Raw genomic sequence first — 144,179 nt, 5'->3', positions numbered from 1 at the left:
TAAATCTTTTTGTATTTTAAAAATCAAATAATTTATATTTATATTTTGTGATATAAATAAAATCTAAAATTAATCTTAATTACTATTTTTTTTTCCATGGCTAACACGTGCCTTACACGTGCTGCCTTGACTAGTATATATAAAAAGAGTAAATACGCTTATCTACAGTAATTTTGGTTTATTCAAGCGTTGTGCCAAAATGACATGTTTCGGTGAGAAACTTTAAACGGTGCGTTTTGCTGAGAGCAATTTTTTTCAACACACTGAGGCGATGAGGGAGAGAGAAAGGAGCAGAGAGTCAGTGAGAGAGAGAGAGACTAGGGAAATCACGTTGTGTTACAGACTTTCTCTGTTAAGGGAAAAAGTTGATTTCTTTCTCATATTCTTTTGCTTATTTGATTGAATTTTTGGATTTTTATGAGTTTTTCCTTGTTGGTTGCTTTGCTTGCAGTGTTGGATCATGAAGATTTTGGGTTTGTGGACACAAATGGAGGAAGAGAAGGACGCTCTTTGGGGCTTATAAGAGTCTGTCAGAGTGATTTCCAAGCTCAAGTCGGTCTTCTATAATCTTTTTCATTCTCAAAATCTAAATTTCTGACTTTATCTGTGTTTGAAATGGCTGTGTAAAAGTCAATTTCTTTTTGGGTTTGTCTCATATTTTACATACCCAGTTGAGTTTGGCCTTGTGGGTCTTCTTTATTTGGATAAATTTCCTGTTTGTTGATATGAATTCCCCAAAGTTTGTTAGGATGGCTTCTACCGGTCAAATTCGGCTTCTACATGACTTGTGCTTTCAGATTGAGAGATGAGGGATTAAGAAGATAAATTTAGGATTTAGAGCAACTACAAAGTAACTTTATTCGTGTTGTACGTCTCACAATCTTGATTTGAGTTTCTAGATTACAGCACAGGTGCAGCAAATTCAAGCACACAAAGAAGAAGGATATATAGCTTCATCATTAGCTTAAAGGAGCAAATGATTTTGTGAGTATATAATAATTTCATTTGCTATGAATAACAATAAAAGTGAATAACTTCATTTCAATAGATTCATTACTATATTGCAAAAGCGAATTTAACTTACGTTCATTTTGGAATTTTGGTGATGCAGAGCACATATTGATAAAGGGCATTATTGAAAATTGAGGGTCAAGTGATATACAAATAATTTGCATTTTATATTTTCATATATCTCTGCAATGATATATTGCTTTGTCATGTATTTTTATTTGTCTCATATAGCCTCTCATCATCGGAAGGTTGGGTTGTCATAACATGCTTAGCTCTTATGTTTTAGCGTAAAGCACCGTTAGGAGCATTCAACTTCTGTTTTGATTTACATTATAAGGATTCTATACACAACCCCGTAGGAGATGTGCATGTACTGACCAAAAATGAAGGGAAAAAAGGGAGGGAGTAATAAATGATTGATACAGACTCATATTTAAGGATATGAAGGCATCCTTATTGCCAAAAATGGGAAAGATGATTAGAGCAAAGAAGGAATATACATTAAGACAAGAAGCTTCGAGCAGAAATTAACTATGGACCAATACAGTAGTAGAAATTAACTATGTATGTCAGATAAATTTCCTCAGATGTGTTAGGATGGTTACAAGCTTCAAGAATACTATTGAAATTTGCTTCATTTCTCCTTAAATGACTCCTGGCCATGTGAGTTGTCAACTTGCATGCTACTTCAACATCATTTTGCTGCCACCTGATTCTTCAATGATTGTTGACATCTAGTTTGTCAATTGCTTCTTATTTAACACTTAGGTAACCACTTGTCAATTGCAAATTGTAAGGTTGAATTTAATCAACCATGTGTTGGCTTTATTTCATGACAAATTTGCTTATAATATAGCACTTAGAAACCTTGTATTTAGATGAGAATCATGTAAGGGTAGTGTGTGAGAGAGTGTAAAGAAATGCTCAACACAGTGCAGTGAAGCAGAGACTCGCGGTTAGGACTCACGGGTGGCTCGCGGCTTGCAAGCCGCCAAAAGTTGCTCATGTGCAGAGCATGCAGGGGAGCTGAACAGTCACGCCACTTGGAGCACTACATGACAAAAATCCAGACTGGCCATTAAGTTAGCTACTTGAACTCGTGACTCAATCAAGTCGCGAGGTCAAGTCGCCAGCCAGCCCTGTTTTTGGAAAAACTGACTCTTCGTATTCCATTCTCACACCAGTATAAATACCTCCCATTCCCACAAGATATGGGTGGCCATTCAGAAAGAAAAACCCTAAGAGAGGTTTCCTCAAAACACCCACCCAATTAGAGAGAGCTACCCATTCTTAGAGAGAAACCTTTGTAGTCTCTTCTCATTCCCTCTCTTATTGTCATACCTATTAAGAGGAGATTTCTATCCAAACACTACCCACACCAATTTAGAGTGTTGAGTGTTTTTGGAGTTTTGGGAAGTATTGGAAGATGCCAAGGATGGCGAATGCTACGGTTTAGTAGCGGAATCCGGTAAGTTAGAAAAGAAAAAGGTTCGGCGCAACCTCGTTGGAGCAAGAAGCTTGGAGGGCTTAGGTACATCGGGTAAATTAGGCTTGGAGGGTCTATTGCTGTTCATGTATCCCAACTACATTTTCTAGTGGATTATTGACCGCTTGGAGGGCGGCGGAGAGGTTTTAGGTACATCGGGTAGATTAGGCTTGGATGGTCTATTGCTGTTTATGTATCCCAACTACATTTTCTAGTGGATTATTGACCGCTTGGAGGGCGGCGGAGAGGTTTTACGCCGAGGGCTTCGGTTTCCTCTTCGATAACACATCGTGTGTTGTCCTTGTGTTTGCATCTCTCTTCCCTTTATCTTTGCCTTTTATTTTCTGCTATGGATGTGATTTTAATTTGGCTTAGATTTTTTACCAATTCCATATTTAGCTTATGTTAAGTTTCCGCACACTAGTTGTTTGACATAATGCTTGAATTGGTTAAGTTGTAATTTGGGGGTCTAAATGTTCAAGGGTGTTTATACACGTTTTTGAACTTTCACAAATTACATTTTAACAAAGATGGGCGCCATAAAATGTAGTACCAGAATCAAAGCAAGTTAAACTCAATGAGGATATTTACCTGACAATAATTTTGTCATTAGAAACTCAAGTTTTATAAACTTGAGATTGCTTTGAGGAACTCGAGCCTCTAAGACTTGAGTTCTATGAGGATTAAAATTCCATGTCAACATTGCAAGTTGCAACACATGGAACTTGAGTTTCTACGGTAAACTAGAGGCTATGAGACTCTAAATGCTAGTTTCCTTAATAGTTTCAAAAGCCTTTTAAGTAACGAAAATGTTCGTAAATTAGTGTTAAATGGCAAAACAAATCTGTGAAAATCATTGGGTCAAATATCAATGTGCTTAATTTATAAGTACAAACTAAAGGGTAAAATATCAAATAGCATGAAAAAGTTTTTGAAACATGGAAGTTTCTGTTATTATTAAGGTAGGAGTCCCCTTACATTAATTTCAACAAGTGTATAAGAAGCAAGTGCATATTTGAAAACCAAACAAGCAAATGAAGAAAAATTACATTATTAGCATAACTGTGAATCTCTTAATCAACTGATCAAGGAGAGTAAGGTATTGCAACAAGCTCGAGAGGAATTTTCTTAAACACAGTGAGTGCATTAACTTCAGTCATGTCCAAGTCTTTCCCTTGTGCATTAGCACTAGGCAACTTCCAATCAAACCAGCATAAAAGGTTGGCAATAACATATTCTGCTATAACAACACTAAATGACATTCCTGGGCACCCCCTTCTCCCACTTCCAAATGGGATTAATTCAAAGTCTAGGCCTTTGAAATCAATTTGATTGTCTTGGAATCTATCTGAGACGAACTCTTCTAGCCTATCCCATATTTTAGGGTCTCTTTGGATTGTGAATACATTGATCAACACTCTTATTTTGGGCGGAATATCATAACCTCTGAATTTCACACATGTTGATGTTTCTCGAGGTAACAGAGGAAGTGGTGGATACAGTCTCATATTTTCTTCAAGGGTACATTTCAAGTAATTCGTCTGATTAATATCTTCAACTTCTATATGTGACTTTGTACCCACTACTCTTCTTATCTCTTCTTGTGTTCTCATCATTATACTAGGACTTCTTATGAGCTCTGCCATTACCCATTCCAAAGCTATTGAAGTAGAATCAATTCCACCAACAAACATGTCCTGAAATATTTTTGACAAAAATAAGACTTCAAATGTGTGTGTTTGAGCATTTGATTGTGTTTCTCTTTGTTTGTGCTTTAGATTGTGTGTGAACATGTGTGTCTCATATATATATATATATAGAGAGAGAGAGAGAGAGAGAGACCAGTAGGAGTGCTTTGAGATTTTTATGAGTGAGCTCAAAGTCAAGCTTGCCACTATTTCGAAGTTCGAGCAGACTATCCACAAAATCATTCTTATTAGGCAGACCATCGTCAACTTTGATTATCATATGTTGTTGAACCACTTGATCGAGAAAAGCATCTATTTCTCCAAAAGTGGATTTTAAACTTGGTATAAATCCTGTAAGAACATCAATCCATCTCAAATATGGGAAAAAATCTCCCAAACTGAATGCTGCAAGTAGCACCATTACCCTTCTTGGGAGCTCTCCAATCTTGCACTTACCATTGTCTTCAAATTTTTGTCCAAATACACATCTTGTGACTATATTTTTCAAGGTTGCAATTATTATCTCACTTAGGTTGATAGAAGCCCCTTTTAAGCATGAGTCACATATCTTTTTGATTGATTCTTCAACTACTTCTTCCCTTACATATTGGAAAGATTGCACTCTTTTGAGGCTCAAAAGTTTGAGGACACAAATTTTCTTAGCTTGTCTCCAATATTCACCATATTGTGAGAATGCTACATCTATGGATCCATAATATAAAAAATTGACCGCCATGGTTTCCGGCCAGTTTGAGAAAATAATATCATTTGTCTTAATGATTTCTTTGGCCATATCTGCAGATGACACCACAACTGTTGGAGCATAGCCCAAGTCTAAGAACATTATAGGGCCATACTTCTTAGATAGGGCATGAAGGGAACGGTGTGGGAGTTGTTAAGAGTGAAGTCACAAAAGTCACAAACCAGAGTAATGTTCAAAATTCCAGAGCTTCAACGGCTAGCACAGCCTTCTTATATCTGAAGCAGAACAGTGTTGTTCTATTTAAAACAGTGATGTAATTGTATTTAGTGAAATGCTGTCGTCTTTGCTCTTCTTTGATTAATTGTTTCTTAGCTTCATTAGAACAGGTCATTAGATAGTTATGACAGTTAATCCTTTCCTGATTTTCCTCCACTCTTTACGGATCAATCCCGAGATTTATGGGATCTCAGTTGAGCAGTTATTGATCTCTTTGTAATATATATATTGTACATTAAGTGTAATGAATAGGGACGGTGAACATTCTTCCAGAATTCTCTGTTCTTTCCTCATTTCTCTCTCTGAATTCTCTCTAATTTTCTTGCTTCTCACTGTGTGTTTTCTGTGTGAACACCATTGTTATAGTCTTTTCAAGCTTAGTTTGATTCTTTTCAGGAGTGTGCCTAGTTGGTGAAGTTTACCAATAATTGGCAGCTTTGGTGGGGATGGTGGAAATTTTGGTTTGCCACTTATAAAATGCTTGAAAATGGAAACAAAAGAGAGGAGTAAGACAAGAAATAAGAGGACATGAAAGGGAGTTTTGTGTAACTCCAGCCATGATTGTTGCAGCAATGGTAGAAGAGCTATTTCCTTTCAACAATGGTAGAAGACAACTGTTTTTCACAATGCGAATAACAGCCCAGCTCTCTAGTTATATAGAAAAATTTTCGAGTTTCACCTTCTCTAGTTAATTGTGTAAATTAATATGCAAAATAATAACGAGTGCATTAAGAAATTATTTTGTTTTATTCGCTTATTTGCTTAAAGTGAATTTTACCTCATTTTTAAACAAATAAGCTTTCCATTCTCAACTTCTATTTCTATTTAAGACTAAACTTGAATTGGATTATTTGGCCGGTGACTTGCAATTCTCTACTTAGTAAATGATTCCTAAAAATATTTTTCTATTTTTGAGACAATTCTGAAAACTATAGCAGTACTATAACGTTTTTTTTTTTTTTTTCTTTTCAAAGTACTACGTTTTCCTATACTTTCCAAATGTTGCTTATCTTTTTTCTTTTTTGATGAAGCTTATCTATTAGACTGCACGCTACTGCTATGCTATATATGTAGTCAGCAAAGTTCTTTATTTTTTATAACAAACGTACATCATGGAACTTAAACCTAGATTTTTTTGAAGCCAAACTTAAACCTAGATTGAGAAGTGATTCAAATCCTCCGTTATTTTGTTTCCTTATATAATTTGTACTTATAAGTGGTTATACTTAACATGTAAGAAAAAAGAAAAGTTACTTATAAATATTCTTGACAATATGCTGAGCATGTCACATTCAATATAAAACTGGTTTGAGTTATAATGGGAAGCTTAAAAGTGCTAAGCACAGTTAAGGATTGTACTGATCCTGTGATCCAAAACATCAAGTCAGTCTAAATTCAGATACAAGAGATAGAGAACAAGTTATATCAGGCAACCACAACAAATAGCAATCCAAAGTTCTTTTTCCTTAAGTTAATTTGTTTCTGATAGTCAGTCTGTATCTTAGGTGAAAGAGTTGTTTACATATCAATAACTTTGAAATTTCAATTCCATGATACGTGTAAGCATGATATTATAAAATACAATGAGCCTCTACTACAATTGGTAAGGAAGAAAATTATCTCATATCTGTTCTCTTACAAGCACAAATGGTTACTTAAATTAATCCCTCCGTCACAATCTTGAACGTAATGGCAACAACATCAGACACCAATACGAAAGGATGTGGATTGTGGTTGCGGAGAGTGGAGACTAAGGAAAGTCTACAAAAATGATGAAAATGAAAAGAATATACGGGGAAATCAAAATCGTATAAAGAAGAAAATATGGAAACAAGAGCTTTTCCTTTCAGACAAAATAAAAAATAAAAAAATAAAACAAGAGTTTTCTATTAATATATAAAAATATAAAAAAAAAATTAACCAACAAATAAACACAATACAAATATATAATGAATATATACGTCATCTTTATATATATATATATATATATATATATATATATATGCGTGTGTGTGGATTTTCTAACATCAAAATATTGCTTAGCATTCACATCAATGACATTTTATGAAAAGTGCTATATTTACAGTTTTTTTACAAAAAATCCTAGATAATAAAATTATTTATCCACCAATAATAACTAGTAACAACTTATCACGTATGATTTATTGTAAGAAAGTTGTAAAAATGTTATAAATATATCATTTTTCTTATATATAAAATTTGACACCTTAAAGTCAAATCTTAACTCTAACCCGACTATATTCCCATTAAATGAAGGCCAATCTCAACTCAACCCTATATTCAGTTGGGTTTAGGTTGAACTCTATAATGTTGGTTTTGCTAAGCTTGATTGGCTGACCATTATGCCAAATTCTGGCGCATATATGAATCCCTCAGGCCTCGTTTGGGAGAAGGGAATGAAATGGAATAGAAATAAATGAAAAGAATAATTTTAGAATATTATTCCCTTCCCTTGTTTGGGAGTTCTAACGGAAGGAAAGGAAAACTCATTCCCTTATTTGGGAGTTTAAGTAGGAGGGAATGGAAAGAGTAGGAGAGAACACTCATTCCTCTCTATTCCTTTAAAACCTCAAATTTTCATTCCCCCGAAATTGGGAGGAATGGGAGGGAATGAGATTAGATTTAATATTTTTTTTACTAAAACTCCCAAAATACCCCTATATATTCAACCATTTATTTTAAAATAGGGGTCTAATAGTAATATTATTATAAAATGATTCCATTTCATTCCCTCCATGTTGCTCCCAAACAAGATTACTTACATTCCATTCATTTTCATTCATTTCCATTTCTTTATTTTAAAATATCCAATCAAGGTTACTTAATTCCATTCATTTTCATTCATTTCCCTTATTTAAATACATTCCATTCATTTCCATTTCCTTATGATCATTCCATTCTATTCCCTTATGAACTCCCAAACGGAGCCTAAGAACATTCACATTGAAGATGTGAAAAATGCTAAAATCTCATTTTAGCTTTCATCTCCTCAAAAAGTCACACACATCAAGGTTCTTATACTCAAAAAATTTTAACATCCTATAGTAGACTGTCATCTTTGACAGTTTACTGTAGCTTAGATCTTATATATATATATATATATATATATAGATACCATAAAGGGGGAAGGGGACGCACTGCTGAAGAGAAGGAGACGGAAGCATAGTAATATTGTAGTGAAGATAATGTAAGTAACTTGAAAGTAAATAGCTTGAATGTAAATAACTTGAATATAAGAACAATAATAAGGCGGTAGAACCAGCCAAGTAGTATATATCAAAATAATTCAAAGTAAATAAAAACAATAATTCAAAATAAATGAAAGCAATTTAGAACCGTCCGGTATGGCGGTAATCCGTCCAAGGTGGCGGTAGCAACAAGTAAAGTAATGAACATAGAACTGAAAATACTTCTTATTGAAAGTAGGATAAACACTTACAGTAGTAGTAGTGAATACAAGATCTCAACAGTTACAGGTTAACAGTTACAAAACTTGAACTAGTCCTAGTTACAAGGTTTGTAGGATTACAAGGCTTGTAGTGAACAAATGTGAACAAGGTAGTAGTAGTAGTAGTAGAAGCAAGGTGGGTTCTCTCTCTAAGAATGCTAGTTCTAAGGGAAGAGAAATCATAACTCAAACTTGACTTCAAAAGCCCCCAAACATAAGGGACAACCCCCTCTTAAATAGGCAAAATTCGAAGTGAACAGTGTCATGAACAGTAACGGATGAACAGTGACAAGTGAATAGTAACTGAATAGTAAAATAGAATTTTTCTTCTCTTTTTCACCTAGGATTGTGGGGAATCTTCAAGATTGCATGAATCCACCGTAGAGCTCAGCAATAGACTTATAAGTTTAGGGACAAGTCCTCATTATTGGTGTCCTTTAGTGACAAAAGAAACCAATAGGAAAGAAACCAATAAAAAGGACTAGCATGCCTTTCAAATGTCTTCATGTGAACACTGGTCTTTGGGAACCTTTGAAAGCATCATATTGGTGGGAAACAAGCTTCCAACAGTAGCAAATATTGAAGCATTGGCCATTGTGCAGGCCAGACAAATACAGGAATCAAAATCTTCCGCAAAATCCGGAGTATCTTGAAACAGTTCCAGATTTTCATATCCGTCATGGACAATGAAATATTTTGGCTTTTGTGCAAGCCAAACAAATAAAGTAGTATCAGTCTTGTAACAGTAGTGACCTCATCAATCAGTAGAGGGAGCATCGGATGGATAACCATCAAAAGGATCAAAAGGACCTTGTGGAGAATCACAAACATGCTCATGGTAAATAGCATACTTATTGCAGAATCCGCAATATAAAATTGGCTCAAACTTTGGAGTTTTCCCTGGAATGAGAAGACTTTCTAGATTAGGATGATCTTCTGTTTATAGGTGAACAAAGGCATCAGCATAGGGTTTGGGACCAAAAATAGCAATTCTATCTGTGCTTCCTATGAAATGATAGTTTTTCCATAGATTATGAGCAACTTCACGAATTTGATTATTAAAATAATTTCTCCAACAATTTGCAAGACCAAAAGGATCTTTAAAGGATAATTGGGAATTTCCCTTAAACCATGGCCCTTGGTGAGTATAAACATTAATGAGAATGAGATGCTTTGAGGAGTTAACATTCATCCAGTTATTTCTTTCCCATTTTGGTAGAGTGCTCCAGCATCTAATAGTAACAAAAGGTCTAGTGGAAGAGTTTTCAAACCCTTTAATAGCATTCTGAATGATCTGTGGAAGTTGACTGGCCTATTTATGGCTTGTTAACTTTACAAACCTAACAAAGCCATATTCAAACATTTGGGAAAGCCAGCTAGGATTAGGATCATCATCATCACTATCATCTGAATCTTCATCAGTGAAATATGAACCATCATCAAAATCAATAAGGAGACCAGGAAATGGATGTTTCTTTTCATATACTCTGAGACTGCTCCCAAAGTGATCTTCCCATTCAAGCTGAATAACGACATTATCACCTTCGTCTAATTCATTAGGGTTAGGAATAGTGGCAGTAACAAGTTTTCTGAAATACTTGGACCATAGGTCAAAAGACCTAAACATAGCCTTGCTATCCAAAATACGAGATTGTAAATCTGAAGGCAAGTTGGCAATAGCACTTCTTAATATGGATTGGGTCTTAAGACTCAATCTAGCATAATTAGTGCCCATTATAGTCTCTTTATCCATTGAATGGATTCCCTCTTTGCCAAAGAGTTGACTAGTGTAGGCTTTAAGACGGCTCACAAGAGCCTCATTTTTTGAAACAAGGTTATTTTCTGGAACAAAGTCAATATTCGAAGCAAGGTCATTTTCTGGAATAAGGTTACCATAATGGCTCATATAAACCTCATTTTGAGCAGTAAGGTTAACGAGGTGGATTTCAAGGGCTCTGAGGGTTTTTTGGAAAATATTACGGTGATTTCTGGTAAAAGCAAACTAAAGGTTGTGAGAGTGCTTTTTTTTCAAGATACTCAGGCCCAAGGATCCCGGGCCTAAATGAAAAAAAAGGAAGAGAGGATTTGGTGGACCGGGCCTTGGCTCACCGCAGCTAACGAGCTGTTTAAGAGTCAAGTAGGTGCAGAGAATACTCCTGACATCATACAAAAATGACAAACGAGGATATCGTAGAATGCCAAAATATTAACGACGTAAATTCAGAAGAAAGACAGGATTAGCAAAAAAAAAACGATAAAGAAAAAGGTGCAGTGGGATCCTGGGAATTAATAAGCAGTATTTTATTAACAAATTGTCTGTTTGATTACAGAAAGCTCACTAAGACGTGATACAAGGTCCAATCAAGCTCAAAAATTGCAGTCTTGAATGGCTATTTCAGCCTTCAAAACTTGCAAAGTTTGATTCCCGTTGAATCCGAGTATGTGCAATAGTGGCCTTTACAGGATATCGGGAGACAGTATTTTGTTCTTCCCTTAGTATTTTTCTTTCTGGATGGATCTTTCTGATGGTTCTTCCTAGAGAGTTTCTTCTCTTTTTTTTTTGTGCTTCTTTTCTTTTTTTCTCGCTGCTTTCTTCACGGCCCGTCCCCTCCTTTTATAATGGAGTTTTTCTGGGCGTCCCGGGTTCCCCTGTTTTGTTACTTTGCAAACAGAGCATGTTCGGTCTCTGTCACCTCGGTAAGTCTTTTTGCCGTTTTCTCTCACTCTTTCCTTCTCTTGGTTCTGATTCCTTCGAAAGCTCCTGGCTGGCCATCCTCTTTGGGACGTGCTGAGGTATGCCCTTCTCGGTATCCTCATTTCTGGCGTATTCCTTTCTTTCCTATTTGGGCGGAATCCTGTTCTGCCATTTTTGAAAGTCATTCGTTGCCATTCTTTCTTCCCTGTCCTGGTTTCCCGAGGCCCTTTTGCTGTCTGTGCCATGAAAGGTCGCTTGCGTTCCTTGTTCTTTTCTTTTCCTGTCTTCTTTCTACCGATCTGTCCTAGTCTTCTTTTCTTTTTATTTGTGCTTGAAGGGATTTGAGGATCTCGTTTCTTTATATTTTTTGCCGTGGTCTCTTTTTGGGATGATTCTTCCTTTTCTGGGCTTCAGGATCCTCTGGGCCTTCCTTTTGCCTCCCATGTGTCATCCGTGCCTATTACTTTTGGGCTTAGCCTGAGATTTTCCTTTTGGGCTTGACTTGTTCTTTTGTTTTTGGGCTTATTTCATTATGACTTATTTTAGACCTCAACATTTAGCCCCCCGAGCTCGTGGGTTGCCTGAAACCCACGCGTGAGTGATTTAGGTTTCCTAGGACTCTCATGGTATCCCCCTTTCCTTTGACTTCTACTGGATTTCCTTTCTTTTTAATTGGGATCCCGGCCCTTTTCTGCTGCTTTTAGTTGCCTCCTTTTTGCGTGTTGCATTCCCTTATCATTATTACCTCTCGCAGCTTCCTCTTTATACGGGACGTGGCAGTTGGGTATTTGAGGTAAAACTCCTCTACCCACTTTTCTCGTTTCCCGTTATTCCTCATTAATAACTGCTGATCACTTCAAATTAAATTTCTTGGCAACTGGCGCGTCTTTCCATAAACTGTTTTTCCTCAACTGCTATTTGCGCCTTTATTGTAGCCGTTTCACCTTATCACTTTGCTTCTCTGAGTTTTTCACTCTGTGTTTCTCTTTCTTTTTTCTCTTCTTCTCCGTTACTCTGGTCTTCCTCCCTTTCGCACTTTCAATCTTTTTTTCTTCTCAGAGCGCGTGTTGTTTCGATGGCTTCTTCTTCTTCTCGAAAGAGGAGAGAGCGTACTCCCAGTCCTTCTGAGGGTGAAGGTTCTTCTGGTTCTGCTTCGAGTGATTCTCACGAGGTTACTGAACGTCCGGCCTTCCCTTTACGAGATCCTTGGTATTCTCTCAGCGCATTTTTTCCTCATATATCTCATGGTGAGGCTCCTCCATCCCCTCACGTTTGGATGTTTTCTGGTCAAGCGGGTTTCGCTGGTTCCGCCCAAGTTCCTGACCCTAGAGAGATTTTTGATCTCCAGATCAGACAAGGAATCCGAGAGGCGGTTCCTATTTTCTTTGATTTTGTTCCAGGAAAGATTCAGGGCTGGCCTATATGGGTAGACAAGGAACTGTCTGATGCTGAATTTGTGGGTCGTTTGGAGCGCGCCGGTATCCTAAAGGCAGTGGCTATTTCCAGAAACCTTGAGGGCTTCAGAGACGCCAAAGGGCTCAGGCATCTGGTACGTCGTTGGTGCCCTTCCCTTCATACTTTTTTCTTTTCTACTGGTGAATTAACAATCACCTTAGAGGATGTGGTTAATAACTTCCTCCTCCCAGTGTTTGGTGAAGAGAATCCCTTTGATATTAACCTTTCTGGTGAGGATCTCGTGGTAGAAGAAAAATTATTTGGTCACTTCGGTGGTCGCGCCGCCTCTTCTGGTGGTAAGCCGGCTAGGATGGGGAGATGGGTGATGACCCTCTCTCGTGAAAAAGATAAGGAAGTGAGGTGGGCCGGTTTCCTGGCTTTTTGGCTTAGTAAGTTTTTGTTTAGTGAGTTCCCTGGGTACGGAGTTAAGTCTTCGTTTTTTCCGTTGGCAATCAAGTTGGCTCGAGGTACCCAGTATCCTTTGGCCCCTCTGTTTTTGGGTCACGTTTATTCTCAATTGGACCAGCTTCATGGAGATGAGGCTGAGGGTGATTCTTGTTATGTGATCACTTCATCTCTTCATTGCGCTATTCTTCAGATTTTCATGTGGGACCGTTCTGCAGCTACTTTGGCTAAGTGTAGGAATTTGAAATTTGTGAAGGACAAGTTCCAAGGATCCCCCGACATAGTGAAGGGTATTTGTGGCAATTCTACTGATGCCTTTCCCATTATTTTTCGTTGGATTAGCTTGAAAGGTGGTGGCCTCAATCTTGTGGAGTTGTTTGACCAAGCAGGGAGCTTATATTGGAGATCCCCTCGTGAGTTTGGTCCTGGCTTTGCGTGTGATTCTGTGTTGTCTTCTTTTTTATCTTCTACAGGTAATACCTTTGACTTGCGCCGTGGTGATGAGGGCAGTCTGGCTTATCTTGCCTGCATTAGCCCTTCCTGGCTTCCTGTGCCTTCTTCAAGTGGCCCAAAATATACTCATTATTCAGCACACCGGGTGCTCCGACAATTTGGTTTTGATCAGGACATTCCTCCAGTTTTTAAGGATGTGGTGCCATCCCTTCCTTCATTGGATCCTTTCTTGAGGCTGCAAGCCTTTTCTTATTGGTCGCGGAGGAGCCCCCAATTTGCAGTGCCTAACTCCCAAAGAGGAGTCTTTGCTTCTAGTGGCTATACGAGTTATTGGAGGAGAGTGCAAAAGTCCTTTGTTGATTATGTTGGCACTGGCACAGTTCGGGATGTCCCGAATCCTAGCATTATTTCTGCTCCGTCATCCAATAGGCGTTTATCCCTTCCTACTGCTGGGATTGTTTCTGCTGCTGCAAGCAGCAAGACTGGATTTGCAGAGTGGCATGCCTCCAGGGGAGGTTGGGTGGTTTATGGACAGGATTTTCCTGAGACCTGGCTAGGTGATAGCTTCATCATTGGTGCTTCCTCTGGGGTGCCCATCAAAAGGGGTGCAACAGAGACAATAAGTGCTGCCACTGCTCCGAGTAAAGGTAAGGATGTCAAGTCGAAGAAAATGAAAGCTGCTGATGTTGGTGAAAGTACAGGAGGTGTGGAGATAGGCTCTGAGGCGAAAAAAAGGAAATCGGGGAAATCTCAAGCACACTTGGCACCTCAGGAAGGCAAGGATGTCAGGGAACCTTTGGTTTCAAGGACCCGGAAGAAGACTAAGGTAGAGCCTTCTTTTCCCCAGGTTCCTGTGACTGCCTCAGTCCATGGTTCTTTAGGATCCTCTGGTTTGGTATCCCAGCCTCCTTTAGGACCCTCTGGGCGTACTCGCAGTAAGCAAAAGACTTCCAGAGAATCTGTAGAGAGAGAGAGAAGGGCAAGACTTCTTTCCTTCTTCTCTCTTTTTTTTTTGTTGCACTTGTTTCTATTTTGCTGACGAGTGGTGATTTCCCTTGCAGTCCAAGCACAAGTCTGATCCCAAGACGGGTAAGAGCCAATCTTCTGGAGACGACGTGGTATGTGTTCCCTTTTTTTTGTTCTTTCCCTTTTGTTCTGTCATTGTATTGTCTGCATTTCCTGCTGTCTTTCTTTTGACACTGCCTTCTCCTCTTCTTCTTCCTTTAGGTGGAGGTATCCCCTCCTATGACTGACAAGGCTCTGGGGGAGGAAGTTATTACAACTCTTTCCGTTGTTTTTCCTGTCATGGGGGAGGAGCCCCCTACTGATGACCCAGCTGAGGAAACCGGGCAACCAGTGCAAGGTTCCCAGGATTCTCAGGATCCCAAAGCTTCTGGGATTCTGTTATCTCAAAGTCCCCGTCCTGAGCGTACTCCTAGTCCTATTAGGACTGTGTTTCCTCAGTCCTTGTCAGATAAAGGTGCTTTGGGAGACACTCCTTTATCCAAACAAACAGGTAATCCTTGTTTCCTTGGAATGGCGTTATATTCTTCTTTCTTTTCCAGTTTTTTTTTCTTGAGTTCCTCCTTTTCCTTTTAGGTCAAACCAGTGAGAAATCTGGTCCCAGTGTTGCCTCTTCTTTAGAATCAGAAAGCTCAGAAGGTGAGTGCAAGCTACTCCCATCGTGTTTCCCTTTTCTTCCTTTCTTTTTTTTTATGGCGAAGCCCCCTGCATCTATCCCTTCTTTTAGCCACTTTGCCACTGGTCCTTCACCTTTTCTTCAACTTGCCTTATGTTCCTTCCCAGAATCTTCGGGGAAGTCAGGAGATCAGGAAGAAGAGGCTCTGCCCCAAGAAGCTGGAACCGGTTTGTTCTTCTTTTTCTCCCCCTTTTTTTTTTTAAGACTAAATCTGTTCTTCTTTTTCTTTTCTTTTCTTCTATTCTTTTTTGAATATTGATGCAGGCTTTGCAGGTTCTGAGCCTGTTATTCCGGAAGGAATTGTGAGACCTGTTCAAGTTGCTGACCTTCGTCCAGAGCAAAAGGCTGCAAGTCCCCCTGTTTCTGCAAGTGGTGACACAGTGATGGGGGATGCCTCGAAGATGACTGCCTCAGATCTTGATTCAAAGCTTTCTTCTTTTCTGGCTCGCTTTGATCTCTTGGAATTCAACAGTCTTCCTGCTAGCCACTTCCATGTCTTTGGGTCTTCTTATGGCAGCTTCCTGCGTTTCTCTGTTCCTGTGGAAGGCCTGCCGCTGCTAGAGAGTCTGCTTAAGAGTCACGGGGATTTCACCAGCGGCTTCAGGGGAGGCGTCTTTCTAGGCAATATTTTAATGGAGTTGCTGTGTGCTGTGCTGATTTCCCTAAGGAATTCCTCTGTAGATTCCTTGTCTGAAGAAAAGCTTCTAGAGTGGAGAGGGGTGGTGCAAGACCTTCTAGAGGCCAAGTTTAATTTGTCTTTTCTGCTGGATCACTTGCGTCTGTTGGCTCATATGCTATTTCAGAGGCAATCTTTCAAGAGTGTAGACACTGAGATAGCTGCTGCTGAGGAAGCTTTGGCTCGTGCTCACAAGGTTTTACAAGACCTGAAGGTCAAACGGCAGAGGATCCTTTCTACTTTGGCTGTGCCTGTCATTTCTCCGAATGCCTCCCTGTTGGCCGGCCTCATTCCTTAGCCCTTTTTTTTTTAGATTTACATAAACAATTTGGGATTGTATAAGTTCTTTATTTTGAATATTGTTCTGCTCTTTGCTTTCTCTTTTGTGTTTCAAGACTGCTTTTTTTTTTAGTATGTGAATCTGCCTTTTATACTGCCTTTTCTTTCCTATGGCTCCTTTTTTTTTTCCCTGAGTCCTGGACCATGGTCTTCACAGGTTTTACTGTAAATTCTGGTCCAGGTACCCGGTAATCTATTGTGCAAGCACTGAACTGGGTACACTGGTATCCTTCTTATATTTCTTTTGAGATACGGTCCCAGTTCATGAACTTTGACAGGTTCCCCTTTTGCCAAGTGCTAGGCTAGGTATCCTAGATATTTTGCTTTTTATTCTGTGATCCTAGACCTATGCACTTGGGACTGTTTGTGGGATATCTGAAATTATTTGTGGGGTGAATCCTGGGCCATATGTAAAAGGGTATTACACACTCTCCCCTTTTTTTGACTCAGGTATTCTTCCTTAAATTTGTCCAAACTTTATTTTTCTTTTTAGTATGAAAAAACTTAAATGTTGAAGAAACAGTAATTTCATTAAAACATAGTCATTTTCAAGGAACAAAGAAAAAGTCTTTTGGTGCAGTATTGACCACAAAGTGTCAATCTATCACATGTTCCTGAACAAAATTATCTTAAACTAGAATTCATGATAAAGGCTGAAAAAGACAAAGAAAAATAAAAGGAACTTAGCAGATAATGAAGCTGGTGAAAGGACCCTGAGGTACCGGGATCCCCTTGTCCTTATGCATAATATTGCTTCAGCCACTTCCCGTTTATGGGCTCTGTCAGGACTGTTCCATCTTCTTTGGCAAGGTAATAATACCCACTTTCATGAGCTGCATTGATGATGTAAGGTCCTTCCCATTTTGGGGTGAACTTGGAAGGCCCTGGCAGGTTCCTCCTCACATGCTCCGCCATCCTTAGCACTAATTGCCCTTTACTGAATACTCTTGGGCGTACTGCTTGTGCATATGCTCTGGTCATTCTTTGCTGGTATCTCTGGCTTCTTTTCTTAGCCAGTTCTCTTTCTTCTTCTACTCCTTCCAGATCTGCTAGCCTCTTTTCATTGCTGGCGTCCTCGCTTTCTACCTGGTTTTCCTCCAGAACTACCCTTGGTGTAGGAATGACTAACTCCACAGGGCTGATGGCTTCTGTTCCATAAACCAGGGAGAATGGGGAGAATCCTGTGGCTGTCTTTACAGAGCTTCTACATGCCCAAAGCGCATCTGCCAGATGGTCACTCCATTTTCCCCCATACTCATGCTTCATTTTCTTAAGGATCTTTAATATTACCCTATTAGTGGCTTCAGCTTGGCCGTTTCCTTGTGGGTAGTAGGGGGTAGATCTTCCATGCTTGATGTGGTATGCCTCAGTTAATCCTTTCATATCTTTGTTTATGAATGGGGTTCCATTGTCGCTGATCAATCTTCTGGGGATCCCGAACCTTGTAATGATGTGGTCTCGAATGAAATTTGCCACAGCTGCTCCAGTAGCTTTTTTCAAAGGGATGGCCTCTACCCATTTCGTAAAGTACTCCGTGGTTGCCAGGATCCATATATAACCATTGGATGGGGGGTTTATAGGCCCTATGAGATCGAGCCCCCAAGTATGAAAAGGCCATGGCGTCGTCATATCCTGTAGGACATTCGGGTGGGTGTGAATTGCATCTCCCAGGACTTGGCAAGCATGACATGTTCTGACCAGCTCCTCAGAGTCTCTTTTCATCGTTGGCCAGTAATATCCCAACAATAGCAACTGCTTGTACAGCCTTCTCTTCCCTGGGTGACTCCCACAATCTCCCGAGTGTACCACTCTGACTACTTCTCTAGCTTCCTTTGGTCCCAGGCATCTGAGGGGATCTCCATGGTATCCTCTTTTGAATAAAATGTCATTCTGTAGGAAATACCTGCACGCTAGCTTTTTGAGCTTGTGGGCCAGTTCCCTGTCGGTTGGCAGGATCCCCTAGGCCAGGTATACTATGAAAGGAACCCGCCAGTCTTCTGTAATAAACACCGCGTAGCTTTCTTCTTTGTCTACTGCCAAACGACATTCCTGGCATCTCCCCTGTATGATTGCTGCTTCCTTGTCCATATCCGGCCAGTAATACCCCATGCGTTGCATTCTTCTGTATAGACTGACTTTTTCTGCAACTCCACATGCTTGGGCGTGTAATTCTTCTAGTTTCGCTTTTCCTTCCTTCTTGGTAATGCATCTGGACAGTATTCCTCCTGGCAGTCTCTTATACAACTCTCCTTCTATTTGAGTGTAATCCATTAGTTCTTTGATGTTCCCTCTGGGGCTTGCTTCTTTCATCCTTTCTTTGATTTCGTCCCTCCAGTCCCACTGTTTGGATTCCCCGGGATACATCTCTTGGAGGATCCTTACAATAGAATGTTCCTGCCTTCCTATTTTTATCAGCGTATCCCTCCCATTAAATGGTATTTGGGATCCCAGGGTGGCGAGAGCATCTGCAAACTTGTTCTCACTTCTTTGAGTGTATTCTACGCTGAAGGTTTGAAATTCCATCTCCAGCCTTTGTGCCCAAGTCCTGTAGGCTGCCAGGCTTTGTTCTCGTAGTGCAAAGTCACCTTTCACTTGGGAGATTACAAGATTAGAATCTCCCAATACTCTCATATGTTTCACTCCTATGCTGAGTGCTATAGTCAACCCGGTTAAGTATGCCTCATATTCAGTTGCGTTATTGGAGCATGAGAAACCAAGTTTGAAGGACAGAGGCATGATATCCCCATTTTCGCAACTTAGTACAATTCCTACCCCATTTGAAGTTGCTGTAGCTGATCCGTCAAACCTCATGGTCCATTTCTTCCCTGGGATCTCCATCACTGCTACCTCGCCGGGGATTTCTTCACTCAGCGGGCCTTCTTCCTTTCCTGGAAATTGAACAAGCAAGTCTGCTATGGCCTGGCTCTTGACAGCCTTGGGAGTTTTTATGCCTATATCATATTGTGAGAGTAACACTAGCCATTGTGCTATCCTTCCCGTGAGAAGGGGCTGGTGTAGGAGTGCTTTTATGGGGTGGGATTTAGTTACCAAGAGGATTTGGTGAGCTGAGAAGTACCTCTTCAACCTTTGGGATGCATAAATGATCACTAGGCAAGCTTTCTTTATTCTGGGGTATCTGGTCTCGGTATCCTTGAGTGTTCTGCTTACATAATATATGGGCTGCTCATTTCCTTGGTCATCTTCTTGTGCCAGCAAAGCTCCTATTGCCTGAGAGTTTGATGCTAAGTATAGCAACAGAGGTCGCCCACGTACTGGTGCCTGGAGGGTGGGCAGATGATTCATAATGCCTTGAATCCTTTGAAAAGCTTCTTGCTGCTCTGTTCCCCAGGTAAATTCATTTCCTTTTTTCAATAGTTTGGATAGGCCTGCTGTAGCTGAGGCTAAACCAGGAACAAATCTCCTGATATAGGAAACCCTTCCCAGGAAACTTTTGAGTTCTCTAATAGTAGTTGGTCTTCTCATCGTGGCAATGACTGTGGCCTTGGCTGGGTCCACGCTTATGCCTTTGTGATGCACCAGGAACCCAAGGAACTTTCCAGCAGACACTCCAAAGGCGCACTTCATGGGGTTCATACGTAACTTGTATTTCCTGCATCTTTCAAAGACTTGCTCAAGTACTTGGAAATGTCCTGTTCTGGTTTTTGACTTGACCACAATATCATCTACATAATCTTCCATCTCCTCATGCATCATGTCATGGAAAATGGCTGTCATGGTCCGTTGATACGTAGCCCCCGCATTTTTTAGGCCAAAGGGCATTACAGTATAGTAAAAGTTCCCGATCGGAGTTCTGAATGTCGTCTTCTCTGCATCCTTGGCTGCCATGCGGATCTGGTTGTATCCACTGTACCCATCCATAAATGAGAACATCGAGTTTCCAGCGGCTGAATCTACAAGGAGGTCTATATTGGGCAAGGGGAACTCATCTTTAGGACATGCCTTGTTCAGGTTGCGAAAGTCTACACAGCAACGGATTTGGCCATTTTTCTTCTTCACAGGTACAATGTTGGAAAGCCATTTTGGATGTTGGATGGGTTTGATAAAACCAGCTGTTAGTAATTTCTTGACCTCTTAGACTATTTGAGCTTCTACCTCAGTGTGGAAGACCCTAGCTGGTTGGACTACCGGCCTCATCCCTGGGTCCACGTTAAGAGAATGGACTACCAACTCTGGATCTAGACCTGGCATTTCATCATAGGTCCATGCAAACACATCTCTGTATTTTTGAAGCAAGGTTATCAATTGTTCTCTTTCCTGAGCCACTAATTGACTGCTAATGAAGACAGGTTTTCGGGATCCTGGTTCTGTTCCCAAGTCTACTTCCTTTAATTCTTCCTCAGGCTGGATCTGAGCCTCCTTAACTGGTTCTTCTGGGATTTCTTCTTGGGCCATCATGCAGCTTGGTGGTCCGGGACCTTCCTGCACAATGCATTCAGGTCCCGCGCACCTTCACAAACGATAAATCAGCCTTCCCCCAGGTTCCCGCACCACCACACATTCTCGGGATCCTGAAGAGCTGGGCTCCCTCTTCTGTCTCTTTCTTTCTAGAAGGTTTCTCAGGTCACGGGTGCCCCTTCCTCCTTCTTCTTCTTCTAGGACTGGTGCCCCCGGGGTCCCCGGGGCGGGGTTCTCATCATCTGGCTCCAATTCATCATAAAACATTGTTTCTGCGAAGTTCACTTCTCCCTGGCTGAAAGGATTATGATTGGCAGGGATCCTTATGGGCCTCCCATTCAGTCTCCCTTTAATGCATTGATGGAACGTGGATGGAATAAGGCGATGTTTATGAAGCCACGGGCGTCCCAACAACACGTGATAAGAAACTTCTGCATTAATTACATGAAACCTTGTCAGAGCTACTATCGGCCCCACCCTTAAGGCTAGCTGCACGTATCCTTCTGTTGACTCTACTGATCCTCCAAATCCTGTTATCTCCATGGGAGTCCCCAGGATCCTTCTGTCAACTAACCCAACAGCTTCCAGGGTACTTAAGGCTATGAGGTTGAGTGATGCCCCCGTATCCACCAGTGCCCTTCTGACTTGAACGCCATTTATGGTGGCCATTAGATAAAGGGGTCTACGGTGGTCTGGGTGCTCAATCTCCATGTCTTCATTAGTGAAGGTTATTGCATTGGTTGTTTCCAAGAAAGCTCGACTAGCATGTGACTCAGCTGTAAAACATTCCATCCCTGAATCTGCTGCTATGCTCATGAGAGACTCTGTGGCCACCCTCCTTGCTTCTGGTCCGAATCCTAATTGATTGAATAGTGACCTGAACTTGGGATTCTTCTGGAGGGTCCTGACTGTGCTCGGGTGGAAGGATCCTTCAGATTCTCCTGCTTCTGCCGGGTTCCCGTGTATTACTACTGCTACCACCCCTTTTCCTTTGTGGTTAGGCAAGGGGTTTCTCTGCACTTCCGGCTCCTTCTGGGTGAGCTCCAGGGTTCCTTCTCTCAACTTTTTGTGGAAGAGTCTGCGGAGGGTCCAGCAATCCTTGGTGGAGTGCTTGACATAATTATGGATTCTGCAAAATAAAGGGTTCTTTCTTTCTTCTTCTGTTGGTGGCCTAGACACAGTGAATGGCCTGACCACCCCGTCTCCAATCCACTTGTCTAGGACATGGCTTAACTCCTCAGCTGTACATGGGATCACTGGTGGTTCTTCAAACACCTTCCCATCTGGTCTCTTCCTTTTCTCTCCTGCTGATGCTGTCATAGCTTGGGATGCGGGCAGCCTTTTTGTTCTCATGGTCTGCGCCGTCCTTCTAGTTCTCTGTAGCAGGTCAGCAAATTGTGTGATACATAAATTTTCAAGGTTGAGTCTATAATCAAAAAGCATGTTGGCTATACAGGTCTCCACGAGCTCCTTTTCTTCATGGTCTCCATAGCAGTCTAGGGACACGTCTTCGAATCTTTTAATGAACTGAACAGGGTCCTCTCCGGGTCTCTGCCTCACCATTTGCAGGTTCTGGAAAGTGATTTTGTCTTCACCTGGGTAATATTTGGCGCAGAATTTTTCCATCATCTCATCCCAGGTCTTGATGGACCCGGGTCTCAGTGTGGTGTACCAAGTGTATGCCCTATCCACTAAGGATTTGGCGAATTCCCTTAGACATAATTCTTTGTCTCCTGCATAGGGGCCCATAGTGTGGACAAACCTACTCACATGTTCCACTGCACTTCCATTCCTTCCATCGAAAGGATGGAACTTTGGGGGTTCGTACCCCTTAGGGTATGGTTTGCCAAGAAGTTCTGGAGGGAACGGGGGATCCCGAGAGAATTGCTTGGGGATCCCTGAGAGTTTTTCCCTTTCTTGCTCCAGGAGGGCATTGACGTCTGCCAGCGTCAAGTACTGAGGGTTGGCCCTTCCTCCCACTGCTGACCCTCCTTCTGGATGTGCCCCATCTTGGTGACCAGTAGGGGGAATATTGTCTCTGACCTCCTGTGTCCTGCCTTCTTTGAGAAGACGAACTTCTTGCTCCAGATCCTTTAACATTGCTGTCATTCTGGCCATTAGGTCTGGTTCCTGCCTCGCGTGTCTTTGTTCTGACACCACCTCCTGTTCTACCAAGGGTATCCCACCTCCTTGCCTGGAGACTTCCTCGTTTTCTCCTACAGGCTCAGAGGCCGTAGGTGGCACATTAGTTCCCTTGCTGTTTCTTTGTCTTGGAGGCATTCTCTGTGAAGGGTTGCTTCTTCCTTCTTCTTTGCCCAGTCCCCAGCGGAGTCGCCAAAATGTGAGAGTGCTTTTTTTTCAAGATACTCAGGCCCAAGGATCCCGGGCCTAAATGAAAAAAAAAGGAAGAGAGGATTTGGTGGACCGGGCCTTGGCTCACCGCAGCTAACGAGCTGTTTAAGAGTCAAGTAGGTGCAGAGAATACTCCTGACATCATACAAAAATGACAAACGAGGATATCGTAGAATGCCAAAATATTAACGACGTAAATTCAGAAGAAAGACAGGATTAGCAAAAAAAAAACGATAAAGAAAAAGGTGCAGTGGGATCCTGGGAATTAATAAGCAGTATTTTATTAACAAATTGTCTGTTTGATTACAGAAAGCTCACTAAGACGTGATACAAGGTCCAATTAAGCTCAAAAATTGCAGTCTTGAATGGCTATTTCAGCCTTCAAAACTTGCAAAGTTTGATTCCCGTTGAATCCGAGTATGTGCAATAGTGGCCTTTACGGGATATCGGGAGACAGTATTTTGTTCTTCCCTTAGTATTTTTCTTTCTGGATGGATCTTTCTGATGGTTCTTCCTAGAGAGTTTCTTCTCTTTTTTTTTGTGCTTCTTTTCTTTTTTTCTCGCAGCTTTCTTCACGGCCCGTCCCCTCCTTTTATAATGGAGTTTTTCTGGGCGTCCCGGGTTCCCCTGTTTTGTTACTTTGCAAACAGAGCATGTTCGGTCTCTGTCACCTCGGTAAGTCTTTTTTCCGTTTTCTCTCACTCTTTCCTTCTCTTGGTTCTGATTCCTTCGAAAGCTCCTGGCTGGCCATCCTCTTTGGGACGTGCTGAGGTATGCCCTTCTCGGTATCCTCATTTCTGGTGTATTCCTTTCTTTCCTATTTGGGCGGAATCCTATTCTGCCATTTTTGAAAGTCATTCGTTGCCATTCTTTCTTCCCTGTCCTGGTTTCCCGAGGCCCTTTTGCTGTCTATGCCATGAAAGGTCGCTTGCGTTCCTTGTTCTTTTCTTCTCCTGTCTTCTTTCTACCGATCTGTCCTAGTCTTTTCTTTTTATTTGTGCTTGAAGGGATTTGAGGATCTCGTTTCTTTATTTTTTTGCCGTGGTCTCTTTTTGGGATGATTCTTCCTTTTCTGGGCTTTAGGATCCTCTGGGCCTTCCTTTTGCCTCCCATGTGTCATCCATGCCTATTATTTTTTGGGCTTAGCCTGAGATTTTCCTTTTGGGCTTGACTTGTTCTTTTGTTTTTGGGCTTATTTCATTATGACTTATTTTAGACCTCAACAAAGGTTATCAAGAATGAATTTAATAGAATCTGGTAATTCTGAATAGGTTCCATTGTGGAATTGTAAACTTTGTGACAAAACTTCCTGTAAAGCAATTAGTATATCACCATTAGAGTATGTCACCTCTGCTGGGACATCTCCTTGAAGGGATGTTGATCAACTGGGTTTTACCCCAGAAGATGCGCCTTCATGCATTTTAAAAGGTTGTCCAGCTGGGAACCCTTTGTTTTGAGAATAGTCCTGTGCAGGAGCTTTTCCCTTGTTTTTCTTTTCCATAATAATCCACTTACTAGTGGTATAAATATGAATACTATTATTATCCCACTTATTAGTGGTATTTATCCACGCATCATTGTCCGATTCCTGCAAAGAATCATTGATAATGTTAGGATAATGGATAGTATTTATCATTTTGGTATTATGAAAATTACCTTTAAAATCATCAGTGAAACATTGGTAAGAATTCATCACTAGTTCTTGAACAAGTTCATTCATGGGAGAATCTTTCTTATAAGACAGATTATCAATATCAATTTCAAACTTTGAAGCAAATTTGAATTTTACTTTCTGTCCAAACGGATCAGTAGTAATTCCATCATGTTCAACAAGAAAGGAATACAAAGCATTAATAAATGGCAAACCAAGGATCACTTTATCAGTCATATTTTTGACAAGAACAGAAGGAATCTTGAAACAAATATTATCATGTTACACATGAGCATTATTCAATTCATACTTAATTTTCATTTAAGAACCATTAGCAGAAACCAATCTTTCAGTAGATTTTTCGAAATACTTTGAAGGAATTAATCCTTCTTGGATACAGTTCATGTCTACACCAGAATCAATCATAGCAATAACAGTGAAATGATAATCAGGAGAAACAACAATTTTAACTTTTGTAAACCATTTTGGAGGAAGTAATTTATTAACAAAAGCAAGTTGGGGATCAGTGAAAGTATCAGGAGTACCTTTATCAGAAAGAAGAGCCTTTTGACTGGATTCATCTCCATCACTGTGCTCATTTTGTTCATTACCGGATTTATTAAGATCCTTATCAATTTTTAACATTGTCAATTCTTGTTTGAGATTATTGTTATCACTTTTCATGCTTTTAAATTCATGTTTTAATTCATTTATCTCTTGTTTAACAATATGAATTTCATTTTGGAGATCATTAACAGCTAGCTCTTTAGATTTCTTTTTATTAAATCTTTCCAAAGTTTCTTCAAAACTTATGGTTGATTTTGGTTTTTTACCAGTTTCATCTCTTATAAAATTTTTCTTAAATTTATCCAAATATTCTTTTTGCAATTCAGGATTTTGAATTTGATTTATTAGTTGAATTATTAATTTTTCATCTTCTTCAGTCTTGGTGAGAGCATTAACAGTATTAACAACATTACAACAAGAGTCTCTACAACCAATTTTAATATTAGGAGAATCAGAAGAATCATCAGCAAATTGATAGCAAGAATCAGATGAAAAAGAAAAATCATCTTCCATAGAATCAGACGAGTTGTTTGATTCAAGGATCCTGAATAATTTTTCTTGCTCTTTATCATCAATATTTAGCATGTTAAATTTGTTTTTTAACTTACCAGGTTTTTCTTTACAGTCTTTGCTAAAGTGTCCAGGTTTACCACAGTTAAAACATTTACCTTTACTTGAGCTCTGTTTAACATGTTTTTAGAAACATTTTTCTTATTATCATAGAAATCATTGGGTTTAACAAAGTTATTTCTGTATTTTTTATACTTTTTATGACTCTTATCATGTTTTTTACCTTTTTGCCTAGAAGGAGCAATAGGAGGCAAACCATATTGTTCATAGAAATTTCCCATTTCATATTTAGCTTTTCTTTTATTTTTTAATTGATGTTTTAGCAATTTTTCATCATTACACATATTGATACCAAGTTTTTTAATAGTACTGAAAATATCACCATAGGTTAAATTATCATAATCAATAGAATCATTTTTACCCATTAATTCTTGTTTTACCTTATGAGCAAAGATAGGAGGTAGACCGTCAATAAACTTTTCTTTCCAATAAGGCTTATGGCAATCTTTCCGGAGCATCACTCTGGAAGTAAAAACATCTTGATACCATCTGTAATCAGACATAGTTGGACAACTCAAATTATTCAAATAATCAGAAACACGAGATGAAATATTGGATGGAGTACCAACAAAATGTTTGAGAATAGTATAAATCAAGGTATTAACACCATCAGGAATACCACGACCGATACTTTCATCAAAGAAAGGCAAACCTTCATCATTCTTTTTAACAGCATGTTTAATAGACTCTTTGGATTCTTCAGTGATGTATGAATCCCACCATCCACGAAGAGTACCAGAAAAACCAGTAGCAAGTAAATTTACAATTTCAGGTTGGTCAAGATCATGGTTATTTTGATAAGCAATACCAACCATAGACATGTGATTCATTTTATTAATAATTTCTTGTTCAGACAAACCATCAATATTCCATTCATAAAGCTTATCAGCAGAAACAGAAAACTGTGTTTGAAAAGATCTCTCTTCAAACTGCATATCAGGAGGAGTTGGTTTTGAATACCAATTTTTAGTAAATGACATGGGTTTGGAGTTCCCAACAAATCTTTTAATTTCTGGGAAATCGTCATCAAAGATTCTTTTTGCAGAAACAGAAGAAACAGTATCAGAATCTGTACTTTATTCAGAAACAATTTCTTTTTTGGAAATAGTTCGAGCAGTTGGAGTACTTGTAGAAGTACCCTCAGTTTTAACCTTTAAGTTAGAAAGCATTTTGTCAACAATTTCAAGAGTCTTGGACTGAGAAGTTTTAAACATAATTTTTTCTCTTTGACTGGGTAAATCAATCAAAGGTTTCTCAGTTTTAACAAGAATAGATTTTTCAGAAATAGAAACAGATTTTTCAACAATTTTTTCTTCAATACAGTCAAGCTGTTGACCAATAATATGCAAAGATTGATTAGTAAAATTGTTTTGTTCAATAAGGCTAACAATAGGAGTTTGATCATCAGCAATTTTGAAAGGAGAGGCCTTCACTTCCTCTTTTGTTACTTCATCTTTTTTAGTAGTTATCAAAATTGAATCAAGAGGAGGATGACTAGACCTAATAATGGTTTTATCAACCTTAACAAAATTTGATTTCTTTATCACATTTAAATGTTGTTTTGAAACCTCATCATTTGAAACATAATGGTTTTCAAGAAAATCAAAAAACAAAATATGTTTTTTCAATTGATTCATCATTTCCAACCATTTTCTTTTAACACGGTCCTTTTCAGACTGAGCAAAATTATTTTGGAAATATTTTCTCTTGGTTCTGTTTGTTGCAAGCATAAACTCATTGTACAAAGAATCCCAATCAATTTCAAAATCATCATTTAAAACAGTCAAAACTCTTAATTGATTTTGCTAAACAGGAGGATTTTCAATAGGAGAATCAAAATCAGATGGAGTAACAGAAACAGTGTCTTCCTCATCTTCATTAGCAGTTTTACTAAATGGAGTGGAAGTTTCAGGTTTAGTAGAATAGTAAACAGAGCTAATTTGAGATTTATCACTTGAAATACCTTTTAGCTTTAAATCAGAGGATGTTTCCAAATTCTTTTTCAAAAATTCATTGATCTCTCGATCTCTTTTTGAAATACTTTCAAATCCAGCAAAGGAATGTCTTCCTTCGTTGATCCTCAAAGGTGGATTGTTTTGAAAACTTATTTTAACAGTACCATTAATATATTGTTGAATATGAGTAAGATCAAGTTCATCAAAAATGGGTTTAGCAGGAGGGGTTTCTTATTCTAACAACCAATCATTAGGAAGTTTAACATCTTGCCATTGAATCATTTTTGGAACTTGAATTTTAGCATCAGGAGTTGAACATTGAATTAACATGGTTTTACCCGAAGGTTCTCTAGGAATCATAGCACAAGGATTCATTTGAGTACCCATTAGTTTATAATAAATGCGATAGATCAAAGCAAAAGGCTTATATATATATATATATATATATATATATATATTTTTTTTTTATTACTCACTTCAATTAAAATATGAATTTCTCTCTCATACTTTTGTCTTTTCTTCTCTCTTTTCTTCTTTCTTTCACCAGCCTCTCTATCTCTCTGTGTGGCTTTTGATCTCTCTCTCAGTGACCTCTTAGGGTCCGTTTGGATATAGCTGAAAACTGAAAAACACTGTAGCAAAATAATTTTTAAATGTGTGAATAGTACCGTGAGACCCATTTTTAATGAAAAAGTTGCTGAAAAGTGAAATTTGTGAGTTCGTGAACAGTACACGATGTGCACTGATTGGCTGAAAAAAGTTAGAAAAGTCAAACTTTGCGACTACTGTTCATTGAACAGTGCATAAACAGTAGCCGCAAGTCTAAAAAACACGTGAAAAAAAAAAAAAAAATGCAGACGCGCTGGAAATCAGCCCAATCCAAACGTACTCTTAGTCTCGCCTCATAAGGATGGCTGAGCATGAAGAGCAATCCGACAGCCGAGGCGTGGCCAGGGAGGGCAACAATTTTGGTGGGTTGTTTTTGTTTTGTTTTTCTGGTTGTTGGTGGTGATGAGGTTGTGGGTTTAGGTTTGTGATTTGGTTGTGATTTTGGTGGATTATTTTTCATTTTCTTTTTCCTTTTCTGCTTGTTGGTAGTGATGAGGTTGTCGGTTTGGGTTGATTAACGGCATTAAAACTAATCAAATCGTTGCGTATTGAGTTGATTAATGGCTTGATCTAAAATCTTTGCATGTTGAGGTTCGTGGATTAGTGAAGCTTTGGTTTATGGTTGTTATTCTGAAATTTGGGTTTGAATTGGATTGGATCGGATTATGGAGCTTGGTGAAAATTTGTGATTTTGGTGGTTGGGGGGTTGTCATTATGGGAAGTGGTGGTAGTGGCAGTTGTTGTAGCTGTGGTGGCTGTCAGCTCTGGTGGTTTTTTTTTTTTTTTTTTGGTGGTGGTGGTTGGCAGTGGCTAGTCGTGGCTGTGGCTGTGGCAGTGGCAATGAGTTTGCTTGAATTGAGAAGAAAGTGGTGGGTTTCTTCAAAAAAGAGAGAGACACAGATAAGAAAAGAGAGAAAGAAGTGAGAGAATAAAAATAATAATATTTAAATGAAGTGGTAAAAGGTATATTGTAAAGCAAAGTGAATAGTTAAAATAAATAAAATAGTGTTTTGAGAAGTTAAATGCTAAAAATTTTTACTTCCTTCACGGAAATGCTCTTAACACGTTAAGAGTAAGTTGCCCGCTTATCTTGAATTGAGCATTAACATCTAGCTCTTCCAAATGTTATTTTAGTCTATTCCCACACGTTAAGAGTAAGAAGACAACAAGCTCACAACAAAACTGTGCCATTTTGGTGTAATAAGCGTCAATCAAAATTTTATTCCTACAAGATAGGTTGCTTTGGTAGTGATTTTTAACGGTAATTAAACAAAATGTTTAAATTGTCATGTTTTATAAAGTCTAGTTCTAATATGACAATATTTTTATTTAAATAAAAAAAAAAAATCGAATGTTCAATGGCTCTTGAGTCTTGGCTCCATGGCCGAGTCTAATATTCTATCGTTGTTTGATTGGTCTTCCGCTGGAACTAGAAATCCAAGAAGGTGCAATTTGTAATTTTACTTTTTAAAAATCATTGCTAAAAAAAACAGTGCTGACAATTAATTATGTTGTTGCACCATAATAGTGCACATAGATGTACTGTATTATGTATCACATAGGTGTGTGACTTGATAAAAAGAGTCCTTGTTTTAGTACCTAGAAAGGAGCAGTTCAAGCGATAACTCCAACAAGGCTTGTGTGATACACATGGTATTACCCATTACCACACTACAACAAATATGACTTTTTTTAAGGGTCAAAACCCTTAAAAAAAGTATTAAAAAACCTTGAAAAAAATTATTTTAAGAGTCCAATTGACCCTTGATAACCTTCGAAACATATACCGCCGAAAAGGAAATTTTAAAGGCCTTCGTGACCCTTAAAACAAGTGTTCTAATCTTATTTTGAGGGTCAAGAGACCCTTAAATAACCTTTTACCAAGGTTTAAAATATTTATATTCATAACTCTTAATAAATAAGGTTATTTAAGGGGTCTCTTGACCCTCAAAATAAGATTTTATTTTATTTTAAAAAAAATTAAATAAAAAACCACAATCATGCACAAAATATATATATATATACACACACACAAAAATTCACAATTGTTGAGATGATATGCTATGATATTGATGTATAGCAAAAATGATATATTGCTACAATTACACTTTCTTTAATCTCTAAACTCAAGCCTACAAATTAACAGATTAAGAGTCGCATACAAATTTTCGATATGTCAATTATTGTTTAAGAGAAAAGATATCAACAACCACACTTTGTATAAAGACCAAATCTGTCCAAGAGTTAAAAGTTTTGATACATTTTATTCTTCATCATCATCTCCAAAGCAAGAAGTTATCAACTAGTACAATTGAACATTTCAGCCATTATGGGTGCCCTCAAGTTTCTGAAAAAGAGAATGATACCAAAAGTTTGTTAATTTCCCAGTAAATATATCTACCACCTTTCCACAATATCAAATTCAAGATACCCACAATTTCGAAAAGAACAAAAAAGGCACAACAAAGTTCATATATCTAAATAAAACATGCCGATTAAAGAAACGTCATTCACCAAAAAGAAGAAAACTTGGAAGAGAAGAATACCAATACTCCATGGAAAAGGATATTCCAATCCCACACCCAATAGAAACCCCAAAAGAAAAGAATTTTAACATGAAAAGAGAAAATCCTATTCACATAAACTCTCATCTAAAAGTCAGATTAACCCGATCAATAGTAACCAAGCAAGCAAATTTAATATCCATACTCCAAAACCCAAAACAGGGGTCAGAATGATTAACAATCTTTGCTTAGATATATTAAACCAAAAAAAAAAAAAAAAAGTCCATCTTTCAACATACCCAAATCATAAAATCTATCACAGAATCCAAATAACAAGTATACTTGATCAACAAACAAAGAAAAAAAAAAAAAAAACAGAACACAAAGAGATAAGAGCACACCAAATTATTGTTAAAACATTGGGTTTGTCTTTATGTATAACTTGAGCTCTAAAAGCCTCTAATCCAACCCAAATTCAATTTGCATAAAGAGCACACCAACAAGAGGGTAATTGTGCAATTCAGAACTTGCAAGTGGGAAACATTATAGTTTCTCTATTGTATGGAGGTCAAAATGATAAAACAAACAAAAATGTTAAACTTTGTAACAAAAACAAGGCATACCCATAAAGAGATAAGATCATTAAACAGAGCAAAATCAGAGACACAAAAAGAGAGACAATCAGTGAGTGTGAGTGGCTTTTGGTGTGGCAATGGCATCTACAGCTTCGACTCCGTCATGGAGTTCTTCTTCGTGGCTCAAGAGCTTCAGTGGAAACTTAAGCGAAGCTTCTAAACTATCGGATAGAACAGCCTTGGTCATTTTGGCTCAGAAGAAAGCCAAGAAGACCCGAAAGGTAGATATACAGATTAACATAATCATCAAAAAACGAAGTTGGATTAAAATTTTTAAAAAGTCTTCAATGAGGGACACATCTTAAGTTGTCCTCAACCGGAAAAGAGTACTAAATCCAGAGGAAAAGCCTGCATAAAAGAATATTTCAATGTAGAGTTTGAGACATTATATAATCCAATAGATAAAATACACAAAATAGAATAAAGTACTTGATGATCTTAAGCTCTAAGGATATGATAAAAGAGGAACCAGAAACAATCTACCAGCCCACTGTTTCTATGACAAGAAACAGTTTTTTTTTTTTGGTGAAAAATTTATTTGGTCATTTAGAAAGTGTATTTACTATTTAGTGCATATACGCGTTAATGCAGCAAATCAGAAACTCATTGGCAAGTTGAGCATAAACTTTTCAAGAAGTGACTGCTAAGAACTATCAGAAACTAGACAACAAGAACAGCCTGAAAATAGTATAAGTAAATATCAAATAATGGGAGATCAAGGGGATTCTAACAACAAACATCCAAAGTGCATAAAACAAACTAGTAGCTGACTTATGTACATTTTTTAGATCAAGGGGATTCTCCTTGTTGCAGCATCATTGTCATCAATCAACTTTATGTTGCTACCATTTTTAAGTTTATTTAACTTATTTATTTATAGTTTCATGTTTGTTAGAACTTCACTTTCTCAAATAGGAGAGATCCTGATGCTTTAAGTGAATAAACAAACCCAAACCTTGACATATCTTAATACAAGTAAATAAGCAAATCCAAACCAACACTAACAACGAAAATTATTGCATTCATTTACTTATGTAGAAGCCCACAATCATGTCCTAAAACATGTATTTATGGATGTAGTGTAAGACACACACACACAGACAAAAACATTGTATATCACAAGAGTAGGGATAACTCACCTGCCCAAAATGAAAGAAATAATTCTCCCCAGCCAATTTTGTTGGTGTTGACTGATAGAAGTTGTAGCAGGTCCAAGCAAGCTGCAAAAGAAGAAATAATAGAATCTAGTCAATTGCGAAAAGAGTGATAGCTGTACAAGGCATGACATAGTGGAAAGAATGGGATCAATGATGCAAGGAAATACCAATCATCCCACCCCACACCCCCCCCCCCCCCCCAAAAAAAGGATAAGAAATTAAAAATACTATATTGTATCTCATCTTGATCTCTTGCCCCTTTATCAAAGCACATGAGCGCTCTAGATTCATGGAATCTCCAAACAAGTATTAGATTAAAAGCCATGCTGACGCTTCTTGACCAAAGGCTCAAAGCAGGGAAACAAATGACTGAATATATCCTCAACAAATAAATAAAGTACAAAACTAAAAGAATGAGTTGAAGTGGAAATATGCAAAAGTCTTAGAAGATTTCTTGATCACTGATCAAAAGAATGAAAACTATACAAGAAGCTTAATAAATTTCTCTGATTTACAAGCCATAAAATCAAAATTACACATTCTACAGTTAAAATAAAATGATGGTTCTTCTCAAAAAACGAAGGAAAATTTTCTAATTCAAGGGGATTGAATGAAACTTCACCTATTGGATATGAGTTACTTCAGAACATGTATTAAAAGAACATAGAAGAAGCACAATTCATCAGATAGTTTTTCTTACCCTAGCTTCTAGTAAAACAAGATGAGATGGAATTGCTTCAACATAAGGAGCAACATTTTGGTAATCAGGTCTTATGTTTCATAGCAGAAACATGGATTAGTGCAACCAGGTTTAGCAAATGAATGACATTCTAGAACAGAAATTGTGGAACCATGTTGAGGGTCAATTGCTTTAAAAGTAAAAAGGGGCCCGATTTCTTTCCAAAATTCCTATGAGAAAATTTCAAGAATGAATTCACATAATGACAATTTCAAACTAATAACATTGACTCTAGATACAATTTGACATCAGGAACTTCAGGATGTCTGAACCATGATCAGCATCTACCGTCCAGTTGGTAAACCATATGGTTTACCAACAGGATACCATTATTTAGTCCTTTGAATATGGTGATGACAACTTCCACTAGATTGTTACCTACTGCATGGTATTAGTTAATATTCAAGCAATCAAACATACAACATTTGATACTAGTAACAAAAGGCAGAGCTATAGACTAACTCTTGCCAAAATAATCTCATCAGGCAATGTTGTGGAAAAATAAATAAAACTAGGATAAAGTAAACTTGTGTAATGTATTTTTGCGTTTGGTAATGACGCACCAAATCAATCAAAGAATCCATCATGCCTCCAACAACATCAGTTATGCAGCAACTTAAGTTAAGCATTATTGCCACCAACCATGAGTATTGATCCAGTCAACATAAATTCTAAAAATCAGCCACATATAAACTAGTTGCTATAACTAGTGAAATTCGATAGAGTGAAAAACCTGACTTGGGCATTATATAAATCATAGCAATTCATGATTCAGATCACACCCTTTCTAAAGTGGCGCACTTCTTTCCATGTAAATTTAACCATATTGAACAAATAAGGTCCTCTCTATAACATCTATATAATTTCAGTTCTCTCTGTTCAAGAAATTGTGCAGTGAAGAAAACTCTAAAACCGGTAATAGATTCCATTTAAGTCCTCCCCACATTCTATGCCCCAAGTAAAAACTAATATAATAGATTTTTAATTGTCACCATTGCCAAATGAAAGCTATTTCATTCTCATTCAATTCCAATGCATCAATTTTACTAAAAAAAATTCAAACTTACAATCAAAAAAAGAATTTATAGACAAAATTGAATGAGGCTAAAGCTTCAGATTAGACCTAAAACAAAAATGAACCAAGAAATGCATAGCAAAATGAAAATAGAACAAAACGACGTATCCAATTCCAATTCCAAACCCTAGCCCCTAATTCCAAAGTATCCAAACCCTAGCCCCTAATTTATACTATTGCTTGCTCTCTAAGCCCCTAAAACACTAGGACTACGCAAAATTGGACTAATACTTTGTAGTCTCTCTACCAGTGAAGAGAATGACAGAGAGAAAACGAGAGAGATTAGGACAACTTCAATTTTTTTTCTCGAGAAACAAACAGAGAGTTAGATAGAGAGAGACCTGTAATCGAACGAAGAAGTGGAGGAGATGATATTTCTGACCACCATGCCCTTAGCTCATCATCAGAGAAGATATTGTTGCCCACCGTGCCTTAGTCGCCGGAGCTAAGTCGTCGACCACCGCACCTCTGAGTATTCTGAGAGAGAGTTGGAGAGCTATGAATCCACGAGTTTTAGATCTGACTAAATGAAATGGTTTTCTCCTTTTATTTTTCAAATTATGGGCTTTATTTTGTGGATTGAAAATTTTGGAATATCTTTATTTTGAGGGTCGCGTGAAAGTGGTGCTGAAAAATGTAATATTTTGGAGCCAAAACTCTCGCGGGAATGCTGCTAAAACTAGTTCGCATTTTTTTAAAATGGTTGTATTGGCTTATTTCAAGGGTTTTAATGAACCTTTAAATAAAGCTAGCCATACGTATTTACTCACGCCTATTTTCAGCGTCTGTTTGGACCTTTTTAGGAGACCCTTGGAAATAGAGGGTAAAAAAAAGTGAAGTTTTTTGTAGTGCCATCATATGACGTGAGGATGATAAGTCCACACCGGTAATCTCCTTTCTTATTTCCAAAAGAAGAAAAAGAAGAAGAAGAAGAAGGATGTACTACATCATGTTGATTCACTTAAACATTTCAAATTACAAATTTATGATGAAATCCAAGTAAAAGACACGAAAATGTTGTTGTAGACCCAACATTTGATAAAATACTCTTATATGCTTAAACTATTAGAAACTTGTAAATTTAACCATTTTTCAAAAACCTTAATTAATATGTTAAAAAATGAATAAAAGTAAATTTTATCCATTATTCTAATAAGATTGGTACACCAAAAACAATGTGGTTATTAGTGACATGCATGGAACGTCATATACAAACTATAAAATGTAATTCCATATCTACATCATACTCTAATAGATGTTATATACGAAGAAAATGAATACGAGTGATACATACATTATTTTAGAGATTAACCCATAAGTGTGCATATACTATGTCAAAGAGTTCAAGGTAAATTCAAAGTGTTCTCTACTTTATGAGTTATTCTAGAATCACAATATTTATCACCCTTATACTTTAGATGTGTGTGTCAAGCATATGCTCATGTTTCTCTTTGTCTATGCTTGTGTGTGTGTGCGCACATGCATGAGAGAGAGAGAGAGAGAGAGAGAGACCACACTACAACAAAATGTATTTTCAATGACGAATTTTAGTGAAGAAAATTTTTTTGTCACAAAAGGGTACCGTATAGTGACGAAATTTATATTTCGTCACTATTTATAAAAAAATTAGTAACTTTTAGTGACGAACGAAAATTAAATTTCGTCACTATATGTTGTGTTGAACTAAAGGCGCCAAACAAAAATATAGGCGCCAAACTAAATTCATCTACAGGGACGAATTATTTTGTCGCTAAAAGTTTAAGTTTTTTGTGACGAAAACTTTCGTCACTAAAGTTGTTGCTAAGAACACTATTAGTGACGAAATTAATTTCGTCACTGTATGTGACAAATAGTGACAAAAATAAGTCGTCACTAAAAATAGGAACATAAAATTAGATGAGAGTATCAGTGACGACATACAAGTCGTCACTAAAAAGTGTTACACTAAAAACACTCAGCCCCATTTTTCTTTTTCACTTTTCCCACCTTATTCTCTCTTTCCCTCACATATTCTCTCAGATGATTCTTAAAATGGAGGAAGCCCAGATCGCCGTCATGGCACTTTAGCTTGCCGTCACGGCGCTTGAGCTCGCCTTCGTGGTGCTTGAGCTCGCCGTCGCGGTGCTTGAGCTCGCCTTCGCGGCACTTTAGATCGTCATTCACGGCGCTTCAGCTCACCATCGCGACGCTTCATCTCGCCGGCGACGTTTCATCCTTCTGCAGTTGGCAACGCTTCATCGACAACACTTCATCGGCGACGCTTCATCCTCTGTCCGTTCGGCTACGCTTCATCGGCGACGCTTCATCCTCTGTCCGATCGGTGACGCTTCATCCTCTGCGGTTGGCGACGCTTCTGGTGACGCTTCAATTCGCGACCCTTTGGTATTTTTTTTTTTTTTTCCTTTTGAGTTAATTTTTTTTATTAATTTTTGTTTAATGATTCTAGTTCCTTTGGGTATTTTTGTTTAATGATTCCTTTGGGTACATTTTTGTTTAGTTTGGGTGAAAAGTGATCACCCATACCAAAATCTACATTTTGTACTTTCAGGAATTGGGTCAACATCCAGACTACATAATGGTGGTTTCTATTGAATGAATTTCTTGGATGGGTTCTCAATTTTAGAAAGTTTAGGGATTGAAAACTTTTATGGGAATTCAGGATAATTGTTAAATACATGGGGTGATAGATTAGTATTCACTATTGAGGTGTGCTTTAGTTTTTCTTCTATTTGTTATGGCAAATAGGTCAATAATAATAATAAGAAGTTGGGTTGGATTTAAAATATTTAATTTTTTGTTATATTAGTTTTCCATGATTAGGAGTTTATAAAAATTGTTTTAGGAATCTATATTTATTTTAGAACTCTTTTCAGAATGTCAAAAGGGGCAATGAATTCTAAAGACAAATCTGACAATGGGTAATGTGGTGTAGGAGAACCATCAAAGTTATGGATGTAAGTTTTGAATAGACCAATTGCACAATGGTCTATTCACTCAAAAGCATTGAGTTTAGTTCAATTTCAATCCATACTTTTTGGCTTTTGTATATATGTTTGGCTTTCCAATGAAAGTTGAAGTATCTGTAAATTTAACTCTAGAAACATAATAATGCATTCTCCTAATGATATAGCTCCCCTTGCACAAGCTTTTACAAGCTTTTCTTTAACTTTGTGGCGGTATGTCAAGCTTTTCTTTAACTTTTGTACTTATAAATTTAACTTTTCTTTTGCAGACTAAATACACATTGTTTGCAGTAACTTTGGATTTTTTCTGAAAGTTGTAAACTTAGCTTGAGCAAAGTAAGTAAATTCTAGTTAAAAACTTATAAAATTGTATACTTGTGATGTTGGAAATTGAATTTGTGGTGGTATGTTGTGTTGGAGCAAGCGGGTGGCTTGCATAATGTTATAAGGTGGTTTAAACTAATATTGGGAGTGTTTTTTATTTATTGCAAATGTGAATGAGTATTGTTGATTAGATGTGAAAAATAGTATTGGAGTTTGATTTAAATACTTGTAAAACTCTATACTTGTGATGTTGGAAATTGGATTTGTGATGGTATGTTGTGTTGGAGCAAGCGGGTGGCTTGCAAGATGTTATAAGGTGGGTTAAACTAATATTGAGAGTTTTTTTCATTTCTTGCAAATGTTAATGAGTATTGTTAATTAGATGTGATGAATAGTATTTTATTTGATTTAAATACTTGTAAAACTCTATACTTGTGATGTTGGAAATTGATTTTGTGGTGGGTTGTTGTGTTGGAGCAAGCAGGTGGCTTGCATGGTGTTATAAGGTGGGTTAAATTCATATTGGGAGTGTTTTTCATTTCTTGCAAATGTTAATGAAACTTGTTGATTAGTAGCAATTGTGTTCCTTTATTCGATTTCAATACTTGTAAGCATTGTACTTATGATGTTTGTGATTGATTTTGTGGTCGATTGTTGTGTTGAAGTAAGCGGGTGGCTTGCATAGTGTTATAAGGTGGTTTAAATTCATATTGGGAGTGTATATTTGTGTGTGCAATGTATATTTGTTTAAGGATTAATATAGACTTGTGCATTCATGTATGAGATAGAACTTTAACTAAGTAGCTTATAGACTTAGAATATATTTTGCATGAGTTGTCCTTATTTTATTAAAGTAGCATTCATCTTGTAATTGTAGTCAAACATGGATAAAAGTTGGATGACAATGGGTAAGACACCCGATGGCAGATTAAGCCATCCATATATTGAAGGGGTCAATGCATTTATTAATTTTGCAAGAGCAGTTGTGGACTCGAGTGATAATATTCCGTGCCCATGTATTTATTGTGTGAATTGCTATTGACAATCTCCTCATACTATGTGTATCCACTTGCTTCATCGTGGGATTATGCAATCTTACATTAATTGGTATAATCATAGAGAACCTCGTGTATTGAACGAGAACATTCATGATTATTTGGTTAGTACTTTATTTGCTTTCTACAACTTATACATTAGGAGTTGTGATTTTAATTTATTGGTGTGGTTACTCTAAATGCATTGTTAGAAATGTTTCTTATAACATAGTTAATGTTTTTACTTTACGATTTTAACGAAGTATTGTTTTTATATTTATGCAGATTTCTTATTGGTAGTTTTTAGGGGATTTACTTTTGGCATTACTTGAAGACATATGAGGACATCTTCCGTTAGTTCTAAAATAGGGTTTAGGTAGAGTTATTGTATGTATTGCAAACAATTATTGTTTGGAAGGAGTTTGAATTGGATACTTGTTTTATTTTTTACTTGTGGAATGTATGGATCTTTTTTTATAAATGTGTTGTTGAAATAAATGTGTTATTCAAATGTGAGGTTTTGATAATGTAATAACAGGTTACAGGTTAATATCAAAGCCATGAAAAAAATAAAAACAGAAAATAAGTTTTAGTGACGAATTTTTTCGTCACAAATATAGCAACAAAAAATTGTTTTAGTGACGAAAATTTCGTCACTAAATATATCAAAATTTTGTAAGAAATGGTTTTAGTGATGAAACTTTTCGTCACTATATGTGCCTGGATTTTCTTAAAAATAGTTTTAGTGACAAATTTTTTCGTCACTATATGTACCCGAACATAGTTTTAGTGACGAAATTATTGATTTAGTAAACTAAAGTGTTTTTAGTAACGAAATATTTTTGTCACTGAATAGTGTTTTTAGTGAGGAAAACATTTAGTGACGAAATGTTTTCGTCACTAAAAGTTAAAAAAAAAAAAAATCAAATCGGACTTTTAGTGACGAAATTTTTCGTCACTAGGACTTTTAGTGACGGGGCTACAGTGACGAAATGAGTTTCGTCACTGAAAATACATTTTGTTGTATTGCCAATAGGAGTGCTTTGAGATTTTTATGAGTGAGCTCAAGCCTCAAAGTCAAGCTTCCCACACTTTCAAAACTCAAGCAAATTATCCACAAAATCATTCTTTTTAGGCAGACCATCATCACCTTTCATTATCATATGTTCTTGAACCACTTGATCAAGAAAAACATCTATTTCTCCAAAAGTGGATTTTAAACATAGTATAAATCTTGTTAAAACATCAATCCACCTCAAAGAAGGGAAAGAATCTCCCAAATAGAATGCTGCAAGTAGCACCATCACCCTTCTTGGTAGCCCTCCAATCTTGCTTTGACCATCATCTTCAAATTTTTGTCCAAATACACATCTAGTGACTATGTTTCTGAAGGTTGCAATTATTATTTCACTTAGGTTGATAGAAGCCCCTTTTAGGCATGAGTCATGTAACTTTTTTATTGATGCTACAACTTCTTCTTCCCTTACGTAATGGAAAGATTGCACTCTTTTGAGGCTCAAAAGTTCAAGTACACAAATTTTTTTAGCTTGTCTCCAATACTCACCATATTGTGAGAATGATCTGTGGATCTATAAAATATATAAGAAATTGGCAGTCGTGGTTTCTGGCCAGTTCGAACAAATAATATCGTTTGTCTTCACGATTTCTTTGCCATATTTGCAGATGAACCACGACTGTTGGAGCACAGCCTAAGTCTAAGAACATTATAGGGCCATACTTCTTAGATAGGGCATGAAGAGAATGGTCTAGGAGTGTGCCTAGTTGGTGAAGGTTACCAATAATTGGAAGCTTTGGTGGGGATGCTGGAAAATTGGGTTTGCCACTTCTAAAAAGCTTGAAAATGTAAACAAAAGAGAGGAGTAAGACAATAAATAAGAGGACATAATTAATTAAATAGAATAAAAATTGTCGATAAGTCATTTATCACTTCACATCTTTTGCACTATTTGGCGGGCCACATTTCCAAAAATATTATTGCTATACTCCTCGGCGTAAAATATAGAGTGATTTGAAAAGGGAGTTCTCAAAAATTAATGTATTTATCATTTTAACTTCTTGTTTGTGTGTGTGTTTGGTTAGTTTATGTTTCGATAATTTTCCATTTGCAATTAAGGATGATGTAGAAAATAACTTCAAGAAAATAATTTGTTTGATTCTCTTATTTTCTTAAAGTTATTTTTTACCTTATTTTTAAGCAAATAAGCTTTCCAAAACATTAACCTACCTAAACATACACTTATATTTGAATCTTGGGTTTTTTCTTAACTAATGTGTCTTCTATGGGCTTTTCGTATGTCATCCATGAGAACCACGTGTTGACCTTACACGCTCATTTATAAAAACCTAGCTTGTATTTTCATGTCCAAGAGAACCTCATGTCAGACCGTGTGACCATGATCTACCACCATTGACATTATTCTTTAGTTGTGTCTTTTCCAAAATCATTTTTGTGTGGGTTTATGGGGTTGCTTTGTGCGATCCATACTTGTGAGGGTTCTAAGTACACACACCCCATGAGCTCTGACATCACTTGTTAGGGAGAAAACACCCTGCGAACAAATATTTTAATTTCAATTAAATTATAATGGCATTGTGTTAAAGATTATTAAGTCAGAACAAATTGTACAAGTGCATCAACAGACTTTGAAAATTAGTTAAACAAACTTTAATCTAAAATTCGCTTGAATTGGCTCGAGCAAGTTCTCACTAAAAAAGAAAAAAAAAATTCACATTTTCTCTACTATTCCTTTATCCGATCTAGCCTCTTTATCCGATCTAGCCTCTTTTGTGACACATACATTCTCCTTCTCCGAATTGGCATACCCTTTAAGAGGAGGCCCAAGCCAAACATTTGTAATTGCCTTGTGCGTCTTGGATTGGTGCTGGAAATCACAGAAGCTACCCCAATTCTTCAACTTCAAGTGACTTCAAAATATCCTGGAGATTGGATTTGTAATCGATGTCTCAGCTTGTAGAGAAGAGGCTGGTACAACTAGTTGTTAGCAAGGGCAGGAAGCTTAGTTACAAGAACATCTACGTACACAGAACTAGGGGGCTTTGTATTACAACTATCTTCAAATTGGATCGGTTTGCTGGGCTAGTGCTTAAGAATTTTTTGCCCGTTTTGGGTTTTTCTCTTTGTAAATATATACATCATGTGTTTGGGTGTGTCAGTTGTATTTGCTGTGATTATGATTTTTTTTTTTTTTTTTTCCCGAGAAAGGATTATGATTTATCTTTGCTATTTGGTTTTTGGCTAAGTAATTAATTGGACCTAATTTGATCAATTGGTTAAAATTGGTATGAATTAATTGGATTATGATTTATCTTTGCTATGAATTTTTAATATTATTTCATTAAAATTAATACCATTTTTAAACGCCCATCTAATTTGGAATTTTTTTTTTTTTTTATTCAAAGCATTACGTTTTACTATACTTTCCGAATCTTGGTTAACCCTTTTTTTTTCTTTTTTTCTTTTTTTTTTTCTTTTTTAATTATGAAGCTTATCTATTAGACTGCACGCTACTGCTATGCTATATATGTAGTCAGCAAAGTTCTTTGTTTTGTATAACAAACGTACATCATGGAACTTAAACCTAGATTGAGAAGTGATTCAAATCCTCCGTTATTTTGTTTCCTTATATATATACTTTGTACTTATAAGTGGCTATACTTACCAAGTAAGAAAAAGAAAAGTTACTTATAAATATTCTCGACAATATGCTAAGCATGTCACATTGAATATAAAACTGGTTTGAGTTAGAGCATTCACAGTGGAAATGGTATATGCCATATGTTGGTAGTATTTGGTATTTGAGTCCTAAAACTCTCCAACAGCCGGTCTTGCAAAATCAAACTATTACAAAAAAAATGTAGAATCGCACGGTAGCACATTTGTAAAACTAAATAATAGTTTTTTATTCACAATCTGACTTTTTCTCTATCTTTATTTTTAGTTTTTTTTCATCTCCTCTCTCCTTCTCCACAACAGCCTCTCTTTCTCTCTCATCACATCTCTTTGTCATAGTGGGCATATTCTGGCATGGGTATGGCGTGGGTTTGGCGGTGGCGTGGGTTGCTCAAGCTCGCTAATGATGAGCTGTGATTCTCGCCGATGATGGGTTGCTCAAGCTTAATGAAAATAGGCTAGGTTTTGTGTGTTGTGGTGCGATGGAGGACATTGATCTAACGGTGGCGGTGGCGGTGTTGATCTAGCATTGGTAGTACGATGTGTGTTGTGTTTTGTGTGTTTTGTTTGGCATTGATCTGGGTTTTGCTCAACAAGTGTTTTTTTTTTTAATATTTGGGTTTTGTGTGTTGTGTTTTAAACTGGGCGTGACTGGAGCTAGTGGGTCCAATAGTTAATCTGGGCGTAACCGGAACTGGTTGATCTGTGCGTGATTTTTTTTAAATGGGTTTGCTGGGATCGTGCTTTGATGGTTTTTTTTTTTTTTTTTTTGAATGTTGTTTTGGTTTTGGTTTGATGGTCTGGTGGGTGGTGCTGGGATATGGGGGGGTGACTGTGTGTTGGTGGTGGCTATGTAAGAGAAAAAGAGAAATAGTAAAAAAAGGAATAAAAAAGAATATTTAAATAAAATGGGGAAAAATAGAGTTTTGGGATGTTGGGTGTATTGTAAAATGGTATAGTATAATTGATAAAATAACTTTTTGGGATGGTAAAACAGGATAGGATGACATTTGCCATTGTGAATGCTCTTACAAAGGGAAGCTTAAAAGTGCTAAGCACTGTTAAGGATTCTACTGATCCTATGATCCAAATCATCAAGTCAGTCTAAATTCAGATACAAGAGATAGAGATCAAGTTATATCCGGCAGCCATAACAAATAACAATCCAAAGTCTGTTTTTATCCTTAAGTTAATTTGTTTCTGCTAGTCAGTCTGTGTCTTTGGTGATAGAGTTGTTTACATCTCAATAATTTTGAAATTTCAATGGTATGATACGTGTAAGCATGATATTATAAATACAATGAGCCTCTGCTACAATTGTTACGGAAGATCATTATCTCATATCTGTTCTCTTTATAACATGCACAAATGGTGACTTTATAAATTAATCCCTCCATCAAAATCTTCAACTTAATGGCAACAACATCAGACACCAATACGAAAGGATGTGGAGTTGTTGATTGTGGCTGCCGAAAGTGAAGTCTAAGGGCCTGTTTAGACAAGAGGTGGAGGGAGGGAGAATGGAGGGGTGTAGAGTAGAGTTGGTAAGAAATTAAGGTAATTTTTGGTCAACTCTATTTTACTTTCCACCACTCCCCAATCCCCTCCCTTCCCTCAATTTGAAATCAAAATCGTATAAAGAAGATCAGATGAAAACAAGAGTTTTCCTTTCAGACAAAAAATAAATAAAAGGAAAACAAGAGTTTTCTATTAATATATAAAAATATTTTTTTAAAAAATAAACCAACAAATAAACACAATACAAATATATAATGAATATATATATATATATTATCTTTTTTATGGATTTTCCAACATTAAAATATTGCTTAACATTTTATGAAACCACCACTGGAGGACAGAAGTTAAGGTTCAAGTCTTCAGGAGTTAGTTTTACATATATATATATATATATATATATATACTTAGATTAGGATAGAGTATAATTTTTATCTTGTATAAAAAATAAATAAATAACATTTTATGAGAAGTACTACATCCACAATATTTTCATAACAAATCTTAAGTAATAAATTATTATTGATTCTAATTTAAATCTACAAGTGAAGTTACTATTTTGCCCATCAATTATAATTAGTAACAACCTACCACGTAGGAATTGTGATAAGACAGTTATGAGAATGTTTTAAACATATCATTTCTCTTTATTTATCTATTTATATATATATATATATATATATGCCCTTAAAAGTCAAATCTTGACTCTATCACTTTTCCACTATATTCCCATCAAATGAAGGCCCATTAAACTCAACCCACAGTATTCAGTTGGGTTTGGGTTGAACTTTATAGTGCTGGTTTTGCTAAGCTTGATGGGCTGACCCTACTCATGCCGTTATGCCAAATTCTGGCGCGTATATGAATCCCTAAACACGTGAAGAGTAATTTGACCCCTTATCTGGAATGGAATCCCAGCTCTTCAAAATATTATTTTAGTCGATATATATATATATATATATATATATGTATGTATGTATGTATATTAGTCAAATTGAAGAACTACAGTCAAGAATCAAAATTCCCACAACAAAACTGTGCCATTTTGGTGTAATAACTAATAAGCGTCAATCAAAATTTTATTACTACTAGTTAGGTTGCTTTGGTAGTGGTTTTACTTTTTAACGGTAATGAAACAAAGTGTTTAAATTGTTATGTCTTATAAAGTCTAGTTCTAATATGACCAAAAAAAAAAAAAAAAAAATTTAAAAAATAAATCAAATGTTCAATGGCTCTTGGCTCCATGCCTGAGTCTATTATTCTATCGTTGTTTGAGTGGTCTTTTGCTGGAACTACAATACAAGAAGGTGCAATTTGTAATTTTACTTTTTAAAAATCATTGCAAAAAAAAAAACAGTGCTGACAATTAATTTTGTTGTGCCATGATAGTGCACATAGATTTACTACATCATGCTGATTCATTTAAATGATACTAATTAACAAATTGTAGAATTTTTGGAAAACTTATACATTTCAAATAACAAATTTATGTTGAAATCCAAGTAAAAGACACGAAAATGTTGTTGTTGACCCAACATTTGATAAATTACTTTTATATGCTTGAACTTTTAAAAAATTGGGAATTTAACAATGTGGGGCCCAACAATTCGTGGACCAGGCCCATTTGCCCTTAGAGAGTCCGAGGGCCCAATCCGAGGAGAACTGTGGCCCAAGCTCCATGACGCAGAGCACAGACCAATTTTGGGAGGCAGCCGAGGACAGTCTAGTCCTCGGCAGGCCCATAATCCGCCCAGAATAAAGGGATAAATTCGTAAGGAAATCCAAAATACCTTGGGGCGATTACCCTAAATACCCTTCTGGATAAGGCCCAATGCCTGACAGAACCGTACTCTGCAGCTTTATCAAGTCATCCCCAACAATTCCGGGATTAGACTGATGGGACCAATGTCAGTATTTGTAAAGACTGACCCTACACGTGGACGAAGGACATCGAATGCACGCTAGTATAAAAGGAGAAGTAAGTGAATCTAGTTAGGGGGAAAAAAAAGAAAGACTTCATGAATAAGATCGCCGGAACGATCCATGCACAGAACGGAGAAGGTCCTCCGTTGGACAGCCGGAAAGGATCACAAGGGTCCTCGGATCAAGTCCGAGGAGCCCATTCTCAGAAGTGGCAGCATGGCGGGGCTTTAAACGTTTAGGCCCAGTCCATTTTCCACAGGGACCTTTCTGAAATCCAGACCGGACCATCGCCCCGTGACCAAGCCCAAGCTTTTCAAGCCCACTCTCTACAAATCATATTGTGAGGGATCTCTCCCGCGTGAACCCAAAAATGTCACTGGGCCGCGCAGGAATCGTGTCCTTACAATTGGCGCCGTCTGTGGGAAAGCATGCGCGCTTGGCGCAGGTGGCGGTGGAGTCAACTCTCTACTAAGCAAAAATTCACGGAGCTTCCTCCGTCTCCTTTAACGTGCAGCTGTTGTTCCGACATAAACTTCTGCTAAGGGCTACGCCTTGCAGCGCCCATGGCGTAGGCAGCCCTAGGGGCTCTCGGCCTCAAGCCGGCTCTCCCCGCCCTGATCTAGGGGCTTACATCCGAAAAACAAACAAATACAAAAAACAAATCTCATAAGCTTTGGACAGAACCAAGGTTTTGCATGGTCCTCGGACTCAAACCTATGGGGAAACCAAGCACAAGAGATGAAAATCAAAAGCTTTGGACAGAACCAAGGTCTTGCATGGTCCACGGACTCAAGCCTGTGGGGAAACCAAGCACAAAAAACAAATCTCATAAGCTTCGGACAGAACCAAGGTCTTGCATGGTCCTCGGACTCAAACCTATGGGGAAACCAAGTACAAGAGATGAAAATCTAAAGTTTTGGACAGAACCAAGGCCTTGCATGGTCCACGGACTCAAGCCTGTGGGGAAACCAAGCACAAAAAACAAATCTCATAAGCTTTGGACAGAACCAAGGTCTTGCATGGTCCTCGGACTCAAACCTATGGGGAAACCAAGTACAAAAGAGATGAAAATCAAAAGCTTTGGACAGAACAAGGTCATTGCATGGTCCACGCGACTTCAAGGGCCTGTGGGGAAACCAAGCACAAAAAAATAAATCTCGTAAGTTTTGGACAGAACCAAGGTCTTGCATGGTCCTCGGACTCAAACCTATGGGGAAACCAAGTACAAGAGATGAAAATCAAAAGCTTTGGACAGAATCAAGGTCTTGCATGGTCCACAGACTCAAGCCTGTGGGGAAACCAAGCACAAAAAACAAATCTCATAAGCTTTGGACAGAACCAAGGTCTTGCATGGTCCACGGACTCAAGCCTGTGGGGAAACCAAGCACACAAAATAAATCTCGTAAGCTTTGGACAGAACCAAGGTCTTGCATGGTCCTCGGACTCAAACCTATGGGGAAACCAAGTACAAGAGATGAAAATCAAAGCTTGAAGAACCAAGTCTTGCATGGCCATGACTCAAGCCTGTGGGGAAAACAGCACAAAAAACCAAATCTCATAAACTGGGACGAACCAAGTCTTGGCATGGGCTCGGACTCAACCTATGGGGAAACAAGTTACCAAGATGAAAATCAAAGCTTTGGACAGAACCAAGGTCTTGCATGGTCCACGGATCAAAACCAGGGGAAACCAAGTACAAGAGATGAAATTCAAAAGTGGGACAGAGACCAAGGTCTTGGCATGGTCCACGGACCAAGCCTGTGGGGAAACAAGCACAAAAAACAAATCTCATAGCTTTGGACAGAACCAGGTCTTCATGGTCCTCGGACTCAAACCTATGGGGAAACCAAGCACAAGAGATCAAAAGCTTTGGACAGAACCAAGGTCTTGCATGGTCCACGGACTCAAGCCTATGGGGAAACCAAGCACAAAAAACAAATCTCACAAGCTTTGGACAGAACCAAGGTCTTGCATGGTCCTCGGACTCAAACCTATGGGGAAACCAAGCACAAGAGATCAAAAGCTTTGGACAGAACCAAGGTCTTGCATGGTCCACGGACTCAAGCCTGTGGGAAACCAAGCACAAAAAACAAAATCTCATAAAGCTTGGACAGAACCAAGGTCTTGCATGGTCCTCGGACTCAAACCTATGGGGAAACCAAGCACAAGAGATCAAAATCAAAAGCTTTGGACAACCAAGGCCTTGCATGGTCCACGGACTCAAGCCTGTGGAGAAACCAAACACAAAAAAAAATAAATCTCGTAAGTTTTGGACAGAACCAAGGTCTTGCATGGTCCTCGGACTCAAACCTATGGGGAAACCAAGTACAAGAGATGAAAACCAAAAGTTTTGGACAGAACCAAGGCCTTGCATGGTCCACGGACTCAAGCCTGTGGGGAAACCAAACACAAAAAAATAAATCTCGTAAGTTTTGGACAGAACCAAGGTCTTGCATGGTCCTCGGACTCAAACCTATGGGGAAACCAAGTACAAGAGATGAAAATCAAAAGCTTTGGACAGAACCAAGGTCTTGCATGGTCCACGGACTCAAGCCTGTGGGGAAACCAAGCACAAAAAAAACAAATCTCACAAGCTTTGGACAGAACCAAGGTCTTGCATGGTCCTCGGACTCAAACCTATGGGGAAACCAAGTATAAGAGATGAAAATCAAAAGCTTTGGACAGAACCAAGGTCTTGCATGGTCCACGGACTCAAACCTATGGGGAAACCAAGTACAAGAGATAAACATCACAAGTTTGGACAGAACCAAGGTCTTGCATGGGCCTCGGACTCAAACCTATGGGGAAACCAAGTACAAGAGATGAAAATCAAAAGCTTTGGACAGAACCAAGGTCTTGCATGGTCCACGGACTCAAGCCTGTGGGGAAACCAAGCACAAAAACAAATCTCACAAACTTTGGACAGAACCAAGGTCTTGCATGGTCCTCGGACTCAAACCTATGGGGAAACCAAGTATAAGAGATGAAAATCAAAAGCTTTGGACAGAACCAAGGTCTTGCATGGTCCACGGACTCAAGCCTGTGGGGAAACCAAGCACAAAAAAAAAACAAATCTCACAAGCTTTGGACAGAACCAAGGTCTTGCACGGTCTTCGGACTCAAACCTATGGGGAAACCAAGTATAAGAGATGAAAATCAAAAACTTTGGACAGAACCAAGGTCTTGCATGGTCCACGGACTCAAACCTATGGGGAAACCAAGTACAAGAGATAAACATCACAAGTTTCGGACGGAACCAAGGTCTTGTATGGTCCTCGGACTCAAACCTATGGGAAAACCAACTACTCGTAAGGAAAAACTACATTACGTAGAATTTGGATTCATCTGAGGAAAGCTCTCCACTCGCCATTGGGTCAGTTCCCAAACTGCGGGGATTCGCAAGTCTGCTCTTAGATCTGCAGCACCAAGGGAATCGATGCGACGTAGGGCAATACGTCACCTGAGAAACAATTTGAGTTCTTTACCCTCCGTCAACTCCTCGGACGGTACTCTCATACTTATCACAGAATATTCAATTGTTATTTTTGCTAGTTTCCTGAGTTAAACCTGCTATGAGTTATCGCCGTAATGTTTGGTAGTGTTGGTACATTAGAATTGATTGGATTATGTTTCAAAACTTCCTGCTCTAAGTATCATTGAAGAAACAGACACAGGGAGCACACCCTTCCACAAAATAATGTCGCAAAAAGAGTAGTATTCAAAATAAGTAGGCAAAATTTCCTTTCTTATTAAAACAAAGAAACAGTACAGCATACAACAAAAAGCTGAAATCAACTTGTGATAAAACTTGCTACATGATAGAAAGGAAAGTTACAAGGAAGCAAGAGAAGGCCGAGGAGGTAGCACAGACGAGAGGTGGGCTACTGCTTCGAGGCCTTGTCCCTTCCCCCATGCTTTCGCATGCCCATAGCTCCGGCAGCAAAGGAGCCCAACTTGAGCCTCACGCCGCAGTGGGGAGGATGCAGGTAGCACAGAGGAGAGGTTGGCTACTACCTCAAGACCTCGTTTCATCCTCAACACTTTCACGTGCCTGAAACTCAGGCAGCAAAAGAACCTGACCTCAGGCTAACACCATCTACAAAGAAGATGCAGGGAGCCGAAAGTTGGGAAGCCCCCGCAGAAATTGGCCGGCTGCAAGGTAGACAGTGCTGATGGTGGAAATTCCTTCTTCGGACATACCAAAAATCTGGCATGACCAGAACCTGCTTCGGATTTTGACTAAAAGCGTGGGAAACACCCTCTCCCCTCTGTCATAAGGGAATATTTCTTTGAATCTATGCCTTCGTTGCCCGTATATCACTCTTCTGAGCCTGAGGAGAACGTGGCGCCTTTGCGGCGGAGAGAGTTTTTCTTCCCCGACCCTCGTCTCAAACATGACTTGCTGCGGGAGGAAGCTGAAGGAGGAGACTAAGGAGCTGGTGCCTAGGCAAAGAAACTTGCTCTCTTATTTATTTGAGGAGATAGGGTGGTGGCATTTAATTAGCGCAGCTTCCCGAGGAACGCTACAGACAAAACGTCTCCAGCTCGACTTCCAACAAACCTCTGCAACGACAAGACTAAAGGAGCCTCGTCGAGGTGCACCTCGAACATCGGGACACCCAAAAGTACCGCGTGGCCAAAGATTATGGAAATATCTCATGATCCGTGGGCCTAGTAAATTCGCGGCCCATGCCCTTGCTACATGATGGCCCACGGACTACGGCCCACGCCGGGTAATAACTAATGCCGAGGACAACCTCCTGCCCGGCCGCGTACGGGATACCTAAGGAGAGGGAATAAAACAGAACCAAGGCCTTGCATGGTCCTCGGACTCAAGCCTATGGGGAAACCAAGTATAAAAATTATTATTATTACAAGTTATGGACTGAACCAAGGCCTTGCATGGTCCTCGGACTCAAGCCTATGGGGAAAAGGCCTTGCAAGTATGGGGAAACCACTATTATTACTACAAGTTATGGACTGAACCAAGGCCTTTGCATGGTCCTCGGACTCAAGCCTATGGGGAAACCAAGTATAAAAATTATTATTATTACAAGTTATGGACTGAACCAAGGCCTTGCATGGTCCTCGGACTCAAGCCTATGGGGAAACCAAGTATAAAAATTATTATTATTACGAGTTTTGGATTGAACCAAGGCCTTGTATGGTCCTCTGACCCAAACACGGCATCAAGCCTCCAGTTCTCTCCTCGGCCAGCATGGGTAATCATTACTTTTCACTGGTCGGCCTTATTGGGCCAAACACTTATATTAGAGTTATGGCAACATCTTTTTATTATCAAGTATTTTGGTCTTAGTTGTCATCGGTTTAGATACTTTCTCATTGAGCCGAGCAGCATTTACCAATATACAAAAACATAAACGGAATATGCAAAATGAAATAATAAACACTTTTATTAATATAAGAGATTATTACAATGTACGAAAAAGGGCTCAAACAAGCCTATACAAAAGGAGAACTGCTGAAGCAACGATAACACTCGCAGTACAGAGAAGTAAACAGTCAAGCTTCTTCTAAAACTCATCTTCAAGGTCTCTTCAGTCTCTGCCTCAACATTGCTCATATCATGACAAGAACCTTCTTCGGAAAAGGATGAAGAACAAGGAAGAAGAATTGAAGGAGAAGGAAGAAGAATTGAAGGAGAAGGAAATAGTAAGGAAGAAATCAATGAAGAAGATGGAGGAGATGAAGGAGGAAGATGAAGGACATGAGTAAAGAAGGAGGAGAAGAAGAGAGAATGGATGAAAAGAAAGAAAAGGAGCAAAAGAGGGAAAAGGGAAGGCACCAGGACGGAACTGGTGCTGGGAAGACTATAAGAGGAAAGCGGAGGAGGGCACCAAGGAGCAAAAGAGGGAGAAGCAGAAGCACTTAGCCCCTGCCTCAGCCCTGACTCCTAACACGTTGGTGCCATATTAGGTATGCTCATGAGGAGCCGGGTGGTGCTGGTCTTGGTTGTTCTCGACTCAGTCACGCCGAGAGTTCGACACGACGAGTCCCTGCTTCGAATTTTGGCTGAAAGAGAGGCGAGACAGATCTTAAGTCTGCGCCACCCTTGCCCTGATCGAGCCATTTCAAGCTTTATCAGAATATGGTGTCTAGAGGAGGGGCATGATTTCTTCATCATTTGTTGCGATCTCAGAAGAATAGAAGGGAGTTAGTACGAAAGTGATGGCCTCCTGCTTGCCTTCTTATAGGAAGAGCAGAACGGATGGCATTAAATGCATTCAACCTTCCCAAAGAATCTGAAGAAAAAAGAGGCGTCCGTTCCACTTCTCCACCTTATCAAATGAGCCGCCGGATATAAATGAGCCTCGTTAAGGGGAATTCATTAAGGGCGCGTCTGGGACATCCAAGCGGCAGGAGCAGATTCCGAGCGGATTAAAAGGAATCCCTCAAAAACCGCCTAACTTCTTGGGAAACCGCTCACATAAATGCGGGATCAAGCTAAATGGGCCATATTAAGGGCCCGGGTTTGCCAAAACCCTCCTTTCCAATCCGGAATTCGGATAGAAGGGTTTTGAGGGGCTATTGTGGGGCCCAGCAATTCGTGGACCAGGCCCATTTGCCCTTAGAAAGTCCGAGGGCCCAATCCGAGGAGAACTGTGGCCCAAGCTCCATGACGCCGAGCACGGACCAATTTTTGGGAGGCAGCCGAGGACAGTCTAGTCCTCGGCAGGCCCATAATCCGCCCAGAATAAAGGGGTAAATTCGTAAGGAAATCCAAAATACCCTGGGACGATTACCCTAAATACCCTTCTGGATAAGGCCCAATGCCTGATAGAACCGTACTCTACAGCTTTATCAAGTCATCCCCAACAATTCCGGGATTAGACTGATGGGACCAATGTCAGTATTTGTAAAGACTGACCCTACACGTGGACGAAGGACATCGAACGCACATTAGTATAAAAGGAGAAGTAAGTGAATCTAGCAAAAGGAGGGGGGGGAAAAAAAGGAGACTTCATGAGGAAGATCGCCGGAACGATCCATGCACAGAACAGAGAAAGTCCTCCGTTGGACAGCCGGAAAGGACCACAAGGGTCCTCGGATCAAGTCCGAGGAGCCCATTCTCAGAGGTGGCAGTATGGCGGGGCTTTAAACGTTTAGGCCCAGTCCATTTTCCACAGGGATCTTTCTGAAATCCAGACCGGACCATCCCCCCGTGACCAAGCCCAAGCTTTTCAAGCCCACTCTCTACAAATCGTATTGTGAGGGATCTCTCCCGCGTGAACCCAAAAATGTCACTGGGCCGCGCAGGAATCGTGTCCTTACATTTACTTTAAAAAATTAATTTGAATAATTAGCTATATTTTATGATAACAATTGTGTTTAATTTTAAGGGTCTGTTTGGATTGAGTTTATTTTTGCTAAAACTGAAACTGAAAACACTGTAGCGAAATAATTTTTAAATGTGTGAATAGTACTGTGGGACCCATTTTTAATAAAAAAGTTGCTGAAAAATGGAATTTGTGGGTCCGTGGAAAAGTCAACCTTTTTACTCCCTGAAACGCGTGAAAACAAAAACAAAAAAATGAAAAGAAAAGAAAAACGCAGCAAACAAAACGCAAACACCAGATTAAGTGTTATCCAAACGGGTACTAAATGTATCTATATATATGCATGAATGCATGTGTTACATATTTTTTTTAAAAAAATAATTTGACTAATTATTTATATTTTATAATAAAAATTTTATTTAATTTTAAATGCATCCATGCGTTTGCATGAAGTTACATGCTAGTTTATAGTAACAGTAAAGACACAACCCCACACTATTGCAATTCTTTAATTTGTTTACAATTCTTTAATTTATAAGTTTACAATACAAACACCAGCCCCACAAGCCCACATACCCACATGGCCAGAGCATAAACTCAGAGACTAAAAAACTCAACAACATAAAATCAAAACTCTATAACCTGTATAACCCCACAACCCCCCCCCCCCCCCCCAAACAACCACACACATAGTGATTCAGTGAAAGAATATATTAAAACACAATAAATAGGGAAAGAAAGAGAGAAAGAGAGAGCAAAAAAACCAAATCAAGTAGCAGCAGATCAAGCGGCGGTGGAGCAGATCAAGGACAGTCTAAGTGGCGGCATCGTGGCAAATTCTTGGGGCTACAAAGTGGAAAATTTTTTTGTGTGTGAAGCAGCCTTTTTCCTTTGGGTTTGGATAGTGAAGAAGAATCATGGGAGATTTTGGGGGTAGCGTCTACGCAAGTAACACAGCAGCAAATCTTAGGTTTTATTGGGCCCTTTTTTTATGATTTTTCACATTTTGATTTATGGGCTTTTTATTTCTAAGATTAAAGACCAAAAATTTGCTGTTGGATTTTTTTTTTTTTTTTTCTCGAAGTTTAAGCTAGGCTTAAAAATAAAAAGGCCAAGTTCAAGTGAGGGTATGCAAATTTGTATTGCAGGGATTCAAAACAATTTTTTTTAATATAATATTTCGGGTTAGGGGTTGATTTGAACACCTTGACTACAACGTAGCGCTACCCCTGATAACATATGTGTAGACATCTCATTTTGTACTTGTTAATAAATTTTGGTCCTCAGCCCCAATGATGAGTTTGACATATGTCAACCAAGGGTACAATAGTTTAAAAGTAATCACAACTCAAAATTGCTCAAATCACTTTGAAAATGATACTGAAAAATGACCCTTACTCACTATTTTGACCATAATTTTGATCCATAAATAATTTTTCATTGACATTTGTTGCATTGGAAAGTAGACATTTTGAGATTCAATTTGAACACAAAGTTTTTCTAATTTGGATTTATATTGAGTGAGTTATGACCGTTTGGAATTGGACCATCAGAACTGTTAGGAAATAGGATTCATGCGTACACATGAATCAAGTGTGTGTGCGCACACTCGAAAGATCCGTACGTACACTCAATTTTAGGCAGTGGAAATTCTTTTTTGAAGGCCCAAAACATCATTATTTGATATGAGTCGGCTCTTGGACCCTTGAGATCATCCAAAGACCTCTAAAAAGCCCTGAAAACTCTAATTTTAACTTATAAATAGTCACCTTATGCCTCTAATCAAAACCCTGACAAGAGAGAGTGATTTTTTAACCTTCATCTTCTCTAAAACTCTAGTTCATCTTCTCTAATCACCCATACAACACCTAAGCACGTTTTTTACAGATTCAAAACCTCTATTTAGTTAGTTCTAAAGCAGAAACTAATTTTCTAATTTGATTTCTTAAACCCTTTTCAAAACTAGTTTTATTCTTGAGTTGTGATTACTAAAAACTTTTTTGTTCTTTGATTATTCTTGTACACTCAATCAAATCTTTCTGTTGTAGGCATTGAGGGGTCAGTTAAACAATCTCTAAACTCATAATCTTAAGCAATATGAGTATTCTTTCCATGAATTCTTTCTGTTTAATATGATTCACATGAGTTTCTTAACATAGTTTTTACAATTGTTTTTATTTTATTTTTTTGATGTCCATGATAAATGTATTAATCTAGTTTTGGGCTGATTATAACCTGTATTGGTTGTTCTTGTTTTATTATTTTGGTTTTATGTAAAGTTTAACATGTTTATTTATTTTATGTTAGATTAGTATAATTATTTTATTTGTTTCTTGTTTATTTGTTTACTTTAGTAGTTAATTTGTTTTGTTTCCTTTATGTTAGTTTAGTCTTTAGGGCTTCTAACATGCTTCTTTATTTTCTTTGTTAGCATATTTGTTTGATTAAATCTATAAAAAAATGTGATTTCAAATCTGTACTAAAGGATGCGTACACATCATTAAGTATGCATGCGAATGGTTTCAACCATTCGTATGCATAGTTAAGTCTACGTAAGCACCCCAAACCCAGATTTGACAAAAAACTTTTTTTATTATTTTAATCATTTTTCACATATTATTTGATTCTGTTTGATTCTTTTTAGATTATTTATTTATGTTTTATTATTTTCCATGTTTGTTTCAGTCTTTTTGCCATGTTTGGTTTATTTTATAATCTTTCCTTATGTGTGTGATTTAATTGTCGACTTTCCATGTTTAAATTATTTTGTTTGATTGTTTTTAATTTGTTTCCTTTTATATTGTTATGTGATCTTTAACATGTTGTTTGTGTAATTTATTTAAGTGCATGATGTATGTTTAGGTTAAGGATTAGGACTCTTTTAATATATATATACATACATACATATATATATATATATATATATATATATATTTTAAATTTAAATATGACCTAGCAATACATAATGGAGGTCGGCCTATAAGCCGAGTAGTCTTGAGTGCCTAACATCTTCCCAAGCTATACCTAAACACAAGACCCATAATTTGGTATGCAGACTTATGTATGTAACTGAGTGGCCCAAAAGGCATAATATGGTTCCTAGACCTAATCTAGGTGGCAATTACATTTTTCACCCTCCACCTGGTCCACTCCAAGGCCGAGGCGTACTCCCTTGTGCCCATAATATGGCGTCTATTTTGTGATTGTTTCTATGTTGCCCTATGGCTATCCACACCTTAAATGTACTTATTTGAGTATGTTAATGAATGTATTAGGGCGTCTATTTTGTGATTGTTTGTATGTTGCCCTATGGCTGTCCACACCTTAAATGTACTTATTTGAGTATGTTAATGAATGTATTAGGGCTATGCCATTTGGTGATTGATAAAAACCTAGTTTTCATAATGATTTGTCAAGCTTGCTTTGTTAGACATGGTCATTGCAAAAAGTTGATTTTTTTTAAGGATCAAAACCCTTGATAAGAGTATGAAAAAAACTCTCGAAAAAATATTATTGCAAAGGTCTAGAAACAAACACTATCTAAAAGGAAATTTCGACAGCTTTTGTGACCCTTAAAACAAGTGTTTTATCTTTACCAAGGATTGCCGACCCTTGAAAATTTTGAAAATAATCCTTGACAAATATCTCAAAATGAATAACCTTTTTTTAGGGTCTCTCAACCCTTAAAATAAATAAATAAATAAATAAAAGGTTAAGAACCATGTACTATAAAATCTAGATTATGCCAAAAACAAAATAATTATGATATATTGTTATATATATATATATATATATATATATATATAAAGAATAATGAGACTTTTTCAAATTTTCCATCTTGATAGTACAATTTTAATCAGAATAGTTTAGTTTTAAAACTTTTGAAATTTTTGACAATAGAGTTTCACTCACAAAACTATGCTAATTATTTTGATTTAATTTTTGGAAATAAAGTTTCATTTACAATAACTATATTAACTGTAGGGTCACAATTTTGGAACCCAAGCCCAAATTGTATGGAGTCTTGGTTTAATGAGCCCAATACAATGAATTTGTAGAGAAATGGATTGGAAACTTGGACCTTAGCGAATCAAATGATTAACCAACAGGTCTAGATGATAAAGAAAGAAAGATGACGTAGATTTACTAGGAAGCAAACGTCCTCGGATAGACTTCCCCCCCCCCTCCTTTTACCAGTCCTTCCCCCTATTTATACTGTCTTCTTCTCTTTTCCACCGTCCACGTGTAGATTTAGGTTCATAGTGATGATATTTGTCTCATCAACCCCTTCCCAAAGTCGTGGGAAGTGGTTGTAAAGGCTGAAAAGTAGGGTTCAGTTAGTTGCAGAGCACTTAATGTAATAGTAGCAGGTTTCCCTTAGATATTTCTAGGCCTCCCTTTGTCCTTTTCTTTCTTAATACCTATCATCTTCCATGGAACGGTCCGGAGTCTCATTCTCAATGGCCGACCGTCCCCTTTGTCTTCGGCCTTGCCTGGCCGAGGAGGAGTTCTTCTTTAGGATAGGCCCTTGGCCCAACATATACATTGGTGTGGGTTCTCAGCGTACTCATTCTTCCTCCCCCACATTAGCCCCTCGGGATTCTTCTTTTCTTCTCCCTGGGAGGAAAGGAGGATCTCGATATGATAAAGGACCCTTCACACCCATTTCACGCCATTTTTTACTGCAAGATATTTTTTAGTTTACCCAAGTCACATTCCTGATGTTTCAATACACGAGGTGCGCTTTCATTAAAGTCTTTACGAAGTGACGCTGATCCAATGGTTATAGACTTCTTTGGAAATTGAGCGGGATTAATTTCACTCGTAACTCTCTTTTTGAAACTTGGGTGAATTAATTTCCACCAGATTTCGCCTTCTATGTAAGACACCTTTGGAGGAATTATTCTTCCTTATTCACAGATCCTTGAGTTCTGCAGGAACCTCATGTTCTTATTCCTTTAGGCATTCCTGGGGACCCCACCATGATGGTGATCAAAGTCTAGGGAATGAGGTGGCTAAGGATAAAGTTGGGGCAAGGAAAACAAGCCCTCGACTCCTTGGGAATCAAGGATGCCGCCAAGATCCAGGATAACGCAATTAAGGCAAGGGAAGCAGAGGCCAAAGGCGTTCCTTCCTCTCACCGAGCAAGAAGGAAATCCCTCTTCCTTTAGTCAAGACCCGAAGCAAGTGTAGATTGCATCAGATTTTTGGTGTGACAAGGCTTGAGTCCCACCCGTTTCTCAGCCTTGATAACAGAACATCCTGTAGCTAAGAGAAGAGGGGTCCATCAAGCGTTCCCATTTCTTCTTCTTTCTCATCGCCGGTACCATCCATACTGGCTCGATTGCTGTTAGAACAAGATTGTGGATCTAGCGTCTCTGCTACTTCTTCTTTCTTATCGCCAGTACCGTCTATACTGGCTCGATTACTGCTAGAACAAGATTGTCGATCTACCATTTCTATGAGCTTTCCTCTCTTTTTTTTTTTTTTTCTTTTTTTTTATTTATAGTTAGCTTTTTGAAACAGGCTTGCCTAAGCCATTTTGTATATGATGTACTTTCCCTTTATTTAATAAAAGAGAACTGCATTTTTACTTTATGAGTCTTTCCTTTTTTGCAATAATCGTTTCATGAATAGGTGTATTAGTATTTTTCTTTCAAATAGGGCTTAGAATTGATGTTGTTGATGAAAAATTGTCACCCTGACTTTATCAAAACTAACAGTGGCACCCGACTGCTAACTTTAAGTAAGTTAACTATATAGGACTAATCAGGAAAATAACCGTGTGCTCTATACTGTGAATAGTGCAACCCTTAAAGAATGTAAAATTTGAAGTAAGTGATCCGAGGGGACCATCGTTTACTAGGGTTCTATTTAACATTTATGATGATGTTATAGTGTTAATCCCCTAAGCCTGTGGTCTGAGAAGCCATCTAGGAATTAGGTTCTGTTTAAATACATGAAAAAGGATGACAGAGAAGTTAGTTTCCCCTAAACCTATTGTCCGAGGAGCCATCCAGGATTTAGGTTCTGTTTAAGCACTTCATAGAGATTTCATAGTGTTAATTGCCCCTAAGCATCTGGTCTGAGGACTCAGGCATGCGTTAGGTTCTGTTTAAGCACTTCATTGAGAATTCATAATGTTAATTTCTCCCAAGCATCTGGTCCGAGGACTCAGGCATGCGTTAAGTTCTGTTCAAGCACTTCATAGAGATTTCATAGTGTTAATTTCCCCCAAGTATCTGGTCCAAGGACTCAGGCATGCGTTAGGTTCTCTTTAAGCACTTCATAGAGATTTCATTATATTAATTTCCCGTAAGCATCTAGTCCAGGGACTCAGGCATGCGTTAGGTTCTGTTTAAGCATTTTATAAAGATTTCATAATGTTAATTTCCCCCAAGCATCTGGTCCGGAGACTCAGGCATGTGTTAGGTTCTGTTTAAGCACTTCATAGAGATTTCATAGTGTTAATTTTCCCCAAGCATCTGGTTTGAGGACTTAGGCATGCGTTAGGTTCTGTTTAAGCACTTCATAGAGATTTCATATTGATAATTTCCTCCAAGCATCTGGTCCGAGGACTCAGGCATGCGTTAGGTTCTATTTAAGCACTTCATAGAGATTTCATAGTATTAATTTCCTCCAAGCATCTGGTCCGAGGACTCAGGCATGCGTTAGGTTCTGTTTAAGCACTTCATAGAGATTTCCTTGCTAGCCCCACTTCGAATCATCTTTTGATTTGTAGTTCTATCAACATGCGACGTTCTAGGCAAAGGATTCCATGCAGTGAGACAGTACCAATTGACTTTCCATCTATGTGTTGTGCCTTTGTCATTTCGATTGGCAAAGGTTCGGCGATATCGGCCATATGGTCCATGAGAACCTGTCTCATGAGCCCCCAATATAGTTTCGTATGGAGAAATCTTCTACATGGCATAAGTCGTGACCAAAATGGTCTCCTCCACCAATGGTCGATATATTGTTGTACTGCATCAGTAGGTTGAACATTCAACTTGCTTAGACCTAGGTCCCCATAAACGGCGCCAATTGTAGGGTCACAATTTTGGAACCCAAACCCAAATTGTATGGAGTCTTGGTTTAATGAGCCCAATACGATGAATTTGTAGAGAAATGGGTTGGAAACTTGGACCTTAGTGAATCAAACGATCAACCAACAGGTCTGGATGATAAAGAAAGAAAGATGACATAGATTTACTAGGAAGCAAACGTCCTTGGATTATATCTGAGGAGACTTCCCCCCTTTCTTTTACCAATCCTTCCCCTATTTATACTGTCTTCTTCTCTTTTCCACCGTCCACGTGTAGATTTAGGTTCATAGTGATGATATTTGTCCCATCAGCCCCTTCCCAAAGTCGTGGGGAATGGTTGTAAAGGCTGAAAAGTAGGGTTCAGTTAGTTGCAGAGCACTTAATGTAATAGTAGCAGCTTTCCCTTGGATATTTCCAGGCCTCCCTTTGTCCTTTTCTTTCTTAATACTTATCCTCTTCCATGGAATGATCCGGAGTCTCATTCTCAATGGCTGATCGCCCCCTTTGTCCTCGGTCTTGCCTAGCCAAGAAGGAGTTCTTCTTTAGGCTGGGCCCCTGGCCCAACATATACATTGGTGTGGGCTCTCAGCGTACTCATTCTTCCTCCCCCACATTAACAATTTTAATGAACTTAATTATAGTACATCATATGACATCAAGAGAGAAAAAAAGAAGAAGAGATATAGTACTTGATAAGTCCAAAAAATAATGGCTTCGTCATTTAATCTCTAAGATACTTTACACATTTATAGCGAGCATTTATGACAAGGAGTAATGGATGGAGCAACGAGAAAGAAGACGTTACACAGGTCAAAGCACTAGTCTGTAACGCCTCAACCATTACAAATGAGAATGAATGCAAAGATTCGTTGCTCATTAAAGACAAGGATGGATATAAAGTCAAAAAGAAATAGCACCAAAAGGTACCCACAATTCTCACTCCAAAAACTACTCCTAAGTTGAATTCGCTTGCAATACACTTCAACTGAATGCCATTCTAACTTAATCATTGGAGGGTGTTTAGTAAACACCACACTGGTGTATTACTTTTTCTCTATTTTAGATTTGTTGCAAGTTCGTCCTTGGATGAAGCCATTACCATCGTTTATCCGCAAAGACGAAGATCTCAACTGTTGATTTTCTGCATCATCAGTACTTATTCTATAAATTTACTATGAATTTTTTAATGAAAAAAACTAAAAAATTTATTATGATATAGTGTCACATTTCTCATATGGTATACCAAGTAAGATTTTATAGTTTCACATGAAATGATTTTGTGTTTGGTTAGATTTTAGAATTCATGTGAATTTCTATTACATGTAATTCAGATAAGTCATTTTGAGTATGAAATTATGAATTGAAATGACTTAAAAATTCATGGTTTTAATTAAATCCTTTTTAATGTTGGATATCTGCTTTGGGTATCATTAAATAAAAAATTAAATAAACATTTTTACATTAAAAAAAACTTGGGAAAAATGTAGTTTCTCCCCCTTTATACTTGGGATAGTTCACAATTCCCCCTAAATCTTAAAATAGAACAATTTTAATTTCCCTTTAGATTTTAAAAATGAGCAAATACATAGTACTATTATTTTTTAAGTTAAAACTCTAACAAAATCTTATGATTTTAAGAATATTCCACTGTGTTATATCTAAAATACTTGCACAAAATTTTAATATCCCAAAACTTTTTTTCACATATTTTGAATTTTATGTGGTAGTCATGCTTGAAAAGTTGAAATATTAAAATATAGGGTATTTTATTTATTACCTAGAGAACTCTGATTTACTAAGTTTTAATCTTCTAGACCTATAATTTTATCTAATGAGAACTTCAATTTCACATATGCCTTTTCTTATCTTGTTCTTTTTATTTGTTTTCTTGATTAAAATGATGTTTATAAAATGCTAAGTAAGATAAAGAAGATAATAAAAAATGATATTTGATGTGTCTAGCTATGATGTTTAACTTATTTGGTTTTTAATGAACATCATATTAAACAAGAAAAGGAGGAAAAAAAAAAGCATCAATTGTAGAATATGATATAATTCATTGTGAAAATATAAATATTAGGGCAATGTATTAACAAAGCTCAGTTGCTTACTGTTGGAAGATGACGTTATTCATAATCATTCTTAGAAGTTTTTAGTAAGTGGATATTAATTTGGAAAATAGATTCTAAGAAACTATCATGAAATAGATATTTATATGTTATATAGCTACTCTAAGTTTGTGTATAATCAAAATCCTTATATGAATGAAATTAGAATTGTATGACGTACATATTTTTGTACATAGTTTCATTCTTTTTTAGATGGAAACTCCATGTTAATTTTCACAATGAAGAGGAAGCACATGCTTGCACGTGCCACCAAAACTACATGCGTTTATATAAATAAACCAAATATTAGTTGTAAGGACACGATTCGTATCGAACCGTAACAGTGTTGGGTTCGCACGTAAAAAGGCTCAAACAATATCATTTGTAGAGCGTGGGTTTGAAAGGCTAGGCCTTAGTCACCAGGCGGTGAGTCTTTTAGTGATGTTCATACATAGCTAAGTTATTTTCGCCCTAGGAGTCTTTCTCCAGGAGGCGGGCTGGGAGGCTCTGGTTTTTGGTCATTTTTCCCAGCCTCTTGTTTGGCGCACCTACCTTTTCATTATATAGTCCTTCTTGGTTGATCCTAACCCTCCACTTGTTGATCAGGCAGGCGCTTACTTCTGTATCCATCCCATTGACCATCCCCTCTTACTTTCTACTAGTTGCGAAGATCGAAGTTACACCGTCCAAACGTCTTTTCTCATTAACCAGATCTGGACGTTGGCAGGTGCATTTAATGCGGAGGGGACGCATTTTCCTTGATCCAATTTTGTACCCTGCTTCCATGTGGGCCCCATTCTACTCACATCCCTTTTAGGGGGCTGTTTGGGAATAGCCTTTACCAAGACGTTGATCTTCCCATTGAAGTCCTGGAGTGCCGAGGACAGGATAGTCCTCAGCCGTTCCCCTTGACACCCCGGCCATCGATCATTTGTCCTCGGCACAAGACCTCCTCGGCACGGGCCCTGGGCCCAGATAGAGTTTGGGCCGGATTGTAAACTTCCCGGACCCACAATAGCCCCTCAAAATCCTGTTATCCGTCTCCTCGGACGGATATGAGGGTTTTAATGACATCAGATATCTGCTAATGCCTGTCAATCCTTGTCACCTATCGGTTCCCGAGGCTTTTCATCTGCCCGAGGCACGTTCCTAGAGCCCTTGGAAGGCGAAACGTGGCCTCATTAAATACAGGCGGCTTTGTGCTTCCCACGTTCTACGGTATGATGGAAATCGAACGATGGTGATCTCCTGGTCTTTATGGGCGGGAAAAGGTGTGCAGTTACCCTAGAAAGTATAAAGGATTTTTTGGGGATGGATCCGTCTCTTCAGTTCTGCACTTAAGAGTTTTAGTCGTGTATTCTGGGTTCATCTGAACTTCCGCCCAAATTCAAGTCTATCTCAAGCACATAAAGCCTGTCCGAAGCGTAATTCTTCTCTTATGTAAGTTCCCTACCTCCATTTACTCGTGCTTTTTCTTTTCTGGGTTTATTTCTCTTTGGCTCCCTTTCCTTTCTCGTCGCGGGTCGGGTTTGTTTTAGTAAATCAAAAAGATGACTAAACTGAGACTGAGGAAATTAGTCGATACTGAAGAGGCGATGAATAAGTTCATCATTGATTATAGGATTCCCCCCAACGTAAGTCTGAAGCACTGTAAGATGGGGGAATGGCACTATAAGAGGGAAACGGGCGCGGTAGTAATTCCCGTCCTCGTCTTTGTAGAGGGAGGTATGAGAATCCCTATGGGGCCAGTGACGAGGGGTTACCTCAGACACTTCCGTTTAGCCCCCACCCAGTGCGCCGGTAACGTTTTTAGGATTCTGGGTTGCGTGGACGCTTTAAATGAGAAGATGGGGTTAAGACTGACCCACCATGACGTGAACTGGTGCTATAACCTCCAAAAATTGAAGGGGAAAACCTACTACATGAAGTCGAGGGACGAAAGGGTTCGATTAATCCAGTGCCTCCCTAACTCCAACAAGGGACTGAATAAGGATTTCTTTATCGTCTCTGGGGAATGGCACGATGGCGATCCGTGCCCCATAGTAGAAGGAGAACCAGGTGGGGTACTGGGAATGGAAGGGGGATGACCCTTTACGCCATTCTAATCTAATGTTTGTTCGGTAACTAACCATGCATACGTGTTTGTCTTTTTGTAGATCTACACGCCTACACACGACATTTTCATTTAGTTAACCGGGCGGACTTGGAGACCGTTTTGCAAGCAGCAGTTTTTGTAAATAACAGAGATGGTCAAGTCCGAGCTGCTCACAAGATATTAGGGTACCCCCCTGTTCAGAAGTCATTTGCGGACGCAAGGCACGTGATCAGCGCCAGCCGTCCTTGGCTCCCAAAAATTACCGTGGTTGAGACAGGATTCCTTATTTCCCAGGAACCATCTATCCCTGTGAACATCCCACCGGTGGGCCCCTCTTCGTCTCATCAAGTAGTAGAGGACGAAGGCGAGCTAGACCGGCCTGAGGAAGGATTTGGGGTTTTTGACCTAGTCTACCAATCCGAGGATCCTTCTGGTGATATAGGTAACCCAGCCTTGTCCGAGGCGGAATTGTCGTCAATAGGCACCTCTTCTCAAGTCGAAATGGGACTTAAGAGAAAACCCCTGACCCCCCTTCTCCAACTCCTTGAGGGCCAACCTGGGAAGGATACACAGGGAACGCCACAACCCGATGCTCCTTCTCCACCACCTCGGCCCCCTACTATCCAGACTAGGTCATCTTCCACCAAGTCACAGCCACAATCCACCCGCCCAAAACTTCCTGCTTCCTCCCAACCAGATCGGCCTCCTCGACCTGAAGGCGCTGATTCAAAGAGAAAGAGGAGCCCCAAGGGCAAGGAAGTCACAGACGAGGGAAAATCCCAACCTTCTAAGGCGAAGAATGAGGCTCCGCGCACTAAACAACTGAAGATTGGACACCAGGGCAAGGGCAAAGAAACTGAAGTCCAAACTTCTCAAGGCAAGGGAAAGGAGATTGAGGCCCAGTCCTTACCGAGTGCCTGGCTTCTTGCCCCAATGCTTCACGGGAGTCCACTACTAGAAACGGCATCCATGAGGGACCTTGGAGATGGCGAGGGTGGCTACGTGGCGGACGCATTAGGGAGAACCATGTTACTCCCTAATGACATGGATGAACTGAGGAGAATGAGGATGCAGAAGGTCTTCCTCAGTACTAAGAGGTACTTGGGCATGGTAAGATTTCTTGAAACCTAACATTTTATTAACTCTTGCCACTGGTTTGTCACTAAATACACACTCATCTCCCTTGTCAGGCTCTCCAGGCAACCTATAGAATGGAGGAAGAGGTGAATAACAAGAGTAAGGCAGCCGAGAACGAATGCAAGAAGCACATAACGGCCTCGAAGACTCTCGAAGCCTCTGAGGATGAACTTGCCAAAGTCAAGGCTGACTTAACAATAACTATCCGTGAGAGGGATAACGTCTCGGCGGGCTTAGCTAGCGCCCAAAAACAGGCCGAGGACCAAACAAAGCGCGTACTTGAAGCCGAGGATCAGTTGCGAATAGCCAAAGATCTGATCGAGGGTTTAAATAAGTAGCTGGCCGCGGCCGAGCATGACAAAGGGGTGGCAGAATATGCCCGTGATGAAGCCCTAAGGGCCAAGAAGGAGGCCGAGTTTGCCAGAAATGAGGCAGAGATTGCCAAGGAAACGGCCGAGGATGACGGTTATAATGCGGGGGTGACCGAAACCCAAGCCATCCTTAAAGCCCAGATTCCTGGAGTGTGCAGGTTTTATTGCTCCCAGGTTTGGGAAGAGGCATTGAAGCGAGCTGGGGTGGACGCTTCATCTGATTTGTGGAAGGCGGAGAACATATTCTACCCTACTGCCATCCGCGAGGCCACTTCGACCAGCTCTGTGACTATGGATGACCAACCCAAGGAAGGGGTCACCCCGTCGGAAGACTTATAGGTCAGCGGTTCTTCTGGCAAAACGCTTAAAGAGGGAGAACTTCAGGATGTGATAGAGATATCTCAGCATATGGATCCTGAGGCACCTAAAGAGGTTACTGAGCCCGTGGTTAGCATTCAGGTGTCTAGTGCTGAGGAGCCAGCCACACTTGCCCAGACATCACAGGCAATTCCCCTTGCTGTGGTCCCCCAGAGTACCAATGCTGACCCTGTTCAGCCTTCCCCAGAAAGGACTATCCTCCAGGGCGTCGAAGCTGATCCCGTTCCTTCCTCCCAGGACGTGACCGACACAAAACTAAAAAAGTAGAAATCCTGGCTAGGCTTTTGTATTCGTTTTTAGTTTAACGATTAACTTGTTTCTTTTTATTTCGAAAACTTTCTAATCTGTTAATAATTGGAAAGCGTTTGAACATGTATATATGAAATCTTGTTTTTCCTTTTTCCTTCTGGTTACTTGTTAGCTGTCCTCGTTGATACGTAATATTGTTTATGAATTCTGCACTAATTCATTTTAACATGTACGAATATTTGTGCATGCAATACATTTAACATCATGTTTCAAAACCCTAGCTTACTTGCACCCGCAGAGCCTTTAGACTCATTTCTAACCCTCATTCAACTAAGGCTCATTTCTAACCCTCATTCAACTAAGATATAGGCATCATTTTTGATATCACGTGTAACTGCCACGTCCTGCTTAATGCCTAGGTTTCATGAAAGTGATTGGTTTCCCCATAGGTTTGAGTCCGAGGACCATACAATACCTTGATTCTGTCCAAAACTCAGTTTTCTGGTCTAAGTAGTTGGTTTACCATAGGTTTGAGTCCGAGGACCATACAATACCTTGGTTCTATCCAAAACCCAGTTTTCTCATCCAAGTAGTTGGTTTCCCCATAGGTTTGAGTCCGAGGACCATACAATACCTTGGTTCTGTCCAAAACCCAGTTTTCTCATCCAGGTAGTTGGTTTCCCCATAGGTTTGAATCCGAGGACCATACAATACCTTGGTTCTGTCCAAAACTCAGTTTTCTCATCCAAGTAGTTGGTTTCCCCATAAGTTTGAGTCCGAGGACCATACAATACCTTGGTTCTGTCCAAAACTCAGTTTTCTCATCCAAGTAGTTGGTTTCCCCATAGGTTTAAGTCCGAGGACCATACAATACCTTGGTTCTGTCCAAAACTCAGTTTTCTTTTTGTGTGGGACCTTGGCTTTAGGGGAGTTAGCTCCTCGGCCAAGCCCCTAGAATTATCCATGCGATTAAAGCTACCAAGCGTAGCCCCTAGTCAAGAAGCATAGCCCCTAGCGGAACTTTACACTAAAACTCTATAACCAATTGTTAGAAATGACAAAGGATCTCTCTCGATCTACCGCCTATGCCAACACACAAGCCTTCCCCACAAACGGCGCCAATTGTAAGGACACGATTCGTATCGAACCGTAACAGTGTTGGGTTCGCACGTAAAAAGGCCCAAACAATATCATTTGTAGAGCGTGGGTTTGAAAGGCTAGGCCTTAATCACCAAGCGGTGAGTCTTTTAGTGATGTTCATACATAGCTAAGTTATTTTCACCCTAGGAGTCTTTCTCCAGGAGGCGGGCTGGGAGGCTCTGGTTTTTGGCCATTTTTCCCAGCCTCTTGTTTGGCGCACCTACCTTTTCATTATATAGTCCTTCTTGGTTGATCCTAGCCCTCCACTTGTTGATCAGGCAGGTGCTTACTTCTGTATCCATCCCATCAACCGTCCCCTCTTACTTTCTACTAGTTGCGAAGATCGAAGTTACACCGTCCAAACGTCTTTTCTCATTAACCGGATCTGGACGTTGGCAGTTGCATTTATTGCGGAGGGGACGCATTTTCCTTGATCCAATTTTGCACCCTGCTTCCCTATGGGCCCCATTCTACTCACATCCCTTTCAGGGGGCTGTTTGGGAATAGCCTTCACCAAGACGTTGATCTTCCCATTGAAGTCCTAGAGTGCCGAGGACAGGATAGTCCTCAGTCGTTCCCCTTGACACCCCGGCCATCGATCATTTGTCCTCGGCACAAGACCTCCTTGGCACGGGCCCTGGAGCCAGATAGAGTTTGGGCCGGATTGTAAACTTCCCGGACCCACATTAGTTTATCGTAGATTATAAAAAATTTTTAAAATAAATGATGGAACTCATTTTAAATTTACTAAATTTTTTAACAATTGAGTTTAAATGAAGTAGTATTTTATTTTATTTTTTAATTTTTTTTAAATCACTTAAAATAAAAATGGTATCAATTTTTTTAAAAAAAAAAGAAAAAAAAAGGAAAAACAACAATGAAAAAAAAAAGACTCACAAAATAAAAATAAAACCTAGAACCATGTTAAAAATTTTAATGTACTTATAATGTGCTATATACCATACAACTTGTAATACATATATTGAATCTTGTAGTGCATGCATGACTCGTTAGACCCCAACTTTTCTTATGAGACAAAATATTATGATAGATTATTAAAAATATATAAAAGAAATAATAAAACATTTCAAAATTTCTATAAACTTGTTAGGACATATGTGATTCAATGTTAGGAACATATGTCAACATTTTATGTAATTGGCTAATCCTTTGACAAATTGCACATTACTTGTAATTGGGTAGATCTAAAATGTGTTTAATGCTTCAAGAAATAAGGTTTCAAGTTTAAGTGTTAAAACTATGCAAGTCTGCCAAAGAATCAAGTGAGAAAGTGTAGGATTTTAAAGCTCGACAGCTAGCATCTATTGAGGTTTAAAAGTTTCTGAAGCCCATGGCTCAACAACTAGCTCGATAGATGACTATCTATTGAGGTTTATGAAATTTAGTTTTTCATAACTGATTTCAATCCAATTCGTGAATGTATATTTGGGTTTTCTTTTTTCACAACCCTAAACATACATAAGGATTTTTTTTGAGAGCCATAAAAGGTTACAGAAGTTGTACAAGAGCACAATTCCACAAGTGTGAAGAAAAGTGTGACTGGAAACCTAGTTTGCCATAATTCTTCTTTCTCTTGAAGAAGCTACTATGTTTGTACACCTTAGGGTTTTGTGACCAATAAACTCCATGATCTTTATAGTGTGATGAACTGAAAAAATTTGCAGCCAACATCCTTCTGAAGTTGGTGATCAAGTCGCGTATTGGGATCTGCACAATTGGTTAGTCACATATTGGGAGTCGTGCATTGAAATGAGAGATTGTCACTACAAAACAAGTCCAATTGGGTATTGGGACAAGGGTTCAACTGTAGGTTGGTAGAAGGTACTGAAATTCCTTTACTTGTAACTACTTGTTTTAATAATAGTGGATTCTTAGGAGTAGTGACCTTAAAATCACCTGGTGGGGTTTTTGCCGTGTAGGTTTTCCCCATTCATAAACAAATTACTGTGTCAATTTATTTTCTGCTACATACTTTAGTTAATTGGTGATTTGTTTGTGCTGCTACATACAATTGCATGTTAATTTGATTAATTAATAAACTTGACTAATTAATTAATTAATATACCACAAGGGGTCAATACTTTTTGGCCTATCAAAACTTATGATATTAAAATTTTAATTGATATATATATATATATATATATATATATTAACTTTTGAAATTTTGGTAATAGAGTTTCACTTATGACTATGTCAATTATTTTAATGCCTTTATAATGCTTCACATGACATCGAGAGAGAAGAAAAAGGGGGGAAATGATTTTAATATTCTTAGAGATTATGATTTGGACATGTTTAAAATATGTAAATTTATTGTGAAAGTTTTAATGAAAAAAAAAATATAAATGTTAATTATGATATAACTTCACATTTCTCATATAGTATACCAAAATAAGGTCTTATAATTTTGAGTCTCAAAAAAAAAAAAAAAACAAGCAAACAAAACAAAACAAAAAAAGTCTTATAATTTTACATGAAATGATTTTTTCTGTTTAGCTAGATTTTAGCTATAACTTGGGTGAATTTATATTACGTGTAATTCAAGTGATTCATTTAGAGCATGAATTGAAATGACTTGAAAAAGATTCATAGTTTTAATTAAAAATTAAAACCCTTTTAAAAGGATAAATTAAACTTTTGATGGCATAATATTTTTCTTTTAACGGCTAAATCACTCAAAAAGTGGGACGAGGTGGTCACTTTGAAAATGATCTCAAACATAAGGAATGAAGTTGAAATTTTCAAATAAAAGGGAACAAAATGGAAACAGCTCATACATAAGGGCAAAAATGTAGCCATTTGTGCTACCATAATTTGGAGGACCTAACGTATAGTATGAATATGTTTAGTGTCTAATAATATATGATATTGAATTGCATAAATTTAGCTCCAAGTAAAATAAAAATAAAAATAAATAAAAAAAGAGAAGAAGAATTGCGTAAAACTTAGGTGCTGCATGCGAATCGAAAGGAAAATAGAAAATAGGAATTAGCTGCTAAGCACGTGCATGTCTGAGTTTTAAGAATTAAGAATTTTTTTTTTTTTTTCTTTTTGCAATAATGCAATATACTTGCACTTGTAAAAGCCAGAACATAGGACTATAGTTTATAACTTTCTTTCAGGTAATATGCATACATTTTCAGCTGACTTGTCTAGATTTTTTTTTTTTTTTTTTTTTTTTAAATTTATAAGAAAATAGTAACTTTCATTAAGAAGAAGATGAATATAGCAACGAGAACTCAATCATATATAGATTTTCCTCTATCTAAGTTATATAACTATCAATATTTTTGGTAAACTATGCCAAGATATAAACTGGTCGATTTCCCTGTCACTTCACATGTGATACTTTTATCATTCTAAACACCTTCATCTGTAGCTGAATCCCACAATAACATTATCAATAGCGGACTAACATATCATAAATCATTTATGTATAAATTGTATCAAAAGTGGGTTCCAGTCAGCTCAACTAGTAAAATCTTTGATGGTTGTATAAGAGATCTAGAGTTCAATCCCTGCTTACACCAAAAACTAATTGGTGTCTTGGTCTAATAATAAAAGAGTTATCATCAAGAGCGGAAGTCATAGGATGAAACTCTCTCAAAAAAAAAAAAAAAGTTGTAACAAAGTAATCACAATAATAATGACTTGTCAAGATTTTAATATTCCAAATATTCACTTACGTATAAGTTGAACCATAGTATTAAAATAATTCTTAATTAATTCTAAACTAAATTTACGGTATAACCAACCAATGTAAAATCCTGAATTAAAATCCTCATGGAAACTTTGATATGGATTGCTGAGTGCAGCAACGCTCCCAGGACATGAGAATACAACTTACATTGTAGATAGTAGCCAAATATCAATGAGTTCTATGTCCAAGTATGTGCTATAGAGTAGGATTTCAAGATAGATGTGTGGCAAGTTCATGATTCAATGATATCGCAATTTACTTCAGTGGAAGATGTGTGGTTTCACGGGTAATAAAATTTACCAATATTAATGGTAAAGCATCAGTACAATTTTGCATTAATAAATTAAACTCTTAAATAAAATTGTGACTAATGCAAATGTGTGGTACTTTTTAATGATAAACTCTTCAAATCTAGTCCGTATCATTAAGGTAATAATGAGGAAATTTTCTTCTTAAACAGACACCAGAAAAATCATAAAATTTCCTTAAATTGGAGTTCATTTAGAATTACATTGTGACAAATACAAATCATTTGTCCCACATTTTGTATTTCATTTTATACTCTACCACTCATAACTTACCATGTATTATTTTTACTTTTCTTATAAAATAATAAAATAAAGAAGAAGAAGAAGAAGAAAAGAAAGGACACCCACTAACCCAAATTCACAAATACATTTTAGATTTTAGACCAAAACTTGTACAACAAATTTTATCATTAAAAACACCATGAACTGTGCCGATTTTCTTTATGGTTTGCTTCCACAACTCCTTAAGTATCAAGCTCACCCAGCTCCGCTGCTTTGCGTGGACAACGTCGAAGTCAAGCTCACTACAACAAATCTGACTTTTTTCAAGGGTCAAAACCCTTGAAAAAAGGTATTAAGAAACCTTGAGAAAAATTATTTTAAGGGCCAAATTGACCCTTGATAACCTGAAACTTATACCGTCGAAAATGAAATTTTGAAGGCCTTCATGCCCCCTCAAAACAAGTGCTCTATCTTATTTTAAGGGTCAAGAGACCCTTAAATAACCTTTTACCAAGGTTTGAAAGATTGATATTTACAACCCTTGATAAACAAGGTTATTTAAGGGGGTCTCTTGACCCTCAAAATAGGTTTTTTGAAAAAAAAAAAAAAACCACAATCATGCACAATATATATATATATATATATATATATATATATATATATACAAAAAAAAATTCACAATTGTTGAGATGATATGCTTTGTAGCAAAAAATTTATTCAAAATCTAACAATGGATCTTCAAGGGCAGCTGCTTAATTAGTAAGCATTAAACAAATGAGTTGTGTTAAGTAGATTCAAAAGACAACAGAATCAAGAGATTTTCCATCATAACAGTACAAGTTTGATTGCTCATAACTTACTGATAACTTCATGAGATTCTGTTCCAGAAGGACTGGCCATGTAGAAAGCTTTAACACATTGTAGAGCGCTCACTCTAACTTCCATAGATTTATTAGAGAATCTTTTCAAGAACTCTAAGAAAAGATCATGGTAATGTTGTGCAACTTGCTGTTTGGGCAGCGCAAAAAGTTTCCCAACTAAATTAACAGCTTTTATTTGGACATCAACTTGATCAGTCTACAAGTAGAAGCACATGGTTAATAAGTATAGAAGCATTGATAAATTCACCAACTGAACAAAACAGAGAAGAGACCCAGCAAGTGCACACACACACACACACACAGAATTCATACAATGTGCTTGTCTCCAATTCAATGAAAGGAAGCATACACATCAGTTAAAGAATAGCTGCACCAAAACAATCCCGAAATGAAGACTAGTCTCTATGATCAAGTACTACAAAGAATTTGGGACCATTCCATATGGGTAAAAGTATTTCATCCTTAAAAATATAGCAGTTTGTATCTATAAATTAAATGGTTTTTCAGTGCAGTGTTTGTTTTCCTTGCATGCAGAACCTGTAACACACATCCATCTCTATCTTAGAGAGTTTCATCAGTTTGCCACATCTAGAATTTTAATATTTCACCAGGACTCATGCTACACACCACTGGCTTCATGCAAAAGCTAGCGACAATTAAATGATTAATACTCACACAAGTCATAATTATGCCGCAATGTTACCAGCACAAGTAAATATAAACCTGAAAGAACTTTGAAAATATTCTAGTGCATTGTTTGGGTGTAAAATAATAAAGCTAAAAAATAAAAATTAACACATTCACTCAAACTCATATTTTTATTATATTTCTTTACATGTTTCAGCACCCAAAAAACTCAGAGCTACACTTATGGTCAATGTGATGACATCTGCAACTTTTAGCCCTCACATACTGGACAATAGCCTCTAAAGCAGTCTTGTTTACAAAAACTCATTGCAATTTCCAAGCCATTACTCATTAAATTTGAAGGCAATACTTTCTTTATTTTGTCTGAGATTATCAAGCAATGCAAGCCACAGATAAGAATGCTGTTCCCAGGAAATGCAGAACAAATTTTTTTTTTTTATAAGTAAAGAAATGGTTAATATTCAGAACATTATAAGTGGATTGAAGTATTTTGATTTTAACTCCAGTTTACTCTACAGTGACATTCTTATCAAAACATAAAGAAGGAAAAACAACACACAAAATCTCACCTCGAACACAATACCAGTGTAGTATGCAAGCCCACAGACAATAGATGCATCAAATTCAATCCATTCAGCATAACCAAACTTTTCAGCAAGGGAGAACAGCTGCTTCAGATCAGCAAAAGCTTCCCCAGCACCTCCAAGTATCTCTACATACACATAAACATGCAATACCTATTTAGAATTACTCTATGTTTCATTTCTGTTCAGAGAAACAGATGCTTTTACAGAAACCAATGAAAGACTAACTCAATTGCTAAGTTTATCCTAAACGTTTGAATAGATATAAAATATATTTACATTAAATTATTTATCATTTCTAACCCATTGCAAAGTTTTGACTAGGGCTGTTCAAAGACCCAAAAGCCCCTACACCTCAAAATCTTTTCCCCAAATTACCAATGCTCTCCCTTTATCATCTTTGTCCCAGCCCCACTCTGTTATCTTAACAGCCAAAACTATCCAAATTTTACATTGAAGTTAATCCCTAATAAATAACATTATCTGTAGACATAACAGAAAATTGGAAGCTTATATATTTAAAAAGGAATTGAATACCTGTAAAATGAGCTAAATCCTATGGCACAGTTGCCCAGTTCAATTCTCCTAGAAATATTGACTCTGTTTACACAATGGGTAATGAAGCACATCAAATACATCACCACATCAAATAAAAATATGGAATTATTTGAAATGTAAGAAATTAGATGACAAAGATCAATTTAAAACTGAAATACTTGTGAAGACACAGCAAATAAAAAAAATACAGCTGTGAATGCATGTATGCAAGCAAGCTCATGAATTTACTACCGACATCACTAGATGCATACACTGAAGATTAAAAGCTATAACTGAAGTAAAAGTTCAATTTTACTAAGTTAAAGTCAAAGAGTACTTACACTGCCAAGTCCTTCTCTGCAAAAGGCACCTGCTCACTGAGAAGAATAGATATAGTAGCAAGAAATAAACTAGAAGGTTGCTTCCATCCGATCTGTATTCTTTTCTCTGTAAACTGAACCTTAAAAATGTGAAGAAAGAAAGATGATGTCTGCAACAACCAAAAACAAAAAAGCATAAGTGATCTAAAAAACTTGTTAGAGCCAAATCCGAAGAAAGAAACAAAAGGTATGCATTCAACACAAAAGTGCTACAGAAAATCACATTACATGCCTTTATCAAGAAAATTAAAATTTAGTTCATAATGAGGGCTTTTTATCATCCGAAAAGATTAATGATATTTGCCTATTAAAAGAGAAAATGGTATGAAGCAGAAATAATCGTGAATTTAAAAACACTCATTCATTAACAGCATCAAGTCTTATTTCCATATATATTGAAACCACTAATGCTACAAAAAATATTAAACATTAGTAGTGGCTAATGAAAAGGTATATTCAAAGTCACTAGATCTCATTTACAAGTTAGAGTAATCAATTAAAATGAATCTGCTGCCATTCTTTTTCCAAATGTGCACACACACAAATAGGCATGGCTACACATAAACAGTACAATGTAAGACAACTGGGTTTGATTCCCAATTCCCTACTCCCCATCACCTTAGTGCTAATTTTAAACAATGTCATTGATACATCAGTAAACAAAGGCAGATATATAAGCAAACGTCCAGATGTAAGAACAGTCAAGACATAGCCAATTACCTCCCCCCCATGAAAGATCACAATGTAGGAGAACTCAACACCAGTAGACTCTGCAACACAATCTTACTGAACTCATTGAAACACATTCATACAATAAACCAAAAAGTACACATAAAAGCAATGAAAAACTTACCAGAACAGCTATTAATTTTCCATCATTCTTTTCCTACAATTTTTAGACAACCAAACAGATTCTCAAATGAATCAAAGAAATTTAATAGAACTCAAATTTCAGCACAAGTTAACGGTTAGGGATTCGAGCTAGAAAATTTACCAATTGAAAACACCAACAATGAAATTATAAAAATAAAAATAAAAACTAAAAATTTTCAAAAAAAAAAAAAATCTCAACAAAACAGATACAATACAAACTCATTTATTTTCCTACGATTTCTCAACAACCAAACAAATTCTAAACGAGTCCAAAGAAATTTAATCGAGCTCAAATTCCACCACAAATCTAATGAATTGAGCTAGAATTTCAAAGCAATTGAAATAAATATAACTGTTAAAATAAATAAAAACTCAAACAAAGGCTATTCATTTCAAACAATTTCTCCAAATACAGAATCCGAGTAAATCTATAGAAATGCAATGAAATGAAAAGCCGTAGAAGATCGTACCTAGTAGAATCTGATATAAGTGTAATTTCCATAATTTCTCGGGAAACAAACAGAGAGAGACAGCTATCAACGGCTCGCTTGTCGTCGGAGATGAGATGGCTGACCACCGCAAATCAGCCAATCGGAGATGAGATGAGCTCTAATCTTTGAGTTTTCTGAGATGAGCTCAGATCGATTTTGAGAGAATTTTCTGATTATGTGAGCTGTTTCTGAGTGTGGAGCGTGAAAAAAGAAAAAGAAAAAGAAAAAGAAAAAGAGTTCTCCTTTTTGTATTTTAATTTTGGACTTTATTTCAAGGGTTGGAAATTTTGAGATATCTTCCATCAAAGGTTGTCATAGAATGCGTTGAAAAATGTTTAAATTTGGAGCTAAAATTAGCACTGGCGTGTAAAAACTGGGGGGATCTAGCCTTTTGCCCTTTTTGGGCAAAATATTTGGCATTATGCCCTTGTTTCGAAACTATATAGGGGTGTGTTCCTATTTCAATACTCGATTATACGATAATCGAGTTACTTAAATAACTCAATTATTAAGAAACTGAGTTCTGGGCAGGTTCTTGCCACACTAGTATTCTAGCTTGGCTTTTGGGCAATAAAATATTCTCGCATTACTGTTTGTAACTCGTCAATGTGGAAACCGAGTTATATGCAAAATAAGAAGGAGTTTTTGAATGTAACGTCTCTTAAACTATTTGTCTTCCTTCCTCAACAGTTTCTCTCCCTTCCTCAGTCCGATCAGCAGCCACCGTCAGTCCGTTCAGTAGACCATTCCCAAGTTTAACACATCTTCAAGTTCTCCTATTTCTACCAGCACCCAAACCAAACCGTTCAGTAGACCCTTTCCGTAGCTGAATCCAAACCCACACTTTTTCAATCTCACCACAGCCGAAGCTCAACCCAATTTGTCTTCGGAGTTAAAGGATTAGAAACGTATTAAGGTAATTTGTAAATGCTGAGTTCAAATTTTAATTTTTTCCCTTTGCATGTAATCTGATTTGAGTGTGGCTTCTTAAGTTTTTCTCTGTTAGATTTTTCTCTATCTCTATTCATAATTATTGTTGCTGTTTTAGCTTTGTTGGGTTTGGTTTTGAAGTGGGTTTTGATGCACATCTAGGACAGAAATTCATGTAAAATACAGTTAGCATGACAACGGTGTTCATTGTTAGGGAAAATTGCTTTGTAATTCATATAGTTTGAAAGTGTATCAAATCAATCTCTATTTTTTCCAGAAATTATGTCACAAGTTATGTCATGATTTTGAATTAGGGAAATTTTTTTTTTAATTCAATGCTAAATGATCTTGAATTGAGAAACTATTGGTTTTACAAGCTTCAAACTTACTGGCTTTTACAAGCTTCCACTCTGTTTAGTTATTATTATAATAGATATAATGTGTGTATAATGGATATGCACGCATATATCTACACACAGACCATGGACATCCTAAAACCTTTGCTGCCATTTACTCTGCTTAGGGCTCTAACTGTGCCATATTGTTTTTATTCAACATCTAAGTTTTGTTTTGTTTTGTTTTTTTTTTTTTTTGTTGGTTTCATGTCATTATTCTTGTAATATCATATGGGAACATATAAACTTTACTTACCACGTCAGTTGAAAGTCACTTACATTTTGTGTACATATGCATAATTGATTGTCTTAAGAGACTAGAATTGTCTTAGAAGTTCTTAAAGTACTTTTTTTTTTTTTTTTTTGGTTATTAGTATTCCTAGTCTTTCTAAGAAAGGATTTAGAAATAGCCTATATAATGAACATTCCAACTTTTTTCAATCGCAATTGCTATCTTGTACCTAAATGTGAGTGCTTAGGAAAGCCTAGGTGTGATTGCCCAATGTTTTATCTTTCTTTATTTGATGTTTTTTTTATTGTTTAAATACGAAACAGTCATCAACACATTCAATATGTTATCAAGAATCTAGTTTAGTGTTGAAATTCCTAAAAAGCCTACATCAAATTTGGTATTAAAGCCCGTTCAAGCTTTTGTCTTGTGTCAAATTAGCAGCCTTTTGTGGGTTATGTTTGTTGACTAAGTACATCGAATTATTATTATTATCATCTATTACATTTGGGGTTGAAAAGGGAACTTAGTGGCCTTGGTGGCCTTTTAGAGTCACCCAATCCTTTCATAATAGGTTGGGTTAGGTTAGGGAGCATTGAGATTTGTGGTGGCTTTTGGGAATGGAAATAGTACATCCTCTGAAAAGCCAACTGTTTTCAGGTTGTGGTGCTTCTAGGGTGCTTCTGACGAACCTAGGGCTTTGTTTATTTATTTATTTTTTTGGTGGTTTGGCCTACTATACTTATTTCCCAAGGGTATTGGTGGAGGTATTGATTTCTGTGTGTCGAATTAATTTTTTTGGGTATAAAGTGTAGGCTTTTGAATGGGATTTGATATGTAATTTAATTAATGGAAAAGAATGGAATATGAATTGCCACCTAGGCTTTTGATGCAGATGGAAAATTGCAATAAAGAAACAAAGATGAAAAATTATAAAAAATTAAAAACCTACGAGTTAGTGATGGGAATATAACTGGTGGTTTCCTTTAAAGAGTTTTTTAATTTGGGATGTTTCAGATGATGAAGAGTTCTATTGGGACCTTCCTTAGTCTAAACTTGAATTTACTCTTATTTGATTGCAGTTTTCTTTAAAGACCTTTTAATTTGGGAATTTCAGATGATGAAGAGTTATCTTGGGACCTTCGTTGGTCGATCTAAAGTTGAATTGACTTGACTCTTATTTGATTGTTTGTTTTTGTTTTTCCCTGTTGGATTGCTTTTAATTAAGTTCTCCCAAAATAAAGACAATTTGGTAAATTCCAGGTCTTCTGGAATGGGCTGGCCTTGGATGCACCAAAGGCCTTGTCACCTCACACCTTAGGGCATCGGGCCATATAAGGCCTTGGCACCTTAAGGTTGCCTTTCACCTTTAACTACCTTGACCCTATTTCTAGTTCACTTAGGAAAGCCAACTATTGATATTAGAAAATCTGCTTGATTCGAAGAAAAGAAATGAATTACTAATAACCTAATTTACGACCAAGACTTGACCAATAAAAATATAATTGACTTCTAAGAGAAAAAATAATCAACTTCATAAAAACAAATGAAGAAAAAAAACCCAAAAGAGAAGAAAGCAAAGCTCTTGGACTGTTATGGTCACCAATTCAGTGTTCATTTGACACATAACTATGCACACACCATCATTTGATGGTATAGGTCTCACAGTTGTTTAATCCATTTAATTAAGCTCAATATTAATTTGACTATTATTAGTTGCCTCCAAAGCTGTGCTTGTGAGTGAGATGTCCATTGCACTAGAGTCTCTAATGGAACCTTTACCTACTTCCATGTTTGTCTCCCCCTTTTTTTGTTGAAAACACACCTCACTAGCCACTAAGTTACAATGAACCCTTTTCACTTCTTGCTTTATTAAATAAAATTTCTTTTAGAGTGTGATGTCAAGTACGGGAACAAGCAAAAGCAAAAGGAAAGAACTTTACGCTTTGTTTAAAGAAGGGAAATTCTACTACTGATGGGTGGCAGGGCTTGTTTAGGGGTAATTGGTAATTGGGTATCTTTTAATTTTAGAGCTACGTTTTAGTGTTTTAGAATGGTGTTTTTTGTGGTGCTTAATTGATTGTTTGGTTTGCATTTTGCTGTGTTCATTTGTTGGTTTACTTTGTTTGATTTAGACATTGATTCTCACCTTGGTTGGTTGGTTGGTTAGGTTGCTTATACAATTTGCAACTATGTGTCTTTTTTGTTTATGTCTTGCAGCCATGAACATTAGGTTGTTTATATTTTAGTGTTTTACTTTAACTCTTCCTTGCTATGATTAAATGGATTGAAATTAGTGTATATAGATGCATGATGTATAATTCAGTTGAGCAATTATATGTTTTCAATTTTCTGTCAAATCTCTCTTTCACTCTGTTTCTCTCTGTATTTGTTTCTGTGAGTTTATTGTAGAACATTCAATTACTTGCCTATGTTTACTTGCAAAAGCCAAGCTTTTCTTCACTATTAAACATAGACCTACGTATCTAACATGATTGCATGCGTGTCAGATATGTAGCAAGTGGGAAATGTGGATCCTGGACCGACGGTTGGTACACAGTTGACGCAGTAGCCGGTTCATCGATCCACGGTGCTTTGGGAGACGCCAGCCGGTCAGGTACGTAGTTGTACTAAACTTTGGACATGTCGAAATCATTTATTTTTATTTCTGTAGAGTTCTTTGATTATTTGCAAATAGACGTTGGACATGGTAGAATCTTTTGGTTTAGGCAGAATTGTATTTAATCCAAAGAGAAAATGGTATGAAGCATAAATAATCAAGAAAATTGTATGGAGCAGAAATGTTCAAAGTCAGTAGATCTCATTTAGAAGCTATAGTAATCAATTAAAAAATGAATCCGCTGTCATTCTTTTTTCCAAACATGCGCACACAATTACGCATGGCTACACATAAGACAACTGACGACTTTGATTCCTAATTCCCTACTCCATTTGACATAGTGAGGCACTTTGTTCATTCATTTCAAAACATGATGCCCATCACCTTAGTGCTAATTTTAAACAATATCATTGATCTTGAATTGATCCTATTTGCTATTGAGGCAGAGCGAATAAGCAGTTAACATTGTAACTAACGTATTGCAAAATGTTTGTAACTAACTAGTTAGCCTACTGTTTCTTGCATATTATTATTATGTAGCATTTTTATAGTTATTTTGTGTGCACTATCCTAAGACAATGCTCTTTCGTGTGCAGGTAGTGCCAAGCGTGCTAAAGTGCAGACGCCGAAGTTGCAAGTTACCCCAACATGGGCTTGACCCACGAATTGCTCGCTACATAACTGAGGCGGGTTTTGAAGGGTTATTCAAGGTTCCAAACTTGGAAGTGGATCATGCGTTGATCACAGCACTGGTTGAGCGTTGGCGTCAGTGATAGGAAAACAAAAAAATTATACAATTAAACAATATAATTTTTTCACAACAACGAACGAAAGTATAGGTAGATGAAAGGAAGAAGTAATCAAACCTTAGGAAGCATAAACCAGGAGCATTAAAATTGTCAGTTTCCTTACAACTTGTTATGAAACGGAAAATAAACATGCAACATCAATCATAGAAAAAAAATCAAATTATATAATTAGACAACAAAATTTTTTGACAAAAAGGAACGAAAGTTTAGGCAGATTAAAGAAAGGAGTAATCAAACCTTAGGAATGGTTGGAATTTGTTTTGTAGAGCATAAACCAGGACCATTAAACTTGTAAAGAAAAGTAAAATTGGAATAGATGGAGAACCTCTTCCTATATAAGATACATAAATAGCATTCATTGAAAAATAGGGGAGTTGTATGTTAAGGTGGATGAATCAGTGTGGTAACTGGGACCATGCACCGTTAGTTGAGTAGGAGAGCAACAATCTTGGGTTTTGATTATTGTAGAAGGAGAGGTGAACCTGAAAATACACAAGTGTGGGGGAAAAAAATAAATAAAAAAGGAGTACAGCTAACTTTCACCTAACTTCTATATGAAAGTAAGCGTAATTACAACTGATCCCAGTTAAATTTAGGCAGATGAAGGAAAATTAGACACCAATTTCATATTTAAATTGGTGTCGTCCCCACATGAATCTAAACACATGACATTGGTAACAGTTATGACCTTCCTCATATAGTATTTTTCTAGCCTGTATTGACATAACAAGCCCTACTAACTTTTGACTGTAATGCTTGAACCATGAAATGAGGTTATAAATGCACCACAATAATGACCTTCTTTCTACCCCCACTAAATTCGTAGATTGAGTAAGCTAGGAGTCACAACGTCTCAATGTCAAATCGTAAAATGCGAAACAAGTTTGGATCTACTTCAACATGTGGATCATCAGAAGTTCCAGCAGATCAATAACTACAGACATACACAGACCACTTGGAGGGAAATGGGTCGGAAAGAAGAGAGATTTCGTTAATATGCCAATATACACGTACGAGAGTCTTGAAAGTATCGGACACATCATGGTCAGCAAACCCACAAAACTAAATACAGATACAACCGCAATAGATTTCACTGTAGCAGAACCACCATGGTTAACCCTATACGAGAAGAGGTGTGAGTTGGAGGTGTATTGTCGATGGCACGGGTTACGAGTTCCTAAGGCACGCTCAGCTGAGTTACCTAGAGATGAACCTGCCAACATACTTGCTCGTCTTGAACAAGAGAACAATCAAATGCAGAGGCGACTAGACCGTTTTCATGCAATCCAAAAAACTAGGAAGCATCTAAAGAGGAAGGCGCAAGAGCGAGCCATGAAATCTATTAATGAAATTACTGCGTTAGATGATGAAAGAGATATTTTAAACTTCTCAAATTCAAGCAATGATGACTTCTAGAAATTTCTACCTACGAACATTAGACGTTGTTGTTAATGTCTACACATTCTGTGTAATACAAAATGTTGTTCTTAACGTCTGACAAATGATGATTATGTACGTTCAACTTTTGCAAATCTAAAGAATAACTGTTCATTAGTTTTCGCTAAATTTAAATGAAATCAGTTTCTCATTTTTTACCTGCTGTTCTTTGTTGCTACATATGAAAATTTAAACTGAAAATTTCATACATTCTACAATACAGACTCTTCCAAACCACACACACCAACCACTCTCTCACAGAAAAACCAAATGGTTCCTAAAGCAAGGACTCGCCGGAGTAGAGTAGGGTCCAACTGAGACCATCACCGTCGAGGTGTAAACACACACATTTGTTCAAGATAATACTCCCTTCCAACATGCGTGACATGAAACTGGTAATGTATTACATTGTTATGTCAATATGTTGCAATGTTTTCAATGGATTGGCTAAGTGTATATAAAATCACTTGCTCATTCTTTCCTTGTTGTTCTTTGTTGCTACATATGATTCTTGTGCTTTGGTTGGACAATGTCCTCTGCTTAGATATGTTGATGTTTCTAATATTCTCTCTGTGTAAATTGAAATGTTACCCACATAACACTCATCAACCAACTTAGATTTATTGCACATTACTTGTAGGAAAATTTAATAGATTCAATACATACAGACTCATTCAAACCACACATGCATATTAACCACACATATGATTCAATAATACGAATAATTTATATATATGACACCATGAGTCGTTGTATCATATACCCATATCCGTGTATCTTAGTTCTGCTAGTGTACTACTTTATATAAATACATTACATACAAACTCATCCAAACCAGGCCAACTACTCATTCTGTCTTCCTCTTTATGTACAAGAAATTTTTTTCGTAACAAACTTTTGTCTGACTTCATGTTTTATGGGCAAATCAGTTGAGGGATATGTTTCTATCATCTTCATATAAGTCTATTATTTCTATCTGATGATCTTCTAATTTACAGTTCTTGTTGGGTGGATATTGAATCTCACTGGTAGTCTTATCAAATATAAAAATATGAAAGCTTGAATTTCCTTCATATCTGAAGACTAAAAAATAACCATAACAGATAGAATGGTATTCAACGAAATCCTGCCAACCATTACAAAACCAAATGTTGTTATCAACTTTCTTCAATCCCACTTGCCAAATACCACCATAGGGAGCAGTGAGTGTAGCTACCATGGATAGTTCAGCACTGTTGAACCCTGACCATAAGTATCCATCCACACTCACGTGAAAATACAGAGCATCCCTTCAAAGTTTATGCATTAATTTTGGGGGTGAACTCTACTTGTACACTTGCAGTGCTGCATGTGTTGCTCAATAGTGCGTCACACTGTTGAACCCTGTCCAGTCATATCACCTACACATACATCAATACACAGATATGAATCCTTTTGCAATGCACCGTTTTCAAGGATGCAGAGCATCCCTGAAAAGTTTATGATACATTTAACATAGCTCAGTACTGTCTCGTCAAGTCATGTCAGATGAAGTACAGTAATGCTAAATAGTCTTCACGTGGACCCTGTCTAGTCATATCACCTACATGCACGTCAATACACAAATATACATCCTTTTTGCAATGCACCGTTTTCAAGGATGCAGAGCATTCCTGAAAAGTTTATGATACATTTAACACAGCTCGGCACTATCTCGTCAAGTCATGTCAGATGAGGTACAGGAATGCTGAATAGTCTTCACGTGAACCCTATCTAATCATATCACCTACACGCACGTCAATACACAAATATGCATCCTTTTGCAATGCACCGTTTTCAAGGATGCAGAGCATCCTTGAAAAGTTTATGAAACATTTAATGCAACTCAGCACTGTCTCGTCAAGTCATGTCAAATGAAGCATAGGAATGCTGAATAGTCTTCACGTGAATAAACACATAACCTCCTTTGCAGTACACATCACTAGCCTTCTACTGTAGCATAAGCTATAGTCATATCAAACAGCTGCCTCAGCGAACCACGTGCACCAACAGGTGCCACTGTATAGCCAAGTCATGTTCGCAGTTTTGCTTGTGCTCCTCAACACCTCACTAAACAATACAATGTCGAGACATATCATCTTTATTCACGTGAATACTTACCCTTACATATAATCACATCCACATGAATACTTACCCTTGCAAAACTTCTATATAAAGTCCTAGTCCCATTTACATCTACCCTTGCAAAACTCCTATATAAAGTCCCACTCCCATTTACATCTACCCTTACAAAACATCTATACATACCGATCAGAAGTCACATTTTCCAATGTCAATGCGCAATTGGATGCTACCTCATTTTCCAGATAACTATAGGAGGGAGAGAGATTCCGACGAGAGAGAATACTATGCCGGACTACGGCGGGAGTGGGACTTTCGTGTGAACGAGTCCAACGATTTGCACGATGATCTCGTGCGACTCGGAGCGCCTCTTGTTGATCGTGTCTCACTCACACTACCACAACAAAACATGCACCAATATGAGTGTGCAGTGACAAAAATAAAAAAAGAGAATAATCTGATAATACTCCGTAGGTCCAGGTATTACATGCTACAACTGGCGGAAGAGCTAGCCGCCGCAATGAACAGGCAACTCACTTCGACGGAACGTAACAATGTCATCAACTATGAGGACTACCTGTCAGAGTGAATGTCTATGTGGTATGTGTGTTATGTCTAGGGTTAAGTCAATAATGTTAGTAGCGTTAGTGTTCAATATGCAATGCATGTATATTGGTGACATCGTGTAAGTTATTTTAAGTTTTCTGTATTATGTTGTAGGTGCTTATTGTTATGTTCTAGGTGCTTATTGAAAAACATCATGTGTGAGAATATTTAACTTTTATGCGTTCTGTGGGAATAAACTAGATTACGAATAATGTGCATGGTCCTTATAATCAATAATAAGGTTTACATGGTAAAAATGCAACAACAGTGATACACATACATTTAAAACATAGTTAACAAAAATAGTTAAACAATAAAGTCTAATTACACCACGACACGATTACTCTTCATCTGACATCTCCACGTCTGATTGATAAATGGGATTAGCAAGAAGTGATTGCATAAATTGTGTGTACTCGTACCACCCTCCCTCCACTAACTCTCGAATCTCGACTTGAGTCCAATATCGATTAAGACGTATCTTCATTCGATTATTTTCTTCTCTTATGCGGTTCAATGCTTTACGAAGTTCGTCAATCGTGTCTCTAGGCATTTGCGATGTGAGTCGCCGAGGCACTGACAACTTAAAACCAGCCAACTCATCATAAAACATTTGTTGTTCATGAAATAACCAATCTCACTCTTGTCTCATGGTATTGTGAACGTAAGCACTATTTTGCAGATTTGGATTGATTGGATAGCTGAACTCATCTTCCAATACCCAGCAATGACCCATAACAGTGAACACATCACGAGGCCTATAGAGTTGTGGGTTGCCAGAACCAAACATTGACACTGAATACAATAACATCAAATGATCAAGTTAACAGTGTGCATCAACTGTTTGTAAATAATGTAATGCTACATAAGATGGTACATGACAATGGCGGAGGTAGGATTTCAATTCAGGGGGGGCAAGCTTAGAAGTCAATATTAAAAAAATTGAAAAAAAAACTATATTAAAAAAAAAATTATAAAAACAACTATAAGTGTCATACAAAAACTAATTATATGTAAACTATAGTTAGACATTTAAGTTAATACTATAAAATAAATTGTGGAAATAAATTAATTTGAAAAATATTTAAAATATAGCAATTTACTTGCAAAGTTGTATACACATCTCACTATCTTTTCTTGATTGTTTTTGAAACTATAGGAAAAGTTCGACTTTCTATTTATTTTTCAAAATAATTAAAATTTTAGTTCATAACATAAACCCACAATTTAAAACTGAAGTGTCAAGAAATTGAGGACCAAAAAAAAAATGTGTACAATGTAGGACTATCGATTGAAATGTCATAAGAAAGACACTAAAATGCATTATTATTATGCTAAGCTTAAGTGCATGATAATTAAAAGCTAACAGCTAACAAGTCAAAGCTCTTAGTGTGTGTTATTGTGCCTAACGGAAATTCTTCCAATTATTTTTGTTTGTGTCACGAAACTTTTTCCTTGTTTCCTTTTTTTTTCCTTACACGGTGTCATTGACCTAGGTAAGCTTGTCATCTTCCCTCTATTTCAGTAGGGCCAGGAAGCTTTTTTCTTGATTTGTGTTTATTTTCTGCATCAAGGAGGGTAAAGCATTTTAAATATTTCCTAATAGTAGTACATATGGAATATTTTTGGACGAGTTAGGGGGGGCACTTGCCCCCTCTCGCCCCCCCCCCCCCCTTGGCTTCGCCTCTGGTACATGACAAAGACATTTATAAATTTGTGTACTATTACAAGCTAAAAATGAAATACTAACACTCAAATTTGACCATAAGCATTGGACATATGACACGCAATATAACCCAATGTACACACATAACATTTATCACCGTTTCTATAGCTTATTGTACATTTCTTGTAACATCAAACAACACCAAACAACTAATATAACCCTAAAATACCATTCAAGAAAATACACATAACACTCATTCAAGAAAGTACCAAAGCATAAGTAATACAACTTATTAAATGAAAATTATACTCTAACAAAAAACATACATTATGATTGATAAACTTTTATAATATCTACAACTATGTTTACCAACACAATAAAATTCTCAATGTATTTCAAAGAAGAGAATGAGTTTCTTACTTGAGATGATGGAGAGATAACACCAACTTCTGACCGAAAATTCTTACAATGAGGAGAATATCTGAAAATGATGAGGAGAATTACTTGAGAAGTAGATATAGCAGAAGAACTCGATTATAAAAGAGCCGAGTACAATTAATAACTCGATTTCTACTTAATCGGGTTCAGCTTCACGTGCAAACAACTGATGTGAAATGGCATCAAAATAGCATAAAACTCGATTATAACAGAGCCGAGTAAAATTAATAACTCGATTATCAGTTAATCGGGTTCCAAGTACTCGTTTTCTTTGTTGCCGAGTTACAAACAGTAACGCAGAAATTTTTTATTGGCCAAAAGCTAGGTTGGCTCACCAGGGTGGCAGGAACCTGCCCACAACTTGGCTTCCTAATAGTCGAGTTATTTAAGTAACTCGATTATACGGTAATCGAGTATTTAAATAGGGGCACGCCCCTATATAGTTTCGAAACGGGGGCATAATGCCAAATATTTTTCCCAGAAAGGGCAAAAGGCTAGAATCCTCGTAAAAACTAGCCCGCTTAATTTTAATAGATTTATTTCGAGGGTTGTTATAGGTTTATTTCGAGGATTTTAATGACCCTCGGAATAAAGCTAATCAAACTTAGTTATGCACCCCAATTTTTAGTGTTGGTTTCGGCACTTTTTAGTCAACCCTTGAGAAAAGTGGGTTGAAAGAAGTCAAGTTTGTTGTAGTGGCTCACCCATATCAATTCTCAGTTTTGGTTTGAAGTCTGAAACGTGTTTGTAAATTTGGAGATTTAAGTGGGTTCTTATTGTGTGTAATAGAATGTATTCATTTTTTTTTTTTTTTTAATGATGACAATGCACTTTTTGATTGGAGGATGATGGGTTAAAAGGGAGAGATTGCAACTTAGAAGCAAGGTTTTCAGATCTGGACTGTTCATTGAATCGTAAAAGAGAGAGGTTCAAGGTTTTTGAGGTCGAACCGTGATGACGTCATAATTAATTTAATAATTAATTAAAGCCTAAATAGAGATATTAAATTTATAAAACTAGAAAAATTGACAATATATCTATATATGTGAGAGAAATCTAATGATTTTCAAGCATATATTTAATAATTAAATAAGAAAGTTAATAAAATAAAATAATAACCATGAAAGCATTAAGATTTATAATTAATTTTTGAAGTAAAGTTGAATATCTTTGAAGGATTTTAATTATAATTTTTTTTAATTCCTTGTAAGAGATGGATAATTTAATTAAGTAGAATAAAATTGTGTTAAGTTATTTTTATAAAAAATTTAAAAAAAAAAAATGCTAAGGGGTTCACAGTTCTTGCCACCGGTTCGTGCGGTCCAACCTCGATTTTAGGGGTTCACAGAATTAACAAAAAACCCAGTTCTCTATGCTTAAAAAACCGGTTTTCATCTTAGTTCTCGGTTTTCACGGTCCAACCTCCCGATTTAATCTAGGTTTGGAAACCTTGCTTAGAAGTAAGGCTTTTTTTTTTTTTTTTTTTGAGGAAACAATAATACTTATTAAAATACACAAACACGAAAGTAGTAGATAGAGTTTTTTAAATAGTTTTATAATATATTACATAATTAGAGTACCACTATAAAAGGGACTAATGGTGTGATGCAAAGATTAAATTTAAGGCTGTTAACTAATGGTGCGATGCAAAGATGAAATTGAAGCAATATTGGAATATACCTATATAGGTATAATTGTAATATTCTGAACTAACAATATAGTTAAAATGCGGAAATTATATAATAATAATAATAATAATAATAATAATTTGAAGTGGTATGATTCCTTTATTATTAGATTAACTAATGTGTGCAAAATTTCTTTGTTATAAAAAGCCTTTAAAAAAAATTATGAAAACTTTATAATATATGGATTTAATATATATAGTTATAATATTATAAAAGTTAACCTATATAATGAGAAAAGCATAGTGCCACCATATTTTCTTGTAATGTTTTCATGAAGGAATTTTTTTTTTTCTAAAATTTGAATATTAAAATAAATCAAATAAACCCCGTTTTGTTATTCACGTCCCCCCCCCGCCCCCCTAACCTTTTCCCATCTACTTTCTATAGGAAAAAGACAAAAAACAGTTTTTATTTTTTATAATTCCATTAAAATGATATTAAAACTTTTTAAAAAATGTTCTATTTAAAAAATCCCAAGACACAAGTTAACATGATCTTTTTATATTTTTCTTTAAAGTGGTATTTTTTTTTTTTAAATGACCAATTTACGGTTGCTCTAAAAATGAAAAACCTTTGATTCTACCCATAGATCATAATAACTTTTTTCTCAAAAAAAAGAAAAGAAAAAAAAGATCATAATAAGGTTTTTGTAATTCCAACCTCAACTTTAATCACGTAAATCGGTGGGTTCCAGTTAGCTCAACTAATAAAGTTTTTTATGGTTGAATAAGAGATTTAGAGTTCAATTTCCGCCTACACCAAAAACCGATTGGTGTATTGACTTGACGATAAAGAGTTATCATTAAGAGTGGATGCCATATGTCGGATTAAAATGAATTGACCTCTTGCAAATTAATTAATTTACCCAAGTTAATTAATTAGATTAAATTATATGCAATAGCGTGGTAGTACAAACAAATCACCAAATTATCTAAATGTAGTAAAAAATAAATTTGACACAGTTATTTTTTTACGAATGGGGAAAACCACCGAGGGAAAACTATCGAGGCAAAACCCCACCGGGTGATTTTAAAGTCACTACTCCTAAGAATTTATTATTATTAATCACGAGCGGTTACAAGTATAAGGAATCTTACCAAACCCTTTGGCCTATCCCGAAATACTAACCTACAGTTGAACCCTTACCCCAATACCCTATTGGACTTGTATCGTAGCGGCAATCTTTTCGTTTAATGCACAAATCCCAATACGTGACTAACCAATGATTCACAGATCCCAGTACGTGACTAACTTCATCAACTTGAAGAGGTTGTTGGCCGCAAAGTTTTTCAGTTCATCAACAATGAAGATTAGGAAACTCCTTGGTTACAAAACCCTTGGTCACAAAACCCTTGGTGTAAAGACGCAGTAGCTTGTTTGGAGAGAATAATGAACTCTATCACTTTCTGCATGCGTGATGGCCTTTAAAATAATCCTTATATATGTCTAAGGTTGTGAGAAAAAAAACTCTATACAAATATACAAGCATGGGCTGAAAATCAGATTTGGAATTTCTGATTTTGTAAGTCTCAACAAAAACAGCTTGTGTCGAGCTTCTGTCGAGCTTTAACATTAAATCTCGATAGAAAGTGTTCTATCGAGACTTTTGTTGAGCTTTAATGAACAACTCTTCTTCACTTGTTTCTTGGTCAGATTTTCATCCTAGATCTATCCAATTACAAGTAAAGTGCATTTTGTCAAAAGATTAGCAAATTACATAAAATATGTCCCTAACCATAGGTTGAAAATCTCACCCAAAAATATCCAAAACAAGAAAGACCAACTTTCAATTATTAGTTATTACAGACAAAAGTGAGGAAAATAAAGGAAATAAAGTTACATACTAAACTTTAATTTTAGGTGACGTTTTGTCATCTGGTTCCTCAAGGATTTGGATTCTCAGTGTCCATTTTATGGACATGATTTATTTAGGGAAAATTACACTTTACCACCCTTAACTATATCTCATGTTACACTTTGCACCTTAAACTTTTCGAATGTACTTTTTGCACCCTAAACAATGTTTATTGTTACACTTTGCATCCTGATGTTAAGTTTACTGTTAACTTGGATGAAAAAATATGACACCACGTGAAAAGACCTAGTTGCCCCTCTTCTCAATGCCTTAAAAATAAAAGATAAATTACACTTTACTATCCTAAATTATACTCCTTATTACACTTTACACCCTAAACTTTGACTTTTCATCCAAATTAATAGCAAACTTAACAGCAGGGTGTAAAGTGTAACATGAGTCATAGTTTTGGGTGCAAAATGTGCATTCGAAAAGTTTTGGGTGCAAAGCATAACATGAGATATAGTTTAGGGTGGTAAAGTGTAATTTTCCCGATTTATTTAAAATAGATTTATGGTCTAAAATTTGCCACCACAATTAAATCTAATAACTTACTTGCATATTCAACCGTGGTTACCTTAACATTATTTAAAAAGAGAAGAAGAAAAAGGTTGGTATCATTAACTCGGGACAAAAGGTATGACTTGGGTTCCAAATTGATAGCTAGATCCAACTTCAAGGCATAACCCACAAAGTTGGGGTAATTTGTAGAGTAGCATGAATTTGCCACACTATGTCGTTAGTTAGCAAGAATTGGAAAGAATTGAGGAGAATAACATCTCGAGCTTTCGAGGCTCAAGTTCAGCAAAGAAATCAAGCCTCAAAGACTCGAGTTCTGATTGTTGACATGGAGATGTTTTTGCCACATGGAACTCGAGTCTTTAAGACTCAAGTTCAATAGAAGAAGAAGAATGAAAATGACGATGAAGATGAAAAACAAGAAATGAACGAAGATGAAGAACCAGAAATGAAGGAAGAAGTACTAGATCTGAAGATTTCTCTAGAGAACACAGATCTGAAGAAGCAAAACAAGGGAAGAAGAAGAAGAAGAAGCACTGGCTAGAGGAGAGAAGAGGAAGAAGAACAGGCGTTGTGAAAGCAAATGGTGGAACTCAAGTCTTAAAAACTCGAGTTCCACGTGGATTTTTTTTCCACATGAGCTTGCTACCACTTGCAACTTGAGTCTTAAAAACTTGAGTTCTATCTTAGAACTCAAGTTTTCAACACTCGAGATGCTAGTTTGCTGAATGGTTTTGCAAACTAGACAACTAACTAAAATATTATAAAAATGAAGCTAAATGCAAAAAAAAAAAAAAAAAAAAAAAAAAAAATTCCACAAAGTTGTTCATCGTTTTTCCTTTATTTTTTATCCTCCTTTTTGTCATTTGATTTGGTTTTGATTTTTGATATTTTTGTTAGTAAAAAATGAATACACCCAACCATACACAATAATATTGACCCACTTACTCAAATTCACAAATACATTTTAGATTTTAGATTATCACCATGAACGGTGCCGAATTTCTATATGGTTTGCTTCAACAACTCCTTGAATATCGAGCTCACCCAGCTTCGTCGCTTGGTGTTGACAACGTCGAAGACAAGCTCACCCATATCAATTCTCAGTTTTGGTATGAAGTCTGAAACGTGTATGTAAATTTGGAGATTTAAGTGGGTTCTTATTGTGTGTGATAGAATGTATTCATTTTTTTTAAATGATGATGATGCACTTCTTTATTGGAGGAAGATGAGAGAGAGAGAGAGAGAGAGAGAGAGAGAGAGAGAGAGAGAGAGAGTGAGAAAGAGAGAGAGAGAGAGAGAGATTGCAACTTAGGAAGTAATGGTGTGATGCAAAGATTAAATTGAAGCAATATTGAAATATACCTATATAGGTAGAATTGTAACATTCTGAAATAACTACATAGTTAAAATAAGGAAATTATATAATAATAATAATAATTTTAAGTGGTGTGATTTCTTTATTATTAGATTAACTAGTCGCTAACCCGTGCGATACACAGGAAAACTATTGAAAATAAGATTTTAAAAAGAAAATTTTATTAATTTTAGTTTATATTGAATTTTTTTTATGGTAGTTTAAAATATTATTTCAAATCTTCATTTCATTTTATTTTTGTTGGAATAACTTATATAATTAAATGAAATGCTTATAAATAAGAGATGACATTAATAATGTACTATATATAGTTAGTGATTATTCAAGATATCATTCAAATATGACAATTTTTTTTTTTTTTAAAAAGAACAATATTAATGCATTGAAACACAAAATACTATATTATCCAATAGATATTACAACTTTAAAACTAAAACATGAGTAGTGATTTTTAATGGATTGGGGTAATAGCACAACTTTTAATAGAAAAAAAATGATTTAAAATTTTTTGGAGTAACACTATAGTAAAAATGTCGAAAGGAAGCAAGAAATTCCACTGAAAAATTCTACAAATACATTTGGTTTTTTTTTTTTTTTTTTTCATTGAGCAGGTACATTACTGTTTAGTAGAGTCTTAATACATGGGGGACGCTCCTCCATCCAATACATCATTGTCTAGCAAACCCAGCCAGATCTTTGCTTCAAATGCTATCTTCTCTGTTGGTCCGTTTGTTCAAGGAAAGTCACAAGAGAAAAAAATATTCCTAATAGAAGAACCAACTACCAAGTAGTCTACCCATCAAAAAATAAAATAAAAACTACCAAGTAGTCTAACATCATTAAGGATGTGGCCAATGCTCAAATTGGTAGGTCCAGCTGATTTTACTTCATCTATTGGACTTTTAAATTCACATTCTACCTCTACTCCATGAAGCCCCAAATCCACAAAGGCCATGTACACCCTTCAAGAGGCTATCTAGATTGATTATTTCTCTAAGCTTCCATATATTCCACAGAAAGTTTACAGGTTGTTTACACCAAATCCACTACTAACTTCAAAGTTTCATCTACATGCCTTTGGTTTCGATTTGACATACTAGCCAACCTCCACCGCAACTAATACAATCAACTGGATTGGTTAAAACAATATATCAAATACTGGGAATATAAAAATACAAAACTTGGTTTTATGTATATGATACCGTTGAAAGATTTAAATATCATTGCTGGCTTCCTGAATTCCACCCATCACAAAAGCCACAGCTTACATCAAATTGGCCTTTTGAAATCTTGATCTCCTTCATCCCTGGAACCTGGAAAATAAAATTTCTGGACTAATTGAAAATTTGTAAATATTTCCAACTATCATCTAACAATGAAATTATTATATCTTTTCGAGAACAAAAAGGAAAACAAAGACCAAACGTTCTATGTAGCAAATTTGAAACCTATCACCAAGAAAAAGAATTAAATCTATTGGAAATTCATTAATTGGAACCAATGCAAGTAATCAGTACGCTAAAAGGCTCATATTAATAACAAAAAATAATAATAATAACCCATCTGAAATATAAGATCAAAGTTAAATCAAGATGATTAAATACTGAAACTTCCTCCCGCTAAGGCGAAACATTTAGATCACCCATATGAACAATTGAAGTGGAGAGAAAGAGCAATATATAGAAAATAATAACAGAGTAAGTAGGTCTTCGATTGAAAGCGAATACTCAAAAACTAAACACAATAATTTTACGAAACATACTGTCCCTTTTCTATGACTTAATTTTGTCATGATATATCCCTCCTTAAAATAGACAATATTCAATGTTGTCCACCATTCAAATTTGTGTAGTTTGACTAATTTAAATTTCAAAGTGCTATATCCAACCAAGAACCATAAATAAAAATTAGAGGGAGGAAGGCCAGTTTAAGTGCAGAAAAAATAAAGTCCTCCAAAAAAATTCAAACTCATGTCAATAGCAAGCTTCCTCCCAAAATTTTGGGCTCTTTTTTTTTAGCAAAAAAAATATCCATTTTCAATGCACTTCTCAAATTATTGGCTCAATCTAAAATACAAATATAATGTACAATAATAAGCTTATAAATTGAGGATAGCTCCCACTATTCAATTCGAAGATTCAACTTAAATCAATCAATTGGTAAGACAACCCAAGAAAAATCAAAGAATTAACACTACTTGTTTTATGACTTTGAGGAAAGAAAATATATTGATGAGTAGATAATGGTGATGATGAGAGAATAAAACTTTATAGGAAAAAATAATATGAATAAATTACTTGTGTATGCTTTGAAGCTACTACCATCTCTATCAAAATTTTGAGGAGAAAAATAGAATGAAATATATTAATAAAAATAATATATAAATTTTATTATTGATGCAACGATTTCTCTTATGTTAAAGTGAAAAAATAATATTCACTCTCACAACAACTCAAAACGTTTACTTAATATACTATATCATCCATACCATCCAGCCACCAGTGATCATCTCTAACCACCCTCTGAAATTTTGTGGTTGCCCATGTTTCCTACCCAACACAAAATTCTGCTCCCCACCATTAAACAAAACTTCACAACTTCGCAGATAATTCTTGTCACATTTAGAGATCTCAAACCAACCATTTTCATTGTAGAAACCAAAATACACACTCAGTAGTTCCACCACTATAAACTATACAACAAATTGAGCTATAGCAAATCTTGGTAACACAAAATCTCATAAAGGATTTAAAAGTATATTCCAAGGGGAAAAAAACAACAAATTTTTAATACAAATAGTTAGAGTCTACCTTATGAACCAAAGGCCACCATGAAGAGCCAAAGGCCCAAGTTAACACAATCCAACTTAGGGGCGGAGCTACACTTACCAGTGGGAAATTTTTTTAAAAACTTCATAATGTATATGTATTTTGCAATTTTAAAAAAATATTAGACCTTAAAATTAATAGTTAACCCCTCCAAAAAATAAAAGTTGGCCCCTACAAAAAGTAATTGAACAACTAATTTTGGGTTCCAAAAAATATTGGTCAATAACAACAAACTATCCATCTTGTAAGAAAAAAAAAGTACATCTTTTTAGTTTTTTCTTCTCTTAATTGGTAAGTTTTAGTTGTTGAGTTCAAATAGTAAGTTTTAATAAAAGAAATTTCTACTTAGAGTTTTTTATTTATTTATTTTATTTATTTATTTATTTGGATTAAGTCTTTCAATGTTGTTGTTAAGTTTCGAGTTGTTTGTTAATATTTGATTTAGTCATAAAATGTTAAACGAAAAAAACTACACTAAGGATATATAATGTTTAGGGGTGACAATACTTAAAAAGCAATTCTCTTGAACACACACACGTATGTGTGAAAATATCAATATGTAGTTGCGTAATGAATGTATATATAAATATGTAATTCAGCCCCCTCAAACCAAAATTTCTAGCTCCGCCCCTGCTTAGCCATTGGCTTCCACAGGTCATTGATTTTGATAGTAAAGGTAGTTAAAGCCAATAGTTCTACCAATATATTTTTATGTCACGGAAGTCTGAAGAAAGCATACTTAATACTCTCTTTAAATCCACAAGGTAATAAAACTGGAATCCACCAGAGAAGAAAACTAACAAAACGTCTATTTTTATTTATAATAATTTGATTTGCCTCTGACGGCTACAAAATATATAAATATTGAGAAAATAAAATCCTAAGACGATTAGGAAACGTTTGAAACCCTGATTCACACTAATTACGTGATTAGATGATAAAATACTGAAATTTACCAAAAATTGCAAAATTGAGTTAAATGCAAAATCATAAATTACTGACTTTAGAGGTCATCCAAAACAAGTGAGACCTTATTTTGAATTTTGAATAAAATGTTATTAAGAAAACAAAAATTACTATAAACAGCAAAATCATAGTTTTTGAAGCCTAAATGGAGGAATTTTCCATTTTCAGGGGTACCTCATGAGTAAGTACAACTATTGCTCAGAAGACCATTTCGCTTCAACCTGCCAAATTTCATGCAATTCTGACTCTAAGACCCATGATATCTATTAGTGCATTTTTGTTTAGCGCGATGACTTCAGACACGCGTGAGAGTTCAGGTAGGCCATGGTGGTCTGTTTTACATCATACTTTCGTTGTCAAAGCCATGGATCATCAAGCCCAAACACAACTTTGTCTCTCTAGAAAGCTTTGGCAGCAGCCATTCCTTAATTCAGCCAAATTATCAACTTCTAAGTCAATCTCTTCCCCTTATTACAAGTCCCCATTGAAATGGAAAGTCTGAGCATAAGCTCCTAGTATATCTCCAATCAAACTCAAAGGAAACCTAGGCTAGACAAACGAGCAAGCAAGCCCCATTGCTGGATCTCTTTAACTTTCTCTACACTTCTGCGACCTAGCTCATCTTCTTCTTTCACTCGAGCTCTGAGGGTTTTCCACTTAATTAAGATTGGATGTTACTGTACATGTGTAGTTGTGCTTTTATTAGTGCTTGCTGAAATTTATTTATATATTTACTCCTATTGTTTGGAAGTCATTTAATTTAATCACACATTGACATAGAGGAGATCGATTTATTATTATTTCCCCAAAAGGCCATGGAAAGTAGGATGCAAGAGCGTTTGTGATCGAAAAAATTGTATGGGACAGTCAATCAGGAGAGGTTGCTTCTCATGGCATGCATGCATGCAACAATTAAGGAGGTTAGCACATTTCTAACAATAAGATAAGCATGTTTGCAAGAAAGCACATGATTTGCAGAGGCAACACAAATGTTTATTGATCTAGTTCCGAAATAACCATTTTTTCGAGACCGTACCATAAAACATATTAACCACCTTTGAACTTATATAAACTTTGAAGTAGATGAAGATAGATATCAATTTCCAGAATATATCACCAAAACTAATTATAACTCAATTTAATCCAAACTAATTTATTTCAATTAAGCTAACAAATTACTCATAGTACTTCCCCATTATTAATCAAAAGAATAAGTAACAATTTACCCTTCCAAAGCAGAAAGGAAAGCAATTGAAGTCCTTTGACAATATTTTTTGGGTCATGCCTTTGACAAGAAATGAAAAAACGAAAGCTACATGATTATTTAAAAAAAATTAAACGAACAAAAAGAAAAAGAAAAAAGAATCGACAACCGTTTGTCTAGGCACGAATTTGAATATTATTCTCTCTCCTTTGAAAACAATATCATTGTATCAGCATACTGAAGGGAAATTGTGATATGGATTGCTGAATGCTTCAACATTTCCAGGACGAGAGAATACAACCTATGTCAAGGTCACATGCCAAATATATGTGAGTCGAAACGCAAACATAATCCACAGAAGGAAATTTCAAGATAGATGGGAGCAAGTCAAAAGAAATGTACATCTATGGTGAAAGACATAACAGTTTTGAATAGTTATTAAACTTGACCAGCCTAGCCAGTTAGACCAATAACCTAGTGAATTGGTACCTAAGTCGATCTGGTAGTTAAATTCGACCACTTATGCAATTGACTCAGTAAAATATAGTAAAACCTTTTTTTTCGCAACCCGTGCAACCTCGAACTAGTTGTTGTGACCCATTTGATTTTGTAATTTTGAATAAAATTACCTTTATGGATTCATTGCAATAATGTTTTCTGAATTTGGAGCGTAATAAAAACATGAGATTGATTCTGGACTTTTCAATGAATATGGAGCTTTAAGTTTTGGCTCAAATTGTAATCCATGAGATTAGAGCAAAAAGTGAGATATGTAATATGCATAGAATGTGACTTTGGAGTTTAAGATAGACTTTTATTCCAAGATTTTTAAGAAATATAATGTAATAAGATTTTATTTAGTAAAGACTTAGCTACAATTTTCTGACATCTTTTTACTTTACATTTTCTAGTGTGTTGTTATTTGTGAAACCTAGAGTTTGTATTATATAGGTAGGCTTATTTATTAGAAAAAAAATTTAATTAGTAATTTAGGTATGCATTTTTCTATTTTTCACATTTATTTTACGATTTCTCGAAAAAAAAAAAATTATTTCACCATGTGGTTTAATAGGTGACCAACTGATTGAACCAGTGACCCGGCTCTTATACCAATTTAATGTCTAGTCCGGGTTTAATAACTATGGTTGTGAGAAAATATAATAATCAATAGCAAACCTTCTATAAAATATTTAAATTTCAAGATTTAAAAAAAAAATTAAATTATATATAAATTTTGTTTTGAAATATTAAATAGTAAAAGTATTATAACGCCACTGCGCATCCTTGATGGGGATAGTCACTCCATGAGTATAAGTGTTTGTAGGGTATAGGGGTAAGGGTCGGGGTTCAAGTCTCCAAAAAAAGAACTTCACACGCGTATACATTTAGATTAGGCTATACTAAAAGTTCTATCTTGTAAAAAAAAAAAAAAACAAAAAAGAAAAAAAGAGAGAGGTATTATAACATTTTTTTTTTTTTTTAAGGGAAAAAATTATTATAACATTAAGGAAGAGTTACACCAACTTTTTCCCCCCACTAAGATCCGGTTTCTAGGTGAAGAACTACTACAACGCTTTGAAGGGGCTAGCGGCAGAGACTTTCCTTGTAGTAAAGTATATGTAATTATAGATAAATATGAGTATTATCAAATCCAGTATCATAGCTTTGCCTAGGTATAAAAGCCTTGCCATTGTCAAATATTATTTCAACCTGAAACCATGATCAAGAGCTTTAGAGTTTAAATTAGCTGGCATAGGTTTGTAACTTTGTATACACTTTGCTATACCTGTTTGTCTTTGATATGTGATATTACCTCTGGATTGGAGGCCATTCCCATTTGGGATGGACAAGAGCTTGGGTTACACAAATCTAGCACCAGATGAGAATTCCTTTTACAATTGAGAACTTATCTCTACCATGGTTAATTGGGCTAAATTAAGGTTGTGTTTAGAGTGAAGATACCTGTTCCTTAAAAATATGATATCAAGAATCCAAGATTTCCATAATAGTTAGCTTATTTCTCTACCTGTAAACGATGTCATTTATGGTTTCCCCTTTTTCTGCTTATCTCCATGATCTGAAAGCAACACCCTGATTTTCTATTTGGTATTATGCTCATGACGTAATAAGTTGTTTATTTATATTCATTGCACAAGATGATTTCATCCCTCATCGGATACAAAATGACTGTGATTCTCTTAGCCTAATTTTCCACGAGTCAATTCATAAGAGATTAATCCAAATCTCTTGAAATATTTAACAAGAGTTATGGCCAAATAGAAATTATTCACTAAGTCAAGGAACATACCTGATAATTTCCTAGTGTACGTGACTCAAAACCAGCTGCAGAATAATCAAAGTAATATTCCCACGTCCGGATGAATTTTTCATTAAAACCAAGAGCAAGGATTTTTCTGAAAGTACAAAATTAATGCCACAACATCAAAATATCAAACTTTGATACCATCTTTAGCTCGTAATAAGTTTTACACTGTAAAATAATCATAGATATGCAGTTTAATAACATAGAGAAGAAAACCAAAAATATAAACATGCAAAACCTTGCTAATGTAAAATAGAAATTTCAATGACAAAGTTATGGAATTCATGTAGAAAGATTTGTGCATGTCCTACTTTTGAATTCTGATCAACACTAGAGAAAATAACCGTCCAAATACATGTTTAGAAAAACTTGACCTCTAGGATCTAATATCAATTGCAAGTGTCAAGCGCATGCACTCATATAAATCCTGGAGGCATATATGTAAACAATTTTTAGCATTTCCTTATGGAGAAATATAATAACTTGGAAATGGTTTGCGGGACCTCTTCATCAATAAATGCATATTTTCATGCATAGCATTGCATATTTGATTTCCCTTGGATCTAATATAAATAAAGTCCTGGTATTTACCAAACATGTGAATTGTTATGCTAGACCTGGGAACCTTTTAATGCTTTTTAAGTTTGTGCTTGGATACTACATATCTAGTTTCTGTAAGGTTCACTAGGTAAAGAGGCCCCTCATTCACCCAAACTATACCTGAGTGAGACGAGTTTTGCATGAGTATTAGACCTCAAATACTCAAAAAATCAGCTTTTATGAGTCATGTTTAGAACAAACTTCTTTGAGAAAAATTTTCCAATGGATTACTTCATTTACCTCTGCTTCTCCAAAAAATTTGTTCTCCAATATCTGAGTGTTTGATAGTAATGAATGCCTATGTTCTCCAGGTGCTCCACACTGCACTTAACCAAATTTCTATTAATATCATAGAGAATCAATACGAAACAAAATACACTGAAATGTAAACCTATACCAGAGTCTGGATGAAGCAGCCATGGCTGACGTTATCCTACTTAATGAAGGTAGGCATCCACCAGGAAAGATATATTCCTTTATAAAATCTGAGCTTTGCCTGTACTCATCATAACGTTCATCTGGTATCGATATGAACTAAGAAAAGATCAACCACTATTGCACATCAGCAATATGTTATAAGGTCAAACACGTTAGAGATAAAGATCAAATGTTGAAAATGTCAGCATTTGGGTGCTAAAATCAAACTGAAAATGAGACAGGACAGCAGTTTTGTATTTGCCCCTATCATTACCTGCAGAACGAGAAGGCCATCTTCTGCCAAAACTGATTCACAGCACCTAAAAAACTCTTCCATAAATTCATGGCCAACAGCTTCTATCATCTCACTGAAAAATGCAAGCAAGATCTTGTATTTTTTTTGGGAATATTATGGTCAGATATAATTCAGTGGAAAAGGACCTTACCAGGATATGATTCTGTCATATTTATAGGTTTTAGGCAACTGGCGGTAGTCACAAAGGAGAAATTTAATTCGGTCCTGGTAATTGAGTAGATAAAAATAAATTAAAACCAGAAAGTAGGAAGTATAATGCTGTAGGAACCACACATTCTACAAAAGACATTTTAAGGGTTAGTAAAACCAAGGTGGAGGAATAAAAACAGTATGACAGATGGATTGCGCATGATGCACTTGAGTTTCCAATATTTTCCAAATATATTCGTTACCCATTATGTATGTGTTTACATGGAAATGGTTCACTCATCAAGTTAATACCTGAAGGCCAGCTTCTTTCACTTTCCTTTCTGCAAATTTCAGTTGCTCCTCAGAGAGAGTGATGCCAGTGTATTTGCATCCAGTTTGTTTGACAACTTCAATAGCTAAGGTTCCCCAACCACACCCAATCTCAAGAACTTCATGCTTCTTATCAATTCTTGCCTAAATTAATTGAAGTTGAGAGTAAATTGGACTAACTTACAACAACAAAAAGATTTAAATTTGGAGATTCCCATTGAAAAGACCAACTATGACCCATCCAAAAGGGGGGAAAATTTTTGAATACTTACTTTTTCAATTAGAAGAGAGATTTTCCTTAGCTGTGCATCCTTTAAGTCTTCATCTTCACTCTATGAAATGTTTTAACACATTAATCAATATAAGATAAAGCTACAGCATACATGGAAGAATATTCTGCATTGTTTAATCATAAATCATCAAAAAGTTTTGATCTTGACCTTGAATACAGCACAGGAGTATGTCATTGTTTCGTCCAAGAATAGAGCAAATAGTTCATTACTCTAGAAACACAAGAAAGAGGAATTGTAAAGTTTCAATTCTATTACTGTAATTAAAAGTCTGGAACAGATAAAAAAACTTGCAGTCTCAAAGAAAACATAACTTGCCAACACAATCAGTTTTAAAAATTAATGGGAATATTACAAGGGAAATTGAAGAAAATAGAATATCTTCCACAATTGGTCCAATAAATACTATTTGTTAAAGAGGAAACCCCAATCAACATCTTTCTATGAACTTCAATTTATGAAAATTATAACATATACATAAAATCCTAAAAACCATATCCACTTAGTACTGTGCAAGAAAAGCTTGAGAAGAAAAGGCAAAATACTACCGATGTTATGTTACTCTAAAACCATTTAATGATGAAAGATTATCTCCAGCAAAAAATTGAATGATCAACCGATTGCAAGCTTTCTTTACAATGGTGAGGAACAAATAGTTGGCTGGAAGATGAGTAGTCATTGTGGCTGAACAAATTCACGTAATTCCTCAATCACTCCAGTTATGTACTTTCCTTAAAAGTTTCAAATATATTTTTTGAATCCTCCCTTAAATACTTCAACATAGAGTGTATATATCTAACAGATCCAACCCCACCTCCAAAATACATTTTCATCCATGCTTGCAAGAAAAAAAAATACTCCATATTGTGTGTGCATATATAAAATGTTTACATACTTTGAAAAAATTTGTAAACCAACACATGTTCAGGTTATCTTATACCAGGTCATAATGAAGAGAGATGTTCCTGCGAGCCTGTGTAAGAGTATTTTGCCTCAGAACATGCTGAAGAAAATATTTTGCTGATGCTATACTAGCTGTATATAAAGGTGGAGTCCACCAGCCCCTGAAGCAAACAAATGAGAATGCTCAACGTGATGCAATTGAGAAGATAAGTGCTACTAATATCACAAATAAAATCCATGATTCCAGCTAGAATGCCCGTCACAATATACCTTTTGCTACTCAATTTTGAGATGGAGGAATTTACATCTCTGCTGGCAATAAGAATCTGCAAAATAAATAAGCATGGAGAATTCCAAGGGATTCAATGTCAGAACAATAACTTCGTTTGAGACTTGACCATTTTTGGCTTTTGAGGTTTGGAATCAGACTCGAATAAATTTATCTTACCTTAAAAAGATTTAGAAGACCTTCCTTTTTGTCAACAAAAGAAAAATCTCCATTGATATATGCATCTGCAAGGCCTAAATCAGCCTGTGTCATTACCTGATAAAAGCAATATAGTGCTCCTCAGTGATGGTGAGAAATTTCAGCAATATAGCAAAAGTATTCTAAATTTTTGAAGGCAAACTTTTCTGCTACTTTCCACATATGGCATTTCATCCTTATCAGAAATACTGATATAAATTCTGAGTGCCTACCTTCCAGTAAAACTGGGGACTATGAACTCTCAACACAGTTTTCAGAGAACATTTTTTCATGCTTCCTTCAAAGGTAAATAGTGTGCCCCCTTCCTCCAATAGACTGTGATACCACAAGACACAATATATCAATTTTCTCCATGAAAGGTAAATTTTATTTTTCTTAAAATAACAAAGCAGTATATTGTGGAGATAGATAATTTTTCAGATCGGAAGACAGAAATTCAAAAAATGAACTGAGTTATACAATACAGAAGAGTTAAAAAGAAATTTTTTTCAAGTGCAATGTAGATCAATAACTTAGCTAAACACTTTTATGATGTAACTTGAACCCTTGAAATTTATCAAGAAGAAAAGAATACATAGTTCATGTTACAAGCCAAGCAGGCCTTTCAAAAGAGTGACTATAGTACCCTTCCTACACCTGTTTTGCTACAAATTTTGTCAAAATTTGAAATAATGTATAAAATAAAGAAAAGATGAGAATGGAAGAATGAAGTAGATTTAACTGGTTGACTCACTTGAATATAGGACCCAAAACAAAAGGAAGTACACAATAAAAGTTTATGGAAAATTTGATTAAATAGAAATCATTACCAATAGGAAAATCAAGCAAGTGAAGAGATTCAAGGAAGGCCCAATCAACCAATCCTTCACTATAGAGCAAGTTACTAGAAGCAGGAATCCAGTAGATAAATTACCAATATACAATAAAGCAGTAGTAATATTCCCTACTAAAAATGGGAAGAAAGAAAGAGGTAGAAAATAAAAGTTGATTAACAAGTTGATCATATTAGAACCACCAATAAGAGAAAAATCATGTGAGTGAAAAGATACAAGCAAGGCAATCTTAGTCACCAAACCACTTAAATCTCTCCCATTATTCTGTTCTCACCTCCTCTTTATTTTCCATAATGTTTCAAATTTTGACATGGTACGAGATCAAGTTGGTTGGGCCTAGCTTGAATTTCTTCACTCACATGATTTTCCTCTTGTTAGTGGTTTCAAATATAGTCATCTTGTGAATCAACTAATTTTCCCGAAGATTACCCATTATTTTTTATTGTAGTAGTAGTAAACCAAAGTCTCATTATCACCAAACGCCCAGCATGACACACATGATTAGGTTACCCTTACTTCAACCAAAAGGCCAAGCATTCCAAATTAACCATTAACTCCTTCTCTTACCCTTTCTCCCAGATGTTTCAGTCAAAACAAACATTTCACACGAAACCCATATGACAAAGAGATGACAGAGGGTACATACTATTTAACATTGAATTTGTAAATTTATATTGTTAGAAGAATGTCTATATTTCACTCAAGGAGGAAACAACTGGCAGAATAATTAAACTCACATTAAACATCCAGTAGAGATATAGTGTCCAAGGAATCTAGTAACACAAAGGCGCGCCCCAGTTTCTATCAGAGAAGGTACCATGTGTTTTGGGTTGCTCAAAAGAGCACAACTTTTTCCTAGCATGCTATGTGCAGCAGCCATGCCAGCCTGCCAAATAGATTACCTCGTAAGATGCACTCCAACTATACAATTCTTGAATGAAAAATAGTGAACATAGTAAATCCATAGGCTTGGGAACAATTCTTCCAAAGAACAATCTTTTAGAGCCTTACTACAGCATATATCTTTACTACTCATAAGAATTATTAAGCACTAGTCACTACCTTTAATCCATCCTCATGGAAGCCATAACCTGAGAAAAAGTAGCACACATGCTCAGATGACCAGTAAATTTCTATAACATAGGAAAACATCGACTCTGAACATTATGAATTAGGATCCTCTAGAGTTCTTAGGGTAATTCCGCCATAGAGTTTCTAAAATCCTATCCATTTATTTTGAGATAAGTGTATTGAATTTTGCCACATCATCAACAATTTAAATAGATGCCAAAATGATCATAGTCAACGTTTTTTCAAATTTTGATTACGTGATAAAGTTTAATCCGCTCATTTCAAAATGAATGGATGGAATTTTAGGAACTCCATGAATTAATGAGATTTTAGGAAATTTATGGTTGAGTTACACTAAGAACTCAAGAGGATCTTATTCCTAAAATATGATATGAAAGTCCTTTTTCTATATGCCTGAAAACTTACCCTGGTATGCCCCACAAAACCAAATTCCTCTCTTCCCTTGGATTTTATCAAACTCAAGTGAAGCTTTTGATGCTGCAATGGATGGGACTGGATGACCAGTTGACCACTTAAGCAAGGTATTTTTTGGTGTATGACCTGGGTTTAGAGTCACTAGAAAAGGTGGACTCGTTTCATCAATATTCTGCATGCACAATTATTCCAGGGTATGATTAGAGAAAATTTCAATAAGTGAAATGTTAATCTTATGCAGCTACAATTATGGTTGTCTTCTTATTTCCAGCCTACCATTTGTTTCTTGGTATGTCTATGAAGAGGCTTTATATGTTCAAGGTAATATTATTCTCTCCAGATGATACAGTATTCTCACACCAATTTCTGTCAAATAGAATGTATCTCTTGTTGTTGAGGGTTGTTAATGATTCATTCTCAACAATTGTAAGCTCTAGGTCATTTAAAAATATAGTAAAAGTGCTTTTAAAGAAGTTATCTATTCTGTACTCCATTATTGGGGAGAATTTCAAACATCCTTAACCCATTAGTAAGGCCCACAGGGAAATAAGTAGCCGCTCAATGTTTTTCTAATGTGCTCACCCACAAGTGAGGGTGGATATACAACAAAAGTAGGATCAACAAGCACAAATTCTACCATTCAAATGTTGCTGAACACTAATATAAATTTTACTTTTCACAAATGAAACCTTTTACTAACCTGAAGCACATTGAGCCAGTATGTTAAACATAGTTTACTTTCTGTACTCCCAAGAAAATTCCAAGCACTCCACGCTGCTGGGTTTTTGGGCATTAAATTTTTGTCACGGTGAAGGAAAATATCACTGCCAATAGAGATTAAAAAAATGACTATGAATTTTAAGCGTGTTCACCATAGCAGAGCTCAGTACCATCAATTATACCAGCTCATTTTTGAAAAAACAAACGTAATGGAATTACAGATAAACGAGTACACTAACAGAAAGTAACTATCTCCTATGTCCATTGACATTATAGTTCTTATATAGTTGCAGTTAACAAGTACACTATGAAATTCTTCTGTAATTTTTTTTCCTAAATCAGAATATGTTATTAACTCTATGAGGACATCTTATTATAGGAAGAGAGAAATACCCCATATGATAAGCATTAAGGATCCGTTTGGATACCGCTTATTTTGTTGAAAATTAAAAACTAAAAATACTGTAACAAAATAATTTTTAAATGTGTGAATAGTACTGCGAGACCCATTTTTAATGAAAGTTTTGTTAAAAAAAAGGTTTATGGGTCCCGTTAACAGTGCACGGGATCCACTGGAACTCAATTATCGTGTTTCTCAAAAAAAAAAAAAAAAAAAAAAGACAGATGCACATAGTAAATGCAGTATCCAAACGGATACTATATCTACATTACTATCTTATCAAAAAAAAAAAAAAAAAATCTACATTACTAACTACTTCTTGTCCTCCCCACACCCCCTGCTTGACATCATCAACGCACACACAAGAGAGAGAGAAGGGCAGATCACATGGAAGGAAAAAAATCTGCATGCACATCCTCCATTCTCAAAAATTAGTTCTTTAGTACAAATAAGAAGTCTATATTGCAACCCCAAAAAATTTAAAAAATAGTTTTTATGAATTTTAGCAAGATAAATGTGTTTTTTTTTTTTTTTTTTTTTGTGAGGTGTACCCCATGTGTATAGATGATTTTGGAGAGGAGAGAATGCACCTGTAAACATATTGAAAAGCCCCAAGTATTCTCCTCTCATTAAAAGTTGCTTGGTCTCCTAATAATTTCACAGCATCAGGGGCATGGACTGCCAATATACAGCCATTGTACATTTCTTTGGAATCATCTCCACTGAACACAATGCAACCTGTGAAATCTCCTCTAAAATTCAGTGACAGAATTGGACATGATTCCAATAGAGAAGATGTCTAATTCATCAAAATAAATGTTTAAACTTTACGAGGTATGCATAAACAATTTTTTTGGAATGTGCTTCCATTAGGACGTCCAAAATTTATTCCATGTTTGGAAGTGGTTACACGCTTTACTGATTAAATTGTACGTCATTTTCTTTGTTTTTTTTTTTTTTTTCTTTTTGTCAACGCAAGTGCCCAAAGCTTTTCAAGCATGTAACTATTCCCTGGATGTGTGTAGTTCACCCAGTTGTACATCATTCGACGCAATGTTTTAAGTTTCATTCACTCTTCCATGTGTTGTTTTACAACCAACTGAATTGAATACAGTTAAGGATATCCTAGCAATTCAAATATGAGTATATGAATTTGTTATCACTTATCGGTAAAATATTTACTCCATGATCACTTGAAGTACAAGTGTAACAAAAGGGAGGGACAAAGGGACCAGAAATATAAAAATAACTACTCACCCTCATCATTTGTTGCAACTGAATGTACCTCAGAACGAGTTCTAATCTGACAACCTTTACTCTCCAGCACTTCTCTGACCTGATTTTTCAAACAAAATATCAATTTCACACAACATTTTCACAACATGTGACACACTAAGCAGTTTCTTCTTTTCCTTTATTTATTTATTTATTTTTTCTGAGAACAAAATAAAAACCTTCTTCACATAACAATGTGAACGCCATCTGACAGTATGCCACTGTGGACGACCAAAGAGCTGCAGATAGCACCAAACAAAGATATAAAATCAAAATTATAATGAGGACTCCAGGAGTACAAAAATTGGCAACATATGCAGAAAACAACCCTACCACTATTTTATAAAATAAACACAGACAAAACATATACTGCTAGTTTATACCTGAAGTAGATGATGATTTCGGCAAAATGAAAGAACGGAGAAAGCTGAAAAGCTCAAGACCCCGTCTGAAGGGCAGGACCATATTGAACCACATATTGGAACCTATAAAAATACAGCATTTTTAAAGTCACCAAAAAAAAATAATAATAAAATAAAATCATGGTCTAGGGAATTAACAGAGAAGGATCAAGGATGTAATAGAAAAAATTGGTTTAATGGCCTTACAAGATAAGCTTTCTGAAATAATTCAGAGTAACCCCGTGACTTGATAAACTGTCCCAAGGTTTCATTGCGATCAATGTCTGGGTTGTTCTCAAGTAGCTCAAGATAACTGCAATAAATATACAAACAGCTTGACCCCTATCTTCATTTCCTTCTCAAATAAAATTCTTGAAAGTGATGTCCTATAGTATTGTTTTTCACTTAAAAAATTAAGAGAAAAAAGTCATATCTAAAGTTGGAAATAGAATGGCTTGCCTTAGGACGTCATCCTTGAACTTGAAAATTTCTCTAAGCATTTGCCAAAAGTATGGATTCAAAACATTCTTCTTCTGTGCAAATAAACTTGACAAACCATTTCGGCTCCCCCATTCACATCCATGGCCTTGGTCTAAGCTCACTGAGAATGACATATCTGATGTCTCCATATCAACTCCAAGACTCTCAAAGAACTCCATCATATTTGGATATGTTACCTGTCCAATTTCCCAATCCTCAAACAACAGACCAAACCAATATAACTGCAAATTTTCTCGTCTTTTTTACCCAAACAGAAAAACAAAAAGACAAACAGCCTTTGTGCAAAATGGCATTTCCTCTCCCCATATACAAGGATGGAAGGTGAGGCAAGCAAACTCTAACCATCTCGTCGCTCTTAAGAGTGAAAAAACCATACATAACAAAGCAGGGTAGAACAGGTTAAGTAGGAGAAGGAATTTTTGTCATCCCTAACAAGAGATAACCATTCTATGTTATCACTGTCATCACAAAAACCAAGGTGGTATGTCATGATTCATACATAATAAAAGTGGTGTTAATGGCAGATTCATAACTTCATATGAATGTTGTTGATACAATGATAATTTGCCAATTGCCACCATAGTAAGTAGTGAAAATTTTCTATAATTCCAAAAATAATTGCTTCCAAAAACACATTTAGAACAAAAACTTAAGTTGAGATATTTAAAAATACCTATCAAATTTTACTACCGCTGACAACTCAACACGCAATTTCACAGTAAAAACTCCAAACTTTCACAGTAAAAGATTTAATCAAACAAATTTAAAAATAAATAAAAAATTAATTCCACAGACGTGTTTTTCCGCAGAAAGACAGAAACTATAACTACTTATTACAATATTATTTAAAAAATGATATTGTAAATATTATTCTAAAGTACTACGCAGCATGGCAACGTATGATAAATATCCACTCCTTAGTCCTAAAAACTTAATAGGACCACTGATTTTAATATTGTACATTACTAGCTACTGATTTATTATTCTGGTCCATTAGATCCTTCTATTTAAAACCCTCCACCACTGATTTATGAAAAACTGGATTTTCATTGCAAAGTAGTGCCTTTATTTCTTCTTCTTCTTCTTCTTCTTCTTCGTTTAATTTTTTTTATTTTTTTTAACCGCTAAATAATGATGCCTTTCAGTTACAAGAAAGAAACGTTGAGAGATCCTACTACAGGACTAACAGGAGAGCATTTATATAATTATATTTGACCCGTTATTAGATTGGTGAAAATTAAATCTATACTCTGAAATTGTGTCTTTTCTTTTGAAAAATAAGTATAGAGAGAATATCACATAAAAAAATAAAAATAAAAAAATTGAGAGAACCGTATTTTCTATTTTCATAAATTTAAAGGAACTCATATTAAATTTTGATGTCCATTCTATGCAACATCATGCTAAATTCGTGACCAAATAAATTGTGCCTTTTCATTTTTTTCGAGAAGTGTGTCTTTTCTTTTGAATAGAGAGAATCTTTAATTTCTATTTGTTATCAAAATGGGAAGGTACCATTTCTGGTTGAAGAATTACCTTTTCAATAATTAGGGCCAAGAGGCAAGGCTACTTAGGTCATTAACTAGGCCCCAATAAAAAATAAGGCCCAAAATGTTTTTTTGATGCGATAAGGCCCAAGATTTGTAAATTTTTTTTTTTTAGAGAGAATTTAAACTTATGGCATCCGTTCTTGATGATAATATCATCAGATCAAGATACCAATCAGTTTTTTGGTGTAGGCGGAGATTAAACCCCAGATCTCTTATACAACCATAAGAGACTTTACTAGTTGAGTTAACTGGAACCCACCAAAATTTGTAAATTAATAGTTAATTTTTAAAATTATTTGAGTGTACCAAATATTAACGAATAATTTCTAATAACGACTTGAATTTTTAATTTTTTATGTCTCCTTGCCACACAAAAGATTCTCAATATTGGTGATCTACTCTCTCTCTCTCCCCAAATTTTGGTGAATTGAGTTTTTTAAGTGATTATGTTGTTAAATGAAGTTGTAGTGCATTTGACAAAGTAAATTATGTTATTTTCTTCAAAAAAAAAAAAAATTTGTATTAAAATTGTAGGCTATAGATAGTATTTCTTTTATGTGTTAATTTTTTTAATTAAAAATATATACAAGAAATATCACCTAAATATGAAAAAAAAAACTTTAAAAAATAATGAGATAAGAATAAAAAATTTTAAAAAAAAAATTGATTGAATCTCACCTAAGATCTTTTGATAAATTTGTTATTAGGAATACAAGATAAGCATATATAAACACTCACAAATTAACAAGAATTTTTTTTAAAAAAATTAAAAAGTTAGAATATAATAAAATAATATGATGGAAAAATAGATTTTCAACTAAAATTGATAAAATTTTAATTAAAATCGATTATATCACAAGCAAATTAAGTTGATTAGTCATATTTGCAATTGAAATATAGAAGTTAGAAAAAAAAACAAACATAATTAATCATTTTTAATATCAAGAAGCAATAAATTGAATTATATATATAAGTAATAATATTTAAATAAAAATGTCTCACTTAAACTACTTGTCTTCAGTCTCAAACTTTTTCAGGCCAGCCATGTCAAGAATTTAAAGTATATATTACCACGGCTGCACTAAAGAACAATCCTCGTTTCCATCTTTATTTCAAAAACAAATAGAAAAAATCTTAATACATGGCTACATTATACTGTACAACAAAGTTCCTTCCTAAGTAGGCTGTGAAGACTTAACTTTATACCATAAAAAAAAAAAAAGTAGCTTCCTAAGTTTATTTTCTAGGTGATATGTATATATGTGTACATTTTTTTGAAGCTAAATTTGTTGGAAAGATACTCCTAGCTACCTGCTACCAAAATTATTTCTTTAAGACTTTTATTTTGAAAGAAAATGAGTAATGACAGAGTATATCCGATTGTCCAGAGAAGACATCCACTAATTAAACTCAATGCAGAAAAAATAAAGTATGCAGTGGCGAAAGGCGATCCAAGAGATCAGAACAGAGCTCTTCATTTGGCAGGCCAAAACGTCATCTACCACTCCTTGTCTTTTCCAGAACTTCACTCATAATCTTTAGCATATGTTTTAAGGTTACATAACTATTCCATGTTGATAAAAATTTTAATATAATAATAATAAATAAAAGTTAGTACCTAACAAGGACTTGTAATGATTAATTTGCACAAATGTGGGAATGAGGATGGTATTTGTTATTATATTAAATTTAAAACGAAAAATGTTCACTAAAGAAGTTAGATTGTCCTTTTTAATGTTCACTAAAGAAGTTAGATTGTCCTTCTTTTTTTTTTTTTTTTTTTTTTTTTTTTTGAGAAACAAACACACACAAGGGAGAGGAAAAGTTCTAACACAAAGGTATACCATAACTCCACTCAAAAGTCATGGTAACTTTTAAGGGAGAGTGAGGCAAGTTATACGGCATATAACACACTCTCTTAAGTAATGTGGGACAATTACCCATTCTTTTTTTTTTGTGTTAGAACCCCTTGTGTGTGTTTGTTTCTCAAAAGAAGTTTGATTGGAATTGAAATGATTAAATGAACATTTCTTTGTCAGCAATGAATTATAGACTGGACATTGATACAACTTGCTAATTTCAAAACAAGGTCAAACGCAAAAACACTGGAAACATTAATTGCTATATGTACAAATTAGTGCACAGGGTTTTGTTTTGCATTTTTAGTTTTGGAGATGAAGTGCAAAAATATTGTAATTAAGATTGATAAAAATTGGACTATACAAGTTTGTGAACTAAAATATTAGGGGTGTGCATCAAGCTGTCATACCCAATAACCTAACAAAATCAACCCAACTTGTTGTCCGAGTTGATCTTTGTGGGTTGGTGGGTTAGAACTTTTTTTTAAAGTCTCGAGTAGTGCTAAGTTCAAGTTAATAATTTTTTCAACCCATCTAACCCACTAAATTATCTTATTTTCCTTATTTTCATTTTTTGTAGTGTAATTTATTTTAGTATTAGTTTGTATGAATTTAGAAATCCACTATATAATTTAGAAATATTATGTGAATTGTAAAATTTATCAAAAGAATAATTAATAAGATTATAATCCAAATTTTTACAAAATATAAAATATGTTTCCACAAAATTCACCGACCCAACTTAATCCAATAGAGTTGGATTAGTTAATACACATGTGACAGTCTGACAGGTTCGAAATTTCTCAACACAGCAAGCTTGGGATGACTCTATAAAATAAATAAATAAATAATAATTAAAAAAAAAAAAAAACCATTCAAACTCAATCAAACCCCACCCATGCACTCTGAGAGTACATGTACAGGGAAATAATTAATTTGTAATTAAAGAAAAAGAAAAAAGAAAATGGAAGTAATTGACGGAAGAAACGAGAATGAAAGAAAAAAAAGTTACACTATTAACTATGAGCGCCATAAATTTCAATATATAGTCAGTGTTTTTAAAATTAAAAATAAAAACAAGGGATAATTAAGAGTCACAGAAAGTCAGTGAAAATAAGCGATTCTAGAATGACCACATCACCACAAAGTGCACCTTACATTTAGTCTTTTTTTCTTTTTTTGCTGAATTACAAAGTGCACCTTACAGTTACATATAATCAAAATAATAATAAATAAAAAAAAAAAAAAAAAAAAAGGAATCTATAAGATCCGAAGATTATGGGGGCAGTACTGGAAATTCGAGGAGATATTTGTAATTGATAGGGGATAGTTTTGTAAGTGTCTAAAAATGGCAATATCATAGTGAATTGAATTCGGCTCCTTCTATATCACAACAATACCATGTGAATGGCTACTACGTAGTACCACATCAATAGCATGTGAATGCGACCCCATTGATGGTGACTAGAGACTAACTTGGTTGGAAAGCTTAATGGTTTTTTTTTTTTTTTTGAGAAACAAAAAAACACACAGATGAGAGGGAATGGAGTTCTATATTTAAAATTTTATTCATCATATATAAAGATAAGATTTATAAGATTATTTTTTGACTGTCTAGGAGTGAAAAGTAAATGTCTCTAAAACCCTTGATTAAGAAAAACTTGTAAAATTGTCTTGAAATAATTTGTTTCACACGCAACAACCAAAAAAAAAGTGAAATATTTAAAATTTAAACACAATAACTTAATTAATATTTTTCCATCCCAAGAAATAGTAAGAAGAATAAATTTTATATTATTTAGTTGATAGGTAAATATAAAAATCTCATTTAATTTAAGTTTTAAACTATTTTAATGAATCGACCCTGAAATAACCTAAAGATTGCGAACGAGATGCTATTTTAGAAGTCTCATCGAAATCCATTAAATGAAAAGTTTTTTTTAGAGCATAATAAACATTAGAATATTTTAGTAATAAATCAACGCGTCATACTATAACTTAAAATATAATAGTAAAAAGTTATTTAAACCCAGTACAACTCACAACAAACTTTCTTTTTTTTTTCTTTTTTTCTTTTTTTGAGAAGATCAGAAGAACTCACAACAAACTTAATACGAAAATGTTGACAGATTTGTCGTGCCTAAACTTTCTGTTACCTAAAGAAACAGGGAGTTCGGAGCCATTTTCTAGGAGCTCAAAACAGATTTGCCAAACGAGGAAGACTTTTACTTCTATTTTCTTACTATACCTTTTTATGAAAGGAAAAAAGTGATTTATTTAGCTTCTTAATTCTCTGTCCCATTCTTAATTTTGTTCTACTTATGATTCAATTTTCTCAAAAAAAAAAAATGATAATATCTTATATTTCTTGGATTTTTTTATATAATCAAATACAATGGAACCAAAATCAAACCCATAAAATAATGCGATGATGAAATATAAAGTGAAACATCAAATTATATATACTGTCATACTCATATGTTTAGTTTGGATTTTTTTTTTTTTTTTTTTAATTTAACTAAAGTTTTTATTTATAACTGGCTTATTATATTTTAATCTTTTAAGTAAAATAAAAAAAATCCTATCCGAAAGGAGAACTTACACGATTGAAGACCATGAAACCGAGGTCCAAATCAACACCGTCGAAGGTGACGGTCTTGGCATGGCCGCCCAAGTAGTCCTCCTTCTCGTACAACACAACATCTACGCCAGCTTTAGCCATAGTATAGGCCGAAACTAACCCACTAATCCCACTGCCAATTACTGCCACTCTCATCTTCTGCGACATTATTGTCTTTCTCACACCTTATCCTTTCTCTGCATCCAATCAAATTCCACATGAAAAATCCACAAACATAAAAACACACACATACACATCTAATTGCTAAAGCCAATTGTGTTTACCAAACAAAGAAAATAAAAACAAAATGAAACTTAATAGAGTTTTTGACATTTTCAAGGATTCTAATACACATTAAGTTAACGATTTTCCAATAACAACGGAAATAATGTGTCACTCTCATAACCTATTAGACAACAAACATTATTATTCCAGCAAAATTATGAAATTTCATGACACTAAAACATACCTCAATACTTCAAATGCCAAGAAATCCTGTTATTTCTTTATTTAAATTTTCTTCTGTTGACGAATGAACTCCAAGAATTACTCAACTAACAACAGGCATTCACTCAAAACCCAACCAATTCCAAAAGTCACAACTCCAAAATCTATCTCTGTTTGTGAGTGTGTATTGGAGGAAGAGAGATAATGAGTATGTGGAACACAAAGAGTCGAATAATATAAGAGAGAGAGAGAGAGAGAGAGAGAGAGAGAAGCTATACTCTACCTGCGCCTGGCCTCTGAATATTCCCCGGCCTCTTTTTTTTTTTTTTTTTTTTTTTTTTTTTTTGGGGGGCGTGGGGGGGGTGTTGTTTGGGTTTGGTTTGATGAGCTTGGGTGATTCCACACCACTCTTATCTTGTCAGTAAGTAAATGCAATAATGAGAATTATTGCGTTTATAATATTTTTACAATATTCTTATTACAAATCATAGGTGGTTAGTTGTTATTAATTTAAATTTGAGTCTAATACTAAAATTATTTTTTTGCCCCAATAATAAAAACCAATAAGAACCTACTACTTAAAATTTGTTGTAAAAATATTGTGGACATATCATTTTTCATACAATAATATATAACCTCATCACGAGCGCTCTACATGTGCGATGAGGCCCTTTTTTTTTTTTAGTTTAATATAATTTTTCAATTTAAATTTATTTATTGTTAGTAAGGTTACACAAGAAATGATTTTTATAAAACTAAAATTTAGGATTTGATATGGAATAAACTGTTGGATTAGTGTGTGCTAGTTATTAGAGAAAAAAAAAAGGTATAAAATGTACGTGACATATGTTTAGATAAAAAGAGTACTAAGTTTTAGGAAAAAAGTTTCTTTGGTAGTTTTTATTTTTATTTTTTTGAATTACAATTTTAACCCTATTTTTTATTTTTTAAGAATAAAAATTATCTAATTAGATTATGGGTATTTTTGGCATTTTTAAAACCATAACTAACTTTTAGAATCTTCTTAGGGTTTGTTTGGATACAGCTGAAAACTGAAAAATACAGTAGCAAAATAATTTTTAAATGTGTGAATAGTACCGTGGGACCCATTTTTAATAAAAAAAAAAAGTTGCTAAAAATTGAGGTTTATGGGTCTCGTGACTGAAAAGTTGATTAAAAAGTGCTGAAAAAGTTGCTGAGGTGTGCACTGTCCACACCTTTCCAATCAACAATCACGGCACAGAGAATAAAAAAAAAAAAAAAAAAGGTGAAACACGTTTTGCATCCAGATGTGGACGCAAAACGCAGTACCCAAACAAAGGCTTAATATATAGAGACTAGCCTCATCACATGCGCTCCGCATGTGTGATGAGGTTTTTTTTTTTTTTTTTTTTTTTTTTTTTTTTTTTTTTTTATTATAATTTTTCAAGTTTAGATAAAAAGAGTGCTAATTTTTTGGAAAAAAGGTTTCTTTGGTAGTTTTTATTTTTATTTTTTTGAATTACAATTTTAACCTTATTTTTTATTTTTTAAGAATAAAAATTATTTAATTAGATTATGGGTATTTTTGGCATTTTTTAAAGTCATAACTAACTTTCTGAATTCTCTTAGGGTCCGTTTGGATATAGCTGAAAACTGAAAAATACAGTAGCAAAATAATTTTTAAATGTGTGAATAGTACCATAGGACCCATTTTTAATAAAAAAAAGTTGCTGAAAAGTTGATTAAAACGTGCTAGGAAAGTTGCTAAGGTGTGCACTGTCCACACCTTTCCAGTCAACAATCATGGCATAGAGAATTAAAAAAAAAAATGGTAAAACACGTTTTGCGTCCAAACGTGGACGCAAAACGCAGTACCCAAACGGAGGCTTAATATATAGAGACTAGCCTCATCACATACGCTCCGCACATGTGATGAGATTTTTTCTTTTAATTTAATATAATTTTTCAATTAAGTTTACACAAGAAGTGATTTTTATAAAACTAAAATTTAAAATTTAAAATGGAGTAAAGTGCTAAGGTTAGTGTGTGCTAGTTTCTAGGAAAAAAATTGTATAAAACCTATGTGACATATGTTTAGGTGAGAAATGATAGGAAGTGTGCTAATTTTTAGGAAAAAAAATTTCCTAGTAGTTTTTTTTTATTTTTTTAATTGTTGAATTACAATTTTAACCCTATTTTTTATTTTTTAAGAATAAGGATTATCTAATTAGATTATAGGTATTTTTGGCATTTTTTAAAGTCATAACTAACTTTCTAAATCCTCTTAATATATGGAGACTAATCTCATCATACATACTTCACGCATGCGACAAAGCTTTTTTATTTTTGTCATAATTTTTCACTCATTTCAATTTAAGATTTTTACGTTTTCCCACAAAAAATTGCACATTTAGAACTACTAAATACAGCCAAAAGTTTCACAAGGCTAACTACAAAAAATGTAAACTAAAATAGCATTGAAATCATATGCGATGCTTTTGCCTTTATGCAACTAAATAAATCACCCACATTTATAAAAAAATACATGGTTGTTGTAATTTTTATTTTTATTTTTTTAATCACATTAGAATTTAGTGCATATATTATGAAATTGATTTCAATTTGGTTCCAAGTATATAATAACCGGATACTATTATAATTTAAAAGAAGAAAAGAAAAAAGAAACCAAACTATGGAGGCTAGTTTATATATATATATATATATATATATATATATATAAAGAGGAAATATGTTCATTAAAAGGAAAAAATACAGAACATGGAGATGTGAAAAGAAAACAGTTAAAACACCAAAATAACACAGTGAATAAAAACATTAAAAGGAAAAAAGAAGTGCAATTGAAAGGACACCAATTCTATCGGTTAGGTTCTAAATTTTAGGATTTTATGTATTTAGAAATCTAATTTGTATTGTTGGCAAATCATGATCAAAACAATGTGTTTAGAAATGTTTAAGTCTAGCTCAAAGTTGTGCATCTATGTAAAGTTGAAATCGAGTTAAAGCAAGAAAGGATTGTGCCTTTCGGCCTGGATCGATCGATCGAAAGACAAGCTCGATCGATCGAAGCTCGGGCAGAATGCTTTTCTGCAGATTCGTCTAACTTAGCCCTAATTGTTTTAAAACGTTTTTAGGGTTTCTTATTTATCCTAAGTATAAAAGGCAAACCCTAGCCACGTTTTAGTATTGCTCATAATTGCGGTTTGTGTAAATCTCTTGTAAGATCTAGAGGAGCTTTCCTTTACACGAACTTAGGGTTTTCAAGGAGAAGATTTATCTACGCCTTGATGATCAATTCAGTTGTTGTCATTTAAGCTTAAAGAAAACACAAGCGGCTGTGCTTGTAGTTGATGGTGAATCCAAGAAAGAAGGAGTCTGTGGATTCGGAGCTTGCACGTGGTCGTGTCAGTAAGTTCTACTGGTTGGTAGCAATAAGAAGTCGAGCGTGAGGACTTATAAGTCTTATTGTATGAACTTCGATTCTTTCAAGATAATGGATTCAAGTTTACCTTGAGGATAGTTAGGTCAAATCCTCCTCAGGTTTTTACCGGTTTGGTTTCCTAGGTGATCATATCTTGTGTTATTTATTTTTCGCTTCTTTGCATGATTTGATCTTTTATATTGTGATAACCTAGACTTGTTTAATTGGACTAAGTAACAATTTGGCTAATTACCTAGGTTAAATCAATTGTTTTAAGGGGTCTAAAAACTATCACTATCATCTATAAATTTAAACTTCTTAATTATAACATATGTTCTCAATTACAATTTACAACTGAAGCCTAATAATAATTATTTTTTTAACAAACAGACCAAATTCTAAGACATAATTTGTAAATTTGTAGTGATGAGTGGATTTAGCAATCATAACAGATTCTCCAAAAAAATAAAAACAAAAAAAAAAAAATATCCATAAACAAAACCATAGTACATGGATTAAAAAAAAAAAAAAGTGCATCGAAGAAAACTTATATGCCTTTCTAATGAAATAAAGCAAGGTTTGTACACAAATTTTTTATAGTCACACTCCAAGAAGGAAGTTTGTGTTGAAATTGTATATCAAAATGAAGCAGCCTGAAGTTTTTGCTCGTGAGAACAATAGCTAGCTATCAAAAATCCTATTTAAATTAGGAACACTAGCCTTATCACCCGCGCTTCACGTGTGTGATGAGGCTTTTTTTTTTTTTTTTTTTTTTTTTTTTTAAGTAGTCATATTTGGTAGAAAAAAAATGTTTTTTTTTTTATTTTATATATATAATTTTTATTTTGAAAATCTAATTTATAAGTGAATAAATCAATTTGAAAATTAATAGAAGAGTGATCCTATTTTTAGGCAATATTTTAGTGGGAGTTAGAGTTGCATTTTTACGAGATTGTTCTTTAGTTTTATCTCTACTTAAATATAAGGGTGTAGGGACATTTTTAAACTAAAAAATGAAGAATCCAAATAGGAAAAATCTCTTAAATAATAGTATAGATAGATGAATAGGTACACATAACAAATTATTGGAAATGGGCTTTTTTTTTTTTTTTTTTTTTTTTTTTTTTGTGATACATTCACATATTTGGGAAAGGAAGTTTGCGAGAGGTGGGGAAGAAGTTTTGTTTGTAGTGCGAAGTTTATGAGATGTGGTAGTTGTGAACTTGTGATACGTGGGATAGGAGATGGGAGAAGTTATGACTTGTGAGACCGTGGGCAGGAGGTTTTTTGCTTTTTAGAAGGAAGTTAGAGAGAGAGATTTATCTGATAGTTTTTTTGGTTTTTATTTTATTATTATTGAATTACAATTTTAACCTTAATTTTTATTTTTAAGAAATATTGATTATTTAATTAGATTAGGGGTATTATTAACAATTAATGAAGTGATAGCTAACTTTGTGAATTCTCTTAATATATAGAGAAGAGAAGATTATCTAGGCTATTTATTTATTTTTTGATGAAATCTAGGGGATATATATATATATATATATATGTAGGGTCACGATTTAGGGTCCAGGCCCAACAATTATGTGGTTCCGACCCAAGGAGCCCTAGACAATGAATTTGTAGAGGGTGGGTTACAGAACTGGGCCCTAACGAAGTGCGTGCTAATTAACTTTAGGCCATACCACAAATCTAAAATAGGAAAATCTCCTTCAGGTTCATTGAATATACTGTCCGAGAAGACGTATGGGGAGTATCTCTGTCTTTAGTCCGGAGATATGTTTCTTCTCTTCTTCCTCTGTTCTAAGTTCCTCTATTTTTTCCGTCCCCTTCTTCATGGGGACTCCCTTTTCTTATATAGCCCTCTTGAAGTCATCAGAACCTTACACCTGTTGATCATCTGGACCTTCACTTGAGTGCCCGTCCCATCAGACATCTCCCCCATCTTTCTGTGAGTTGTAGTGGCCAAGGTAACACTGTTCGCCAGTCCTCTCCATATTAATGCGGCTAAAAAAGTAGCTGTCATGCATTTAATGTGGTAGCTGTGGTTTCTCCCTTGACATCCTATACTCTCTTCCCTTTCACAAGCTTGTGGGACTTATCTCTGCTACTAATACTCGTTGTAGTGATTTTTTATTGCTGGTAGGGTGCATGTTTGAGTCATACTTGGTACGTCCGAGGAGACATTTCTCCTCGAACTACCCTTTAAACAAGTTTGGATCCATAAGAATTGGGTCGGGAACCCTTTTGGCGCCCACACCTTCTCCTCGGACATGGTTGAATTTTATATGGAGCCTAAGGCCCATTGTTTGATCTGGAGACTTTACCCCTACAATATATATATATATATATATATATTATCTATACTACTATTTAAGGGGCTTCTCTTGTTTGGATTCGTCATTTTTTTTAGTTCAAAAATGCCCTTGCACCTTTATATTTAAGTAGAGACAAAACTAAAGGACATTTCGGTAAAAATGCAACTCTAACTCCCACTAAAACATTGCCTAAAAAATAGAACTACTATCTTGTAAATTTTCAAATTTCTTTATCCACTTATAAATTAGATTCATTCTCAAAAAAAAAAAAAAAAAAAAAAAAATTATAAATTAGATTCTCAAAATAAAAATTATATATAAAAAATAAAAACACAGGGTTTTTTTTTTTTGTTAAAAAAAAAAAAGTCTCATCGCACACGTGTAGCACATGTGATAAGGCTAGTATATTAAGAGGATTCAAAAAGTTAGTTATGGCTCTGAAAAATGTCAAGAATCCCCCAAATCTAATTACATAATCATTATTCTTATAAAATAAAAATTAGGGTAAAAATTGTAATTCAAAAAAAAAAAAATACCAAAGAAACTTTTTCCCTAAAAATTAACACATTTCCTATCTAAACATATCTCACGTAGGTTTGATATAATTTTTTTCCTAAAAACTAGTACATACTAAATCCAGCAGTTTACTTTATTTCAAATCCTAAATTTTAGTTTTATAAAAATCATTTCTTGTGTAACCTCACTAACAAAAAATAAATTCTGTCGGTCCGAGAAGTTTACAATCCGGCCCAAACTCTATCTAGGCCCAGGGCCCGTGCCGAGGAGGCCTCTTGCCGAGGACGAATGATCGATGGCCGGGGTGTTAAGGGGAACGGCTGAGAAGCTACCCTGTCCTCGGCACTCCAGAGTTTCGATGGGAAAATCAACGTGTTAGTGAAGGCTATCCCCAAACAGCCCCCTGAAGGGGATGTGAGTGGAATGGGGCCCACAGGAAAATGCGTCCCATCCTCAGTAAATGCACCTACCAGTGCCCAGAGCCAATTAATGAGAAAAGACGTTTGGACGGTGTAAATTTCGATCCTAGCAACTAATAGAAAGTAAGAGGGGACGGTTGATGGGATGGACACAGAAATAAGCACTTGCCTGACGAACAAGTGGAGGGCTAGGATCAACCAAGACGGACTATATAATAAAAAGGTAGGTGCACCAATCTAGAGGCTGGGAAAAATGGCCAGAAACAAGAGCCTTCCAGCCCACCTCCAGGGAAAAGATTCTAGGGGTGAAGAAAACTTAACCATGTATGAACACCACGGAAAACCCACCGCCTGGTGACCAAGGCCTAGCCTTTCAAACCCACGCTCTACAAATGATATTGTTTGGGCCTTTTTACGTACGAGCCCAACACCGCTACTGTTCGTCACGAATTGAGTCCTTATAATTGGCGCCGTCTGTGGGAAAGGCTTGTGTGTTGGTATAGACGGTGGGTTGAGAGAGTTCCTTTGCCATTTTTAACAACTGGTTATAGAGTTTTAGTGTAAAGCTCCGCTAAGGTCTATGATTCTTGACTAGGGGCTACGTTTATTAGCGTCAATCGCTTAGATAACCCTAGGGGCTTGGCTGAGGAGCTACCTCCCCTAAAGCCAAGGTCCCACGCAAAGGGAAAACTAGGTTTTGGACAGAACCAAGGCATTGCATAGTCCTCGGACTCAAGCCTATGGGGAAACCAACTACTTGGATGTGGAAAACTAGGTTTTTGACAGAACCAAGGCATTGCATGATCCTCGGACTCAAGCTTATGGGGAAACCAACTACTTAGATGTGGAAAACTAGGTTTTGGACAGAACCAAGGCATTGCATGGTCCTCGGACTCAAGCCTATGGGGAAACCAACTACTTGGATGTGGAAAACTAGGTTTTGGACAGAACCAAGGCATTGCATGGTCCTCGGACTCAAGCCTATGGGGAAACCAACTACCTGGATGAGGAAAACTAGGTTTTGGACAGAACCAATTGCATGGTCCTCGGACTCAAGCCTATGGGGAAACCAACACCTGGATGAGGAAAACTAGGTTTTGGACAGAACCAAGGCATTGCATGGTCCGGACTCAAGCCTATGGGGAAACCAACTACCTGGATGAGGAAAACTAGGTTGGACAGAACCAAGGCATTGCATGGTCCTCGGACTCAAGCCTATGGGAAACCAACTACTTGGATATGGAAAACTAGGTTTTGGACAGAACCAAGGCATTGCATGGTCCTCGAACTCAAGCCTATGGGGAAACCAACTACCTGGATGAGGAAAACTAGGTTTTGGACAGAACCAAGGCATTGCATGGTCCTCGGACTCAAGCCTATGGGGGAAACTAACTACCTGGATGAGGAAAACTAGGTTTTGGACAGAACCAAGGCATTACATGGTCCTCGGACTCAAGCCTATGGGGAAACCAACTACCTGGATAAGGAAAACTAGGTTTTGGACAGAACCAAGGCATTGCATGGTCCTCGGACTTAAGCCTATGGGGAAACCTAACTACTGGTCCTCGGACTCAAGCCTATGGGGAAACCAACTACCTGGATAAGGAAAACTAGGTTTTGGACAGAACCAAGGCATTGCATGGTCCTCGGACTTAAGCCTATGGGGAAACCAACTACCTGGATGAGGAAAACTAGGTTTTGGACAGAATCAAGGCATTGCATGGTCCTCAGACTCAAGCCTATGGGGAAACCAACTACCTGGATGAGGAAAACTAGGTTTTTGACAGAACCAAGGCATTGCATGGTCCTCGGACTCAAGACTATGGGGAAAACAACTACTTGGATAAGGAAAACTAGGTTTTGGACAGAACCAAGGCATTGCATGGTCCTCGGACTCAAGCCTATGGGGAAACCAACTACTTGGATGAGGAAAACTAGGTTTTGGACAGAATCAAGACATTGCATGGTCCACGGACTCAAGCCTATGGGGAAACCAACTACTAATTGGATGAGAAAAATTAGGCATTGAGCAAGACCTAGCTACTATGCGTGACGTCGAAAATGGTGCCTATACCTTCGTTAAACGAGGGTTAGTATTGAGTCTAAAGCCTCTGCGGGTGCAAGTAAACTAGGTTTTGGGGAACATGATGATGAATGTATTGCATGCATAGATATTCGTACATATTAAAATGAATCAGCGCAGAATTCATAAACAATATTGCGTACCAACAAGGGCAGATAATGATGTAACCAGAAGGAAAAAGGAAAAATAAGATTTCATATATAAATGTTCAAATGCTGGCAAATCATCAATAAATTAGGAAGTTTTTGAAATAAAAAGAAACAAGTTAATCGTTAAAATAGAAACGAATACAAAAGCCTAGCTAGGACCTCTACTTTTCTGCTTTTTCATCGGTCGCGTCCTGAGAGGAAGAAACGGGATCAGCTTTGATGCCCGGAAGGATGGTCCCTGCTGAGGAAGGCTGAACAGGGTCAGCACTGGTACTCTAAAGGACCCCAGCAAGGGGAATGGCCTGTGGCGGCTGGGCAAGTGTGGCTGGCTCTTCTGTACTAGACACCTGAATGCCGGCCACGGGCTCAGTAACCTCTTTAGGTGCCTCAGGGTCCGTATGCTGGGATATCACTATCGCATCCTGAAGTCCTCCCTCTTTGGGCGCCTTGCTAGAGGAACCGCTGGCCTGTAAGTCCTCCAACGGGGTGACCTCTTCCTCGGGTTGATCATCCGTAGCCGCGGAGTTGGTAGAAGTGGCTTCGCGGATAGCCGCCGGGTAGAATATGTTCTCTGCCTTCCACAAATCAGATGAAGCATCCACTCCAGCTTGCTTCAATGCTTCTTCCCAAACCTGGGAGCAATAAAACCTGCACACTCCAGGAATCTGCGCCTTAAGGGTGGCCTGGGTTTCGGCTACTCCCATGTTGTAACCGTCATCCTCGGCCGTATTCTTGGCAGCCTCTGCATCATTCCTGGCAAACTCAGCCTCCTACTTCGCCCTTACGGCTTCATCACGGGCATATTCTGCCACTCCTCTTTCATGCACAGCCGCGGCCAGTTGCTTATTTAAATCCTCGATCAGGTTTTTGGCTATTCGTAACTGGTCCTCGGCTTCAAATGCATGCTTTGTTTGGTCCTTGGCCTGTTTTTGGGCGCTAACTAGGCCTGCTGAGACGTTATCCCTCTCGCGGGTAGTTATTGTTAAGTCAGCCTTGACTTTGGCAAGTTCATCCTCAGAAGCTTCGAGAGTCTTCAAGGTCGTTATGTGCTTCTTGCGTTCGTTCTCGGCCGCCTTACTTCTGTCATGCACTTCTTCCTCCATCCTATAGGTTGCCTGGAGAGCCTGTCAAGAAAGATGAGCGTGTAGTCAGTGACAAACCAGTGGTAAGAGTTAATAAAGTGTTAGGTTTCAAGAAATCTTACCATGCCCAAGTACCTCTTAGTGCTGAGAAAGACCTCCTGCATCCTCATTCTCCTCAGCTCATCCATGTCATTAGGGAGTAACATGGTTCTCCCTAATGCATCCGCCACGTAGCCACCCTCGCCGTCTCCAAGGTCCCTCAGAGAGGCCGTCTCCAGTAGTGGACCCCCATGAAGCATTGGGGCAAGAAGCCAGGCACTCGGTAAGGACTGGGACTCAATTCCCTTTCCCTTGCCTTGAGAAGTTTGAACTTCAATTTCTTTGCCTTTGCCTTGGTGTCCGATCTTCAGTTGTTTTATGCGCGGAGTCTCATCCTTCTCCTTAAGAGGTTGGGATTTTCCCTCGTCCACAACGCCCTTGCCCTTGGGGCTCCTCTTTCTCTTGAAATCAGCGCCTTCAGGTCGAGGAGGCCAAGCTGGTTGGGAGGAAGTGGGAAGTTCGGAGCGGGTGGATGGTGGCTGGGACTTGGTGGAGGATGACCTGGTTTGGATAGTAAGGGGTCGAGGTGGTGGAGGAGGAGCATCGGGCTGTGGTGTTTCCTGTGTATCCTTCCCTGGTTGGCCCTCGAGGAGTTGGAGAAGAGGGGTCAAGGGTATTCTCTTGACTCCCATCTCGGCTTGAGAAGAGGTGCCTACTGACGACAATTCCGCCTCGGGCAAGGCTGGGTCACCTATGTCACCAGGAGGGTCCTCGGATTGGTGGGCTAGGTCAAATACCCCGAACCCTTCCTCAGGTTGATCTGGCTCACCTTCGTCCTCTGCTGCTTGATGAGACAAAGAGGGGCCCACCTGTGGGATGTTCTCGGGGACAGCTGGCTCTTGGAAGATTAAAAATCCCTTCTCAACTACGGTAATTTTAGGAAGCCAAGGACGGCGGGCACTGATCACGTGCTTTGCGTCCCCAAATGACTTCTGAACAGGAGGGTACCCTAGTATTTTGTGAGCTGCTCGGACTTGGCCATCCCTGTCATTCACAAAAACCGTCGCTTATAAAACGGTCTCCAAGTCCGCCCGATTGACTAAGTGAAAATGCCGTGTGTAGACGTGTTCATCTACAAAAAGAAAAAACAATAGACACATATGCATGGTTAGTTATCGAACAACATTAGATTAGAATGGCGTAAAGGGTTATCCCTCTTCCATTCCCAGTACCCCACCTGGTTCTCCTTCTACTATGGGGCATGGATCGCCATCGTGCCATTCCTCAGAGATGATTAGGAAATTCTTGTTCAGTCCTTTGTTGGAGTCAGGGAGGCACTGGATCAACCGAACCCTTTCGTCCCTCGACCTCATGTAGTAGGTTTTCCCTTTCAATTTTTGGAGGTTATAGGACCAGTTCACATCATGATGGGTCAGTCTTAATCCCATCTTCTCATTTAAAGCGTCCACGCACCCCAGAATCCTAAAAACGTTGCCGGCACATTGGGTGGGGGCTTAACGGAAATGTCTGAGATAACCCCTCATCACTGGCCCCATAGAGATTCTCATACCTCCCTCAACAAAGGCGAGGACGGGAATTACCACCGCGCCCGTTCCCCTCTTATAGTGTCATTCCCCCATCTTACAGTGCTCCAAACTTACGTTGGGGGGAATCCTATAATCAACGATGAACTTATTCATCGCCTCTTCAGTATCGACTAACTTCCTCAATCTCAGTTTAGTCATCTTCGTCATTTACTAAAACAAATCTAACCCGCGACGGGAAAGAAAGGGAGCCAAAGAGAAATAAACTCAGAAAAGAAAAAGCACGAGTTAATGGAGGTAAGGAACTTACATAAAAGAAGAATTACGCTTCGGATAGGCTTTATGTGCTTGAGATAGACTTGAATTTGGGCGGAAGTTCAGATGAGCCCAGAATACACGCACTAAAACTCTTAAGTGTAAAACTAAAGAGACGGATCCATCCCCAAAAAATCTTTTATACTTTCTAGGGTAACTGCACACCTTTTCCTGCCCAAAAAGACCAGAAGATCACTACCGTTCGATTTCCATCATACCGTAGAACATGGGAAGCACAAAGCCGCCCGTATTTAATGAGGCCACGTTTCGCCTTCCAACGGCTCTAGGAACGTGCCTTGGGCAGGTGAAAAACCTCGGGAACCGATAGATGACAAGGATTGATAGGTATTGGCAGATCTCTGATGTCATCAAAACCCTCCTATCCGTTCGAAGAGACGGATAGCAGGATTTTGAGGGGCTATTGTGGGTCCGAGAAGTTTACAATCCGGCCCAAACTCTATCTAGGCCCAGGGCCCGTGCCGAGGAGGCCTCTTGCCGAGGACGAATGATCGATGGCCGGGGTGTTAAGGGGAACGGCTGAGAAGCTACCCTGTCCTCGGCACTCCAGAGCTTCGATGGGAAAATCAACGTGTTAGTGAAGGCTATCCCCAAACAGCCCCCTGAAGGGGATGTGAGTGGAATGGGGCCCACAGGGAAGTAAGGTGTAAAATTGGACTAAGGAAAATGCGTCCCATCCTCAGTAAATGCACCTGCCAGTGCCCAGAGCCGATTAATGAGAAAAGACGTTTGGACGGTGTAAACTTCGATCCTAGCAACTAATAGAAAGTAAGAAGGGACGGTTGATGGGATGGACACAGAAATAAGCACCTGCCTGACCAACAAGTGGAGGGCTAGGATCAACCAAGACGGACTATATAATAAAAAGGTAGGTGCACCAATCTAGAGGCTGGGAAAAATGGCCAGAAACAAGAGCCTCCCAGCTCACCTCCAGGGAAAAGATTCCAGGGGTGAAGAAAACTTAACCATGTATGAACACCACGGAAAACCCACCGCCTGGTGACCAAGGCCTAGCCTTTCAAACCCACGCTCTACAAATGATATTGTTTGGGCCTTTTTACGTATGAGCCCAACACCGCTACGGTTCGTCACGAATTGAGTCCTTACAAATTCAAATTACAAAAATTATATTAAACTCAAAAAAAAAAAAAAAAGACTCATTGCATGTGCAAAGCTTTCAACACTTGCTGATGAAGTCCAGCATCACGTCATAATTGCCACCAGTCATTTTCTTTCTTTACTATTTTTCATTGACATTGATGAACCATATCGCAAAAAACTGCAATGTGGAAGAGTTATGACAACTAGTAGCCAGTAACAAAAGTTTGACAAAATATGTTTTTTTTTTTTTAAAATAATATTTCTATGGCAATTATTAATAAGTATTTATTATGATAGTGTCTATATATAAATATATATTTTATTATCATGATAGTGTCTATATATAAATATATTTTTTATTATTTAAATAAATATGAATTGAAAATATTTTAATGGAAGTTTTAAATATAGAAATAGAATTACAATTTACAAGTTAATTAAAAATATATATAATAAAATTTTGATGTATAAAATTATAAAGCCTAAAAAGTTTACATTGCAAAATATTATGAGGGCAACCAATTAAAGGTAAGATGTTTTATTTTTATTTTTATTTTTCTCACATTTAATGGTTTCATTCTCATATTGAACAATACCAATATCACATATGACTGTACTTTTGTCATATTTGGTGGTTTTTTTTTTTTTCTCACATTTTATAGTTCCATCGTCACATTAGGCAATACCAATATCACATATGACCGTACTTTTATACTAACATCACATCTGACCATATGTTTGTCACATACAATAGTTTTTTTTTTTTTTTTTTTTTTTTTTTTTTTTTTTTTTTTTTTCACATTTGATGATTCCATTGTCAAATTAAGCAGTACTAACATCACATATGATTATATTTTTATCACATTTGGTAGTTCCTTTATTTTTTTTTACTCACATTTAATGGTTTTATCATTATATTAGGCAATATCAACATCATATATGATTGTACTATTGTCATTTTTTGTGGTTTCATAGTCATATTACGCAATACAGACATCCATGGTTTTAAAAATTGGACTGCCCGGTCCAGCTGGCTCAACTGGGAACCGGGCACAATCCAGTCTGAAAAAAAAAACCCCCCAAAACCGGTGAAAATAGGTCAAAAACTTGGAACTAAAGACAAAAACAATTTTACCCTTTTTTTGGTTTATAAAACCATGCCGACATCACATGTAACCATACTTTTGTCACATTCGGTGATTTTCTCTTATTTTTTACTCACATTTGATAGTTCCATTGTCACATGAAGCAATACCAACATTATATATGATTGTACGTTTGTTACATTTGATGGTTCTCTTATTTTTTACTCATATTTTATGGTTCTATCATCACAATAATTAGTACCAACATCAAATATAATTGTATTGTTGTCAGATTTGGTGATCCCTTATTTTTACCCACAATTGATGGTTTCATATTGCGCAATACTAACATTACATATGACCCTACTTTTGTCACATTCGGTAGTTCTCTTGTTTTTTAATCACATTTGATGGTTTCATCATCACATTATGTAGTACCAATATCAGATATGACTGTACTTCTATTACATTTTGTAGTTGGTTCTCTCTCTCTCTCTCTCTCTCTCTCTCTCTCTCTCTCTTTATTTTTTATTTTTATCTACATTGAATGGTTTCAACGTCACATTAGGTAGTAGCATCATCATATATGACTATACCATTATCTCCTTCAATGGTTCCCTTATTTTATAATTACATTGGTCATTACCAATGGTTTTTTTTTTTAGTCACATTTGAGGGTACCAATCAGTTGAACCAGACTTTAATCTAATCTGGTTATCACTAAAAACCGATTATTAAAGAAAAAGTAAAAATAACCAAAAACCGCAGATCAGCCAAAAACCAGTGTGGTTAAACAGGTTCTAGTAACTTTTTTTTTTATTATAAGATAGAAATTCTACTCTAGTCTAATCTAAGTGTAAATGTATGTGAAACTCCCTCTTGAATACTTAAACTCGACCTTTGCCCCCCACACCCCATAAGAACTTATACTTGTGGAGTAACCATCACACCAAAGATGTGTGGTGGTTCTAGTAACTGAATAAGAAAAAAAATAAATTAATAAATAAAAACTAGAACCAAACCAAAGTAGACAAACTTCTTAGATCTGTATGAGATTGGGGAAAATCTCAAATCTATTGGTAAAAGTAAAACGAAAGAGATACTAAAAGAAATCTATGATTTAAGCCTTTAACTGGTGAAGTGGATAAAATATAAGCCTGATGGGCCTATGGTAATGGGCCTGCCGGATAGGAACTGTTGGGCCGATGTAGAGATGATCCAACGCTCATTGAAGGCCCATCGCTGAAGGACACAGTAAGGGCCTACGATCTGAGATCTCTATCGCTCATTGCCTAGAAGCGCCCTAGAATCCCAATATGGAAATCTGAGCCAAGAAGACACGCATGCTGAAAGTAGATCTCCTCTATAAGGAAAACCTTGCTCACCACGCTCGGAAAGACTTGAAGTAGAGTCCCATATGGAAAAGACTTCTACACCAAGAAGGAAAAGCTGACCCTCTACTACTATAAAAGCCCTAATACCCTCGCAAATCAAGGTACAAATAATTTACCCTCTCTTGCACTCTAGAGTTGTGAGAATAGTTCTAACTTGACCTTCGGAGAGTATTTGGCCGACACCACACCGGTGCTCTCTAAGGTTTTCTTTCGATTATTTTTGTTGTGCAGGTTCGCTTTGAGTCGCGAGTGCTGTGTGACCTATTGGTGATATTTTCGGCATCATCAGTTGGCGTCGTCTGTGGGGAACATAGCACATTATCGCTTCCTAGAAAAAAGAGTTACATGGTACTCACTCGCTCAATGGCGACCACTAACGATGTTCAAGAAGAAGAAGCCCCTACGACTGCTCTTGAAAGATAGGTCAGGACGCTCGCCATAGCCGTGGAGCGCCTTACCAAATAAAACCACGACCTAGAAGAGCAGCTGAACAGGAAAAATGCGGCTCCCAATAACCAAGGAGCAGATCAAGAAAGGACCAGCGCTGAAAGAAGGAATCACGAAGGACCACAGGCTAGCAACGCCCCAAGCAAACCAGAACGACGAGACACAAGCCTTCCTTCTCTTGTAGATACGACTCCGCCACCCGTCATCGCGAAGATGCAGGCGATGAAGGAACAGATGGAAGTGATGATGAATGCTCTCAAGGGACGAGTGTCCAGTGATCTTGACGACCTAGTCAACAGGACTGACTCGCTATTTACGACAACCGTCAACTCCTTCCCCCTGCCAAGTAAGTTCCGCATGCCACATATGGATAGTTATGACGGGGTCAGGGATCCTATAGATCACCTAGAGACCTTCAAGACCCTGATGCACCTTCAGGGAGTGGCAGACGCGATTATGTGCAGGGCCTTTCCTACAACTCTAAAGGGCGTAGCAGGAATTTAATTCAGCCGGCTAGCACCCAACTCCATCAGCACCTTCAAAGAGCTAAGCGCTCAATTTACTACGCACTTCATCGGAGGACATCGGTATAAGAAGTCCACAGCCTGCTTAATGAATATCAAGCAGCGAGAGGAGGAGACGTTAAGGGCCTACATATCGCGCTTCAATAAAGAGGCGCTCTCGATCGACGAAGCCGACGACAAGATACTAGTAGCAGCATTCACGAATGGGCTGAAGGGGGGGCAAGTTTTTGTTCTCCCTATACAAAAACAACCCAAAGACCATGTCAGAAGTGCTTTACAGGGCCACCAAATATATGAACATTGAAGACGCGCTGTTGGCCCGAGAAGAGAGGCCCAAGAAAAGAGACAGGCAAGAGGACTCCCGACAGGACTAGAGGCGGAAGAAAGGCAGGATAGGAGACCGAAGGGAGGAGAGACGCCCTAAACCCATAGGGGGAAGATTCACAAGTTTCACCCCGTTAACTGCCCCGATAGACCAAGTCCTAATGTAGATTAAGGATGAAGGGGCCCTGACGTTTCCAGGAAGGCTGAAGAGTGATCCCAACAAACGATCCAGGGACAAATATTGCCGCTTCCATCGTGACCATGGTCACGACACAGCCGATTGCTACGACTTGAAGCAGCAAATCGAAACCCTTATCCGACAAGGAAAGTTGCAAAAATTCGTCAGTAAGGAAAGAACAGATCCACCCCCACCAGAACAACACCCCCAGCGAGAGAACGAGCTACCAAGACCCCCCATAGGGGACATAAGGATGATAATCGGAGGAACAGTTGCGGCCGGGTCTTCAAAAAAGGCTCGTAAAACATACCTCCGGATGGTACAGAACGTCCAGCTAACGGGCACCGTGCCGAAGATAGCAAGGAGAGAAGGCCCCATTATTGGGTTTTCAGAAGAAGATGCACGACGCCTACACCATCCACACGATGATGCCCTCGTCGTCAGCATGCGGGTAGGAGACTACAACATGCACCGGGTGTTGATCGACAACAGCAGCTCAGCTGATATCTTGTACTATCCGGCATTCCAGCAAATGAGGATTGACAAAGAGCGATTAATGCCGACAAACGCCCCGCTCGTTGGTTTCGGAGGGAGCCGGGTATTCCCTTTGGGCGCAGTCACGTTATCAGTGATGGTAGGCGATTACCCCCAGCAAATCACTAGGGACGTAACCTTCTTGGTGGTCGATTGCTCGTCCGCCTACAATGCTATCCTCGGACGACCCACGCTCAACTCGTGGAAGGTAGTGACATCAACTTACCACTTGATGATCAAATTTCCAACGGATTATGGAGTAGGAGAACTACGCGGAAGTCAAATAGCCGCACGGGAATGCTATGTGGCTATGATGGAGATGGAAGACCAAATCCAGGCCTTGAACATAGAAGAGCACCGAATGTTGGCGAAACCAACAGAGAAGCTAGAGGAGATAACTCTCGACAGCTCCAATCTGAATTGAACAACCAAGATCGGAACGCTTGCCAAACCCGTAATCCATCAAGAGCTCATAACTTTCTTGAAGAGCAATCAAGATGTGTTTGCTTGGAGTCATGACGACATGCCAGGAATCGATCCCTCGGTCATGGTACATAAATTGAATGTGTTGCCCTCCTTTCCACCCGCCCGACAGAAGAAGAGAGTGTTCGCTCTAGAACGAGACCAAGCAATAGCGGAAGAAGTCCGCAAACTACAAGAGGCAAGCTTCAAGGGAAGTCTACTATCCTGATTGGCTGGCGAACGTAGTAATGGTTAAAAAAGCGAACGGCAAGTGGCGAATGTGCGTGGACTTCACCGATCTTAACAAAGTGTGTCCCAAAGATAGCTATCCCCTTCCAAGGGTTGACGTCCTAGTAGACTCGACGGCTCAACACCAGTTACTGAGCTTCATGGACGCTTTCTCAAGTTATAACCAGATCCGCATGCTCGAGGCTGATCAGGAGAAGACTTCGTTCGTGACCAGTCAAGGCCTCTTCTACTACAAAGTAATGCCATTCGGCCTAAAAAATGCGGGAGCAACATACCAAAGGCTGATGAACAAGATGTTCACACAGCAAATCGCGAGGAATGTCCAAGTCTACGTCAATGACATGCTAGTGAAGAGCTGGAAGGAGGAAGACCACTTGGAAGATCTTAGGGAAACATTCGGCATGCTTCGATCCTATAACATAAAGCTCAATCCGAGAAAGTGCGCATTTGGCGTAACAGCAGGAAAATTCCTAAGATTCATGGTATCTCAAAGGGGGATTGAGGCTAACCCGGACAAAATCCGAGCCATAATAAAAATGGCCCCCCTGAGAAATGTGAAGGAAGTACAAAGCCTTAACGGAAAGGTAGCGGCATTAAATAGATTCATGTCGAGAGCCACGGATAAGTGTTTTCCCTTCTTTCGCACATTAAAGAAGTCTTTCGAGTGGACAGACGAGTGTCAGCGAGCATTCGAGGAGTTAAAAGCCTATCTATCCTCACCACCTCTACTGAGTCCCTCGCAACCAGGTGAAGAACTCTTCCTCTACTTGGCTGTCTCCCCTATCGCAGTCAACGTAGCCTTAATCAGAGAAGAGGACAGGGTACAGAAGCCCGTATACTATGCCAGTCGGGCGCTCCGCGGTGCCGAAGAAAGATACCCACCTATGGAGAAGCTCGCTTTCGCGTTAGTCACGGCGGCTCACAAGCTCAAGCCCTACTTTCAAGCCCACACCATGAACGTAATGACCGACAAGCCCTTGTGAAGGGCATTGAGTAATCCTGAAGCTGCAGGTCGACTGACGCTATGGGTGATAGAGTTGAGTGAATTTAATATCAAGTACCGCCCACATACAGCCATTAAAGGACAGATCGTAGCCGACTTCATAGTAGAATTTACTCATGACGAAGACAAGAGGGCAGAAGAGTCCCCTCAGTGGAGCATATATACCGATGGATCATCCAATAGGCGAGCCGGGGTGCCGGCATCGGATTGCTGTCACCTGAAGGAGACAGGATTGAATGTATGGTCCGTCTAGACTTCCCCACCACCAACAATGAAGCGGAATATGAAGCAGTGGTAGCAAGCCTCGACCTAGCCAAAGCCACAGGAGCCAAGAGCGTAATCATTTACTGCGACTCTCAGGTCGTGACCAATCATGTGAACGGAGATTACGAATGCAAGGGGGAAAGGATGAAGAGATATCTTGATCAAGTAAGGGCAAGAATCGACGACCTAGAAGCCAAGGTCATCCAAATCCCCAGGGGAGAAAATGAGCTCGCCGACCGGCTAGCCAAAACCGCTTCAGCAGATCATATGATAACATCGGGTAATGTACTTTCTTTTGTTCAACTTTCTCCACTAATAGGCCCCGGCAACATGCAGGAGATATGCTCCGAAAGTAACTGGACCACACAAATAATTTCATACTTGAAGAACGGGTTACTGTCGGACGAGAAGGAGGCGGCAAGAAAACTAAAGGTCCAGGCGGCGAGGTTCGTCTTGATAAAAGACATCTTGTACAAGAGAGATTTCTCCCGTCCATATCTAAGATGCCTGGGAGCCGAAAAGGCAAACTACGTAATGAGGGAAGTACACGAAGGGATATGCAGGAACCATTCTGGATCAAGGTCGTTGGTGCACAAACTGGTACGAGCTGGGTATTACTGGCCAACCATGCAGAAGGATGCCGAGTCTTACGTTAAGAGCTGTGACAAATGCAGAGATTCAGCAATATTATTAGATAGCCAACCGAGGAGCTAACCCCGATGATGGCTCCATGGCCGTTCGCTCAGTGGGGACTAGACATTATGGGACCTTTCCCAACGGCGGTACGACAGCTGAAGTTCTTGGTAGTGGGTATTGACTACTTTACAAAATGGGTAGAGGCGGAAGCTTTGGCCACCATTACGGAGAAGAACATTAGAAGTTTTTTTCTGGAGGTGCATCATATGCAGGTTTGGTATTCCTAGAGTTCTTGTCTCAGATAACGGGAGGCAGTTCGACAACGACTACTTCCGGGATTTTTGCTCACAGCTAGGAATAAAAAACCACTACTCATCACCCGCCCATCCTCAGGCTAATGGCCAGGTTGAAGTCACGAACCGATCCCTGCTTAAAATTATCAAGACTCGGCTCGAAGGGGCAAAAAGCATATGGCCTGAAGAATTGCCAAGCATACTATAGGCATACAGGACAATGGCGAGGACCCCAACAAGAGAGACGCCATTTCAACTAACGTACAGGAGCGAGGCGGTCATCCCGGCAGAAGTTGGGCTCACAAGTTATAGAGTTCACAACCATGACGAGAGCAGGAATGACTAAATAATGCGGCTATAGCTGGACCTGATAGACGAGGTTAGGTCAGTGGTGGAGTAAAGGCTTGCTAGATACCAGGATCGCATGGCCAGACACTACAGCTCTCGGGTCTGACACAGAGACTTCCAAGTAGGAGACCTCGTACTCAGGAAGGTCATGGGTGCAACTAGAGACCCTACACAGGGAAAGCTCGGCCCCAATTGGGAAGAACCTTACCGAGTTACGTCATGGCAAAGGAAAGGAACCTACCACCTGGAGACAACAAACAGAAAGAAGCTGCCACATCCATGGAATGCCGAGCACTTGAGAAAGTACTACCAGTAATAGTAACACGGTGAACAGCAACGAACCCCCGATTGACCAGTTTATCTTAAGTTTTTAATTATTAGTTTTTCTTCAACTATTTTTTGCTACAATCTAGTTGTGCCTTTTTAAGCCCAAGAGGGCAAGCACTTTTCCCTTACGCATTTCTATTAAGAATAATAATCAGATACAATTTTGATTTTCTACATGGATTTGTTATTATTATTGTTGTCCACAAGATGGACGGATCATTCCACGAGGATGACAATTTGAAGTCCAAAATGGACGGATACAAAATAAGTCCTCAAAATGGATGGATCATCCTACGAGGATGACGACTTGAAGTCCGAAATAGACGGATACAAAATAAGTCCATAAGATTGACGGATCATCCTACAAGGGTGACAACTTGAAGTCCAAAAAGGACGGATACAAAATAAGTCCACAAGATGGACAGATCATCCCACAAGGGTGACAAGTATAGTCCAATATGAACGGATATAAAACATGTCCACCAAATGGACAGACCATCCCACGAGGATGACGATTGAAAGTCCAAAATAGACGAATCCAAAATAAGTCCACAAAGTGGACGGATCATCCTACGAGGGTGACAAAGAATAGTCCAAACTGGATGAATATAAAAGCAAGTCCAAAAAATGGATGGATGAAAATTTAATTATTAACTAGGACGGGTTTCCAAAGAATAAATTCTTAGGCCAAAAAATATACCTATACATGCCGGACCCAATAATAACAAATAATTGGACGGGTGTAAATAGGTCCCACAATGACAGAATTCAAGCGCAAAATTAGAAAATTCAACATATAAAACAAAGTGAACGGATGCATTCGACAAAAAATAGGCCCTTAAAAGGCAATGTTTACATATCATCAGCAAACAGATGAAAATTGTTCCCCAAGTACATTAAAAAAAAAAAAAAAAAAAAAAAAAAAAAAAAAAAAAAAAACTAGCTACTGAACTTTTTGACGACGGACTGAGGAACTGTCTCCGTATCAGGCTGAGGTGCAACTTTCGCTGGTGCTGACTCCCCGTCACCAAGGGCATCGTCATCAGTAAAGAGGTCATCTGTATCCTCTGAAGCAGTAGGTAAGACGGATGTCTGAGCTGGGTCTTCAACCTTGAACTTTGAAATGTCCAAATCCGGATAAGCTTGCTTGACTTGACGGATGGCATCCATGAAACCTTGATGGAAGGAGTCTCCTAGCTCAGTAATCAGGGCGTCGGAGTCACGGTACTCACGAACCGCGACGTCCTTAGCCTAACGAACTTCATTTTTCAGATCTTCTATCTCTTTGTCCTTGCTCTCTAAAGTCTTCCTCACCTCTTCCGTCACCTGTTCAAGGTTTTTCCTTGCCTTCTCGGAAAGTTCAAGCTTCCTCTCCATCTTGGGTTTCCAGTTTTGCAACTGAAGTAGCTCTTCCTCTGTCTGCTCCGCTTTCGCCCGTACGCGATCCAGGGCCGTCTCATGGCTGAGGCACCGTCCCATCAACCCTTTCATCATGACCATCGCCTAAAAATAAAATACCAATGATAGTTATGAAACTAACTATGGGCCAAAAAGATGTAATTTGCATTTTTAAAGTAGACGGGCTGTCTTACTTGTGTAATTGCAAAAAGGCCCGTCTCACCCATGGCCTCCGTCAAATGGTTGCCTAGGTCTTCATAATCCTCCGCCGACATGATGGAGGAAATCTGTTCTAAAGCATGCTTAGAATCCTCTCGAAGAAGGACGGGCGGCTTCTCTTGATCCTTCGACGCCCCTTCATGAGGCCCTTGCCGACCCCGTGCTTGATTGGAGTGGCCGTCTTTGGAGGCTCCGCCATAAGTCCCACGACGAGTTCCAAGGACACTTTGGCCTTCTTAGCCTGACGATCCACTTTGGGCTGTGTTTTCCTCTTAGCAGACGGATTGCTTGGGCCCATCACAGAGGGAGCAACATCACCGGTCTTCTTTGTAGCTTTGGATCTAATCAAAGCTCTCCTTTTGGCGTCGTCCATTTCTGAAACGTGGACAGGAATATTAGTTTCATAATAAGATACGTAACTTATCAAGAATAGGGCGACGAACTTACGCCTTCTAATCTGTGCCTCGTACTTGACGGTTGCTGGTGTTGGTTCTAGTCCGTCACAATACCAATGAATGGTTTTAAGTGTCACCAACTTCACCTAAGTCCTTTCCTCCGGCTGGGTCTTTGAGAAGATTTTCTCAAGGAAGGTGAACTCCTTAATATCGACTTGAGGGTGTCGTCTAACTGCAAAGAAGAAAGGACGGTTAGATTATTTAGAACATACATAACGAAATAAAGTTAAAATTTTGAGGACGGTCCATACTAGACGGGTGTAATATGCCCCAAGTAGTGTCGACGGGCATGTAATCCGTTTCCCCTGGACGACACATCCAGTCGACACCCTCTAGGAAGAAGTAACGGCTCTTCCAATCCCTATTTGAGTCCGGCGTGTCATAGATTGACCTTCAATAGCAGACTCCTGGGGACGAAGCTATATATTCCCCTAGACCTATCAATTTCGTCCGAACGGTAGCAATGTAGGAACTCCCTAACCGTCAGCCTCTTGGCGCCGTCGGACATTGCGCCATACAAAATCTCCATCGCTATGAAGACCCTTCGTGCATTAGGGGAAATCTGGTTCACGGATAATCCCAAATATCGGAGGAGCTCACAGTGAAGCGAACTCAATGGGAACCAGCCTTCAACATTTGCTCATATACCCCGACACCCTCTACTCCTTCATAATAACATCTCTTTGATTTATAGGGTAGACAGATGGAAATATTGTCTGGAATTTGATAGTTATCCCTAAATGTCTTAAAGTGCTTTTCTTTGATTACAGACGAGAAGTAATTCACCGTCCACTCTGGTATCATGATGAACTCCCTGAGTCCATCAGCACAGACGACGGATCTAACAATCTGTTCCTCAACGTCATCGAGGCCCTCGTCTTGTTCAACCACCTTCGTATCCTCATATGTTGAGGACGAGGAGGGGGAGGACAGACTCCTATCATCACCAGGATTATCTTGTTCTCTATGACCGGACGGATATACTTCCTCATAATTCAGCCCGTCACGAACAACCAACTGATTACTGGACGCACTAGACATTTCCTACACGAAATGACAAGAGCCTAAGACTTTGACGGGTCTATATGTCCATAACGGGTGTGGATTGTAATTAAAATTAAAACAAGATTGGCTTGGAAAAGAACACTTACCAATTTTATGAACGAAACAAGGAAGTATAGCACTGACGATCGAAGCAACTGGACGGTTTAGCCCCTGAAAAAACGTGACGGGTATGCTCTGACAAGTGTGACAGGTTAATTTTTGCTGAAATTGGAGAAATGAAAGGGAAGACTCCATTATTTATAAGGGAGATGCATGGAAGTCGAAGCGTTGCTTCGATCCGAGATAAAACCCAATCAAATTACGACACGTGTCATCATCATTAATGACTTTAGTACAGCCTGTCTGTAGTTGGTATGGTCGACGGTCTCCTCGTTTTCACCATCATCCTAGCTTTCATGAATCCGTCAACTCATTGTAACTATAACCTTAAAACCTGCTTTTTTGTCTTATTGGTCTCATTCCGTCATAAAAAAGTATCTGTCACGCCCTTATCTTATGGTCGTCACCCCATGGCTCCTTTGTCCTAGGATGATGGACCCTTGGGGTGAAGGGGGCAACTGAAGTGGATAAAATATAAGCCTGACGGGCCTATGGTAATGGGCTTGTCGGATAGGAACTGTTGGGCTGATGTAGAGATGATCCAATGCTCATTGAAGGCCCATCGCTGAAGGACACAGTAAGGGTCCATGATCTGAGATCTCTATCGCTCATTGCCTAGAAGCGCCCTAGAATCCCAATATGGAAATCCGAGCCCAAGGGTAATTCTAGAAGACACGCACGCTGAAAGTAGATCTCCTCTATAAGGAAAACCTTGCTCACCACACTCGGAAAGACTTGAAGTAGAGTCCCATATGGAAAAGACTTCTGCACCAAGAAGGAAAATCCGACCCTCTACTACTATAAAAGCCCTAATACCCTCGCAAATCAAGGTACACATAATTTACCCTCTCTAGCACTCTAGAGTTGTGAGAATAGTTCTAACTTGACCTTCGGAGAGTATTTGGCCGGCACCACACCGGTGCTCTCTAAGGTTTTCTTTCGATTATTTTTGTTGTGTAGGTTCGCTTTGAGTCGCGAGTGCTGTGTGACCTATTGGTGATATTTTCGGCATCATCAACTGGGATTAGATTTAGATGTTGAGGAAGAACATGTTGAGAGATAAAGAGAGAGAGAGAGAGAGAGAGAGAGAGAGAGAGGATGTCTCTTACCGTGTGGACTGTGGAGAAAGAAAACTGGGAAAATAAAAATAAGGGTAAAATACTATTTTGGTCCCTAAAATTTACCAAAAGTTTGTTTTTTGTCCCTAAACTAAGGAAAAGTTCATATTTCATCTCTAAACTATTGAAAATGTTTTATTTATGTCCTTAAATTTTACTAAAAATTTGTTTTTCATCCCTAAACTATTAAAAAAGTTCTTTTTTCATTCTTATTTTTGTCTCTATACTATTCAAAAAAACTCTTTACAAAGTTTAGGGACAAAAAAAAGAACTTTTTAAAGTTTAGGGATGAAAAACAAACTTTTAGTAAAGTTTAGGGACCAAAATAGTATTTTACCCTAAAAAGAAACTAAAACTTTGAATTGATATGAATATGATAGTAAAGTAATGTGTGGTGTTAGATTTAAGGGGGAAAGAAAAAAAAAAAAAAAAAAAAGAGTAAATGTGTGCGGCTAGGAGTGGAAATGGTCAAATGGGTTGGTAAATAGTAAGTCAGTGACATGTCTTAGTCATTCTAACTTTTGGGATTTAGTTTTATTTTTAAATTTTCTTGAATAAATAAATACTTAAACTTTAGCTATTATATATATATATATATATATATATATAAAACTCAACAATTACTAACTAGAAAACAAAGGCAGTACGCAAAAAAAAAAAAAAAAAAAAAAAAAAAAAAAAAATCTATAATGGATAAAAATATGGTTGTGTTGACTTCCCTACAATAAATTTGTTATTTGAAGGAGGCTCTGTTGAAACTAAGTACATCATGAGGCATTAGGAAGGTGTCCATCGTAGAAGGTACTTGAAAGAGTTAAAGTGTATACCTAATAGAATCAAAGAGTGCGTACCTAATAGGATCAAAGAATGTGTACCTAAGAATGTCAAAGAGAGTCCTTGGTCTAATGCACCTTGGCCAAGTCAGAGGGAGTCCTCAGCCTAATGCACCTTGGCAAAGTCAGAGGGAGTGCCGAAGAGGGTCTGAGAGAGTGCTCCGAAATGTCTTCTAGGCCAAAGGGAGTCCTCAGCCTAATGCACCTTGGCTAAGTCAAAGGGAGCACCTAGGAAGGCTTGAGAGAGTGCTTTGGAAAATCACCTCGGCCAAAGTGAGTCCTTGACTTAATGCACCTTGGCTAAGTTAGAAGGATACCTAGGAAGGTCTGAGAGAGTGCTTCAGAAATTCTCCTCGGCCAAAGGAAGTCATTGGCCTAATGCACCTCGGCCAAGTCAGAGGAGTACCTAGGAGGATCTAAGAGAGTGTTTCAGAAAGTCTCCTCAACCAAAGGGAGCCCTCGACCTAATGGACCTTGGCCAAGTTAGAATGAGTACCTAGGAGGGTCTAATAGAGTGCTTCGGAAAGTCTCCTAGGCTTGGATTCTTGGAGGGATGGAGCTAGAATCACTCTAGTCTTTAAGAGCAAAAATTGAGAAAACTTGAAGAAATTCACCTTCCTTGCTGTTGGGCCTATGGGTTTTTACAAGAGAGCCTTCCTTTACTTTTTTTCTTCTTCTCATTTTATAGTGTAGATCTTTTCATGGCCGGCCATGTGGCCAATTTAGACTTAATATACAAAATATGTGTCACCATGCATGGCTCTTTAGTATTACATGTGCCTTATTTTAATTAGTTAAAATATGGTTAAGGGAAGATTGTAGTGATTTCATATAAGTTCCAAAATATTATCATCGTCATTTCAGAGTTAGAGAAATGCTTTATATTATTTATTTTAGTCACATTTGAAAACTAAATATAAAGAAACCAAGAACCTGACATTTTAATATTTGGTTGTTTTAGTAATAAATAAAGGGTAATGCTAATGGGTGCCCTTTGTATTTTTGGCAAGCTACAAAAATCTATGCAATAAAATGGCATGTGTCATTTTGCTTAGAAGAAAACAAATGTTTTAGAATAAACCCAAAATACCCTTTAGCTTTTTCAATTTTCTTCATTTAATGTCCCATCCACACGCAATCCCACACAACCCAAGAAGTCCATCCACACATGAGATAAATAAAGAAGCAAACTAAAAAAAAATACTTGTTAATTTTTCCCTCCATTTCACCTTGCACTCGTTGGCATTACTAAAATGTCATTGCATTTATGGCAAGCTGCAAAAATCTATGCAATGAAATGACATGTGTCAGTTTGCTTAGAAAAAAATCAAATGTTTTAGAATAAACCCAAAATAACCTTCAACCTTTCAGTTTTCTCCATTTAATGTCCCATCCACATGCGGTCCCACCCAACCCAAGAAGTCCATCCACATGTGAGATAAATAAAGAAGTAGACTAAAAAAATACTGGTTAATTTTTCCCTCCATTTCACCTTTTTTTTTCTTTTTACTTTTTCCCTCCAATCTACTATTTCACCTTTTCATCTCCCACTGTTCTGTAGTTTTTTTTTTTTTTTTATCTTTTTTATTTTATTTTATCATCACTCTTCTTTTTACTCACTTTTAAAAACATACTTAGAAAAATATTGACACACTGAAGAAAAATATTGACACACATTGAAGCAGATTAAGAGAGGGGAGGGCACAAAGAACTTAATCAGAATTAAGAAGGTTCTTTCAATTATTCATTTATTTA

General features: G+C 37.0%; 3 protein-coding genes and 3 long non-coding RNA genes across 10 annotated transcripts; 2 read left to right on the top strand and 4 right to left on the bottom strand.

Moving 5' to 3' along the window:
• The first annotated feature begins 235 nt into the window (after positions 1 to 235).
• Positions 236 to 1,378, top strand: LOC115995405. The gene is made up of 2 exons (XR_004093346.1): positions 236 to 984; positions 1,112 to 1,378. It is a non-coding gene; the product is annotated as an uncharacterized LOC115995405 (long non-coding RNA).
• A 1,573-nt stretch (positions 1,379 to 2,951) lies between these two features.
• LOC115949958 (cytochrome P450 71A1-like) lies at positions 2,952 to 10,539 on the bottom strand. Its single transcript, XM_031067217.1, has 5 exons — positions 10,407 to 10,539; positions 10,120 to 10,292; positions 5,566 to 5,755; positions 4,340 to 5,079; positions 2,952 to 4,194 (listed from the first exon to the last, which is right to left on the bottom strand). Exons 1-5 carry the CDS (start codon positions 10,537 to 10,539, stop codon positions 3,583 to 3,585), a joined length of 1,848 nt encoding a protein of 615 aa, XP_030923077.1. The 3' UTR covers positions 2,952 to 3,582.
• A 20,063-nt stretch (positions 10,540 to 30,602) lies between these two features.
• On the bottom strand, positions 30,603 to 35,340 carry LOC115994132. The gene is made up of 4 exons (XR_004093124.1): positions 34,987 to 35,340; positions 32,814 to 32,894; positions 31,663 to 32,022; positions 30,603 to 30,882 (listed from the first exon to the last, which is right to left on the bottom strand). It is a non-coding gene; the product is annotated as an uncharacterized LOC115994132 (long non-coding RNA).
• Positions 35,341 to 65,167: 29,827 nt separating this feature from the next.
• Positions 65,168 to 66,819, top strand: LOC115949957. Its single transcript, XM_031067216.1, has 4 exons — positions 65,168 to 65,629; positions 65,857 to 65,982; positions 66,142 to 66,348; positions 66,559 to 66,819. Exons 1-4 carry the CDS (start codon positions 65,168 to 65,170, stop codon positions 66,817 to 66,819), a joined length of 1,056 nt encoding a protein of 351 aa, XP_030923076.1.
• A 5,315-nt stretch (positions 66,820 to 72,134) lies between these two features.
• LOC115994203 lies at positions 72,135 to 76,934 on the bottom strand. Of its 3 annotated transcripts, none has more exons than XR_004093147.1 (8): positions 76,566 to 76,934; positions 76,076 to 76,108; positions 75,943 to 75,992; positions 75,184 to 75,332; positions 74,843 to 74,905; positions 74,291 to 74,433; positions 73,053 to 73,269; positions 72,135 to 72,530 (listed from the first exon to the last, which is right to left on the bottom strand). It is a non-coding gene; the product is annotated as an uncharacterized LOC115994203 (long non-coding RNA). The 3 variants fall into 3 exon arrangements; XR_004093148.1 differs by lacking the exon at positions 72,135 to 72,530 and adding an exon at positions 72,925 to 72,940; XR_004093146.1 differs by lacking the exon at positions 72,135 to 72,530 and having other exon boundaries at positions 72,882 to 73,269; positions 76,566 to 76,932.
• Positions 76,935 to 98,187: 21,253 nt separating this feature from the next.
• LOC115994369 lies at positions 98,188 to 116,524 on the bottom strand. 3 transcript variants are annotated; one of them, XM_031118494.1, is made up of 26 exons: positions 116,445 to 116,524; positions 116,184 to 116,331; positions 115,697 to 115,911; positions 109,644 to 109,861; positions 109,392 to 109,497; positions 109,167 to 109,268; positions 108,963 to 109,022; positions 108,766 to 108,844; positions 108,099 to 108,246; positions 107,089 to 107,212; positions 106,380 to 106,560; positions 105,945 to 105,973; positions 105,620 to 105,768; positions 104,262 to 104,364; positions 104,011 to 104,106; positions 103,833 to 103,888; positions 103,600 to 103,723; positions 102,810 to 102,872; positions 102,642 to 102,701; positions 102,352 to 102,513; positions 102,041 to 102,114; positions 101,869 to 101,962; positions 101,575 to 101,711; positions 101,418 to 101,498; positions 100,563 to 100,668; positions 98,188 to 98,555 (listed from the first exon to the last, which is right to left on the bottom strand). In XM_031118494.1, exons 3-26 carry the CDS (start codon positions 115,880 to 115,882, stop codon positions 98,484 to 98,486), a joined length of 2,610 nt encoding a protein of 869 aa, XP_030974354.1. In that variant the 5' UTR covers positions 115,883 to 115,911; positions 116,184 to 116,331; positions 116,445 to 116,524; the 3' UTR covers positions 98,188 to 98,483. The 3 variants fall into 3 exon arrangements, 2 of the variants coding, with proteins under 2 accessions (XP_030974354.1, XP_030974355.1); XM_031118495.1 differs by lacking the exon at positions 116,184 to 116,331 and having other exon boundaries at positions 116,445 to 116,522; XR_004093203.1 differs by lacking the exons at positions 98,188 to 98,555; positions 100,563 to 100,668 and having other exon boundaries at positions 101,575 to 101,695.
• Between the last annotated feature and the right edge of the window lie 27,655 nt (positions 116,525 to 144,179).

This window comes from Quercus lobata, chromosome 6 (genome assembly GCF_001633185.2).
Source record: "Quercus lobata isolate SW786 chromosome 6, ValleyOak3.0 Primary Assembly, whole genome shotgun sequence".
NCBI classification, from domain to species: Eukaryota; Viridiplantae; Streptophyta; class Magnoliopsida; order Fagales; family Fagaceae; genus Quercus; species Quercus lobata.
Note: the sequence above shows the minus strand (reverse complement) of the source record. Positions and strands in the feature narration are given on the sequence as shown.

Excerpts from the sequence above, each read along its gene's own strand:
- LOC115949957 (XM_031067216.1), top strand. The coding sequence starts at position 65,168 with ATGGGACTTAAGAGAAAACCCCTGACCCCCCTTCTCCAACTCCTTGAG. Across the intron at positions 65,983-66,141 it reads CTGAGGATGAACTTGCCAAA|CTGGCCGCGGCCGAGCATGA; the intron begins GTCAAGGCTGAC and ends TTAAATAAGTAG. Across the intron at positions 66,349-66,558 it reads GCAGGTTTTATTGCTCCCAG|GATGTGATAGAGATATCTCA; the intron begins GTTTGGGAAGAG and ends GGAGAACTTCAG.
- LOC115994369 (XM_031118494.1), bottom strand. The coding sequence starts at position 115,882 with ATGTCGCAGAAGATGAGAGTGGCAGTAATTGGCAGTGGGATTAGTGGG. Across the intron at positions 109,023-109,166 it reads GAAATCATCATCTACTTCAG|CTCTTTGGTCGTCCACAGTG; the intron begins GTATAAACTAGC and ends TGCTATCTGCAG. Across the intron at positions 104,107-104,261 it reads GTCCCCAGTTTTACTGGAAG|GTAATGACACAGGCTGATTT; the intron begins GTAGGCACTCAG and ends TGCTTTTATCAG.
- LOC115949958 (XM_031067217.1), bottom strand. The coding sequence starts at position 10,539 with ATGAGCCATTATGGTAACCTTATTCCAGAAAATGACCTTGCTTCGAAT. Across the intron at positions 5,756-10,119 it reads ACTTTGGGAGCAGTCTCAGA|GAAATAGCTCTTCTACCATT; the intron begins GTATATGAAAAG and ends CATTGTTGAAAG. Across the intron at positions 5,080-5,565 it reads TAAACTTCACCAACTAGGCA|AACTCCCACACCGTTCCCTT; the intron begins CACTCCTGAAAA and ends TTCACTCTTAAC.